We start from the raw sequence: 128,511 nt of genomic DNA, 5'->3' as shown, positions 1-128,511 counted from the left end.
TTGGAGCTATGAGTACTACTTGGTGCGACTCCAACTAAGGTTTGGAATCAAACCTATATTATGAAACGTGTTTATCATAAAGTATAGATTTCATTGAATGTTAAATTTGAAACTTTTTTTTTAACAATCCTTCTTTCTTGACAGTTGTAGATTTGGATCTGGAGAAGGCAGTGGCGTTGTTGAAAGATTTGAATTTGTTTCGGTTGATTGTACTATAAGATGTTTCTAACTTCTTTGAGATATATCATTTTACACTAAAAAAAATGGTTGATTGCATACTAAAATATTTTATTCATACTAACAATGATCCTAACTCATACTCATATTTTCTGTCAAAAGACCATTTTTTTAAATTTAACATCATAACACCAACTACATTATTGTCATGTGTTTTATAATTGTTGTCCATGAACCGCCTCTGTTTAAGTCTAGTTTTATTTTATTTTTTTGGAAATGTACGTTGCCATTTAACAGGTAAAAGCCAACGACATAGACCAAAACGCAAATATTTCTTTTTAATAATCACAGATGAAAAAAAAAAACTTATATGAACCCAAAACAATCATCAAATTGGTTTATCATAGGTGTTGTGAAAGTGCCTCAAAATTGAAGAAATTGAAATTCTGGTAGCAGAAAATCGGTGGCCGATTTTCAAAGCACGATAGCCGATTTTGGACTGTTTTTTTGGCCTTTGGTTCGGCAAAAATCGATGGCCGATTTAGAGCATTCGGTGGCCGATTTTGACAGCAGAAAATAAAACAGAAACGTATTTTCGGGCCTAGATTTGTTCCAGTTTTATTGAGGATTCTTTTACTATAAATATAGACATTGTATCAGTGTAAACCTTGAGATAGAAGAGGCTGAAACAAGGGTTTAGAAAGGCAACAACAAAACTAGGGTTTGTGTAGAGTTTGTCTTTTGGCAACAAACACTAGGGTTTGAGGGTTGATTCACCTTGGAAAACACTATTAAGAGATTGAGACTTTGGGTAGAATTAGGCGGGAGACTTTTGTGTTCTCTCTTCCTTTTTCTCTCGCTGTTTATAATTGTTCCATACTTGTTTTGGTTGCTTGACTATCCCTTACTCCACACATCAAGTTTGTTATTGGTGTGTTTTCTATCGAATTCCCAACAATAGGCACCAAAATCTTATTCAATCCTATTTTGTATTTACATGTACAAATGCAAAGTCATTTTTCCATATAGTGACTCTGTGAACAACGAACAAATCCCTATGAGCTTAGACAGGAAAAAAAATATTGCTTATTACAGTCTTTTTTTTTTTTTTTTTTATATGAGAAAAGCTTATTACAGTCTTATTTAAGAACAGCGAACATATCCTTATCTCACTTTAATGAAAAATAAATAGTACTATAAAACAAATCAGACCCGCAAGAACAAACCACCACGCTCCGCAGATACTTGAGCACAAGCTACAATTTAACTTTCCTTCTGGTCTCTTGCAAGTCCTCCACTGGTAGGGCTACAGTGTAAAAGACATAAAAGAGAATTAATATTTGATTGGCATAAAGAATATTAGAAGATAAAAAAAAATTCACCAATGAACAGTTATGCACATCATAACCAAGGTAGTGTGCATAGAGAGCACACGTATACTTGGCAATGTAATATCCTTATAAAACCAAATGGTGGTATTTAAAGATTTGGATTCAGTGCAGTCTTACTGTATGCAGTCAGCACATCTAAACTGTCCAATCTTGATCAGAAGGTCCATACGTAAACGACTGCAGTACAGTCACTACACCTCCCGACTGCACACAACCGCGGTCCGGTATAAAACTAGACATGCTTGATGAGACATATATATGACAAAACAACATGCACTACACAAATTTCTTTATGGTGGGGCACATACTAAAACAAGCAAACATACAAAATATACTAGAGACAATATTCTCTTCATCCAGAACAAGACTATTGGAAGCTTAGCATGAAACTAGGAATATGATGTCAAAATTTGTTCAAATTACAGTTTACCCACGGTGAGATACATAGTTAACTAAAAAGCTACCTTTCAGAAGTTTCCCTAACACTAAACTAAACACCCCAGGCATTTGATTTCAATTGAAAACGTGACACTTGAATCAATGTATTTAAGTTCAATCGAACATTTGCGTGCCATGAACATTTAACTTCCAAGTGCAATGTTAACTTCGCCAACATTCCATTGACGGATAAACATGGAAAGATATATGCCCTATACTCCAAATCTGACTCGCTGACGTACACCTTATGTTAGCTTTAAAATAAAATAAAAAACACAGCAGAAGCAAACGAAATATGTGTTGCTTTTTTGTAACTCTAAATCTCTGTTGTGGTGCCATGGTGGGAACCTCCATGCCTTCAACTGTTGAAGAATTCACAAAATCCTAAAGTCTCAGACAAGGAGAGGATCCATTGAATCTAGTCTGATAAAGCTGGAAAAATATGACAGAAATGTCGAGCAAATCTTAAATTGATGGTGTTGGAATGATGAGCGGGCCACTAATGGCACCTGGGGTTAAATCCTAACCAGGATATGCATTTCCGAAGATGTTTCTTGGATGGTTCTGTTGGTGCTGAAATATGGTGAGTGGAATGGTCTGATTTTGCTTCTGCATTTAGTGCTCAATTTGGTGCTGCATTTGGGTTCAAGTATGATGCAAATATAGGTCGTTTAGATCTAGGTTTCATGAAGAGGTGCTTAATTTGGTGCTCAATTGTTTGCACTGAATTGGTCAGTTGTCATATGGTAATATGATGCATATATACAAGTACAAAATTGAAATTTAGAACATAAGACACTGTATATTATGTTTCTCCATCAATGGTGGAGTCATATCACATGCATGTCACTTGTACTCTGGGATATTAGATTTGACAGAAAAATTTCAGTTACACATGAAAAAAAAATGGCTCTAATGTTGGTAAAAATTCTTTATACAAGTTTTTCTTAGAAAAGTGTATCTCACAGGGGTGAATTATATTTTTCCCTAATTTATTAATTACTGAAGAATTTGAAATATTTCAAATTACCATTACATATCATGGAAGAAATAGCATCTACTGAAATGATAGCTCAACAACAGAAACACAACCTATATCAACATGAATCTATAATTATGATTGTTCAGGCTTCAACTTCTATATCATAAGTCATCAAGCGGATCACATTGAACCTTAAGTTTCGAGTTTTCACAAAACATTTATATTGCCTACTATAATATAGGAAAACTGACTAAAAAAGTTCTGTAGTACAAGAAAACTGATAAAAAAAATAGTCACTTACAATCCAGATAGCACTTTTATAGTGTCATATAGAAACCACTGCAAAGTTACAACTGGTCCTAGAAGTGCAATGCGAATAGGAAGACTTCTAGTGAACAGATTTATGAACCCAATGCTCTTGATAGCCTGAAAGTAAGCAAAACCAATATAGTTAATTTGATTGATTTTTCATATTCTAAATGAATCAGGGCATAACATGAAATCCTACCTGCATAGCAGATTCAGCCTTTTTTTTATAAAGACTAGTCATGACATTGTCAGCCGGGTTGGAAATTACAGTACCAACAGCACCAGCTGTATAGGCTGCTAAGCACGTCACACCAAGTTGTTGTGCTGTAGAACAATCCTCCTTTCTTCTATGCATAATTTTTCTATATATTAAGTCCACTGAATGCTCAAATGTTGAAAACATGACCATCGAGACTGTCAAACCAAAGATTAAGAAAGCATAAATGTCATTAACGGTGTGCAACATGGAAATGGTTATGGTACATTTGTGTTAAAAAGTACTTGATTTTAATAACTATAAAGGGCTTTTGTTTCGAGACTGTCACTCATGATCATTGCATTCTGTTAGGACCCTAAGAGGTTAGGCAAAGAAATAGAATTTTCTTTCTTCTCTGAGGAGCAATTCTGCTCTGGAAACTTGTAATCACACCTCATTTCATATTTTCAATAGAATAACATCACTCCCCATTTTACAATTCCTCTGTTCTATCACAACTCTCCATAAAACGTCAAGTTGTCTGGTTTAATTGAATAGAAACTATATACTACAAGAAGAGTCAATGACCAAACTCTTTTTTATCATCAGAAGATCCCCAATTTCAATACTCAAAATCTCAGATGCTAATTAGCATGATATGAGGACTTTTCTGTGAAATGTTACCTGAATAGTAATGGAAACTAAAAAGAGTGAATTATGTACATATCAAATTGAATAATCTTTTTGTTGCTACCATAACAAGGACCACTCACAAATCCAAATTATTGTTTTGACACAAATCCAAAACAAGGCTTAAATATAAATAGGATCTTGGAAGTCCGCCTTAAGTAGTCAATAGAAGGACAATAGAATAGAGAAGTTAGTAAGTGATATGCCAAGGACATTGATGACCTGAAAACAGATTTCTACAAATCACTTATCCAGAGATATTTCAAGTATTTGAACTTACCCATAGACTTGTATCCAGATAGCAAAAGTGGAGCAATCCTATTCAAACTACGTCAAAAGATCTGTATAAAATGGTATCCCTCCTAGATGGGTCAATCCATCTCTCATCTTCATACTCTTTTGTCACTAAAATCTCTTGCTAACGTTAATTTAAGTATTATAGTGCATTTTACAAGTACCCTCAATCAAGTGCCTTGAGTGACGGCAAAGAGAACTTCACCTCCTGTTGATCTCTATAGTCCTATTGTCAAAACAAGAATTTGTGTGGGGTAAAATCTGTCTTTTCGTTTAGACGGACAAAGAGGATATCATGCTTGCCTGTGAACATGATGCCGAGGAAGAAAAAAAAAAGTAAAAAAACTGTGGGTGACAGCATCTACATGTCTACCTCTGCCTCTAATGGTCTGACTATCCTCCATACGATCTACTCTCCTTATCACGGCATCTACAAGACTTATCTCAACATGGTCAAACCACCTAAGCTTAGTTTCCACCATCCTCTCTATTATAGGTGCTACCCTAACTCTCTCTCTCTCTAATGTTGTCTTTTCTAATTTTATCCCGTCTAGAATGACCACACATCCAACGCAATTAATGAATAATTACATAATTACAAATATGAACAAACCCACACAATGATTACTAGTATAAACACATCCAGCGCAACTAATGATTAATAAAACTGTCTGATTCCATTGGTAATAATAGCACGGTTGATGAATGAACATGCTAGCTAGATACGAATATAGGATCTTACTTACTTACAGGGAAGATTGCGGCTCCACAACGGAACAAGGCCCCTATAGAAACCAGCAAGGCCTTCATTTCTATATACTAACGGAAACCCATCCACTAAACCCTTAGCAAAATTACGTTGAATTTGAACACGGATCTTAACAGCTTCAAAAGGAGCTAAAGTAACATCAGCTAAAAGCTGTGCAGACAAACCACTGAGAAAGAATATAGAATTTCTATTAAGCTTAATCAATGCACGATCATCGTCGGCGGCATAGAAGTTTTTGAAATACTCATAAAGACCGTATTTGAACCCTCCTTGAATACCATATCCACATAATTTGCCAGACCAACCTCTCCAAAGAGCATAAGAACCTTCCTCTTTCCAAATGGTGGCAATGCCGGAGAGAATTCCATTGTTCTTGTATTTTTCTGGATTGACTTGCATGTTGACTTTGAGTACATCGAGAGGTGTTATAGCGAGATGGGTGGCGCCGGAACTAAGCATACCTCCGATAAAGCAAATTCCGTAATAATCATATTTCGACTTCGACAGAGGAGAAGGAGAAGGAGGAGATGCTTTTCTTTCTTCAATGTCTTTCATTCTCTAATTCTCTTCAAAGCATTGCTCAACAACAAAATAGAATCGTCGAGTTCAATTGGGCATGTTATGTGTTTGATTGATGAAAAGATTTAATAAAAAAGAGGGAAATGATGGAATGGGAAGTTACTACCATTTAATGAGAAATATCAAGTGATTAAAGCTGGATGCAAAAAAAAAAAAAAAAAAAAAACTGGATGCATCTAGCCCTAATTAATTCCCCATCATTTGTGTGCAGCGTGTGCCCTCCCATCTCTTACATACACACCTACTCACAGTTGCATCCCATCTCTATTTTATCTTCTTCTGTCACCATTAATTAATAGCACAAAACTTCTCCCACCATCTCTATATTTGTATATGCACCAAACCGAAATAGAAAATTTAATTAAATCCAACCAAATCGAAAAAATATATTTTGTCTGGTTTGGTTCAAGAATACTGAACCGAACCAACCTAAACTGATTTAATTTGGTTTGGTTCTCGTTCAAAAATATCGAACTGAACCAACCTAAGTTGATTTAATTTGGTTTGAGTCTCGATTTTTTATTTTAAGATCCAAAGAATGGATGAACCAAATCAATACTCTGGTTGGACTATGTCCAACAATGGCACAAAGCACCGTCACTTGCAGGAGCAGAGGAAGAGGCAGTACGGACGTGTGCAGAACATTCCCATACATCCGGACTTTGTTGTCTCCCTTTCATTCATCCTAAATACTCCATGTCTTCCAGGACTTCGTGATTCATGTCATACCATTGGCTAAGCGGGGTCTGGTGGCAGTGGATTCGTGGCAGACTGAAACGGGGTACACTATATGGTTCTACAGAGTCTCTATTCTGTTGATGATCCCACCTACAAAGGTTGTTGAGCTACCACCTCCTAGACCGCCTAATGAGGACGTCATTATTGAGAATGATCATGCCAGAGATCGTCCCAACATACTCCAGATCATATGGACCGTCTATGCCATGGCGGAGGAGCAGGTGTGTGACGGTCATTCAGTGGAGTACTTCTAGGGTCTCCTCAACAACCACGCTTCAGATAACCCGAAGGAGGAGGCAGTAGTTTTAGGAGTACTTGTTTTTTTAGAATTTTCGCGATCGTAAATTATCGTTTTTCTATGACAATATTGTTCTTGGTGTAAATTAATGACATTGTTGTGACATTTGCATATTTTTCTATGACATTTGAATGATTTTGGGAGAATGGATTCTGATTTTGCGTATTTGCGTAATTTTAGGTAGAATTGATTTTTAGACAAGGAATGTGTGGATGATGGAATGAATGAATGTGTGAATAAGTATGTGTTTCGTTTGACTGTGAGAAAATTGATTTTGATATAATTGAGTTTGAGAAAATTAATTTTGCTTAAAATTGAGTTTGATGTGAATTAATTTATGTTTGAATATACTCACTTAAAAGTGATACTTATGAGTTATGTTGTTTGAATACAAATTTATTTTAAATGAACAATGACCAAATTATCCTTTTCATTTTATTTAAAACTGAATATCTGAATTATCATTTTAAATAATTATTTTAACTTATCTAAAGTCATAAATTCATTTTTATCAGTTCATAAATTCATTTTTTTAAAAGATAAATTCATAAGAGTCATTTTTAATATTTTTTCATGTTGATTTTTTTAATAAAATACAAGAATTAAAGAGTGTAAACAGAAAAAAAATCAAACAATATTTATATCCACGATAATGGAGCACAACGTAAATAGGCATGACAATGGGCGCGTGGTGGGGACGAGTTTTACTTTTCTCGTCCCCATCCGCAACTCATAATATTCACCCATTACTCTACCCATATCCAACGAAGATTAGAAATTGAATCTCATCGGGTTCAGGTATCCCCACTCAATCTCCGTACCCGTGGTGAATTTTTTTTTTTATTATAAAAAACAAAAATATTGTTTAGCCCGAGGGAAATATTGTAATGCATAATGCATTATCCATCAATATGCTCACTTGAACGTCTCAAAAAATATGACCCTTTAACAATTCCCCTTTAACATTTCATTGACCGAGGGTGTGATGGTGATTGGTGGCTGTGATGAAGGAGAAAAGAGAGAACTCGAGTAAGTGTCGTCTGAGAGTTACACTCTGACTACGTGAGTGAAATGGTTTAAGGTTTGAGTTTCTATTTTTATATAAAAGGATCAATAAAATAGTAATAATGTAATATTCTACCCGTCCTGTACCCGTGTTTTGAAATTAGAAAAACCCCAAACCTATTCAAGGCGGAGAAAACCTGTCATATCTGGGGGTGGTTCAAGTGGATAATTGTGGATACAGGTTTTTCTTCCATAACTAAGCGTAAAAGAAAGGAGTACCAACTTTCAACCATGGCAAACGACATGTTTGGTTCTTCCATAACTAAGTTGAGTGTAATAAAGGAAAACGCTAATTAACTGTATAATTAAATCTTACCGTGAACGCAAAAGCTAGAAATAGTTGCTTCAACTTGATACGATTTTGGAATGAAAATCACGTCAAAATTTTGAGAACCAAACAAGTTGTTTTAGTGGTATAATTGATTATGTCAATGGAAACACACGTCCTAGGCTTACAAACGGGAAACCAAACAAGCACTAAGTTTGTGGTGAATCATACCGTGAATGATTAGAAATGAAAGAAAAAAAAAAGCAAGTTTTTGTCATTAAAAAACAACAATTTTGTCAAGAATATTGTGATGTCTACATATGATAACCCAACAATAGTTAACCATCATTGAGGTATTAAAGTATTTTTAGGGTGTCAACGAGCAATTTCTTAAGTTATATGAGCAATTTCCCAACTATATAATGATTCCCCTATGAGTTTGTTTGACCTTACTCGCCAATTAAACGTTTTTTTCTATGTTTATATTTTAGAGAAGATGCATAGAAGACTCTCAACTTGGAAAGGTAATTTCCTTAATAAAGTGGGGCGGGTTTGCCTAGCCAAATCAGTTACTACGACAATGCCTATTTATACCATGTAGATGCATTATTTACCCACAAAATACTTGTGTTAAGATCGATAGAGTCACCAAGAGCTTTGTTTGAGGTGGCACATGTCGTAATAGGAAGCAAAATAGAGTTAAGTAGTCTACTGTTACTTCCCCTAAGAATTTTGGAGGCCTCACCATTAGGGAAACTAGACTGTGTAATATTGCTCTTCTTGGGAAGTTAGTTTGGAACCTTCATTATGATCCTCTGGAACTTTGGTGAGGGTTTTATCTCACAAGTACATAAAATGTGGCGACATTTGGAACATTAAAGTTGAAGGAAACATTTCTCTAACCTCGAGAAGTATTTTAAAGGCATTGGAAGCCTTGAGACAAGGCTTTCGATTCCGCATCGGTGACGGATGCTCCTAATTCTAGTTTGATAACTAGACGGGGCTAGGAGCGCTTTGTCACATGGTTGATTTAGTCAACATTTCGGATGCTCCTAATTCTAGTTTGATCATGAGATTGGAATAAACTGATGACAATGGTTCCAAACAAACTCAACACGATTGTTGATCAATCCCCATCCTTTGGACTTTGATGATACTATTCAGGATATATAGGTTTGTGGAGCTTCTCAAACAAGAAGGTATTATTGCTCCACAACCTATAGTTGGCTTTTATCTCGTTATAGAGAGTTGAATGATAATGAAAGTTGAGATTTGATTTAGAAATTGTCAGTTCGGGCCAAAGTGAAACATTTCCTCTAGCTTTCAATGCACAATGTGATCCCAACTAACAAGCTTCGACATTATACTGCAACTTGGCAACATCTTTTATCTGTCAACAGTATGGAACACATGATGAAGATGTGCTTCACTACGTCAGAGATTGTACTCCAACGAAGGAAGTTTGGCAACAAATATGTAGTGTTAATCATCCATATTTCTTCAGCTTCACATCCTTAAAAACATATACGAAGGACCTTTTGCTAACATGTTTGCAATAGCTATTTGGTGGATTTGACACTTCATAAATAACCATACTTTTGGCGACAAGAAATGGAAAACCCAAAATGTCATTCATTTTATAGACATTATGCGTATTAACCTAACTTTTGTTAATATTCACTTCTTTGAGCACCACATTAATCGTCACATTGTTAAATGGATGAACGCGTTAAGTTGAATATTAATTAAAGTTGTGGTGCTTCCGATGACATTGATTTATGGTGGTTTACTTCGTGACAACAATGAAAATTGAATGGCTGGATTCTCTTCTAACGAGGGGCAGGAAGATGCCCTTTTTGCTGAACTATTTGAGGTTTACCATGATTTGATGTTAGTAATCAATAGAGATTCTCTAGAAGTCCTCAATCTTCTTCAACATCCGAATCACTCACATATGCATGTATACGCTTCTTTGTTATTGAAGATTTTCGGGTTAAAGGAGCATATTTCTAACATGAGGGGCAAACATTGTGCAAATTTGTTGGTCAAGCTCAAACGCTCTTTAAGATTAGGTGTTACCTTTTGACACACTTTCTCATTAGAGTTAAAATCAGTGTTGGGACTTGATGCCTCGTGTTCAGCTCAAATTTTAGGCTTTTATTGTACTTGTTTTTCTTTTTATTTAAAAATAAAGAAGCTTTTTCTTTGCAATTTAAATACCGATATAATATGTACTACTTTGATTTGATTATTACATCCTTCCTTCAAACACGGTTAACACTAATTCACGACTTTACGTTAAAGACTTTTAAAGTAGTAAAACATTTCCAAAGATAGAACGATTAACGAAATCAAATGAATATTAAACACTCCCGACATGATCCATGACGAAATTCACGTGCATACCGCTGTTTTGCCCTTCGCATTTTCTCCTATTTCATCCATTCAACCAAGTTATTTTTTTTATTCTTCCTCGTTAAGTTACAATTTAAAACAAATATGATACCACTGAAAAACAAAAGAAACGCAAGAAAATATGTGTCTACATGCCAAAAGCTGAAAGTGATAACCAATTCTTTTGTCCTATTGTTCAATGTTCACTAGATAAATACATAAACAGAGAAGTATCCATAATTCTAAGTTTATATTTACATCATCATCAAGACAGTAAATAAACACTTAACCCAGATTGGTCCCACATATATTACTACTACTAGTACTACTAGATCATGATTCATAAATCAAGCAAACTTAGCTTAGAATCACATCACATATCATAAATGTTAGCACCACCAGAGATAGTTCACCTCTGACACTACACACCTACCTACTACTCCAGTACTAGCTCACTTCTCTCACCAACACTCACTCACATGAAATACTCTAATTCCAATTAGTCAACTCACAAACCCCACTTGTTAATCTTAAAATATCATTCTAAGCTTTTCAAATCCCAATTAACCAAAACAAATAAGGACAAGATAGTGAGTTACTCTACTCTACACTGAGCTTAAGAAGAAGAAGAAGAAGAAAAAGCAAAGAAAGAAACCAAATGGGTTTCACATTCAGCACCATGACACTAAATCTTCTTCTCCTAATAGCAATGGTAGCAACCAACATTCTCTCCCTCTACCATCTCTCCACAACTCTCCAATCCCCTAAATCCCCAAAACCACTTCCACCGATACCCGATGAACTCCTCCGTCAACTTCACACCATACGCGCCACCATCAACCACCTCACGCGCCTCCAGAACACCAACCCCAACACCAACACAAAATCATCAATCCCTTCAGATCTACTCCTCTACTCACACATCTCACCAATTGCTTCTTCTTGTCATAACCACCCTGATCTTCTTCATAAGTACATGACCTACACACCGTTCTCGATTTGTCCTTCTGATTCAGAGCTCGCTGAAAGCTTAATTCTTCGCGGTTGTCATCCTCTCCCTCGCCGGAGATGTTTCTCTCCGACGCCGAAGAAACAAACTTCGTCGAGTTCTCTTCCGAAAAATCCTTTTCCTTCTTCCTTACCTGATTCCTCTGTTATCTGGGATCGTTACTCATGTAAATCATTCGATTGTTTTAACCGTCAAAACCCTAATCTCGGATTTGAACCTTCTCGTGAAGTTTCTAAGTTTACTAGCTATAATTCTGACTTAGATCTCCCAGTTCAACAGCTTCTTCAGATCGCGAAATCAGCGAAATCAGTTTTACGTTTGGGACTTGACGTTGGTGGTGGTACCGGCTCATTTGCGGCGGCAATGAAGGTGAGGAATGTTACGGTGGTTACAACGACAATGAATGTTGTGGCGCCTTACAGTGAGGCAGTTGCGTTAAGGGGACTTGTGCCGCTTCATGTTCCGTTGCAGCAGCGGTTACCGATGTTTGACGGTGTTGTAGATATTGTTCGGTGTGGGAGGGCGGTGAATCGATGGATTCCGGTGACAATGTTGGAGTTTTTGTTGTTTGATGTTGATAGAGTGTTGAGAGGTGGAGGGTATTTGTGGTTGGATCATTTTTTTAGTAAGGGTGTGGATCTTGATAAAGTGTATAAGCCTTTGATTGCGAAAATGGGTTACAAGAAAGTGAAGTGGGCAACGGGGAATAAGACTGATGCTGGTGGTGTTAAGCATGGAGAGCTTTACTTGACTGCATTGCTTCAGAAGCCTCTCTCAAGATGAGAGTCACATTCAAAGGTAAGGGAACTAGCTATCTTTTTAATGGACTTTTATCGCTCATGCTTGAAAATCTTGATGGTTAAATATTGAGAAATTTGAAATTGATGATTCAGTAATGGTGCTAATGTGTTATTTTAGTGCTACGCGATAAGGTTTGCAAGCAAGAGTGTTGGAAGTTTTAAGGTTGACATGTTCTTAGCCATTTGCTTGCATACCATGTGGTTTGTTAACGAGTTTGAATTTGATGCATATTTTAATGATGTGTTGACACATTGATTTTTTTTTTTTTTTTTGTGGCTGTCCAAACATTTTTAATAATTTGACTATGTATGATTGTATGATAGTTTAAAATGAATGTTGCCATAGATATAGTGGTTTAATAATTTGACTATATTAGAATGATACCACTACTTCATTGCAATTAGATATGCATCGAGGATGGATAGAAGGCACGAGATTGACAACCTTAAAAGTTATCTATGTATAGTGATTTTTTTTCTTTCCCAAATGCAACACCAAGCAAAAAAGAGGTGGTGTGGTGGCGCACCTCAAAGCGGAAAATGTGTTGTGAATTATTGTAACAAAAAATTGATCACTTTCATTCCATAATTAGAAGTCATAATAATAAGGCTCATGCCAGACATGACCATCCACTTATCTTTTTCTAGTCTTCTTTTTCTTGATGGCTAGAGTGCTAGACACGTTTTAATACATTTATTTCTTACGACACCTAAGTATTAAGTCATATATATCTTTGTTATATTCAATCTCTTCAATCAAATTTCTACAAACCTTAGGTCAATAAACTTATCTTTAGCGTGATAACATGTGATCGCCAAAAAATTACAATGTTCTTCTCTTCAAAGTCGAAAATATTAGCAATACTAGTTAGGAGTCTGGAGAGTATAAGCAAAATTCGCAGGGTGGGCAAAACATCATGTAATTTTTCAGTACTAAATTTTTTATCTTCAGAGAATCATGCCTAAAATCTATTTCTACAATATCTTTTAAGATTAATTTTCCAATAAGCTGACGATTCAGCAAATCGAATGATTATTCTATTGAAAATGTGCACGATGTTTCTCCAAGACTCCAACACTGTCAATTTTGATTTTATTCTCCAAATTCCCAAGTAGATGCAACCATATATTGAGAATATTATTTTTGACCTTGTGGGAGATGGACATTGTGGTTTTGTGTGATTGCTCGTTGTCTCGGTGAGGATGACGTTTATTGGTCTGAAATATGTAGGGGGATTTGATTAAAGAGGTTGAAATTAACAAAGATGGATATGACTTAATATTTCGATCGTAAAGAAACAAATACATTAATAACTTGTCTGACCGTCATCAGTAAATAGAGTGTAGAAGGGTATAATTGGCTAACCATGCCTAACATAAACCTTTTTATAATGTTTAAGTATGTCATTAAGACATTAACAGGATCAATTTATTGTTATAGTCAATTACAACATGTTTTTCTCTTAGAGTTGCATCATTGCGCCACCATTGTTTGGTTTTGCAAATCCGATAACTTTTAAGGTTTGTCCATCTCGTAGCTTTCCTCCAATGCATATCTTATTGCAAAACACATGCATGTAAAACAATTTATGATAATTGCATTAAGCAGTATCATTATTTGTTTGGACAATCAAATTCTTCTTCTCCCAAAAGACGTCATAAACCAATTTCTTAGAGCTCTAACTCTGATACCATCTTAGAATTTGGGTTGAACTGATTCAATTCTTACAAAACCAATTTAATAGGCGAAGCAAAGACTGCTCACCACTTATAAACACATTTTCAGGCCGTATCTCATCTAATGTCAGGCTCTTTATTGTTTTCTTATGAAAATGAAAATCTCATATGAGATAAATGGGAAGGATACGAGTATAAGATTTTAATTGTGTGAAAAATGGATCCACCATAGCAACTAAATTTAAAAGAATGCGAGTATGAAAAGTCAAGTGTTCTCTTTACTTGCTTGGTTGGGTAGAATAGTTGAAAGAAAGGAATTGGTATTTTGTGCTGACATTTCTGTTATATAAAAAAACATAAAAAACCACTTTGTGAAGTAGTTCTGAATTAAAAAATGTGATGGATAAATTTAGTATTTAGAATAAAATAGCGTATCAGCTCATTTTTTATGTCATTTTAGAGACTTTTGGTATTGTCATTTCCACTATTGCAGTTCCATCAGGTTATTTTTTATGCAAACCAAATGATAGTAATGCTTGTTTTTGAGTTCACTTCCCTCGTATTGACTCCCGCCCCTTGCACTTCTGTTGGAAGTTGAAACAAACATGGGTATGTTTGTTTAAGATTCTTCTTCCAACTTCAAAGGGCCATTTGTCCCGATAGAGAAAATTTCTGATTTTGCATTTGGTATCTCAATGTGTGTTGTGGCACTACTCTATTAGATGTTAGTAAAATAGGTCAGTAGATGTTCTGTTAAATTATACAAGTGAATTGCAGACATCAATTATCAATTTTAATGTATCACTACAATTTCCTAAAGTGGGTTGAATGTGGTGTGTTATTTCCTGTTTATAGTTATATTATTCTGCAACTTCCTTTTCTGTCTCTGATCCAGTGGAATTTTCCCTCCTTTTCTGTGTATGCAGTTCGATATATGCTGTAAGGAAGATTAACATGCCAGTTCATCCCGATATCCTTTGGTCTGGATTTTAATGGGGAGCTTAACGAAGAGTTTTCATGTCCAATGTGATCCATCATCTCAATGTTGTAAAAAAAAGAATCAACACATGGGAAGAAAGTAGAAGGAAGTCAAGCACAGGTGCATATCCGTGTGGACTTGGGAACTGGTGGGGGAAAATAGTATTTATGATAGTTTTTGCTTCTTCTTTTATTAAATTAAATAAACTGTGCTATCCCAATATTTGTTTTGGAATAAATTCAATAAACGTCTTTTTCTGATTCGTGTTCACTTTCCGTGTAGTTTTTGCTGCTTGCGATTGAGCGATCGACTGAACCTTTGAACATCCCTTTTTAGTTTGCCTTGAAAAATTTAACCTTAAATTACGATTTTTTAATCATAAAAAAATTATTTTTTCTTTAAACTCGGTATGTGGCCAAAAGAGAAGACTGACTAATCTGATGAGTCCGAATTCACCAGCCACTTGTGGGGAGGAAAACTTTGTATGAACCAACCTGCTGAAATTGGCACCGGCGTAATCAATCCTGACATCTTAAGGGGAACAAAACTTAAGACCTTAATATTATATTTGTATAAAGAAGACATGGGGCTAGCTAGAGCCTAGAGATGTCACTACGTGCTAAAGAATAAGCAGCCTACGCCTACTATGCTTGCCTCCAAGTAAACTACGAGAATTTACAAAAAATGATCTGCTACAAATCGGTTCCTTCAAAAAGAAAATGCTACAAATTGGTATATTTATAGGATTTCAAATAAAATCCTAATATACCATTTTTTTTAATAGAAAAATACTAATATACATTGATTACACAATCTTATAATATCAAATTTGCCGATATGATCTTAAAAAACGGATTGTTTGCATTCGTTTTCTATTTTTCTATTTTTTTTGGATAACTTTTATTTTCTAATTTAGAATGATCAGGATCCTCATCGTGGGAAATGTTAAGCATTAAGTACTTTTTGGATTAAATAACCAAAAAAACGATATTAATAATGGATATTGAAGTGTGAAATGAAAGATTGTGTCATGTGAGCAGGTGGCTCTCTAGTAGACACTTTCATTCGTTCATTCATCTATAATAAATACAAGTGATTCTCTCATCAAACAAACCTTAACTCTGTCGTTTCCAAACTACTACATTTCTGAGGTACGCAGGTAACGCAACTCAAGCCTTTCCATGATCTTCTCTTCTTTTCATTGATCACACTACACAAAATTAAAAATTTTAATATCTCTTTGTTATTGCAATTGAACTTGCATCAACGGTATTAATATTATTGCATTACAACGTGACTGTGATTTAACATCTTGATCATCATTGTATATTATCTTGCTCTTTTTAATATTGCTGTGCCTATGCATTTTGCAAACTCTTCCTGCCTTGTTTATTGTAAGCTTGATTGAATTCATCAAAGGCTTCCTAAAGACTACTTTGATCATTATTATACTTATATCTGATTGCATAATTCTCTTGTAGTACTATCATGTCCGAATTTTATATGAAAATAATACATTTGTTGCAATCTGCACCTGTTTAATATTTCTTTAATCAACAATTAGTTAATTACTAGTAACTATTTTCCTGACAGATCAATATGTGTTCTGTATCTGGAGTTTTGGTATTTTCATTGGCCATATTTCTCCTTCTGATTGGCACACCATGCTCAAGTTCTTTTGTGAAGACTGAAGATAAGATAAAATCAGCTGTTTTTTTGTCCCCGAAATTTGAGCTAGGACCTGGATCAGTTGTCAATAGATATTATTATGATATTGATTTTCCAAGAGGCCATATAGCAATCAAGGATTTCCATGCTGAAGTAGTTGATGAATCTGGAAATCCTATACCTCTCCATGAAACTTATCTCCATCATTGGGTTGTTGGAAGATATCATCAAAGAAAACATGTTACACACACAGAAAATGATAGCCACATGATGCTACAAAACTCTGATCATGTTCTTGTGAGAAACAGTGGCATATGCCAGGGAAATTATCTTGGACAATACTTTGGCCTTGGATCCGAAACAAGAGGAACACTGACAGATATTCCGGACCCTTTTGGTATAGAGGTAGGTAATCCTGCAGAGGTTCCAGAAGGGTTTGATGAGAAATGGATGGTTAATGTTCATGCCATCGATACACGAGGTGCAGAGGATAAGTTAGGGTGCACCGAGTGTAAGTGCGAGCTTTATAATGTTACGGTGGATGAGTACGGAAGGTCTGTAAGGCCTGATTATAAAGGAGGTATGTTATGTTGTTATGATCATACACGGTGCAAGTTGAAGGAAGGTTTTGAGGGTCCAAAGAGAAACCTCTACTTAAGATACACAGTGAAATGGGTTGATTGGGATGATTTTATAGTGCCTGTTAAGATATATATAATTGATGTTACTGATACTTTGAAACCATCAGATGATTCAAAAGAATTGAACTCAGACCATGATTGCAAGGTAAGTAAATTCATTAAGAAACATTTAGTTTGTGGAATGGTGACGGTTGTGATGATTGCTTGAATTAATGTAGAGTGAGAGTCTATCAACTGCAGGGAATCCATATTTGTTGTTTGTTTATCTCAATCTTAGTTTAACTCTTAAAACATATATAACACTAGTCCATTAAGTTGTTGGGTATAATGCGAGCAACATAGATTTCTTTGTTTCAGGTTGAGTATGAAGTTAAATCTTGCAGCATAGATCAAAAGGAGGGAAATGGGTGTGTTCATGTAAAAAGGACAAGTCTCCCACTACAAACCGGTGGCTATGTGATCTATGGTGTTGCTCATCAGCATTCAGGTGGAATTGGATCAACCCTATTTGGACAGGTAATTTGCAATAGTCACAGTACATATAGATTGCAGTAATTCTTAAATACTTGGAAGGGTCTAATCAATAATGATTCTGCCTCTTAAGAGGGATTCCATATTTACACTCAATATAGCACCGACACTTGAGATTAAAGATGTGTAACACGTGTCGGACACCGAGACAATATTGGCATTTTTTATCATATATAATCACCTCTATTTGATCATGTAATAGTTTTCGATAGAGGGTAACAAATGTTTAATAAAGAAGAGAATGGTGTCATATATTTGCAATTTAGTACCATCGATGTTTCTTATACATTTGACCCAGAAGTTAAACATTGTATTTGTATATTAGCTTGTTTTGTGAAATTTGTGGATTATGTTTTCAGGATGGGAGGGTTATATGTTCTTCTATACCAAATTACGGAAAGGGAAGTGAAGCAGGAAATGAATCAGGCTACATTGTAGGAATGTCCACATGTTATCCTAAACCAGGTTCTGTTAAGATAATTGATGGTGAAACTTTGACTCTAGAGTCTAACTACAACAGCACCAAGGAGCACACCGGAGTAATGGGGCTTTTCTACATATTGGTGGCAGAACAGCTCCCATATCAACAACTCAGACTTTTTTCTCGTTCTTCTTTTGTCGCCGACGTAAATTTTTCTGATAGTTAGTTACATATATGATGATATAAGTGGCGTGTCATTGATGGTATTATGGTAAGATATGATCGATTTATCAAAGATGAATAAAGACATGATTGGAAAGGGTAACTGAATAATTACACTTCTCTGTGTATTCTGCTAGATATAGGAGAAAAACAAATTTGTATTTTTGGCTTAATTCACTATTTTTTGGTTCATATGGCTGACCCAGCATATAAAGCGACAATATACTATATGAGGTGCAGAGGGATCACCTACTGCAGAATCCTGATCATAGATTAAAATAAAGAAAGAAAGTATAAAGAGGGAAGGGTGATTAAACCAAAACCCTCTAGAAAAACAAAAGCGGAAAAAGAACTAAAACAGTTAAAAGGCCTAAAAAGTATGAAAGTGAACTCCCATCAAAGAACTAGCGATGCGAACAGCTGGAATCACCCATCTTGAACCCTTTGCTCGTATGAGGCTGCTGCGTCTTGTTCTCCCTCTTTCTATGTTCCACCAATTGAAATGGCTGACTTGTGTTTCCTGTCAAATCAACAGTATCTTCTTTCTGACCCATGTTAAACGAGGAATCACTTAGAAAATCCATAGCTTGTTGGGTTACGGTAGGAATAAGCCCTTAAAACTTGCATTTCATGAATTACATTAGCACTAAAGTTTGACAAGTTAGAGTCTGTCACAACTATGGAACTATCAGTTCCCAATTCCTGCTCAAATTCACTTCGTGTGTGATCCTGACTGTAGTCCATATTGGTCGCCGCATCACACCAAGGGACATTGATACACAAAGAATTCCTCTGTTGGTCCCCGTTATGTTTCACAATCTCACAATCATGAACTAAGGTGTGTTTCACCTGCACAGGCTGCACAAGAAGAGTTTCAACAGCTATAGAAAATGCCTCTTCCACCAACTCAATAGCATCTCCCACATGCACAATAATTGTCATATATTTGGACCTTATTATATCTAAGATAAGTGGGTCCTCATCTACAACAATTTTGCTACATCGTGTTGGTTGCACAATATCATTAGTCAATTGTTGCAAGACAATCTGAGGCTAAGTTTGTGCAGCCTCATGTTGTCTAGCCCGCTGAGGATGTTGCACAGTATCGTCACGAGATAATGTCTTACCCTTGCAAACCTTTTCATTTCCAGCTTGGAATGCATCTCCTTATAGTTTCTATTTTCAACTTTTTGTTTCTTAGCAACCTAGTTGGAAACATTCTGATTTTTATGCAACCACTTACATCGACCAATGTCATGACCAATTGTAGCACAATTGTGACAATAATCAGGAAGCCATTCATAATAAATTAATATAAACATATATTGTGAATTACTCTTTCTTTTAATAGGATATTATTGTACTAGATATTTATCTTTCTAAATTTTAAGATGTTTTTTCCCCTCAAATACCAATTTTTAATCATCATACAAGTGAGTATAAAAATATTTAATATAAAATAATATTTAAAATATAATATTAAGATTAAAAAATGAATAAAAAGTCGTGATCTTGATTTTTTTTTTCCCTTTCTTTCTATGAGAGGAAGTGTTATATAAAATGTATATATTTTAGGGTCTTGTTAACTGGACCTTAAAGATAGATATTAAAGAATATAAAAGTATAAATTTTGTATTTTTTTTTGTTTTTTTGACAAAGTATAAATTTTGTATTGAAATGAAAAATTTGTAAACTTTAAAGAATTAAATGTACATATCTTTCATAATTATATATTCTAAATTGAATTTCTTAGCATGTAACTTTAGAACACATCTTATGGATGACAATTGGACTCGTACCTAATAGATACCCATAAAAATATTCACAATGAATAGGGTAAAAATCTACATTATCAATTAGATACGGGAGATAAGCTATGAAATTCAGTTAAAAATCTTGTTCATGATCTTGTTTGTAATTGAGTTGCAACTGCCCAAGACATATAGAGGAAATCCACAATGCACATCAGAAGCATAATTTGATCCATCCTCTTGGACGACTCAAACTCAATGTAGATGGATCATATTTTACCAGCGTCGGAAGCTTGGCTTGTGGTGGCTTGATTCGTGACCAACAAGGTAAATTTGTGTATGATTTTATGCTTTAAATTACCTCTTCAAATAAACTTTCAACTGAGCCGTGGACAATTCTTTCCGGCTTTGGACTTGTTCAATCTCAGCACCTAATACACGTGTTAATTGAATTTGATTTCAAAGTAGCGATGAATACGATTCAACATGGTTATACCAATATTTCTTATCTGCCATGTACTTGCACCATACTCCAAATATGCACTTGAGTTATATCATATTAACTGCGATGCAAATAAATGTGCAAACCATCTTGCATATCGAGCTCATTCTACTTAGCTGTAATAGAGAAATCTTTGTTAGATATTCTCATATGTAATGATTCCCTTGGTGCAAATTCCATCCGTTTGAGTAGTTAATGCAATTCCATTATTAGAAAGAAAAAAAGAAATTCTTTTTGACGACTACAAGAAAAAGATATAATTATATCAAAAGCTAAAAACATTCATTCTTTCTCTATATATAAAAAGAAAATGCAATTAAAAAGAGGTAAAAATATAATATAATATACTAATACTTTTTTTACAAACAAATAATATAATACATGTGATATGATATTTTCAAAGCCCATAATAAGAAATACATGTGATATAATACATGTAATATAATATCAACAATTGAATTTATTTATGAAACATTGACATAGACTTTCCCATTACTTTGAGCGGTACAAGTATAGACCTATATTAAAATGAAAGAATGAAGAAGTCATGCTAATAATAAATTCTGATATTGCTTTCCCGAGTGTGAAATGAAAGATTGTGAAGAACATTATCATGTGATGATGATGAGGTGGGTCTCAGGTACATTTTCTATATAAAAATACTTCGAATAGTAGCTAGTTTTCTCGTCAAACAAAGCTCAACTCTGCCATTTCCAAACTATCTTTCTGAGGAACGCAACTCAAGCCATTCCATCTTCTCTTCTGCATGCTTTTGCTCCGTATTGATTGTGTTCAAACTATGTTTTTTCATGCATATTTGTGTAGTTTATCTTGCCTTTTTTAATATTGTTGTGCATGTGCAATTTGCAAACATTGTCTTCCTTGTTTAATGAAAGCTTGATTCTGCATCTGTTTAATATTTCTTTAATAAAAAATTAGTTAATTACTTGTAAATATTTTTCTGGCAGATCATCAACATGTGGTTTGTACCTAGAGATTTTGAATTGTCAGTAGCAATACTTCTATTATTGTTTGGCACACCATGCTTAAGTTCTTTTGAGAAGACTGAAAATAAAATAAAATCAGCTGTTTTTCTGTCCCCTAAGTTTGAACTTGGACCTGGATCAGTTATCAATAGATTTTATTATTATATTGATTTTCCAAGTGATCATATAGCACTCAAGAGTTTCAATGCTGAAGTTGTTGATGAAGATGGTAATCCTATACCCCTCCATGAAACCTATCTCCATCATTGGCTTGTTGAATGACATTATCAAAGAAAATATGTCACACACACAGAAGATGGTAGCCACATGATGCTTCAAAACTATGATCATGTTCTTGTAAGGAACAGTGGCATATGCCAGGGAAATACCATTCCACAATACTTTGGCCTTGGATCAGAAACACGAGGAACGACAACAGATATTCCAGATCCTTTTGGTATAGAGACAGGTAGTCCTGAAGAGATTCCAGAAGGGTTTGAGGAGAAATGGTTGCTTAATGTTCATGCCATCGATACGCGTGGCACAGAGGATAAATTAGGGTGCACTGAATGTAAGTGTGACCTTTATAATGTTACAGTGGATGAGTATGGAAAATCTATTAGGCCAGATTATAAAGGAGGTTTGTTATGTTGTTATGATTCTACACGGTGCAAGTTGAAGGAAGGTTTCGAAGGACCTAAGAGAAGCCTTTACTTAAGATGCACAGTAAAGTGGGTTGATTGGGATGATTTTATAGTGCCCGTTAAGATATATATAATTGATGTCACTGGTAGTTTGAAACTATCAGATGATTCAAAAGGAATGAAATCAGATCATGATTGCAAGGTAAATGCATTCATCAAGAAACATTTAGTTTGTGGAAATAGATTCCGTGTAGTAGAATATACTCAGCATTTAGTTAGTCAATTAATCAGTGATTGTTGCGATGATTGCCTGAATGTAGAGTTTCACGACTGCAGGGAATCCATGCTCATTGTTTGTTTTTCTCAATCTTAGTTTAACTCTTAAAACATATATAACACTAGTCCAGTAGTTTGTTAGGTATATTGCGAGCAACGTAGATTTCTTTGTTTCAGGTTGAGTATCAGTTGAATCTTGCAGCACAGATCAATAGGAGGGAAATGGGTGTGTTCATGTGAAAAGGACAAGTCTCCCACTACAATCTGGAAGGGTATAATCAATCATGATTCTGCCCCTTAAGAGGGATTCTATATTTACACCTAATATAGCATTGATACTTGAGATTAAAGATGTGTCGTAGTGTCGGACACCGAGACAATATTGACATTTTTTATCATATATAATCACCTCTATTTGTTCATGTAATAGTTTTCAATCAAGGGTAGAAAATGTTTAACAAAGAAGAGAATAGCATCATATATTTGCAATTTAGTACTATCAGTGTTTCTTATACTTTTGATCAAGAAGTAACCACTGTATTTTTTACATTTACTAGTTTTGTGATATTTGTGGATTATGTTTTCAGGATGGGAGGGTTATATGTTCTTCTATACCAAGTTATGGAACCGGAAATGAAGCAGGAAATGAGGCAACCTATATTGTAGGAATGTCCACATGTTATCCTAAACCAGGTTCTGTCAAGATTATTGATGGTGAAACTTTAACCCTAGAGTCTAACTACAACAGCACCAGGGAGCACACTGGAGTAATGGGACTTTTCTACCTATTGGTGGCAGAACAACTCCCATACCAACAACTTAGACTTACTTCTCGTTCTTCTTTTGTAGTGGATGTAAAGTTTTCAGATAATTAGTTACACATATGATAATATAAATAGCGTGTCATTGATGGTATCAAAGTAAAATATGATTGATTTATCAAAGATGAATAAAGACATGATGATTGAAAAGGGTAACTGAATAATTTACATTTCTGTGTATTCAGCTAGCTATAGGAGAAAAACAAATTTGTAATTTTGGCTGAATCCACTATATTGTTTCATATGGCTATGCTAGAAGTCTGTTCTACCATGTAACAACTGTGGGAAGGAAAAAATTAGTGAAAGAAGAAGAACTGGAGGCATTGTGAAAGAGAGCAGCGAAGAAACTCCCAAAAAACCATAATAGTAAAGTAAACTTGAGAGAGAAATGTTTAGATAAGTAACCATGTTTCCCATTGAATGTGAACGATGTGAAAGAGAGCAGCAAAGAGTATGAAATGCTCTTTTAATTTATAACTTATTTGATCAACATACTGCCCATTTGACTGTGAAAAATTGGTTTGGAAAGGCTGAAAAAATGGTAGGTATTTCGTTCGCAGTGCTTACAGAATATGTATGAATGAAATTGTTGACAATATTCATTTGCATAAATCTGGTCGTTGGGACTTAATTTGGAACATTAAATCTCCCCCCAAGATAAAAAATCTCTTGTGGCGTGTGTCTGGGCTGTTTCGTTTCCCCACTCGAGCACAACGTAGTAGTAGAGGTGTGTCTTGTCCAACCGAATGTGTAATTTGTAGAAATAATTACGAGGACATCATTCATGTTTTATTGGAATGCTTGAGTGCTGTGCAAGTTTGGCATGCCGTGAATTTATGGGATAAGATTGATCGTGTGCTTCGTCAGGATTATAATATGAATTCTGTTATTTTTACTTTGTAGCAACAACTTACTCCAATACAGAGTGAAAATTTTGCAGCAATACTATGGAGCCTATGGGAACACAGAAACCTGAAACTTTGGCAACAAACTAACGAGACTAATGTGCAGGTTATAGAGCGTGCAAAGTAGTTGATGGATGAATGGAGACATGCACAAGTCATTCGTTTAGGTAGTGTAACTCCCTCTAGTTCTGATCCACATGGGCCGACTCTTATAGCTTGGTAACAATGGGTAAAACCGGCCCCTAGAAGGTATAAATGAAAAATAGATGCCTCGTTCTCCTCGTCGCTTAATAAGGTAGGACTTGGAATGTCTTAGAGGCGAAGAGGGTAATTTTATGCTTGCAAAAAGTACCTGGTTCTCCCCGCTTTGTGACGTCAATGCGGGTGAAGCAATGAGTTTATGTACGACACTTGATTGGGTGGCAAACCTTCAGTTTGATAATGTAGACTTTGTGTTAGATTCTAAGAAGGTTGTTGATTCCTTTAGAACATGTATAAATGATGTCACTGAGTTCGGTTGTATTATATATGTCTGTAAGCAATTGTTTCAAAACAATTTTCTAAATTCTCATGTCAAGTTTAGGCAGAGGCAAGCTAACAGGGTCGCTCATGAACTATCAAAGATAGCATATGTAATGCTAGCTCCCACCTCTACAATGATGTACTGTCATGTATCTGGTCCATGATTTATAATGAAATGAATTGAGTTTGTTTCTTTAAAAAAAAAAAGATAAATATAACGTTTTCCATCACCACTTAAAAATGAGATCGGTTATGGTGCATAAATCCCAACATAATTGTTTCCTACACCCCCAAAGAAAACCAAACAAAACAAAACAAACAAAACGTGAAAACAAACTGAATTATCACCGTCGTTCATCATCATCACCACTGGAATCTTCAATCTCATCATCAACACCGTCATTGATCATCATCACCGTACCGGAATGCCAAAACCATTTTGCTGTGTAAATGGTTTCTGTGAGTTGTACTACAAACCCATTTTGTTGTGGAAATGGTTTCCAGAATCTTAAATCTCATCATCAACACCGTCGTTCATCATCATCACTGTTAGCATCACCGTACCGGAATGCCAAAACCATTTTGCCGTGGAAAACCATTAGATCTACTTAATGGTTTCCGGCAGTTGTACTCCAAAACTATTAGATGTACTTAATGGTTTCCAGCAGTAAATCCCGCCCATGGGTGCGGAAATTCGTGCAGTTATGGTGAAAATCACGAACCCGAATCCACAGTTCCACCTCCAAACCCAGAACCATCACAACCCACTTCAGAACTCCCCAAGAACACGAAGAAGTAGCTAGCGAGACAGCAGAGATGGGAAGCAAAGAAAGCATATAAGAAAGCGGCGGCGAAGGAGCAGAAGAAGAAGGAAATCGAACGCAAACGAAAGGAATGGGAACAAAGTTAAAACCTAGATCTACACTGTTTGGTTGTTTATCTCTGAAAACCGAGTCTGAAGTTGGATTATAGAAGGAAAATGATTTTTAAAAGTGAATTTTTTTTTGAAATCGGAGCCATTTCCTAATACTCCGGCGGCGCCACCGCTGCCCTAGGGCGGCCGGAGGTGTGTAGAAGATGAAACTTCATCCCAGATCAGTTTCTTAGAGAGAGTGAGAGAAAATTTGTTTTTCAAAAGAGTAGAGAGAGAAATGACAAACACAAAATAAAAGAAATCTGATGGTTGTGAAGTGTTTATGAACTGTGCAGAAGGAAATGGCTTATGCACCATAACTTTTGTCCTTGCTTAAAAATTCAACTCTGAAACTCTAAGACAAATGACATAACCGGTTATAACCAAGGTTAAGTTAGATAAACCTCACTTTGACTTACCTACCTCCAAGATAAACTAAAAAATGTTGCTGTAATACATCATGGCTGACCCAGCACATAAAAACGACAGCATACTTTTTTTGAAGAGGCAAAGAAATAAATATATTAATACTATCTATTAAGAACAAGAAATGCTTAAGATAGATTAGCAAAAAAATAAAAAAGAAATGCTTAAGATAGAACTTAAGCCACAAAGACTACAACATACTTCAAAGAACTTAAGAGTCGTTTCCAGATTATCTTTCTGAGGTACACAACTTAATTTCATGTTCTTTTCTTTTACATGCTCCTGCTGCCAATTTCATGTTTCTAAAAAACATGTTTGGTTCCTTCAAAAAAAAAGAAAAAATGTTTGGTCAAAACATGTTTGGTCATAAGTTTATGTCATAATTAAGGTTTTAAAAATATTCTTTGCAAACAGCAGTCAAAACATTAAATTTTTTAACGTCTCTTTGTGATTTATTTTCTACCTCTAGATTTACCTGTTGATCATTATACTCATCTCTGATTGCCTTCTCTTGAAGTATCTTGTCAGAAAATTTTATGAAAATAATACAATTGTTGCAATCTGTATCTATTTAATATTTCTTTAATCAACATTTAGTGAATCACTAATAAATATTTTTCTGGCAGATCAACATGTGGTTTGTACCTAGAGAGTTTCATTTTTCAGTGGCAATACTTCTGCTATTGTTTGGCTCACCATGCTTAAGTTCTTTTTTGAATGCTGAAAATAAAATAAAATCAGCTGTATTTTTGTCCCCAAAATTCGAGTTAGGACCTGGATCAGTTATCAATAAAGAATATTATGATATTGATTTTCCAAGAGGTCATATTGCACTCAAGAGTTTCAATGCTGAAGTAGTTGATGAAGTTGGTAATCCTATACCTCTCCATGAAACTTATCTCCATCATTGGGGTGTTGGAAGATATCATCAAAGTAAACATGTCACACACACAAGAAATGATGGCAAAAGGATGCTTCAAAGTTCTAATATTGTGAAAGTGAGGAACAGTGGCATATGTCAGGGAAATACTCTTGGACAATACTTTGGCATTGGATCCGAAACACGAGGAACAGCAACAGATATTCCGGATCCTTTTGGTATAGAGATAGGTAATCCTGCAGAGGTTTCAGAAGGGTCCGAGGATAAATGGGTGCTTAATGTTCATGCCATTGATACACGTGGCGTAGAGGATAAGTTAGGGTGCACTGAGTGTAAGTGCGAGCTTTATAATGTTACGGTGGATGAATATGGAAGGTCTATAAGGCCAGATTATAAAGGAGGTTGGTTATGTTGTTATGATTGTACACAGTGCAAGTTGAAGGAAGGTTTTGAGGGTCCAAAGAGAAGCCTCTACTTAAGATACACTGTTAAATGGGTTGATTGGGATGATTTTATAGTGCCTCTTAAGATATATGTAATTGATGTTACCGATAGTATGAAACAATCAGATAACTCAAAAGGAACGAACTTTGATCATGATTGCAAGGTAAATGAATTCATCAAGAAACACACAGTCAATGCATCAATGAATGTTGGATCAAGACCAGTCAGTTCACAAAATATACGAATATTGATTATTTTGATTAAAATCCAAAATACCGAGCTTGAAATCTAGGACCTTCTGATCTTTGGTCCAACAGTCTGTGCTGATTGCGTGAATGTAGAGTCTCTCGGCTGCTAGGAATCCAAATTAGTAATTTATTTGTCTCAATCTCGATTTAACTCTTAAATGTAACACTAGCCCATTGTTGGGTATCATAGTGAGCAACATGGATTTCTTTGTTTCAGATTGAGTATCAAGTTGAATCTTGCAGCACAGACCATAGGGAGGAAAATGGGTGTGTTCATGTGAAGAGGACAAGTCTCCCATTTCAAACTGGTGGATATGTGATCTATGGTGTTGCACATCAGCATTCAGGTGGAATTGGATCCACCCTATATGGACAGGTAATTTCCAATAGTTAAAGATAGATTATACTAATTCTTAAATACTTGGAAGTACCGACACTTGAGATTAAAGATGTATAGTCGGACTCCGAGACAACACTACTTTGTGATTATATATAATCCCTTCTATTTGTTCATGTAATAGTTTTCGATTGAGGTTAGCAAATGTTTAATTAACAAGTAAATGGTGTGAATAATTAGCAGTTGAGGACTATCGGTGCTTGTTTTCATTGTATACTGGTTTGTTTAAGAAGTTAAACATGGTATAATAGATCAATAACTTGTTTTGTGAAATTGATGGATTATGTTTTCAGGATGGGAGGGTTATATGTTCTTCCAAACCAAGTTATGGAAATGGAAGCGAAGCAGGAAATGAAGTGGGATACATTGTAGGAATGTCCACATGTTATCCTAAACCAGGTTCAATCAAGATTATTGATGGTGAAACTTTAACTCTAGAGTCTAACTACAACAATAGCCAAGAACACACTGGTGTAATGGGATTTTTCTACCTATTGGTGGCAGAACATTCTACTCGTTCTTCATTTTTTATGGACAAATAATATACTTTTAGATAATTAGTTACTTAAATCATAATATAAATGGCGTGTCATTGATGGTATCAAAGTAAAATATGAGTGATTAATTGTTAAGGGCAACCGAATACTTACACTTCTCTCTATTCAGCTAGCTATGTGATAATGTGAGAAGTTTGTTCTACCATGTACCTGCTTCATTGCAATTGTAATGCAAAAGGGACTTCCATTTAGTATGAAATGTATCTGATTAGAGTCCTAATTGTGAGCTGATGAAGAAGCTCCATTTGGCTTGAAAGGGAAAGCTATGCTTACGAAAACATACGTCAACAGTAACCAATTTTGCCACAATACATTGCTTTAGGTTATTTTTGCTTAGGTCCTTTTTTTATGGTATCAGTATGGATGTTTAATGGGGCCATATAAGCTCTACCACGTCATTAATGGATAGACCACAAACCTAAATCCAAAAATGCTATGAGGATGAAAAATTCAGAAAAAAAAAAAAAAAAAGTGAATTTGGGTGACCAAAAGTACATTTAAGCCAACATAATTTATGCAATTTTCATATCCTAATGAGATTAGAAAAAGTGAATTTTCTAAGTGTAGTTTGAAGTAGACAAATTGCATTTAAAACAGAAGTACTTTTTCATAACCTAATGTACTTTCATTTATGTAATTGGTGCAAGGTTTAATTATTTAAGTGTGGCTGCAAGTTTTTGGGAAAGGATTTGTGCAGGGTCTCTCATTAGAGTGATCTGCATAATTATGTAGGTTGAGTCTTGTATGTGTGATTGGAGAATGGCACAATTTGTTAAAGTGATTGCGTGCTACAATGAACGTAGTAATCGTTGGGATGCTTTGTTTTCGTAATTTGTTTTTTTGCTTAGTCAGCTTAAATCTGTTAGATTTTCCTCGCATCTTGTATTTGAGGACATTTATTTTAAAGTAAATGGTAACTTGTGCCGGAAGGCATAACTTGTACCTTAAAGATACATGATAAAAAATTAAACATTTTGTCAAAAAAAAAAAAAAAAAAATTAAAGTAGAAATGTAATCTTGAAAACACAAGTTAGCGTGACACTTTTTTTTAATTATAAGTTGTTTTTGTCTTTGAAAATGAAAAATGTAAAACAAATTAAGTTTGACTTCAAACATACTTTTTTTGTTCTCTATTTTTCATTTGAGGGATTTCATTCACCAAATTATCTTATATAGTACTTTTTATAATTAGAAGTTGAAAAGAACTTTTGACAGATATATTATTCAAATAAGTTATGTTATACTTTTGGTATGTTTTGATGTTTTTCAATAGTATTCATCTCTGGTCCAATTGTGCCTCTGACTTTCTCACTTCTATTTGATTTTTGTACCCTGGAAAATGTTGATGATTCGATTTATTGTCCTTTTCAAAATATTGTTTTTATTTCCTAACAAAATTGTCTACCTCCTTGTAGTTGTCGCTCTAAAACGTCATGGCTGACCCAGCATATAAAAGTGACAACATAATACATAGAATTTGGTTTCCGTGTTTAATCCGTATTTGGATGTTTCAAATTATTTTATAGGGCATTTATAAATTTACCTATAATTATCCGTATTTGGTTTCCGTGTTTAATCCGTATTGTTAAAGTTTTGTCAAAAAAAAAAAAAAAAAACTTGTTAAAGTTTCTCTCAAAAATTTCTATTTTGTTAAGGTTGTATTGATAATTAGTTGTTATATTAATATTTATTATTTTGTTCAGATTTGAACCCAACATATTTAAATTCTTATTCTTTAATTTAAACTCGTTGAATTATCTAAAATTTTAATAGAGTTTCTTCTTCTAAATTTTGTTTTAAATATACTTGTAGAAATACTAAATTTTAAGATTAAACGATGAATTAAAGTTTCGTGATCTTGATGTATCTTCTGTTTTTTCATTTGAGAGGAAATGCTATATAAAATACATATATTTTATCATAATAATCGATATCATATATGCTCTAAACTCTAGAAATAAACTCCCTTCTAGTCCTTAAATAAATAAAAAAAAAAAACTCCCTTCTAATAATTTTAGAAATTTGCGATCATTGTGATTGTTGGAATTAAATTGTATAATTTATAATTTTAGGATAGACTATTTTGAATAAAAATATCAAAATTGAATTTTTAGACCGTATAATGTATACATTGTCAGTAAGTAGCGACCAATTTTTAATATCTTATACTTTAATGTTTGAAATATCAATCACAATTTCAATCGCTAAACATATTAACAACTAATTTCAATCGTCAAAAAAGAAATTTCTCATTTTTCTTTTTTTTAAATTCTAGAGTGGCCGGCTATAGCCAAACCATAACAAGTGTGTCGACTAGGTGGTGAATGCCTTAAGTTGTCGACCATAGATTTTCCAACGCATATCCAATTGAAGAAATAACAAAACAGACAAATAATTTAATCCAAATACCTCGTTTGGACTTTACTTCTCCTCCAAGTTTGAAAGGACAGATTTAGTTGAACGTTCTCACGTGATGAGGTGGCTCTTTAGTACACTTTCATTCATTAATAATCTATAAATATACTTTGAATGTTGATACCGACCTACACACACTCTAAGTTTTCGTCAAACTTTTTGAGGTACGCAATCTCTTACATGTTGTTTCTGCCTATTGCTTGTTATATCCCTATAAATTTATCCAGGTAAACCTTTTTACTTTCATCATAAAAAGTTGTCTGCTCATAAGTTTATGTTATAATTAATGTTTTAAAATTGTTCTGTGACCACCACAATTGTATTCATTCATAACATTAATTTAGATTTTAGTAGTTTATAAAAGACTTACACCCCACTTCATAAACCGATTTTGTAAGGATGAATGAAGTCTAATATAAAAATCTAATATGAAATCAGAGCATATCGATTCGGGTCACTCAGTGTTTTGGAAAAACCAAGTCCCACATAGATAGACTAAAGATAACGTCTAACGAATAGAGTTTATAAAGAGAGACACTCCTCACTCCACAAATCAGTTTTGTGTTAGATCCAACCATGCTTATTTATCTTGTTTTGGTATGTCTTTAATCAACAATTAGTTAGTTAATAACTAATAATTTCTTCCCTGACAGATCAACATGAGTTTTGTAGCTAGAGATTTGGTATTATTATGGGCAATGTTTCTGCTGTTGTTATGTATACAATGCTCAGGTTCTTCTATGAAGACTGAAGCTAAGATAAAATCAGCTGTATTTTTGTCCCCGAAATTTGAGCTAGGACCTGGATCAGTTGTCAATGGATATTATTATGATATTGGTTTTCCAAGAGGTCATGTAGCACTCAAGAGTTTCAATGCTGAAGTAGTTGACGAATCAGGGAATCCTGTACCTCTCCATGAAACTTATCTCCATCATTGGCTTGTTGTAAGATATCATCAAAGTAAACATGCAACACAAAACTCTGATAATGTGCTTATAAGGAACAGTGGCATATGTCAAGGAAATACTCTTGGACAATACTTTGGCCTTGGATCCGAAACACGTGGAACGGCGACCGATATTCCGGATCCTTTCGGTATAGAGATAGGCAATCCTGAAGAGATTCCAGAAGGGTTTCACGAAAAATGGTTGCTTAATGTTCATGCCATCGATACGCGAGGCACAAAGGATAAATTAGGGTGCACTGAGTGTAAGTGTGAGCTTTATAATGTTACAGTGGATGAATATGGAAGGTCTATTAGGCCAGATTATAAAGGAGGTTTGTTATGTTGTTATGATTCTAAACAGTGCAAGTTGAAGGAAGGTTTTGAGGGTCCAAAGAGAAGCCTCTACTTAAGATACACTGTTAAATGGGTTGATTGGGATGATTTTATAGTGCCTGTTAAGATATATATACTTGATGTTACTGATACTTTGAAACTATCAGATAATTCAAAAGGAATGAACTCAGATCATGACTGCAAGGTAAATGCATTCATTACGAAACATGTTTGTCGAAATGGGTTCCGTGTAGTTGGGATGCCCTGCATTCACGCAATCAATCCATCAGTGTACTGTTGGATCAGGATCAGACAATTCACAAAATATACAGATTTCGATTGTTCTAAAATCCAAAATACTGCAGGCATGGAATTTATTATCGTCAATCTTGATCCAACAGTTATTGTGTTACTGATTGTATGAATGTAGAGTCTCTCGACTGCAGGGAATCCATACACGTACTTTGTTTGTGTAAATCTCAATTTAACTCTAAAACATAAAACTTTGGGTATATAGTGAGCAACATGGTTTTCTTTGTTTCAGAATGAGTATCAAGTTGAATCTTGCAGCACAGACCATAAGGAGGGAAATTCCTGTGTTCATGTGAAGAGGACAAGTCTCCCATTTCAAACTGGTGGCTATATGATCTATGGTGCTGCTCATCAACATTCAGGCGGAATTGGATCAACTCTATATGGACAGGTAACTTAAGTCATTCTTAAATGCTTGGTGTCGGCTCAATGGGAATATTTTGACATTGTGACTTCAAGAGACAGAGTTCAAACCCCCTCGAGAACAATTGTATAACTGATATATCATTTTCTAATAATGATTCTTCCTCTAAAAATAAACTATAAATTATCACCTTTTTTTTTAGTCTTAGCACGTGATTGTTTTCAATTGATAGTAAGAAATGTTTAGCTAACAAGAAAATAGTTTGATTTATTAGCTATTGAGGACCGTCAATGTTTCTTTTTGTTGAGTTTATTAACACGGGTATGGTTCAAGGGCTATCTTGTAAACTTGACCTTAGTATTTATACACGAGTTGTAATATGTTAAACTAAACGGTAGACATAATTGACCGAACGCCATTATCGAATTTCGTATGTTCTCTTTTTGTGTTTTTCATATCTGTTTACTTTTGAACCGGAGTTGCTATTCTAACAATTTTACTTTTGATCAAGAAGTTAAACATTGTGTAGTGGCTTGTTTTGTGAAATTTGTGGATTATGTTTTCAGGATGGAAGGGTTATATGTTCCTCTATACCAAGTTATGGAAATGGAAGCGAAGCAGGAAATGAAGCGGGATACATTGTAGGAATGTCCACTTGTTATCCTAAACCAGGTTCTGTCAAGATTATTGATGGTGAAACTTTAACTCTAGAGTCTAACTACAACAGCACCAAGGAGCACACCGGAGTAATGGGACTTTTCTACCTATTGGTGGCAGAACAGCTCCCATACCAACACTTCAGACATTCTACTCGTTCTTCATTTTTTATGGATATAAATAATATACTTTTAGATAATTAGTTACATATATGATAATATAAGTGGAGTTTCATGGATGGTGTCAAAGTAATATATGATTGATCAAAGAAGAATAAGTTTGACAAGTGTAACTGATCAATTACACTTCTATCTGTATTCTGCTAGCTATAGGAGAAAGACAAGCTTGATGCCATTTTTGTGATATATAGTTTGTATTTTGTACTTATTCCACTCTTTTTTGTATCGTATGGCTATGCAATAAGTTTGTTCTACTATGTAGTTGCTTCATTGTAATCGTAATGTAAATCGCACTTTGTTTGATATTGGGAGCAAGAGAATTAAAGAATCCTCGATTGAACCATGCTATTGCAACGATGCCAAGGCGTGTTTCATGTCGCGAGCCCTGGACTTGTAATGGCTACTATTGAGAGGCAGTGTAGTGTAACCAAGACAGTATTGTAACTGAAACTACCAGCTAGTTAACTAACTGAGCTCTAGCCAACTAATTTTACATCCTCTTCATTATTGTTTATCAAATAGATTTTTTGACAAACAGAATGATCAATAGCAGTAAACCGCAACATACCAAATGCATATGATAGGTAACAGTAAATAAGAAGTGGCAACATAATTGAAATGCCTTGGTTTACTTATCCAAAGAAAAAGCACACGAGAACAAACTCATTTTAATCAAACTTAATTTTGAAAAACTATATTTAATTAAACTTACTTTTGTAAACTTTGTATATACCTTAACAGCAAGCCCTAAACAATGCCTTAAGTGAAAGTTGTTAGCCTTCTCCAAACTTTAAGGGTGTGTTTGGTTTAGGAGAGAAGTTATAAAGAGAGAAGTTGTGAAGAGAGAGTATAGGAAGAGAGAAATAGGTGAGAAATAGAGTAGATTTGACCTATTGTTTAGTATAAGAGATAAATGAGAGAAATAGAGAAGAGAGAAGTGTGTTAAACTTTTGAAAAGACCAAAATATCCTTACTAAACTTTAATATACAATTTTATTATATATGAATTCTTATAAAAACTGATAACTTATAATTTTTTACATTAATTTAATTAAGAAACTAAGTAATTTTTTTACAAAGAAATTTGATAACTTATTTGCTTAATTAATTATTTATTTACAATTTTACAATTTAATCGGTTAAACTATTTCATTAGAGTTAACTAACTACTAGTTTAATTTATTTATTATAATATAAGAGGATTCCAATCAAGAGGTAAAGGAAAGAGAGTTGCGTATTAGTTTTTGTTTTTACCTTGCTACAACAAAAACCATGAAAACAATACAACAGTGTTAACAAAAAAAAAAAAGGACAATAGTTTTATATTAGCCACAATACCAGGGATAGTTTTGGAAAAGAGCAAAAAAAGTTCACATCTCTACTCTATTTCTTCGCAATTCAAGAAAGAAATAAAACAGGCATGGGTTCCACCATATTTGGTCTCTCTCTTTAATCTCTATTCTCAACTAAACAGGAGAAGTTGCTTCTCTCTATCCAACTTCTCTCTTCCCTCTTTCTCTCTTTCTTATTTCTCTTCTATCAAACACAGTGTAAAACTCATCCTAGATTGCTGTTCACCTTAAAACCTCAAGTGTTTTAGTGTATGTTTAGTAAAAATAGGGGACAAAATTATTGTTAAGCCTAAAATATAAAACACTATAAATAATTAGTGTACTATTAAAAAAATTAGGTTTAGATGCAATTTTTTCTCTCTAGGTTTTTCAAGTGTTCAATTTGAAAATATACCATTTTTTCAATTATGCAATTTTGACCCCTTAAGTACCTTGTTTTTTATTCCATAGTCTCAATTTGTTTTCCTCAAATAATACACCTTGTTGGGAAATTTTGATGACTTGTAAGTTGGAAGTATTGTCATCTAGCCGAAGTGGACTTTAAAAAATCAAAACATTAAATTAATTAACTAAAAATTAATAAGAACTCAATTGCAAGTTAAATATTGAATATATACTCTTCAACAAAATTAAGAATAAATTGTCAAAAAAAAAATTACTCATTATAGAATGAGAGTTTAGTCTAGCTGAAAAATGTCGGAATTAACTATAGAAAATGAACAATTTTAAAATAGAGAAAAACAATTTTCAAAATAAATTATGAAGAAAACGTGCATATAATGACTAGTGTGACTGTGAAGAACTTTCTCATGTGAGATACGCAACTCAAGCCCTATACATCTTCTCTTCTAGTTTGAATTTGTTTCATCTATAAGTATAAGTGAATCTAGTTTAACACCACACTCTAATTTTCTCATCAAACAAAGCTCAAACTCTGTCGTATCCAGGTTCTATTCTCTTAATTTTGTGTTCATTAATTTTTTTTCTCACAACTTTACACGTTTGTTTCAAATGACTCATATCTCAATTTAATTTGGTGTGAAGTTACATTTTTTTACTTTAGGGGGGTGTATTGGATTAGGATTTTAAAAGACTTTTTTAACAAAAAAAGTCTTTAAGATTTTAAAAGACTTTGTGGGATTGTATTGATTCTGTAAGATTTTAAAAGACTTTAAGGGATTTATCATACTGACTTTTAAGGATTTCAAAGGATTTTATGGGATTTATCACACTGAATTTTAAGGATTTCAAAGGATTTTATGAGATTTTAATATTTCAAAGGATTCAATGAACTTTAGCGGAAAAAGAACAAACTTACAACCGTGAATGATAGAAATAGTAAACAAATAATTTTTTTTTTCCGAAACAAAGTGATCTCTAGATTCAAAATCGAGCTTGTACCGGTACATCAAAAAGAGAAAAACAAATAACTGCATAACAAAAAGATAAAACAAAATATATTTCGTAAATAACAAACTAGGAAAAAAGCAAAATATGTCTTGCTGGTAATGAAGTTTCTTAAAACAAGATTATCTTTAGATATTAGCATCTCCCAATATGAAAAGGGAAATGTGATTCACTGAATCACCGTTTAGAGTAGTATCACGGTATTCCTTGTACATCTCTCCACATATCTAAACCTAAATTAGTCCTCCATATATTAGCATCTTCTCGTTCTTGCTCTTGTGTTTGAACATTGAGTTCATCATTATTGTCTTCATGAATAGGTAACATTGAAGATGAAGATGAAGACTCGTTAGAAGGTTCAATTGGAAATTCATCGGAACGACATTCTTTGCGAAGAAAGTTATGAAGTGCTGCACATGCCAACACAAGTTCTGCTTGTGTCTTAAACAAAAATGGAGGTGCTGACTTAAAAATTGTGAAACGCGATTTAAAAATACCAAATATTCTCTCAACCACATTCCTTAAAGACGCATGCCGAAGATTGAATAACTCTTTTTCATTTTCAGGGTCATTACCGTGACCTGCAAAATCTTGTAGATGATATCGCACACCTCGATGTGGAGCTAAAAATTTGCGTCGATTAGCAAATCCGCAATCCACCAGAAAATATTTACCTAATTAAATTTAAAATACATATAAAATAAGTATGAAAGTGAAAGAAAAACAACATCAGTATATTTTAAAAATTAATTACTTACCGTGGGGCACTTTTAGTCCATTCTTCCTTTTCAAAGCATCATTTAGCAACTTGGAATCATGGGCTGAACCCTCCCACCCGCTGAGAACGTACATGAACTCCAAATCAAAATTACAAGCAGCTAATACATTTTGTGATATCCTTCCATGACGATCACGATAACTGCTTACATCTCGTCCTCTTACCAATGCAGGAATATGCGTACCATCAATAGCTCCAATGCAATCCTAAAAGTGTATTCATATATAACCATAAAAAAAATATTATTATAATAAAGATGATTATATTTACAATTCTCTTATAATTAGATAATGATCACATACCTTGAAGTAAGGATAAAATCTTGTGCTTTCCCTTATTTTTGCAGGCACGCTTGAGGTTGGTTTAGCCATCAAATCAGGTGCTATTGAGTTCAAAGCCTTCAAAATCTTGTGAAAATTTTCACTTGCAGCAAATTGTGATCGGCCAAATGTATTTCTAATTATACAATATCGAGTATTCTGACCGACAATCTGTAAGAACGACGCAAGCATTTCTTCAATACAAATAAATCTTGTATCCACCAAAGGTGTTTTTTCTCTTATAATCATGCATAACTTTCGGAATACATCAGGATACATTCTATATACTTGTCGAAAGATTTCAGAATCCCCATTCAATGACTTATGTATATAGTCATATCCCTTACTTGTAATTCGTCGTCGAGTTAATGGACGTTCAACATGTTCACCACGCATCATATTCAAAAACTGATTTACCACGTGCATTAAAGCATGAATTGCCATCATATACATGTATATGGCTTCATACAATTCTTCATCTGTTTCTTCATCATTTGTATCATCATCATCTTCATCATCATCATCATCATCTATAGCTTCAGTATCTATATCTTCACTCATTCCTTCATAATCAATTTCTTCGTCCTCTATGTCATTGCCATGATTATAAGACAATATTTAAGGTAGTGTAAGAGTCAATGCAAAGTTATATATAAAATACTATAATGAAAATATAATTAAATTTTAACCACATTAGTCTCACAAAACATACAGAACTAAATTCTTCAATCCAAATACAACCATTAGTTAAACAAAAAAAAAAAAGCAAACCAAATACTTTAACAAAAGTACAACCAAAAGTTATCTGGTGCTATGAATGTATCACTATTGGGATCATATGAAAAATCTTCCATTCCAAAACTTTCACTTTCTTGCTCAAAAGTTGTTGCATCAGTATCCTCAGGGTCTAATGCTATAGAATTATTCCCGCTAGACACTCCACCTCCAACAACAATCTTCAAATAATCATAATCAATCATACTTTTTCCTTTAAGATTTTTGTGAGATGGATGGGACTAAAAAACAAAAAAAATTCACTATTAATATACTATAAATATTACAAAAAAAAATAAAAATCAATCATACTTTTAAACGATTTTGAACTTAGCTCACCTTTAAGTAATTATTCCATACTTCTTCAGTAGCCGTGTAAGTCTTCGCAACGGAATCCCATCCAAAACCAGAGTTGTTACGCATAAACGTTGACATCTTGTTGTATTGATTTCTAAACCACTTCATTCGGCTCAAGTAATGATTATAAGTTTTATGTGATTCAGTTTTGGCATTGAGCTGAGGAAGGATAGCTCGCTCTACATTTTGTTTACTAAGGGACCCATTGGCATCACGTAACCCTCTATTTATAGCATCCACCAAAAGGTACAACAACTCACTAGTTTCCTCCATGGTCCAAACTACATAGCCATCTTTGTCCTTACCCTTCCCTCTATTATTTTCTTGTTGTGAATCCCCCATTTAATCACTAATATATACATATATAACAAACTAGTTATTTCACAAGAACAGTTTTTTTTCCTAATTGCCAAAAGTATAGTAACTATATACCAATATATATATTCAATAGGAATAACAAGAAAAAAAATACCAATAATAAACTTAACACTCATAATAATAATAAACAAAAATCAAGTATCAAACAAAAAAAAATTGCATTGACAAGAATCAGACAAAAAAAATTAATCGAACAAAAAGAAGACAAAAACTATAAAAATAATTATGCTTTTGAGTAAAAAACATTGATTTGATAAAAAAAAAAAAAAAAAAAAAGTAAGGACGATTGGTTAATCGCGTTCCATCGACACCGTTGAACGTGGGAAGGAAAAAAGCAATCGGCGTTGACGAATTTGCCAATGAAAAAATAATCTGAGGGACGATGGGGACGGGGAAGATTAGCATAGCATAGTATTGAACAAAAAAAATTAACCGAACAAAAAAAATTGCATTGGCAAGAATCAGACAAAAACAAATAATAGTAATTGATATGGACAAAAAGAGTATACAGATAAAAAAAAGTAATTGAAACAAAAAAAAAGTAATGGAAAAAAAAAAAGAGAATCAGACACAAGAAATGGAAGTTGAAGAATTTGATAGAGAAAAGAAAAACCTGGCATGGAAGATGACGGCAGAAAGGTTTGCAAGACAATGGCAAAATCTCAAGGGTTTCTGTGAGATTGTTGGAAGAGATATTTTTAACTAAAAAGTCTCACAAAATCCATTCCATCCAAGAATCCATCAAAATCTATAGACTTTTGAATACCAATGGACAATTCATAAGTCATGAGAAATCTCAATTGAATACCAACGGATTTTGTTGCCTTAAAAAAAAAGTCATGATTGTCTTGATTGAATACCACAAGATTTGTTTACATTTTATAAAAGTCTTGATTGAATACCACTAGACTTTTTCATTCTAAAAAAGTCTTTTAAAATCCCTTGAAATCCCAATTCAATACACCCCCCTTAGTTTTTCATATATTTGTTCTTCAATATACCTGCACTATACTCCACCCTTTTTCACTCACGTTTCTCTAATCAGCGTCTAATGTTATTCATGGCTTTGTCTATACTTCATTCGTCCCTTATCATAGGAAGCAGGAACCTCTACATAAAATTATGAATATTAACAAAAAGGTTTAAATGCATTTTTGGCCCCTATATTTGTCATGGTAACAATTTTGGTCCCCTATTAAAAAAATCACTTTTCAGCCCCCTAACTTCACCCTTCTTTGACCCCCTCTAATTTTGACCTGATCAAAGGCTATTACTAAATTAAATTTAAATGAAAAAGAATGATAAGAATAATTAATAGCCTTAGGATTAAATCAATGGTCAACATTAAAAGATTCAATGTAAGTGTTATTGTGTCCCTTCTTTCTAATAAACCCCATTTCTTCTTCTATTCTCTTGTTCTCACATCATCTTCATAGAGAAATTCCACCACCACCATGACTATCCACCGCCACTTCCCTTCACTAAAGGGTCACCCTTTATGTAAAACACGGCCACCGTCACCTCTTCAATCGCTTCTCTTTCTTCCTCTATTTTTCATCCAGATCTAGATTAGAAAAATCAATTTCAAACAAAAAATAATGGAAGGTTGAGAACACCGGCGCGGTGTTCCATAAAATTCTGCTATTGTGGTTCCACATCACCACGTTTTTTGTGGTTTCTCACTTCCTCCATCGGACATGATTTGCGCCTTATCCCTTCCTTCTTCATAATTATCATTTGACTTAATTCCTCCTTTAATTGCAACTTGAATGCACCCAAGTTTTTTGAGTTTCTAATTAATTGTCCCATCTATTTTTTCTTCACTGTAATTGGTGGAGTTTTCTTCTTTTTACGATTTACCACAAGCCACTCACCATGAGTATTTATTCGCACCTTTGAGTTTTTTTGGGTTTGATTAGTTGATGAATTTGAATTTAGAATCGAAGGGTTTGATTTTTTTGGGGTGATGAGTTATGAAGATGATGTTCTTGTCCTTGTTCTAGGTTTTTTGGTTTTGTGTCGATGGATATGAAGGTGATGGAGTTTTCTAGTTTCTGGTTATGTGTTGATGATATGGAGACTGATCGAGCTTGACTTTTCTGGGTGGGTTTGTGTTGTTCAGAAGGAGAACATGAAGTAGTAATGAGTGGAGAAGGGAAAATTAGTTAAGAGAGGGAGCATGTGAGTTCTTTAAATCTTGATCACCGATTTTTAATCCTAAGGCTATTAATTATTTTTAATTTCTTTTTTTTGTTATTTTTATTTTAAATTACACAGTAACCTTTGACCAAGTCAAAATCAGAGGGGGCTTATGGGTTGCAAAAGCAGATGAAGTTAGGGGGCTGAATTTTTTTTTTTTTTTTAATAGGAGGCTAAAATTTCTACCATAGCAAACATAGGGGGTCAAAAGTGCATTTAAGCCTAAGAAAAATTATATATGGAGTAGTAAGTTTGACTGAAATGTGTGTCGTGTTACATATTTTTCCCTATAAACTATTAATATCATAAAAGACAATATGTATCTATTTTTTTATTGGTAAATTAAAAGGGAGCATTTCTATAAAAAAAAATTATCAATGCACATGAAATTTTGTGAAAAAATACTTCGATGTGCTAGTTTAGTGGTAAAAGTTTGATATTGTACATGATTTTAAGGTATTAATTTGAGTCTTCTCGAAGACAATTGTAAAAATACTTTAGTGCAAAATCATTATCGGTTGCTTAATTGTCCATTGTCGGTGGTGTTGGTTTTTTAGGAGCTATTGTTAGGTGATCCGACATTTTAAGGGTGCTGATTGTTTTTCTTTGGAGTTTTTTTTGGTGTTTTTATTTTTCTCTTTTTGGTGTAATACTTGGGATTTAATCCCCTTATATGTAAGCAACCTTTAGCTCTAATAAAATGGTGTTTAAGATATAAAAGGGAGAGAGTAATATATTTTGCCATTAAAAAAATATTTTAGTGCCACTTATTAATAATAGATTCCCCTTTCTCAAAAAAAATTCTTAATATTTTTTTTAAAAAGTCTTAAATTACATGACAAAGAAATAGTGGAAATATTTTTAAAAAGAAATGGAAAAGATGTCATATAAATGGTGAGAGGGAGTAATAAAAAAATACTAGTGTTTTGATCATTAGTTTATGTCAGTCGAGTGTTTTTATGGACAAATTTTTCTTTATGTCAAGTAGCCTAGTGGATAGAGCTCACACAATTAAATGTGTAGAAATGGGGTGTTCGGAGTTCGAACCCCGGCCCCTACATATAACATGCAATATCCCTACCAACTGATCTAAGCTCACGGAAATTTTATGGACAAATTTTTCTTTATATCATGAACCGATGCTTAAGATTATCTGAAATATTAACGATTATTAACAACACTATTTAGAAATAAAAATTTGTGACATTTGTCTTATTTACGGCTAAAACAGTGACTTGATTAATGTTGGTTGAATACAAGTTAAATATTTATTTTTCGTTGTTTTAAATAAAATGAATATCAGTTAAATTATTATTTCAATCTTATAAATGCAGCTTAATTGATAGTTCTAAGAACATTTAACTACAGGGGCAAAGGTTTAAACTAAAGATTTTCCACTTCTCTACACCGTTAGTGTGTAAGTCTAGCAATTATGTTACTTACTAAAAAGAAATATTATTTCAATTATAAAAATGATGAAGATTATTAACATTTACTATAAAAAAATAAAAAAATAAAAAAAAACGACATATTTCGTCGTTAGATTTTTAAATATTTGTCCTCGTGAGTTTAGATCAATTGATATTGACAATACATAAAATATACAAGATATGGAGTTCGAAACCCGGCCACAAAAAAAAAAAAAAAAAGATTTTTAAATATTTTTTAAGTATTAATCCACGACCTCGTTTACTTTGTACTGTAGTTAATAATATTTTAAAGGAAAGATGTTTTGTTTTGTTTTAATCAATAATTATGAATTACTAATAAAAAAACTCCATGACAGATCAGCATGTGTTTTGTATCTAGAGATTTTGTATTTTTAGAGGCAATACTTCTACTATTGTTTGGTACAACATGCTCAAGTTCCTTTGTGAAGGCCGAAGATAAAATCAAATCAGCTGTTTTTCTGTCCCCTAAGTTTGAACTTGGACCTGGATCAGTTATCAATAAACATTATTATGATATTGATTTTCCAAGAGGGCATATAGCACTAAAGAGTTTCAATGCTGAAGTAGTTGATGATGCTGGTAATCCTATACCTCTCCATGAAACCTATCTCCATCATTGGCTTGTTCAAAGACATTATCAAAGAAAATATGTCACACACACAGAAGATGTTAGCCACATGATGCTTCAAAACTCTGATCATGTTCTTGTAAGGAACAGTGGCATATGCCAGGGAAATGCTATTTCACAATACTTTGGACTTGGGTCAGAAACACGAGGAACGACAACAGATATTCCAGATCCTTTCGGTATAGAGATAGGTAATCCTGAAGAGATTCCACAAGGGTTTGAGGATAAATGGTTGCTTAATGTTCATGCCATTGATACGCGAGGCGCAGAGGATAAATTAGGGTGCACTGAGTGCAAGTGCGACCTTTATAATGTTACAGTGGATGAATATGGAAGGTCTATTGGGCCAGATTATAAAGGAGGTTTGTTATGTTGTTATGACCATACACAATGCAAGTTGAAGGAAGGTTTTGAGGGTCCAAAGAGAAGTCTCTACCTAAGATACACTGTAAAATGGGTTGATTGGGATGATTTTATAGTGCCTGTTAAGATATATATACTTGATGTTACTGATACTTTGAAACCATCAGATGATTCAAAAGGATTGAACTCAAACCATGATTGCAAGGTAAATGAATTCATTAAGAAACATTAGTTTTTAGAAATAGATTCCGTGTAGTTGGGCTACCCTAGATTCACGCAGACAAATCATCGGTTGATGATGGATCAAGATCAAAAAGTTCACAGAATATTTAGCTTTTGATTATTTTAAAATCAATGACACTGGGTTTGGAATCCCTAGACCCTTCAATCTTGATCCAACAGTCATTAATGTGCTTATTGCGTGTATGTAAAGTCTGTCGACTGCAGAGAATCCTTACTTGTAGTTTTTGTCAACTCAATTTAACTCTAAAACATAAAACTAGTCCATTACTTTGTTGGGTATATAGTGAGCAACATGAATTTATTTGTTTCAGACTGAGTATCAAGTTGAATCTTGCGGCACAGACCATAAAGAAAGAAATGGTTGTGTTGATGTGAAGAGGACAAGTCTCCCACTACAAACTGGTGGCTATGTGATCTATGGTGTTGCTCATCAGCATTCAGGTGGAATTGGATCAACTCTATACGGGCAGGTAATTTACAATTTTCAATTGCAACAGTTAGCGACAAGTTACAACTTACAGTAATACTCAAAAATATTTTGATTTGAATAGATATCACTTTTTAGTGGCATAAGTTTATTGAAAAAAGAAATCATTGAAGGATCTAATCGATAACGATTCTGCTCCTTAAGAGAGACTCCCGATTTACATCATGTATAGCACCGACACTTAAGATTAAAGATGTGTTCGAGTGTCTGACACATGTTGGACCCGAGACACATTTGTGATTAAATATAATCACTTCTATTTGATCATGTGATAGTTTTCAATTGAGGCTAACAAATGCTTTTATTAACAAGAAAAAGGTGTATAGTAGCTTGTTTAAGAAGTTAAATATGGTATAATAGATTAATAGCTTGTTTTGCGAAATATGTGGATCATGTTTTCAGGATGGCAGAGTTATATGTTCCTCTATACCAAGTTACGGAAATGGAAATGAAGCTGGGAATGAGACAGGCTACATTGTAGGAATGTCCACATGTTATCCTAAACCAGGTTCTGTCAAGATAGTTGATGGTGAAACTTTAACTCTAGTGTCTAACTACAGCAGCACCAAGGAGCACACTGGAGTAATGGGACTTTTCTACTTGTTGGTGGCAGAACAGCTCCCAGATCAACACTTCAGACATTCTACTCGTTCTTCATTTTTTATGGATATAAATAATATGCTTTTAGATAATTAGTCACATATTTGTAATAAATGTGGAGTGTTATTATGGATTGTAGCGAAGTAATATATGATTTGATCAAAAGAGGAATAAAGACAAGTCTGAGTGTGACTGAATAATACAAAACTTTCTGCATTTGGCTAGCTATAGGATGAAGACAAGTATGAAGTTTGCATCAATGCCGTGTTCTAGTGATACATAGTGTGTAATTATTTTGGCTTAGTCCACTCTTTCTTGTATCATATGGCTATGTGGTAAGTTTGCTGTAACGTATAGCTGCTTAATTTAAAAGGGAATTGCTTAGTACGAAACGTATCTGTTTTTATCAGATTGCCACAACCCATAAGCCTTTTTTTTTTTTTTTTTGTGTTTTGATGTTACACTTCACAAGTTATATATACGCCGTGAATATGGACAAACCAAATATGGTTTAATACTTGAATTGAAATCATGAATGTTTGGAAGTTGCTTCAAACATTTGAGACGAACTTGCCAAGTGCAGCTTATTTTTGAAACGGGTGTGGCTTGGCTTGGTCTCTATAACAGACTTTGCATGCATAATTGGTTTCCTAAAAATCGTAGTATTGTCTGATTTTAATTACACTTGTAGCAAAAATTGTTTGAGAATTTAATTAATTAATTAATATAAATTCAAGTGGCTAGTGTGATAGCCTGATATGAAGAATGTCTTCTTCAACCAGATAGCCGTCCCGTGACAGAATAGTATAGTTTGATGCATTGTCGGCCTTGTTTTCCAACCTATATTATATTGTTTGACTTTGTTGTTTGGAGTTGGGACCACAATGCTAGTTTTTTTTTTTTTTTTTTTTTACAATGACAAAGGCAAAGAAAAAACTAACTATTCCCTGAGGAACAAAATGCAAGCGGCATCGCTTCCGACGAGATTAACAAGACCAACAGGGGAAAACTCGTGAAGAGGAAGATCAATATCAGAAGAAGCTCTAAGCTTTGCCATTAAGTCTGCACACTGATTTTTCTCTCTAAGAGTGTGAGAAACCGTTACGCTGGTATGGTGAAGCAATTGCTTTATGTCTTTGATGAGAACAACATAGATGTGATAACACTCAATGGGGCCATTTATAAGATTAACGCAAACAAGATAATCAGAGTAGCAAACAAGCTTTGTATAACCCAAATCCTTCTCCATGATCAGATTGTGATAGATAATAGAAAGCTCAGTCAACAAGATGTCAAATGATCCTGGAATGAAACCAGAGAAACCCGCAATGAATATACCTGAGTCATTGCGCAAGACTCCACCAAATCAAGTTCTAATAGGAGTGTCATGCTAACTACCATCCACATTAAGAATAGCACCCGAAATATTATTATTATTCCATCTGATGTACCTGTTAGCCATATCAATAGAAACAGAAGGGGAAAAATTGAATACAATGCTCTCAATCGAATTCTTAATGTTGCAAGTAAAACGCAGTCATGACCAAGTTTCACCACTCAAACACATAAAATTTCGATGCTGCCAAGACCACCACACTCCAACAGAAAAAGTGGTAGCTTGATAACCCAATGCTAGTTTCATGATTGTTTTGAAATTAATTTTTAATAGAAAAGAAACAAATCAATACTCTCTCCGTTTTTAAATATAAGCAAAATTGACTTTTTAGATTCATTCATTTAATAATGTATGTGGTTCTTATTATGGATCATATGCATCATTAAATGAATGAACTTAAAAAAACAATTTTGCTTATATTTATAAACGGAGGAAGTATTATGGTTGCTATTTTGAATCATGTTTCCAACTCCGTTTCAAAATAAACGTCGTTTTAATTTTTTTCACAAATATAAAGAAATACAATTATTATAAAAAAATATATATATATATATAATACAAATTTAAATATAAAATTAAGGTTTTATAAAATATAATCAATCCCTTCTTACCTTTGTGTAGAAATTTGTAGATGATGTTATATTTAAAACCAATTTTTTTTAATGATTTTATAATTGATCTAGACAAACTGGTGGCGCACATCGAAGATGAAGTGGCGCGTAACACCACTAGAAAATGTAAAATTAGGGAGGGAGATTAGTGACGGAAAAAATAAAATTCCTTACAAATTCCTTGGTCGCAAAATTTAGTGACAGAATTAGAGAGGGATTTTGCGTTTTCCCTCTCTAAATTTCCCTCACAAATTTTTGCTTTTTTTAGTAGTGATAAGAAAGGTTTACTTAGAATGGTGTAGATTTTGCATCCGGTGTCAGAATGACCCGAACTATACCTTTTCGGAAAGTCCGGGACCTCACAAACAAAACCAATGCTTGGTCATGACGTAGGGGTGAATTTAGTCATTCGAGGTTGTCTGAAGGCCCAAAACCTCATTTTAATATTTCGGCATATTCTAGATTTTTCTATTTTATTTCAGTATGTTATTTTTCGGCTCATACAGGTTTGTTATTTCCTCTAATATTTAAACATAACTTATGCAACCTAAGAGACACTTTTTTCATTCAATAAAAATTATCGAGACTTTTCTCAATTCTAGTGGATTCTGTAAACCCTTATTTGATAGGTTTGTCGTTTGCAGCCTATCTATTTATCTTTTAGGTTTAGCATTTGCTAACCCTTATTTTCGTTATGCGTCAATAACTAAGGACAAAATTAACACCCATACAAATTAAGAGACTTAATCTAACTTACCAATTCGATCTTATTTATGAACGAAATTTGGATCAATTGATGTCCGATTGAGTGTTCCAATTGCCTAAGTGTGTTGAATTGCCGACTCATGCTTTGTAGTTTTCTACTGTATTAATGAGTGATACGACCAAAAAAATGAATAATGAGTCCACCTTTAAAAAAAATGAATAATGAATCCAAGAGTGATATTAGCAACCAAAAAAAAATCCAAGAGTGAAATAAATAATGAATACTGGTAATAATAAAGGAAAAGTAAAATGACTGAATAATGAATTCAAATAGTTTATCAGTTCCTAGCTACAAAACTATTTACAAAAAATTGTTCATATATAAAATCATCTATAAATATATTTATTACTCTTTTTTAAAATATATTCTTTATTGATGCGGAGCATCATTTTGTTTTGGGTATAAAATTAACATTGAATACATTTATATATAAAGAATAATATAGTAATAATCACATAAATTTCAGATAAATTTATTACTTTAACAACTTTTTTAATAATCATGATTTTTGTTATATTTTTTATAAAAAAATTCTATCATCTGCAAATTTACACATGTTAAAAAAATTAAAATTGTAAATTTTGTATTAAAATTTGTGGATTTTATATTAAATATATAATTTTTTAATAAATAATTGTTGATTTTCACTAAAAATTTGTTACTTTTAGTTCCTTTAACATATACAATATAACAACAATATTGCATTTGTTAGATAAAATCTTATATGAAAAGGGAAGTTGAGTAGCAAATTTGGACTTTACTTTCCCGTGGGTGAAAGTAATCTGAGGACGTGGCTCTTTAGAAAAACACTTTCATTCAATTCAACCCCAATCATCTATCTATAAATACGTGTGAGTCTATTTGAATGATACAAACCATCTCACACACTCTAAATTTGAGGTACGCAATCTGTTCTACATGCTGTTGCTTTTTATGTTCCTCAAATCTTACTTTGGTGTGATCAATTGTTAATACTTCATATACTTGCACAGCACTCCACCCTTTTGCCTCAACTTTCTATAATCATCATTTATTGTTAGACCTAGATTTGTTGCGGTCCACATGTAGACGCATTCACATATTAGAATATGTTCGATTAAAATTGGATGATTCAAAATTCAAGTCGATCGATGTTTTATAATAGTAGAGTAATTATTGAAATATGCATTTTTTAAGGTGTTAGATCTAAATCGGACAGTCACTAACGTTTTGACCGCATGGATGCATGAAAAACTTGAATCAGAGAATCTATTTCCCTCTATTGCTAATTATAGGTTTTTTCTTATTAAAAAAAAGTTGTTTGGCTATCAGTTTATGTCATAATTAAGGTTTGGCTATAACTTATGTCATAATTAAGGTTTTAAAAATCTTCTCTTAGGTGCAATTTGAAAACTCTGTCTGCCTTGTTTATTTTTTAAGCTTAATTATTCAATTCTTTGGAGGACTAGTACTTTGCAAGATTATTTTTTTATCGCTATATATATACTCGTTTAATTGCAGAATTTTGTTGTACTAATAATCTTTTTTAATGAACACAATACATTTTTCACAATATTCTGTTTAATATATTTTTAGTCAATAATTAGTTAATTACTAATACTTAATATTTTTTTGGCAGATCAACATGTGGTGTGTACCTAGAGATTTTGTTTTTTCATTGGCAATACTTGTGCTGTTGTTTGGCACAGTACCATGCTTAGGTTCTTTTGTGAAAACTGAAAATAAGATAAAATCAGCTGTATTTTTGTCCCCGAAATTCGAGCTAGGACCTGGATCAGTTATCAATAAATATTATTATGATATTGATTTTCCAAGAGGTCATGTAGCAATCAAGAGTTTCCATGCTGAAGTAGTTGATGAAGATGGTAATCCTATACCCCTCCATGAAACTTATCTTCATCATTGGGTTGTTGAAAGATATCATCAAAGTAAACATGTCACACACACAAGAAATGATGGCCAAAAGATGCCTGAAAATTCTGATAATATTATGGTAAGGAACAGTGGTATATGCCAGGAAAGTATAAATAAACAATACTTTGGGCTTGGATCTGAAACACGAGGGACGGCGACTGATATTCCGGATCCTTTTGGTATAGAGATAGGTAATCCTGCAGAGATTCCAGAAGGGTATGAGGAGATATGGATGCTAAACGTTCATGCCATTGATACGCGCGGCGTGGAGGATAAGTTAGGGTGTACTGAGTGCAAGTGTGAGCTTTATAATGTTACAGTTGATGAATATGGAAGGTCAATAAGGTCAGATTATAAAGGAGGTTTCTTATGTTGTTATGACTCTAAACAGTGCAAGTTGAAGGAAGGTTTTGAGCGTCCAAAGAGAAGCCTCTACTTAAGATACACTGTTAAATGGGTTGATTGGGATGATTTTATAGTGCCTGCTAAGATATATATACTTGATGTTACTGATACTTTGAAACTATCAGATAATTCAAAAGGAATGAACTCAGAACATGATTGCAAGGTAAACAAATTCATCAAGAAACACGCAGTCGATGCACAATAAATGTTAGATCAAGATCAGTCAGTTCACAAAATATACAAATTTTGATTTTTTTTTTTTTTATTAAAATCCAAAATACCTAGATTGAAATCTAGGACCGTCCGATCTTGAACCAACAGTCTATGTCGATTGCGTGAATGTAGAGTCTCGAGATTGCAAGGAATCCAAATTTGTAGTTTGTTTGTCTCAATCTCGATTTAACTCTGAAATGTAACACTAATCCAATGTTGGGTATTATATAGTAAAGCAATATGGATTTCTTTGTTTCAGGTTGAGTATCAAGTTGAATCATGCACCACAAACCATAAGGATGGAAATGGTTGTGTTCATGTGAAGAGGATAAGTCTCCCATTTCAAACTGGTGGTTATGTGATCTATGGTGTTGCACATCAACATTCGGGTGGAATCGGATCCACCCTATATGGACAGGTAATTTCCAATAGTTACATACAGCTTACTTTTATTCTTAAATACTTGGTGTAGCGTGATAGTTTGACCTTGCAACCTCAATAAACATATTTCGAATTTTCTTGGGGTTAATCTCAAAATTGTCATTAGTGTCATTTTATTAAAATTTATGGATTATGTTTTCAGGATGAGAGGGTTATATGCTCTTCAATACCAAGATATGGAAATGGAAACGAAGCTGGAAATGAGACAGGCTACATTGTAGGAATGTCCACATGTTATCCTAAACCAGGTTCTATCAAGATTATTGATGGTGAAACTTTAACTTTAGTCTCTATCTACAACAATAGCCAAGAACACAATGGTGTAATGGGACTTTTCTACCTATTGGTGGCAGAACAACTCCCAGATCAACACTTCAGACATTCTACCCGTTCTTCATTTTTTATGGATGTAATGTAAATAAAAAAATATTTTTATATAATTAGTCACATATTTGTAATATATGTGGAGTGGAGTGTTATGGATTGTAGCGAAGTAATATATGATTTGATCAAAAGAGGAATAAAGACAAGTCTGAGTGTGACTGAATAATACAAATCTTTCTGCATTTGGCTAGCTATAGGATAAAGACAAGTCTGAAGTTTGAATCAATATTTCAAATGCCGTGTTCTAGTGATGCATAGTGTGTAATTATTTTGGCTTAATCCACTCTTTCTTGTATCATTATGCAACTGTTGTACCAATATATCTGCTTAATTAATGTAAAAAGGACTTCAATTCAGCATAGGGACCGGCCACGGATGTGGCTTGCTCTCTAAAAATTAGGGGTAGTAACACTTTTGTTGACATTGATGATATTGATCAACTACAATGTTACAAGTGACTTTCTTCTTTCTCTTTTACAAGATTTTTTTTTTTTTTTTGTACACTTGTGACATTATGGTTCGCCAATATTATCAATATTAACAACTACAATGTCACCCAAGTATTAACCCTAAAAATGACAATGCATTGCATGCATGATTGGAGAAGATCTTCCCATATTGTCCAACTTTGAAAATAGCAATTGTTATTTAGAAAAGGTCAAATTGACAACAAAATAATTAATATTTGGGAGTCATCTTCCTCCAAAATTTTTCTTTTATTGAGGGCGTCTTAACAAATTCATGAGCCCTGTTTGATGTAAAAAAAAATTGAATTTAGGCTCAAAAAATAAAAATAAGTCATTTATAAATTATTAAAATACACACTTCAATGGGACTTGAACACATCATAATAGACTAACCATGTAACTGAAGCATTGTGAACAAATTGGAAATTATTCACTTTCAATGTATATAACCATTATTTTACGACTATTACTTTTCCCACCCTACAGCCTTCTCGCGCGCCCTATGATTTTGACCAAAATACCCTTTGTTCGGATTGTATAATCTGAATCAGATTGTTAGTGATTTCCAGAAACAGAAATCCGGACCAGATGTTATGTAATTTTTTGTGTCTTTCTTTGATGTCAAGGGTCTCTGTTGACCGTTATATGAACCACACACAAGCTGCAATGCATTGCAATTGTAGGGTTCCTATGAACGGTCAACAATGACCATGACACCATCGACACCCCTAAAAAACTAAAAAAAACATTTGAAGAAAATGTAAAAAAAGAGGTGAAGTGAAGAATGTAGGTATTTGTTGAAGATGGAAGCCTATTTATAGGCTAAAACAAGTTCTAGGTCATTAATACAGTCAATGAAAACGTGTTAGTGGTTGTTGTAATCGTCCAAACCCACATTAGTGGCTCTAAACCTTTCCGGATTTTACATTCCGGAATGTCCTTAGCCCTATAGGAAGTGCCAACTTTTCCCTCGTTCACCACCATTATCGCATTAATTCGGAAAATATATTTCGAAAAACAGATGTGCTTTCCGGAATGCATTAGTCATGGCCGGTGGTCTGCACCTCTCGCTTTTGTCGTTGGTCAAGTAAAAAAAACGTGGTAAAACACGTTTTTTGACTGCATTTATGGCCTCCCAGCCGTTTTTGACCCACCCCTCCCTATAAATAGCCTTCCAAACCCCACCATTTCTCACACCATCCTCTCCCACCCTCTCCTCCTCTTCTTCCTTCTAACACCATGGTTTTCCATTGTTGGCCTTTCATAGATAAGGGTCTCGTTGAAATTTTTTAGGGTTTGTATGAACGGTCAATGAGGATGGAACCGCGCTGCTACGAAGTGCGGTTCATCTGAGGGTCAGTGTGGTTCTTAGCTTGGCCTGTCTTGGCGTAAGTTTGAGCACCGCCCATCTCCCTCAGGGGCATTGTTTTCTTCTTCCCGCCCTCCTCTTCCCTCCTCCTCCGGTTTTCCTCCAATAGGCAAACCACTGGTATGTCCCATCACATACCAATGGTTAGGCTCTTAGGAGATTAGAATTAGGCTCATAGGATATTAGAAATAGATTTAGGATCTTATGTAATAAGCTTAAAAAGCTTGAAAATTATTGTAATGTATTGTTCATATATTAATAAAATGAGTTGTTTTTATGTTTGTGTCTTTTTATTTCTATTTTTTATTTTATTTGCATTTTATTTTACGAATTTTGAAGATTAAAATTGAAAAACTTCTGGTAAAACATTATTTCAAATTTTCAAATCCGGAAACATCTGCAAAATTCAAACAATACCATCCGGAAAACGAAATCCAGATCAGGGATAAAATTGGAAAAAAATAGGGTGCACGAGGAAAGACATAGGGTGAAAAAGTAATAGTCTTATTTTAATGTCTTACACGTAAAAAAAAAAAAAAAAAAAAAAAAAAAAAAAAAAAAAAGTATTTTGGGTCCCAAAAAGTTTGAGGATCAGTGGCATAGCCCAGTCTCGAAGGGCCATGTGATGGCCCTGCTTTTATTTCAAAAAAAAAGACTGTTCTTTGTAAATGCAAAAGTATCCCAAAAAACTTAGGCATATGTGAGGGTTGGTAGAAGAACAGCCATCATTTTTTTTGGTACTACCCATTCTTAATTTGTTCTTTATCATATCTTACTTTTTATTAGAACATATTTATCAAACATGCATGTAGAAGTACTATCGAAAATAGGTTCAACCATATCTTATTTTTTAGTAAAACACATTTATCAAGCATGCACGTACAAACATACTAATCAGCTTGAGTGCACTTACATTGTAGAATGAGGGAAAGATTATATTCTTTGGAATGGAGGAGTAAAATGTGGTGATTTGTTATAAGCATTAAAATTCAATACAATCTAGAGAATTAATAACTACAAAAAAAAAAAAAAAAAAAAATTGAACAAAAGAAAAAATTATACGAGATTTAGATATTAAATTCGGGATTTAGGGATTTGATATTCAATTTTGGGATATTGATTATCGATTCAGGAACCAAAGGGACCATTTTACTTTCACTTTAGTCCATGTAACACCTCATGCATGCCACCTCGTTAGTTAACAGAAGTTTTTAACGTCAAGAACTAAACTGTTAACGAAACTGCACATTCAAGAATTATTTTGTATTTAATTATGTGTCATAGACCTTTGAGACAACAAGATGCAGAGTCCAAAAACCAAAATATCAATTTACTCAATAATAAAATTCACTTCAAATCAGAAAAGCAATTTGTTGGCCTATAAAATTGGTTGTCAAGTTTAAGGCTAACAATTGTTTCTCTAACTTGTTATTTACTAATGTTTAAAATACTTTTGATAAACTAACCTGAGTTTAATTGTATTTTTTTAGGAGAGTTTAATTGTATTGTTACTTGCCTTTTGTTAAATCATTTGTTGTACTTCCTCCGATTCTTAACACAAAAAGAAAAACAAAAAATCATCAAAACTAATTTATTTATTTTTTGGTACATCATCAAAATTAAATTTAATTATTTTTTGAGAGAAAAAACTAAATATAATTATTGATTGTTGCAACTTTTTTAATGTTTTTATAGATAACTATTTTATATCCACTAATAATAAAAGACAAACATTAAATGAAGGATAGAAAAATCTTTTATGCAATAAATATACCTTAAAAGTTAATGACTTTTCTTATAAATAATAAAACTATTAAAGGAACCGGAGGGAGGAAGTAGTAAAAAAATTCATCTTGTGCTCAATGTTGAAGTTGAAGATTGAATATGTGTGTTATTCAGCATCGAAAAATGCAGTTGCAGCAGACTTCAAAATTTTGAATTTTGTGTTAAAAATTAATTTATGTTTCATCATTATATTAATAAATTTGAGTTGAAGCCACGCGGTGTCCCAAATGTGAATGCATCGAATTCAATAAAGAACAAAAAAAACGAGAGTAGCTAATTAGGACTTTACTTTCCCTTTTGTTTACATAATAATAAAGAAAAATGAAAGGATGTGAAAAACGTTCTCATGTGAGGACGGTGGCTGCCTCTCTACACATTCCATACATATCATAACGATACTCTCTAAATTTCTCGTCATTCCAGCCTCTCTCTTTTCAGGTACGCAATCCTGTTGTTTTTTTATGTTCTTCAAAATTACTCTTTTATTCTGTATTACTACTATTATCTAGTTAGTAAAATAAAATAATTTTCGTGTTAACCCTCCGGTTTCTAGGGTAGAGGCCTTTGTAATCCAGAAGGTAAGTCATGTCTGTTAAAAAAATAATGTGTCACTCAGTCAATCACTTGGTTCACAAGTCATTCAATTTTATGAAATACTAATAAACATTTTTGTCACAGATCAACATGTGGTTTGTATGTGGACATTTTGTATTTTCACTAGCAATACTTGTGCTGTTCTTTAGCACACCATCATTCTCAACTTCTTTTTTGAAGACTGAAAATAAGATCAAATCAGCTGTATTTTTGTCCCCGAAATTCGAGCTAGGACCTGGATCAGTTATCAATAGATATTATTATGATATTGATTTTCCAAGAGGTCATGTAGCACTCAAGAGTTTCAATGCTGAAGTTGTTGATGAAGATGGTAATCCTATACCCCTCCATGAAACTTATCTTCATCATTGGGCTGTTGGAAGATATCATCAAAGAAAACATGTTACACACACAGAAAATGATAGCCACAGGATGCTTCAAAACTCTGCTGATCATGTTCTTGTGAGAAACAGTGGCATATGTCAAGAAAATGTCATTCCACAGTACTTTGGCCTTGGATCCGAAACACGAGGAACAGCAACAGATATTCCGGATCCTTTTGGTATAGAGATAGGTAATCCTGAAGAGATTCCAGAAGGGTTTGAGGAGAAATGGTTGGTTAATGTTCATGCCATCGATACGCGCGGCGCAGAGGATAAGTTAGGGTGCACCGAGTGTAAGTGTGAGCTTTATAATGTTACAGTGGATGAATATGGAAGGTCTATTAGGTCAGATTATGAAGGAGGTTTGTTATGTTGTTATGATTATACACAGTGTAAATTGAAGGAAGGTTTTGAGGGGCCAAAGAGAAGTCTCTATCTAAGATACACTGTAAAATGGGTCGATTGGGATGATTTTATTGTGCCTGTGAAGATATATATAATTGATGTTACTGATAGTTTGAAACCATCAGATGATTCAAAAGGATTGAACTCGGATCATGATTGCAAGGTAAATGAATTCATCAAGAAACTAGTAGTTTGTGGAAATGGATTCCATGTAGTTGGGAGAATACCCTGCATTCACACAGCAATGTACTGATTTTGATTGTTTTAAAATCCAAGATACCTAACTTGGAATCTAGGACCGTCCGATCATAGTCTAATGATTGCTGATGTGCTGATTGCGTGAATGTAGAGTCTCTTGACTAGCGAATCCGTATCCATAGTTTGTTTCTCTCAATTTAACTCTAAAACACAAAACTAGTCCATTACTTTGTTGGGTGTTTAGTGAGCAACATGGATTTTTTGTTTCAGGTTGAGTATCAAGTTGAATCTTGTACCACAGATCATAATTTGAGAAATGGTTGTGTTCATGTGATGAGGACAAGTCTCCCACTACAAACTGGTGGCTATGTTGTCTATGCTGTTGCTCATCAGCATTCAGGCGGAATTGGATCAACTCTATATGGACAGGTAATTTGCAATACTTACAACATACATTCATTCTTAAGTACTTTCAAGTCTCCCACTTTCTGGATGCATTGCTTTATTCAGAAAGTAATAGTGGAAGGGTCTAACCAATAATGACTCTGCCCCTTTAAAGGGACTCTAGACTATCACCTTTTTTTTCATTAGTCTTTCTGTGTGGCAGTTTTTAATTGAGGGTAACAAATGTTTTAATTTACAAATGGTTTAAATTATTGGCAACTGAGGACTATCTATGTTCTTTTTTGTTGAGTTGATTGACACGGGTATATGGTTCAGGGGTAATCTTATCAACCAAACTGTAGCATTTAAACAGAAGTTGTAATATATTAAACTAGACAGTAGACACAATTGGCCGAACGCCATGATCAAATCTCGAGTGTTTTCTGTTTGCATTTTTTGCATCTGTTTACTTTTGTATTAGGGTTGCTGCTCTAACGCTTCTAGTTTTGATCAATAAGTTAAACATTGTGTAGTGGCTTGTTTTCTGAAATATGTGGATTATGTTTTCAGGATGGAAGGGTTATATGTTCTTCTATACCAAGTTATGGAACTGGAAATGAAGCAGGAAATGAGGCAAACTATATTGTAGGAATGTCCACATGTTATCCTAAACCAGGTTCTGTCAAGATTATTGATGGTGAAACTTTGACTCTAGTGTCTAACTACAGCAACAGCAAGGAGCACACTGGAGTAATGGGACTTTTCTACTTATTGGTGGCAGAACAACTCCCATACCAACACTTCAGACATTCTACTCGTTCTTCATTTTTTATGGATATAAATAATATGCTTTTAGATAATTAGGGACATATAAAGGGTAATATAAGTGGAGTTTCATGGATGGTGTCAAAGTAATATATGATTGATCAAAGAGGAATAAATACAAGATTGGCAAGTGTAACTGAGAAATTACACTTCTCTTTGTATTCAGCTAGCTATAGGAGAAAAACAAGTATGACACGGATGTGGGTATATTCTCAAGTTTCCATCAGTTTTTTGATGCTGTGTTTTAGTGATATACCTATATAGTTTGTATTTTTTTTTGCCTTAATTCACTCTTTCTTGTATCATATGGCTATGTGATAAGTTTTGACCTTTTGAAAGAAAAAGATGGGAAAACTAGCTTCCACAGGTGGCGCCACTGATATACTCTAATCATGTTGACGGCGTTTGACAAAAAGCAAACGTCGTGATGTTTGTTGGGAAGGGTGTATACCAACACTTTGAGGCTTAAGTCACTAAAGAGAGTAATGAATGAGAGGTTAAAAGATGTATGTACCTTGAGTTATGTCCAAGAACCTTTTTATACAGTTGATGATGTGGTTGTCGAAGTAGGCGTTAGCGAGCACAGATGGTTGTAACTATTGATCTTTGTACTTTGTTTATGGCCGAGGACATTACAAACATGATTCTATGTCTTCAGACCGCCTGGGGACAGCAGCAATGCTAGAGTAAATGTCACGAGGGTGGCAAATATAGAGTTTTTAAAATACTTATATATTAAACTTGAGAGTTGAATATATTTTTCAGCTCTATACAATTATATTTCTCAATAGCTGTTGAAGATATTGAAAGTGTCAAAACAATACAAATAAATTTTGATAAATAGATTTCTTTGACGTGGCTAAAATATTTTATTGGAGTAGCTTAAAATAAAATGTACTCAAATCATTCAAGATAAATAATTTTTTTGGGTAGCCAAAGCTACCCCATCCTCACAAAGGTTCCGCCCTTGCTTGGGGATGATCGGTCAACGTGAGCCATGTGTTTTTGGGCTTTTCTCTGGTGCTCTTTATACGCATGTCAAGGGTTCATGGGCCAAATGGACCTTTTGAGGCCGCTAGGTATTACGTAGGCCTTTGATAACCATATTAGTTGTGCATGTTCGAAGGAGCAATGCAATTGAAAAATTACTTCAACCACCGTAATTTTGTGAAGCTACAAAGTGTAACATTTGTTAAAATTATGATAACTTACTATGATTTTATCCATCTCACGGTTCACTCAAATATAAATATGGACGAAGACGGTCTTTTTCAACCAGGGATACGTGACATGATGATAGTCAAAATACCCCTTGTCAGTCTGGTTAGATGCTAGTCATTTTCAGGCTTGTTCTCCAAATATTGTTTGATTTTGTTGTGAGTTGGGACCACAATGCTAGTTTTGTGATTGTTTTTCAACCTGTCATAGAGTTTCGTGATTGTTTTGAATTTATTTTGTAAACAAACAAAATAAAAGATGAACAAACCAATGACTTCGTACGTAACTCATTCTTTTGTTCTCATATGATTTGTTTATATTTGTAATTTTGTTTTTCACTTTTTCACACCTTTCGTCCTTCATTGGCAAACTAGAACAAATTTTGGATATGTTTTGGTGCATTTAATTAGTTCCCAAAACATCTGATTTGAGGTGTTTTTTGAATGGTGTTAGAAATATCTCAACAAGTCTTATGTAAAATCAATCATACTTGAATTCACCTAATACTGTGATGAAAAATTGGTATAAAGTTGCATGTGATGTCTTATGTTGGCAGGTTGTTGCATCCAACCATAATATAATGATTTGTAGGATTCAAAATTTATTTAAACTAAAACTAAATGAAAGTTAAGAGACTAATTAACAATTTTCACGAAAAGCTTTCCAGCTTTTAGATGATATCAAGATGCTCTCGTTTTGGTGGCTTAGGGCAAAATTCGTCACCTTAATTTGATTGTAGTTATTAAACTTGGTGGCTTAACTCTTTTATGTGTTTGAGCATTGACTAAGCCCCCTATTGTTTCTCCTTTCTTACTTACTTATGTTTTGAACTTTATTGTTGTTACAATAACTTTTGTATTCTTCTTTGATAGGTTTTGTACAAAGGAGAATATTTGTTCGGTGTTATATAATTTATTTTGGCTTATTCAAAAAACAAAATTCATGAAAACACTTCAATTTAGTTTGTATGTTATGGGCCAAAGTGTATTAAAATATTGAGTATTAGGATAAATATATGATAAAAGCTTTGATGAACTCAAATGATAGTGAAACATATTGATCAAAAGATTGTGATGTGTGTACATAATACTTTGGGTCATGTTAACATATAGATAGCTTCACAAAATACAAACACATTGGTCCTGAAAAAACATATTAGCATTGGTCCTAACATGCAGTTTCACAAGATACACAAACACATTGATCTTAACATGTTGTAGCTTCACAGGTTGTTCCTAAAAAAAAAACTAAATTTTTTAGTCTTTGACAAAAACAAGTTGAGACACATAAGTCTCTAAACCAGAATCTAGTCAGATACCATCTGATAAATGTTGTTAGAGATTTATAATCTTTTACAGACTAAATTATCATTTTCATGTATGTTAAGGTTATGACATATGAAATGTCACACCAGTTCAAATATGCGGAAAAAAATAGTTGTGATAAAAGTTTGATTGAAATTTAAAATGTTCCACTTTAGAGATGTTCATGTTAGTCTTTGAGAATGTTAAAGAGTCTCATATTAAATAAAAGATGATATGAATATGTATTTATAAATAGGAGTAATTAGTTCACAAACTCGTTTTATAAGGATAAATTTGACCTCAAATCTTAAGATGGTATGTGCTCAAATATGATTATGTGGAGGGAACAAATGTAACAAAAAAGAATAAATTTAAAAAAGAATAAATTTTCAAAAAAGAATAAAATTTTCAATTTAGTTTTAAAACTAAAGGTCATGCCAGTGAAGGAACCTACAAGAAAAAGGTTTGTATCTTTAAAAAAAAATTGTATCAAAAGGACATTTTTTTAATTTTTTAAAGAATTGACTACACAAATTTCAATATTTTATTACTATATTTACTTGCTTAATAAGCACCATAGCATTTTCCTTAAACTATAAACTATTATTAATTAATAGATTACTATGTCTCTATTCTATTATAGAAAAGAAAAATGATATCCATCACGAAGCTGTACAATGTGAATTGTAACACGATAAATATTGCATGTATTTCACTCACCAAAACTAAAGTACCGACTTCCATTTATATCTCCACCCTTCCTTAATATCCACTCTACTCAAATTTCTCACTGCTATCGGGATCAGGGTGAGGGGTGCAAACAGCTCAAACGAGCTGGGCCTCCCTCAAGGATGGGCCTCATTTTTTTTTTATATCAAGTATAATGGTGGTTTCTTTTTAGGCCCCCTTAATATCTCTTAGGCCCCCTAAGATTATTTCATTCTCTCACAAGGATGGGCCTCTTTTAGGATTATTAGAATTAGTTCCTCTTGATTTTGGTGTTAGGTGGGGGTTCCTCATGTATACGGTAGTCATTTTCACCTCTGGGTGTACCGCATATATACGGCACCTTGTATTTATCTTTTAAAAAATATAAATAGAACATTGCTCTTTAAAAAAAAATTATATTTTGATTTTATCACTGGCCTCTTTTCATTTCCAGAGCCGAGCCTCCAAATTCTCAAGGCCGGGATAAATTTGCAACAATTCTTTTTAGTTATGTATAACATGCACTATACTTTTAAATTAATTGAGAGACTAAGTGGATTGATAAATACTTCAAGTTTGTCCATGAGCTTGTTGATTCTCATACTTTTAAATTAATCGAGTGACTAACTTGATTGATAAATACTTCAAGTTTGTTCATGAACTTGTTGGTGTAAGTCTTAGAGACCAATATATTAAACTTATGTCATGTATCATGATTTGTATTATTATTAAAATTGACTCAAAATTTGATGGATGAAAAATATTGTTGTTAAAAATATAAAAGATTTGTTTTAAATATATTTTGTGCTTCAAGAAGATTGTTGTTGAAAATATAAATATATTTTTGTACTGTATGAAGGAAGATTTGATGCAAATATATATTTGAAAAGGAATATTTGATGCAAATATATTTTGTGTTGAAGAAGAAAAAAATAAACGTATCCTTAGCATGATATCCATTCCAGATTTATGAGTTATATTTCTTTATAAATATAAACTTTGTATCAGATGAAAGATAAGAGAGTAGAGAGCCAGAAAACAAGGGTTTAGAAGCCAACATCATATCTAGCGTTTGTAGAAAATTCTCTTGGCAACAAACACTAGGGTTGAGATTGATTCATCTTGGAGAAACACTATTAAGATTGAGTCTTTTGGTCACAAGAAGAGATTCGAGACTTTAGGTAGATTTAAGTTTGAAGATTGATTATTGTAACCCTTTGATATTTTTTTTTTTATTATTTAAAGTTACTCATTATTACAGTTGAACGGAGAGCTGCTTTCTCCCGTAGAGTAGGTCACTATTAAACCGAACTGGGTGAACAAATTTGTGTGTACTCTCTCTCTCTCTCTCTCTCTCTCTCTCTCTCTCTCTCTCTCTCTCTCTCTCTCTCTCTCTCTCTCTCTCTCTCTCTCTCTCTCTCTCTCTCTCTCTCTCTCTCTCTCTCTCTCTCCTCTTCTCCTTCTCCTTTGTTGTTCTATATTTTGCTTGTGTTTATAGCGGAACATTGATATCTAGTCAGGTTTTAATATGAATTGAGATAATAATATAAAACGTAGAGACTATTACTATTATCTATATAGACTGAAGACCACATTTAACATGTCATGTATATGATATACTCCCTCCGGTCCTTAATATAAGAAACAATTGACATTTTTAGTTCATTGTTTAAGTGATGTATCTAGTCTATATTTTCAATAATGTAGTTAACTTTTTCTTATATTAAGGACCAAAGAGAGTATTAAATTAGGGGTTGTATTTATATTAGATTGAGCAACCACGAGAATACTTACATAATATTTAATAGGTGCACATAAGGGAGTCACATGAATAAACTAATCACTTCTTCAAAAATCCTACTTGAAGCTTTGATTGACCTGACTAGCATCGATTACCTAATAATGTCTTCTATTCATGCGGACTAATTAGATGTACTTTAGCAACAAGATTTCTTCATGTTACGTGTTATATGCTGATTTTCCTTTAAAACTATAATAATTCATTCTCAAGACTAACTTAATTGATAAATACTAGTTTAAGATACGCAATATATACTTATATAATAATAATACAAGATCAAATAAAAGAACATGAATGACAATAACAAATATTAATAAAAATATTTTAACAGTTATTGAAAAAAAAATGATTTCGTTTGATTTGTTTGTTTAAACTTAACTTCCAAGTTAGTAGCAGCAATGATTCCGTTACGGAACAGAGACAGTACGTTTTTGGCGTGAGACTGAGTCTGAGTGTGCTAAAAACACTCTTAAAACTTTCCCTCTTTCGTCTTCCACTCTTTTTCCTTTACACTTCATTTCATTCTATAAATTGCTACTCCACTACATTTTTCTAAACCCTAATTTCATTCATATTCATTCTTCAACAATAAACCTTAAGGTACATTCTCTTGCTCTCCTTCTTTTCCTTTACATTCTTCAACTTTCTTCACAATTTCGATTCTCGCTTTTTCCCTTTTCCACTAACACTCGCTTTATTCTCTCGCTTTCAATTTCACTCCTTCATTCTTGCTTTATCAAAATCAACGTTATTACAACAGATTAACAGTAGTAACATGCCTCTTTTTGCATTATGCTGCTGAAAAGTTTTTTTTTTTTTTTTAATATTTTTGTTTTGTTTTTCATTTCTATGTTTTAGGGTTTAAGCGTTTTCTTTTCCTTTTTGTGTGTGTTGAAGATATTGTTACAAAATTTCTGGAAAATGAGCATGGGTTCACAAGTATTACTTAAAAGTTACACTCTTTATTTCATTTTTATTATTTTTTTTTTCTTTTTTCAAATGCTGCTTAAAAGATAAATTAGCTTTATATTTAGTTAATCCTTTGTATAAGTTCATTCCTAGATTTTTATTAGTCACCTTTGTAATTAATTAGTTGCTTGCTGAGTAGTGTGTATTAAGCCTACTAGACACTTCTTATAGAAGGTGTGTCCGACACGACATACATGTGATTACATTCAATTAATTTTATTTTATTTTTTCAAATATTTACCGATGTCGAAGTGTCAGTGTCATGTCCAGAATGTCTGTGTTTTTGTTAGTGCTTCATAATTTTTGGCTGATATATTGTTTATGGTTTGATGTTCAAGAATACGCTGGAAATATTCTGAGCTTTCTCATGGCAACAAAAGAACGTCCTGTGGCTGCGCCGAAAAAACCAGCCCTTACACCGAAGGCTATAATACACCAAAAGTTTGGCAAAAATGCTTGCTATGTGGTAGAGGAAGTGAAAGAGGTCTGTCAAACTGAATGTCCAGGGTTAAGCATTCCTCAGATGAGGCCATCTTTGTACCGTTGCACATTGCAGCTTCCAGAACTTACAGTTGTGTCGGGGACCTTTAAGAAAAAGAAGGATGCAGAGCAATCTGCTGCGGAGATGGCTATAGAGAAGGTATGACTCATTTCGAATCAGTATGCAAATTATTGATAATAATGAATAAATTGTTGTGCTTGTACTCGAATATCCTTTTACTTACCTGTTCATTTCTTTATTGGTTCAAACAAGTTATTTATAGTTGCCAAGAAGTGGTAGAATTGAACCGATAAAATACTTACTGGTTACATTTAGTTATTGATGATTATTTGTTATTTTAGTCCTGCTGTAAAGATGACAATAGCTTAACTGCCTAAGTAGAAAGTTGAGTTTGATTTCTTGTATTTGAAGATGTCAATGCCAAACACACACTTGTATGTTAATTTTACTTTGTTGAGTCTTTTCAGTAATACAGTAATGCATTTGAAATGTTACATAACTTATAATGCTATGGTAGACATTTACTAACTTTCGTTTCCTCCAACCCACTTGGGTTGACCTGGTGGTGCTGGCTTGGGACCTTGGAGTGTGCTCCTCTCAAGGTCTCAGGTTTGATTTTCACTGGGCTAGTTTGGCTTCTTCAAAACAAAAAACAAAAAAACTTTCATTTTCTTCCTGGTGTCCTCGTTCAGCCCAACTAACGATTGTCAAATATTGATCAGATGGGCTCAATTGAAATGGCAATTTTTTCACTAGAATTTCAAGCCCTTAAAATTTTCTGATGATTTTTCAGATGGGCTCAATTTTAATGGCAATTTTCTCTAGAATTTCAAGCCCTTAAAATTTTCTGATGATTTTTGTTTTTGGGTCAATGTCTTGTAATTTAGAGGCTTTTTTTAATGTGGGTTTCAATTGTATTTTATACTGACTCATTGTTTCAAACTATATATGTTAAATACAGAGGATAGGCAAATGGATCGTTTCCTAGTGCCGATTATACAGTAATAATTTATCCAATATGCATGCTTCCTATCTGCATATTATTTTTAAAATTGCTACTGCTATGTAGGGACTCCTTTGTGTTGTATCATATCTGCTATTTCAAGTGTTTACCTGTTTTGAGAGGATTATGACATTTAAACTTTCACAATATTACAACTATGAATTACTCTCCTGCAGATTGGTATCATTACAGAGACCACTGATCTTACTCCTCAGGAAGCACAAGAAAGTTTAGTTGCCCGAATCGCCTATATCTTTTCAGAAAAAGTAGGTAATTTTTTCTGTGTATTGAATGATGCCTACTTTCAGTTATGAAAATAAAGTATATTAAGAGCACAACAATCCCTCTTATGTAATAAGAGGTGTTTGGAAGGGCTTATTTGAGCTTATCTTGTGACATTAGCGGTTATGCAAGTGTGTGAATAATTTTTAGAAATAGTTTATGATAGTTGGCTTATAAGCGCTTATCTTGTGTTTTTGGCATATTTGATAAACACCTTCTATTGTAGAAACAGGTTATATACAAGATCTTATATGACAGTAGTGCTTAAGTAAACTGTTCTACAAACTCGCCCTAAATCATTTTGTTGTGTTTAGCCGGATGATCCAATGACCCTTCAGGTTTCTAATTCTGTTTCACCTGGCCATCCTTATGATTTCTTTTCCTATCTGCTAGATTGGTCTGTAAGTAGCCAATTATTGGTTGAGCTGGTAATTTAGACATTTGGTGATGAAGTTTGAGAACAGATTCCTCACTGATGTTGCCGTTTACTATTTAGTCTGTAGTTAGTTTCAAGTTATTGAACATCAATGTTTGTTGCAGTGAACATTAAGGATACACCACTAGAAATTACTATATTCTTATTCCCTTCATTCCCGATTGTTTGATGCCAAGCAAATAATTCTTTTAGAACTGGTCTGATCTCTGAACGTTGTTGGACATTCATAGGTTGAAAACATCAAGTTTATGAATTCTATCTTTCTACTTTCTTTTAGTTTTTTGGTCCTCTAATCTTATAGTAAGATATGATATACAATTACCCCTTGCTGGTCATCACATTGAAAAATTAGTCAAAAGGAAGTATTATTTTTTTGGACTTCATGATTTTCCAATATTACATGTGTCAGTGAATTTAAATTCAGTCTGATACCATTTTTCTTTGCCATTCATCACCTATACAGTTTCTTATATCTGATCATCCGCTCAGTGGTCACATTCGGGCTAGTTTGAGAACAAAGAGCGATCATTATGGATCAATTCCTATTTCTGTCATTGCTGTCTGTGATGCAAAGATTTTTAGTTTGTGTAAATGTATTAATCCTGAGGTGGAGTCGAATCCGTTTTTGGTCCTTCCATATATAGTAAGGTCTGCTACCAAGTTAAATGAGTTTCTTGTTACATCTGAACAACATATCTGGATTAGAAAGCTGAGTCCATATCCACAAGATATTATAGAGTCGTTAATGGAATTGGGCGATACACAAGAATGCATTCAGGTTGAAGCCATACGCATTCCTAGTTCAATGGAAAAATATGTTGAAGCTGTGACTCTCCGTATGTCTTTAAGAGAGTACTACCTTGATATCATTGCAAATGAACTTGGTTTAAAAGATGGTGCCAATGTTCTGATTTCAAGGTATGATGTATTTACAGAGATTTTTCTTAAACTAGATAATTGTTTTCTAACTTATTCTTGATCTTTGTGGCTCCAATAGGAATATAGGCAAAGCTTCTTCAGAGACCAGACTGTTCTTTGCAGCTCAACAATCATATCTACTGGATCGGTCTTTTGTATCGGGAAATGGAAAAGAAACCGAATCTCTAAATGCAAGGGCAAGATACTTGTCTGGGCAAGATATAGTTGGTGATGCAATCTTAGCATGCATCGGATATACACGGAAATCTAGAGATCTTTTCTATGAGGATGTAACTGTTCGATTATATTACAGGTCTCTTTAAATTCAAGTGTTTATTGAAATTTTAATAGTACAATGATCAACCTTATATTACATTCTTTGGCTAAACTTAATACTTGGTGAAAAGGTGTTATTATGTCATGCATTTTTGCTTTATTATTGCGGCCAACTGAATTATTTTTACTTTGGGAGACCAACCTGTAAAAACCTTTGCTGCTTTTGATAATTGTGAGTAGATTTCCTATTAACTCGTCTTAACTTAAAACCTATCTAATAAATAATTTCTCCAGGTTTTAATTAGGCATCCCACGGTTGCGTAGGTTAAGAAAGATAAAGGGACCTCTCTGATGTTGCTGCAAACTGAATCTTCATAACAAAAGTAGAAAACTTAGATTATTTAACTTGGAGGTTTTTCTGTTCTTTCCAACTTTTATTCTCGTTTGCATGATGCTTTTTTGGAGAGTATACTAGTTTTGTCCTCCCATCCATTTTTGCATCCGTTGAATTCTTTTAGATGAGCATTTGTCTTTTTTGTTGGTTAGAAATATTTGTCGGTTTCTGTTTGTGTAAAATTATTCAACTCTGCATCATTTAGTGATTGCTAGGTTTTCTATACAGGATGCTTCTAGGGAAGACTCCAGGGGGCATTTACAAATTATCTAGAGAGGCACTACTCACAGCTGAGTTGCCTTCAAGATTTACCACAAGAGTTAACTGGAGGGGTTCCCTTCCCAGGGATATACTTTGTATGTTTTGTCGCCAGCATCGCCTGTCTGAACCTCTCTTTTCCATTATAAGTCATCCTCTCAAAATACCAACTGAATCATCAGAGTCGTGTTTTAAGGCTGCAGGCTCTGGAACTGATGTGATTGAATGTGTCAATGGGGCCTCTGTAAATGGATGTCCAAAGCAATCAGATTCAGGGATGTTTAAATGTGAAATAAAGTTGCTTTCTCGGTGTGCGGAAGTAATACTTTTGTGTTCCCCTGATGATTGTTACAAGAAGCAGAATGATGCTATTCAGAATGCCTCATTGAAACTTCTATCATGGCTGAACAAGTATTTTAATAGTGTAACTGCTCCTTTTGAACAGCTCTATGAGACTGCAGGAAACTTCAGCATCCACGTTTTTTCCAAAAACCTTTTCAGAGAGATTCTAATTGGCCAATCCATTCAGAATCGCCATCTTTATGCAATGCAGTGTAATAAATCACTTGAGCCAATGTGTGCAAATTCATTACAAGACATGTTAGTAAATGGCGTTTGCAACTTAAAGATTGAAGGTCCAGACTCTGGTGTCTGTCCATGCAATGGATCTTTACCTTGTATTAGTTATTCAGTATCTTTGGTTGTGGAGGGTGAAAATATGAAAGAAGTTATTGAATCTTGTAATGAGTTTGAGTTTGAGATTGGGGTTGGTGCTGTGATTTCATACATTGAGGAGGTTGTGATGCAGATGTCTGTTGGCCAGTGTGCTTATTTCAACACGAACTTGCTCACTTCTGATTTGATTTTTGCTTCAGCTGGTGATTCAGCCAAAATGTCGTCCTTATCTTCTAGTGAGTTACTTTCTCCTGTTATTCTCCCCCTAAACACCCACACATGTACGTTGTTTTGCAAGCGGCTAATTTGCTGATTCTAAATTGAAAATTGTGTTGATGGTTTTATATTCTTATTTTTCAGAGGCCTGCTGTGTGGAATATGAAATAAGTTTGACCAAAGTTGCAGAACCTCCAGAGGAAAGAATGGAGCAGGCTCTTTTTAGCCCTCCACTTTCAAAGCAACGAGTGGAATTTGCAGTGCAACACATTTTAGAATCCCATGCTACTACTTTGGTACGCTTAACTTTCTCAACTTATTTTCTTCTGTTACTCCGAGTTGTGAGTTTGAGGTTCTCCTTCATTGCAGCTTGATTTTGGATGTGGATCTGGAAGCTTGTTGGAAGCATTGCTAAATTACACAACATCTCTGGAGAAAATTGCTGGTGTTGATATTTCACAAAAGGGTCTTACACGGGCTGCAAAGGTTTACATGCACTTTCCTATCTCAAAATTTGCATTTTAGTTTTTTTTTTTTTAAGTAGAATACTTAGGGTTTAGGCTTAGATGTGCAAGAAAAAAAGTGTCTTCTATTGTTTGGAATATATAATACCAGGGAGCGCTGTCTGAACAAGATTGATCCTAAATATGTCAAAGTAATGACTTCTGTCTGACCGTGAATTCAAGATAACGGAACAGTTTTTTATTGAATGATAAAGGTGAGCTCAAAGGCTCTAAAATGGTGGAATAATAGAAAAGAAAGGATAAACCGGAGTGTGAACACTCCTACCAGAGCACAATGCTCCTAACCTGAGAGAAATCTTTCCTAACCAACTTCTAACAATCTCAATGCATTCCTCACTACACTCCCCTCCCTTTTATAATAGAATATTCCCTAAAATCAACAAAAGTGCCAACTAACTCTTATTTCCTATGCTTCTGCAATCTTCTAGAATGTGCCTTGCCTAGGTGTCCCATCATTGTCCCAACTCTATCAAGATCTTGAGGTGTTTATTACGTCCATCTTGTATTATGTAGTCTTTGTGCATAATTGCTAGGAACACAAGAATTGAATTTAAAAGAATTAATGAAAGAACACTTTTAGTGGGAAAATAAGAAAGAATCAGAGAGAAAACTCTCCTCCAAGGGTTTCCCACTCTCTACAATAGAGCTACTGCTCTATTCACCAAACATTAACAAATATGAATCCTTACCTTCTCTACACAAAACCATACACACGATAATTTAACTACCCCACTACCTAATACTTCCCTAACTCACTTCTAACCTCATATCCTAACGAACTCATCTTTATCCTTGTCCTAACAATAATGCTGCCCATAACTTTTGAAAATAGAAAAGTAATTGATCATACAATTGTCATTATTATGTTGAGTATCATGTACGTGCCTTATTTAACTGATGCAGATATTTTAATATTTGAGTAGATGTCTTTGACTTGATTTTTACTGACTTAAATTCTGCTCAGTGTGGAAATATTGTTCAAAGTAATGAATTTATGTTGGATGTATAGTTGATGCTGGCAGCCTTTTGATCTTGGAGGTCTTGGTCTTATAGGACCTTCTAGTGCTTTGTGTTGGAAGCTGAAATCATAATTTTGTTTTTGTATGTATGTGAAATTTCTGCCTGTAAGCTGCTTGATTTTGCGTGCATAAATTGTGCAGGTACTGAATTCAAAATTAGATGCAAATCCAGATGCTGGTGTGACAAGAATTGACATAAAGTCAGTTATTCTTTACGAAGGTTCAATTACAAATTTTGATTCCAGGTTGCATGGGTTTGATATTGGTACTTGTTTAGAGGTATTTCTTGATCCATTTTATATTCCTATTATTGTTGACTTCATATTTTTTGATAGAATGTTGACGTAAATTAACATTTTTGATTAAGTTCATTGTCTGTAACTTGAGTTTGATGTTTTAAATTGCACTGTGTCAGATGATTTCATATTGTGATGTTTGGATTAGGGGAAATCATGTGACTTCAAAAAATTTCAATTTAGCTCTTTCGTTTAAATTGCAAATATGGAAGTGTCTCATGAAAATTTTAGTAAGGAATTCATACCACATGCATGCAAATTTAGCTAACTTTAGAGGAGATAAACCCACCCCATGTTGCCAACATTCATTTTTACACTTTTAAATACTTTAGGCTTAAAAACTGGATAATGCTGCTGTTATGGTCGTTCTTTAGCCTGTAAACAAGCACTTCTACATAAACCCATGCTTGCTAGCATTCATTTTAACATATCTTAGTTTAAACACTTTACGCTTAAAAACTGGATAATGTTGCTGATGTGGTCTTGCTCTTTAGCCTGTGAACAAGCACTTCTACATTCTTTTCACTTGGAAATACCTCTGCTTCAATTTGCTGGAATATACTTTATACATGCAACAACTGTCATGTTCTTGAGGGGACAGAGTATTTTGCTCATCCATGATGTTTAAACCCATAAATCTGCATTTGCGTAGAAACTCTGATTATCTTGGAACTGAATCAACCGATATAAATTTATTATATAATGCAGGTGATTGAACATATGGATGAAGATCAAGCTTGTCTCTTTGGGAATGTGGCATTAAGTTATTTTTGTCCAAAGATTCTCATTGTTTCTACACCAAATTTTGAATACAATGTAGTGCTACAGAAGTCGAATCCCCCTACCCAAGAACAAGAAGAATTGGACGGGCAAACCCTCTTACAGTCATGCAAGTTTCGCAATAATGACCACAAATTTGAGTGGACCAGAGAACAGTTCAACCAGTGGGCATCTGACTTGGCTGCACGGCACAATTACAATGTGAAGTTTAGTGGGGTTGGTGGTTTTGCTGATGTTGAACCAGGTTTTGCTTCACAGATTGCTGTGTTCAAAAGAGAATGGAGTCATGAAGATGAAGTCCAGACGCATACTGATGATATAGATAGCCATTATAATGTAATATGGGAATGGAGTAGCAAAAAGAAATAACTTTTTTTTTCTTTAAAAGAAGCTAACAGAATGAGACTTATATAGTTCTGATTGCTGGGCTTGCAAGAAGACAACCGAAATAGAATGGATGCTAGGAAATAAGGGAAAGAAGTATTGATAGGTTTAGTTAAGGGATAGAATCTGAAATTGCTAGGATATATGTGGGGAGATATTTTGTGGAGCTGGATGGTTAAAAAGTTAGGGTCTTCCCCTAGGCTGACATGAAGTTTAAAAGAATACACATGTTGGTTTTTTATGGTAGAATCCTATTATTATTTTATTATAAAGATAATGGCGATGTTTGGTTTATTTTGCATCCGAGACAAGAGATTGTGTTTTGGTTTTTCATCAATTCATTCGGCGTATTCAAAACACTAATAAAAAAAGTTGTATATTTAACTTTTTAAATATCAACTATTCGTAAGAGCAGATTGAAAGATAAGATAATTGCTATAAATGAAGTTCAACACATAGTGGCTGTAAGATATACGTACATGACCCATGAAAATATTTTAAAGAGACATTTGCTTGAGTTAAAGAAATTTGAAACATTTTACAGAAAACAAGACAAATACGCATAAAATGCAGGAACATGTAAGCTAGAACATAACAACTATGCATGAAATATCGTCACAGCTTCCAAGAGATTTGGCTTCTTTGACTAACTTTGTAGCTGCTTTTTGAGCATCATCAACATCCTTGATACAGTCACAAGCCTCTTGATTCGTCATCACCTGCAATAGTGAACCTAAGTTTTAAGTTGATAATTACAGAAAGTTGATAATTCTAGCATAAACAAAGTATCCTCGTACCTTCCATAGACCATCACTTGCAAAAATGATGAATTCAGTGTCCTCGTCAATTTTCTTGATCATCACGTCTGGTTCTGCAGTGATGTGCTCCTTCAGTTTTCCATCTCCAAATGCTCTTGTCATTGCTAACTGGCCATCCACTCTTGGAACATCCCCTTAACATTTAACAAAATGGAGGGAAAAAATGATGCATATTGAGTTATAGACAAGAGAACTTTAAGTTGAAAACTTTTAATCTTTCATTCTGATTGTTATATTATTAGAAAACTCTATCTATTCAGCAAAAAAATAGGTGTCATGCATAGACTTGAAATTCTTATGATATACAGAAGTAAGTTTATGTTCATGTATGAAAAAAGAAAATTATTACATGATGAAGGAAGTTATGCATTTATAAATTTTGTTGAACTTATTTCATCATTACCAGGTCTCTTAAAAACACAACCTCCTCTGCTCTCAACCAGATCTTTTTCCTTTTCCGGTTCGTGATCCACAGTAAGTTGTTTTGCAAGACCATTTTTACATGATATTGCTCGAGAATCGCCAACATTTATAACTAGTAGCTTTACTCCATTAATTAGTATTGCTACCACAGCTGTTGATCCTCCACGCCAATCGGCTATGTTTTCTAAAATCTCGTTGTCTGTAGCTTTACATGCTTTCTTAACAGCATGCACTGGATTCTCCCAGAAATCAGGCTATCCGTGCATGATTAAGAAATCAAATGGAAGTGAGAATAATAATGTGTAGACAGAAATATATAATATATCGATTACTAAAGTATATACCTCACTCAATATATTTTGGAATAGATGGTTTTGCAAATATTTTGCAACATCAGGACCAGCGTGTCCATCAAATATTGCATACAGTCCTAAATCATATCCATTGAGCTTCCTGTGTTGAGCAAAAACATAGTCCTCCATTCCATGGTTCATCTTTCCTTCAACTAAATGACATCCATGGCTGAAATGTCGAGTCGAAGTTTTATTATCTTCATCTGCGTCTTTCGTGAACAGACCTTTGTGAATTCCATCCTGTGAGAAGAATAGAAAAAAAATGTTATCTAATGTATTTTGAAAGTGTCAAGTATTCCCAAGTAAGTATAACTAGTTTTTGATGACATTGCAAAGAATGTATATACGACAATTTCCCACAAGATAAACTGAAAATGTATACTTCTGCAACTGCAGTAGGACCGTCATCTCCTAGTAAGTACTCTCCTTCCTCTTGTTGATCTTCAATCACATCATCATCTCCTTCAGATTTTTCTTCATTGTTGTCATCACCGGTTTCATTGTAATTTCCATCCTCGCTATATTTTTCTTCTCTAGTAAAGATATCTTCTGCCTGATGTTGAATGAAAAGCATGAATTTGCAGGCTAAGATAATGAGGAAGGTGCATTGCCAAGGAAATTTCTTTGAAATATTGTTTATTAATAGAAGTAAAATGTTTTATTTCTTTGCTTTATCACTCGGACAATTCTAAAAGTAAATCAATTCATGTGCTTTGCATGTTCATACCGTGTAATACTAGCTCTATTTTCCGCTATATACACCTGCATCAGCCTTTGATTACATTGTAATGCTAATGGGCAAAACAAGAGTAAAAGAGAAAAACCTTTCTGTCAAGAGTCTCCACATAGCTTCCCTTTCTTGATGTCTTCTAATATACAAGTTGTTAACTTAGATCGTTGATTCGTATAAGCTTGTGATATCAATAGAAAGAGAAATATATATACCTTAAAAGCAGCATGATTCCCATCAGCAGTCAAAGTAGACTTTCTCTTATGCAAGTTAGAATGAGCCTGATCAAGACACAACAAAATCACATGTGAAATGTGAAATACTGAAAATGTGAAGACTAACTTTTTTCGGATTTATCCATGAGCGTATTTGATCAAATTATTTTCAATGTCTGTGTCGTGTATCCGTGTTTGTAGTATTTCACATGCTCAAAGTCGAAGAAACTATTTATTTCTACACTATCTAGAACTTCTTTACCTTACCTATTTTCTTTTTGTTTCATCTATATATACTCAAGAATCCACAAAAGAAGTACATTTTGCTTTGCTAACAGATCACAATTACCTCTAAATTTGTTTAGGCAAATCCAAAGTTGAAACACACCTTGTGTTTTTCAAACGATTTTCAAGTGACGTGTTGCATTCTAGTTCCCAAATCCCAATAATGTTTTTACCTTGGCAACTTGAATTAATTTCCTTTACATTCTTTCTGAGAATTTGACTCAGTTTTTACCATCTTTGACAAGACTTTGCCAAAGAAAAGGTACAACATCTTATATGACTTACTCAAACAATTGGGTTCATGCACATTCTATACACATATTTTGAGACATAACTCCTAATCTAAACCCAATTGGATACATGCTGTTTGTTTCTCCTTCTAATTATAGACAACCAATATTCAGACGCAAGCAATGTTTCAAACCAGAAAAACAGCAATCCAATGTTTTCTCAGTTAATTTACTGGAATATGCTAACTTCTAATGCAAGCGAGAGCCAATTTTATCAGTAAAAAATGAAATCAACGATTTTTTACCGAAAGAGGGTAGGAAAAAATTGTTAGTTTGTTTGAACTTTCTGCAAAACATATACAAGATTGACATTGACTCTTTAGTTAAAGATATTGCCTAGACAATTCTCCAAATTTACATTTTCGCATAAAATTCTTCTTGTTTTCAAGATGAGCGTATAATTCTTTCAAAAAAAAAAAAAAGATGAGCGTATAATATAAAGTTGCCTTAATACATGATAAGTAACACATGGACGCATATTATATACTAATATACAATATATTTAACACATTATTAGTTTTTTTTTTATTTACAAAATGGTTAAATATGTTTTTATTCCCTATGAAGTTCACTACTTTTAAGTTTAGTCTAAGTTTAATCTTATTTTGCTTTTATAGTGACTAAATATAAAACTAAAAACTAATTTTTTTTTTTTCAAACAAGCTCTAATGACCAATATTGGAGAAAATTTATGTTGAGACTAAATTTAAAAACTAGTAATTTTGTAGAGACATGAAAACATATTCAATATATATACACTTTGAAGTTTGAAGCAAAATGGTGACAAATTCATAATGGAGTGTGACACACACACACACACACACATATATATATATATATATATATATATATAGCAGCATCTTGAATGAAATAAGCGTACCTTCATGATAGTTGTTTGATGAATGACTTTCTCTTTGGCTGAGTTCAAAACTTGTAAACAACAAACAAAAGGTGGTGAGAGTTGAGAAGGGAAAGGAATCATAGTTTATAACATGCAACAATATAGATATTTAATTTTAAGAATGTGAATGTAATGTGTGCAAGTGTCGAGTGTGTAAGGAAGTATAATTATTTGCAGGGAAAGAAAATACACGTGGTTATAGAATTTGTAGGGCAGTGTCCCTCACCGTTTGCATTTGATTTTTGCAAACTCACAACACAAGTAACCATTTTATATTATCAAAAGAATTTTACTTCTCTTGGGACAATGAATACTGTAAGTCCGTGACTCTATCGTCAGTAATTTTAGTAAAAATAATACGATGGTTAAAATATAAACTTAGTTAAATAGTGATAAATCCAGTAGAGTTAACAGATAGCCAAGTCCTTTAACCATGTTGCCTTGATTGAGTTAAATTTAATCTGCAATCTGCATATACAGAAAATTTCTTGTTGATAGAGATAGAGGTTAAGTTCTCTTGTAGTTGAGTTTAGTATGTAATCTGCATATGGATTAGTTTCTGATTTTTTTCATTTAATTCAGCATTCTCCTAAAACAATCAATTATGTCAACAAATAATTATTTTCGGACTTAGAAATTTATTAAAAAAAGAAAGTTGTTTTTTGACATAGAATACTTCCTATTGACACAAGTAAATGACCAAATTACTCCCAGCGGTAGTTAACTGCCTCTGGCATATACGCAGGCAGTTAACTGCCGCTGGCTTTGCTGGTTTTTATTATGATTTTATGCGTTTTGGTCGAAAAATCAAAATAAATTGAAACTTATTCAGAATTCTACAAAACTTTACAGACCCTCTATATATATTTTTTTTGAGCTGTCTGCAAAAAATCAGATCAAAATTCAATTTCTAGGTCGAAGTTTTGATGTTTTGGTTTCTTGAGTTAGTGGCGCATTAAAAATTCATATTTAATTCATCCGTTGTCGAAAAATTCTAATTTTTTGCGGGAAATGTTTTTTTTTTTTTATGTTCTTAATATGTGTACAAAAAATAATGAAAAAATTCAACCTCTATATAACTTTTTCGGATGCGCAGTTAGAAAAATATTGCAATTTTACGCGTTTCAGTAAAAAAATCAAAATAAATTGAAGATTACTCGAAATACTAAGAAAATTTGCAGATCCTCTATATGTATTTTTATAGAGGTGTTTGCAAAAAAACAGCTCAAAATTCAATTTTTAGGTTGATGTTTTGATGTTTTCGTGTCTTAAATTTTAAGCGCGTTAAAAATTCATATTTAATCCGTCCCAAATCGAAAAATTCAAATTTTTTGTGGGAGATGTTATTTTTTTGTTCTAAACATGAGTGCAAAAAAGCGTAAAAAAGTTCAACCTTTAGGACACTTTTTTGGACTCGCACTTGAAAAAAATTGTGATTTTGCATCGTTCGGTCGAAAAATCAAAATAAATCGAGACTTAGTCGAAATGCTTCGAAACTTTATAGACACCTCTATATAACTACATATAGATGATGTGCAAAGTTTCGTAACATTCCGAATATGTGTCGATTTTTTTGTTTTTTCAATTGCGATTTTGCGCGTTTCGGTCGGAAAAAAAAATCGAGACTTATTCGGAATGTTTTACAAAACTTTTCACATCATCTATATGTATTTTTTATAGAGGTGTTTGTAAAGTTTCGTAGAATTCTGAATAACTTTCGATTTATTTTGATTTTTCTACCGAAACGCGTAAAATCATATTAAAAAGCAGCAAAGCCAGCGACAATTAACTGCCTCTGGAGGAGCCAGCGGCACATATGCCAGAAGCAGTTAACTACCGCTGGGGGTAGTTTGGTCATTTACTTGTGTCAATAGGAAGTATTCTATGTCAGAAAAGTAATTTTCTTAAAAAAGAAATTCCAAAACGAGAGATGAAATTGGGCCAACATTAAACCCACGATGTACTGAGTCGTCCTGGCCCAGGATGCATTTATTTTATTTTCTAGTTTAATTTATTTAATAAAATAAAATTGAAGTGAAATGAAGATAACATGAAACGTAGTAAGCATTATTTAATTGGAAGGGAGGGTTTATCTTGATATATATTTGAAATTTAAAAAAAATTAAAAGAGCATTATGATTAATGATCATTTAATAATTCAATCATGCCTAATTGATTTTAAAAAACTTTTTATAGTCTTCACAATTCAAAAGAGAAAAATAAATCCTCACATCCCTTTTCTTTCTAAACCCTCCATCCGAACATACCTTTAGAATTTTGTCGGTTTGGCACTGATTTGCTTTAGATGAAAAAGCATAGTCAAGTAACTTTTTGACAAATAACTTGTCAAATGTTCAGCTGGTCTTTTATTCAGGCTTCAGATGTTAATTTTAATTTAAGTTCAGAATCATTTGCTTCGGTGTAGCCTCTTATTTGAAACATCTTATAAGCACAAGTTTAGGTGAAATGTTAGAACCATTTATATGTTTTTGCCTAAAAACATTCTTCTTAACATGGTGTCAAATTTTTCAAGATCAATCAATCATGTTTCACTAAACAAACAGATTATCTAAGATAGTTCACATGTCACAGCATTGCATCATAGTCTCTAATTTCTATAACATAGTGATCAAGAGTTTTTACTAGTTTCATTCAACAATAAGATTTTAAATAGTTGGTTAACAATAACAAAAAAAAATTTAACCAATGGAGAGAAAGGGAAGGAAGAAGGATTGCAGATAAGAGTTAGAAAGGGGAAAAATCTGTGTCATATCCTCATAATTTCGAATCAAACTCTCCCTTGAGATAAAATTTACACTTGAATGAATAATAAGATATTATAATTTGAGCCTAATGGGGCCTAAGTGTACAAGAAAGAGAGAAAATGAAATTCAATGAATTAAAAAAATAGTTGAGTAGTAGTACACACATACAGAAAACATAGACATGTAATTAATTTATTAGTTGATTATATCTTAAGTAATCATTTTCTTTACTTTATTTGGAATAGGTGAAATTATGACTCCGTTGATTTTTGCTGTTATTGTTAGTTTGTTGGTTGTCCGGCTTGCTTCCATTGGACATGGAGTTGGTCAAGGCGCGACTACAAGGAAGGCTACAGAAGGGATTGTATACAACCAGTAATAGATGATAAACGATGTAGAAGGAAACTTAGCAATGCAAACTTCAAAGTCTCTACTGCCTCCATGGTGTTGGTGACTGTGTTTGCACTATTGTCAGTGATCCTAAACGCTGCCAAGCTTCCATGACAAAACCAACAAAACAAAAAAAAAGGTTAGAAATAAGCAAAAACAAACATGGGCATTAAATAACCGGGACTCAGTATTAGACCCAAACAACTCTCATGATATGGTCATGTCAAATTTTCACATATGAGAGGATTGAAATTGAGGGTCGCCGTGTGTATGTTTAACAACAAATCTTAACTATTGAAGCAATATCCAAAGCTAATTTTCATAGCCCTGTAGCTTATTTAATGTAGAACAATAATAGAAATGAAAAAAGACTAATTGGTAGAAAGTCGGAACAGCTCTCTCTCTCCCCTTTGTAGAAATATAAAATATGCAAGTAAAAACAATGTTAATTTTTGTTTTTTAGCAGGCATGATTGCAGAGGTAATTTGCCATAACAGACACACTAACGCAGACAGGTGAACTAGTCCATCAAAAGTTGCTCCATTTCCCGTCATTATAAGGAAAAGATTTGCATTTAAGTATTGATTATCCCTTTCATTGGGGTAAACCATGCTATCTGGACAAGCATATTCTCTATCCCTGATGTCCTATATGAGTTTCAAGCAACGTTGGTTCACATACGAAATTAGAATAAGGATGTGTGATAGACAGGAAGACTGCAGCAAGGAATGGTTAAAAATTAATGGTGCTGCATTTTTGGCTTGGTGTTTGTCAAGGATCATGCGAGTCAGAAATCACAGGACGAGTCTTTAGGGGTAGGATTGCTAGCTACTACAGAAGGGATTTATTTATTTGGAAGTTGAGCTACTGAGTTTGTTTGGAACGCCGTGAGTCTGTACCGTGCCCTTTGAATAGGAAGTTAAGACTTTTCATCTACTACGAGATATCAGTATGTAACTATGTATGCCTTTTGGTTTGATGAATGGGACTGAGGGTACACTCTTCGATCAACATAGTTTCAGATGCTTTAGTCAATGTTGCTATCTAGGGGTTCACCTCAGGCATGGATCAAAGATCTTCTTGAAATTCTTTTTAGCATGTTACTTTCAAATTATTCTAGTTAGAAATCTAATATTTACATCATACTGTAAAACCATTTAAACTTTTACAAGTGCAAAACTCATTCAAAAAAGATTATAAATTTTGTTAAGGTTTGGTATATTGCAACTTCAGTAAAATGCAAAGTTTTCAACAGGGAAGTCTAAAATCCAAATTGGATTGCGCCTATAGAATGAATTGGATTGAATTAACATGAAAAGCAGGTTTCTGTTAGACAAGCAGAATAAATAAGCAATAAGTACATGTGAAATAGAAGGCAAAGAGAAACAATTAATGGATTTACACTTACTTCAACATTTGGGATATGAGCTATCTTGTGCCAGTCACTGCCTGTATTTTGGTTACATCTCTCAACTAGCTGAGGACATCCATATATCTTTAAATTCTGAAGGTTTTGAAGGCGATCCATATGTTGGGGTAGTGTCAAATTTGGACAGTCGGCAATGAGAAGCGTCTCGAGTGATGTTAGATTTACCAACCATTCTGGCAATGCCATTAAACTCGAACACTCTGAAATGCCCAAGTATCTCAATGTTGTACCAGCTCTTCTAAGCCAACCAGGTAATGCTACCAAATTTGGTAATTTGTCAATTGAAACCCGTTCAAGTTTCAAGGAGTAGTTTTCATCATCTTCTCCTTCATCCTCAAAACTAACCACCTCTTCACAAGCCTCGATAGTCAGTCTCTTTAAAGCACTCAAGTGCCTCAAATCACGTGGAAGGAAGACCAAATTATCACAATTCCACAAAATTAAAATTTGTAGATATTTCAAGTTTCCAATACCTATGAAAGACAAATCAGTGATTTTTGTGGTAATCCACAAAATCCTAAGGCTGATAAGATTCAGCAAATTTTTGGGAATATATGCAAGTGATACACATCTACAGAGATTTAATACCTCTAGGTTATGAAGCATGCAAATGGAATCTGGGAGTTTTTCCAACCTCTGGCAATAGCTTAGATCAAGAGACCTCAAATGCTTCATTTTGTCGAAACAATCCGGCAAGAACTGAAAATTAGAACCTTGAATATTCAACACCCTGATGTACTTGAACTTGTTGGAGATCCATTTGACAAAAGGTTCGGTGATTGCAAGTTCCTTTTGACTAGCATGCCAGAATCCAATGGTTCGGATCTTACTCGGCATTTTACCGAAGGTAGGAACTCCTTCACCACTGTCTGAAAATGATAAATGCTGCACTTTTTCTTTTATATTTGTTGATTTAAATTTTACGACTGCCCTTTCACTTTGCATTGTGAACACAGCAAGGTCGTGAACAAGATCATGCATTTTGAAAAAGTTGATGCCTAGAAGTTCAAGTTCTTCAGAAATAAGACCGTCAATAACCAATTGTTCTTCAGCAGCACATTCAAAAAAAGACCTTGAAACTAGCTCCTGAATATAAAACTCCCCAAGATCTTCTGGTTCCTCATCTTCATTTTTCGTTTGCAGTAGTCCATGTGCCATCCAAAACGAAATCAGCTCCAAATTAGTATATTCATAACCCTTAGGAAAAATTGAACAATAAGAAAAACATTGTTTCAATCCAGATGACAAGTGATTATAGCTTAGTTTCAACGCAGCCAAAATGCCATCATCGTCTTGAGGGTTCACTTTCCAAATTTCACTATCTCGTACTTTCTTCCACTCACTTTCACCAGGCCTTGCTCTAAGCAAGCACCCTAAACTTACCACTGCTAGGGGTAACCCTTTACACTTTCTAGCAATGTCCTTCCCAATCTCCATAAGCCTTGGGTTGTGTTTCGCCTCTCCTGCTGGAAATGCACACTTAACAAAAAGCTGTAAACAATCTTCTTCTGGGAGATACTTCAAGCTGTGCTTATAAGCATTCCCCATTATCGAAGCAACCCTGTCACTACGAGTGGTCGTGATAATCTTATTCCCAAGTTTATCATCATCACCATCATGCATCCCCAGTAAAAGATTTTTCAATTCAAGCCATTCTCTATAATCTTCATTCCAAACATCATCTAGAACAAGCAAAAATTTCTTCCCCCATAACCTTTCGCGAAGCATATTTTGCAATTGATCAAAACTATACTTGTGAGCATCTACTTCCATTCCATGCATAGCTTTAAGAATGTCTAACACTAACCTCTTAACATCAAAAACATCAGAAACAAAAACCCACATACGCAAATCGAAAAGCTCAATCACCCTATCATCATTATAAACTAATTGAGCAAGTGTTGTCTTTCCCAACCCTCCAATTCCAACAATTGGAATAACATCAATCTCATCATCATCGCTAACCAATAGTGGATCCATCAAGAACTTAATAATCTTTTCTTTCTCTCCATCTCTACCAATCACATGAGAAGGTCTAACATAAGAATGAGTCTCTCTTGTAACCCTAGTACTACTACTTCCACTGGCATGATTCTCTGATACTATTAAACCCAATTTCATCCTAAGAGAAGCAATCTGATCTATTCTAGTATTCATATGTTTGATCTTATGAGCCATTTGAACACGAAATGTAAGAGGGTTAGTAGAAGATGAGAGAAAACGTTGTACCTTAGTGTTGAAGGTTCCATGTTTTTTGACAACATGTTTCCTTAAAGATTCAAATTCAATCTCATCAAAAATGTCCCTAGCATCAAACAAAGCATCTTTGAGTTGTTGAAGCCAGAGTGAAATGGAGTTGTTTTGTGTTTGTTTGTTTTCAGCATCAAGAATGAATGCATTGATGATGGTGAGAGTGTTTTGGAGATTGGTTACTTCACGTTGGAGACCCTTTGCCATTGAAATGTTGTGGAAAGCTGTTGTTAGTAGTTTGTCTAACATGTTTGTTAACAAACCTGAAACTGTTGAAGCCATGTTCTTGTTTTTCTGAAACTGTGGAAGTTGAAGTTTAAGGAATAAACAAAGTACCATAAGGTTCAAACTTCCAAGTACAGGATCTCCAGCTGGCGATACAGCAGTGCAGAGATGGAGAAAAATATAATAATGTGAAAAAGATGACAAAGTGAGAAAGGTGCTTTGCAGCGAGTGGAAGACGTACTCCCTCCGTCCTAAAATACAAACAAAAAAATCTCATTTTCTTTATCTCAAAATATAAGTAAAAAAGATCAACTTTTATGCTATTAGTATGTATTTTCAAACAAATCATCTTTTCCAATGTAAAATTAAATGCAAGTTGCATTCAATTTGTTCTCTTTTTTATTTTCTCCATAATTTTTAACAAATGAGAATTATTTTTACATCTTTTCATGAAACTTATTCTAAGAACACAAAAAAATTATACCTCAAATCACTAAGTGTTAGTTTTCTTAATAAGTGTGAATTAGTGTTTTTAGCTTATAAATTAGGACGGAGGGAGTATATGATTGAAAATGCAACTACTTTTTTTTTTTTTTATTAAGCATTTTTTCGTATGTGAGATAAAAAAAATTAATATTAAAATTATTGATAGATAAGCAATATTTCTAAAATAATAAAAGTTCTATTTAAAAAATATCCTAGAGAAACAGTTAAAAAAATTAAATTTTATATTAGAAAAACAACTTTTCAATTTAAAAAAAAATCCCTAAACTCTTTTTTTAAGAAAAAATAAACTTGTTGTATTTTATTATTATTATTAGTAAGAAAATTAAAATTGTTTATAATTTTAGTCGCATTAGGCCGAGTTGACCAAAGTCCAAACTAAGCGTAATAGTGACAATGAAAGTGAATTTGTAGCGTGTGAAGCAGTTCGATCAACCAGCCATACTGCTTTCATTTCATACATGACTGTTGTTTTCTTCCAAATTGATCGTCTCGTGCGTGAGTGAGCACTAAGGTAGTAGTGACGTGACATTGTCATGTACTTCTCTCTCATCTCATCATATGTATGTAGGGTTTTTGTCACTCCTAGATTAAATCTAACGGCTGAAAATGGCACTGTAAAGACCGCAGATGATAGAAGCGCAGCAGGTGATCCAAATCCTTTTCCCCTTTCTATTCCCGCGACGTTAATCCTGGAATTGAAATCTGAGATGAATAAAAACAATTCATTTTGAGCACTAATCATTGAATTGGTGTTTCAATTTCAACCTTCATGGCCTTGATTCTCATAATCGCTTCTTTCATTTTCCTTTGGATTATTTCTCTATGCAAAATTTTCCTTCTCCCCCGTACCCCTTTCACCAAACATTTTACCCTCGATGGTAAGCTTCACTTTCTTTCTCAACTTTTTTTTATTTCGGTCTAAATTTTTATTCTTTTTCTTAATTTTGTTTTTCCAGGTAGAGCTTTTCGGAAGAGAAATGTCTTGCTGGTTATTGCTCACCCTGACGATGAATCCATGTATGTTCTAAACTCTTTATATCTATGTAGCACTCACACTTCAAATTCATCGAACAAGTGTCTTATGTCTGATGCAGTGTCAGTATTGGAACTTTATACAGTATCTGTCCATTTATTCGGGCCACACACCAAGCTAAATACTGTTCACGTGGTGTATCTGTCCATTTAAATTCGCTGAAATAGTTTATAAAGGGTGAGTTAGGCCCAATATAAAGAACCTGATAAATGACTAGTTGAATCCTTGTATGACATATAGGGGGTGTTACTTGCTAGCAAGGGCATATCCATAAACCTTTCACATGGGGGGGGACTCTAATAAAAAGTGGGAGAGACTTGAAAAGTCAAGAAAATGAAAAGATGAGCTATGAGAGAAATGAAGAAATATTACAGTAGTTCCTAAATTAAACATGAGCATGAATTGAGATAAAAAAATAAATAAAAAAGCTACAATATAATTCCTCTTATAAAAAGTCTATTCTTAGCTTTATAAAAGTTTTTGATAATTGATTACTTGGACTACTAAACGCCTGCTATGGTTTAATTCAGTGTAGAGCTATTTTATTAAGTTCTGATTAGTGTTCCATTATTCTTTTTGCATATCACTGATACATTTGAATGAAGAAAAATAGCATATAAACATTCGTGTGTCTCAGATAGTCACCTATTGTGTATTCATAAGCTGTTATTTGCCTATTAGTTAGCTGAAAATAAATACTGATTAGAATTGGCTGGAACTATGTATATGAAGTTCAATGCCCAGTTGAATCCTCTGAATGACTTATAGGGCGATGATAGCAATTTAGTTTGAGGAAAAGTTAACTTGCAGAAATTGGTGAGAAATTTGGGAAATAACATGTGTGTGCCTTCTCAATTCAATCAGAGGAAATTTATGGACTGTTAGTAATATTCCTGATCAGTGTAGTAAGTATCCTACAATACATATGATATGTATTCCAACGAAAATGATAGAATTCCAACGAAAATCAACCTAGCTATTAGAAACTCTCTTCCGCCGGAAAGTTCTCAGGTTTGTGTTTTGTGTAACAATTCTGCAGAATCCACAACTCATCTTTTCCTCCACTGTAATATTGTGTCTGTGATCTGGCGTGAGCTTATGGAGTGGCTGGAATTCAATTTTATAATTCCACCGAATCTGTTTATCACGTGGGAATGTTGGAATTGAGCGGTTTATAATAAAAAGATTTGTAAGGGAGTGAGGCTTATTTGGCATGCCGCCATTTGGAGCATATGGAAAGCTAGGAATGATATAACTTTTAATAATGCAGTGTTGGATTGTGAGGCATTGCTGGAATCTATTAAGGTGTTGGCCTGGAGGTGGTGTTTTGGTAGAATAAACTTGCCGGCATGTTTGTTTTACGAGTGGAATTGGAATCCGAAGGAATGCTTGTTGCGGTGATGCGGCTCTTGGCTTCAGTGGTTGCTGTTTTCTGTTTTTCCTGCTGCTGGTCTGTTGCTGCTTGCGTTTCTGGTGTAGGCAGGAGCCTCTCTTGGCTGCTATGGTTCTGCTGTTGTGTTTCGGATGCCTCTGGTGTTGTTCAACTGTTGTTTCTTGGTTGTTTCAGCGGTTTTTTTTTTGTTCTGCTGTTTGTTGTTTTTCTGTTCCTGCTAGCTGTTTTTGGTTTGGAACTTAGGAGGTTTTTTAACGAGTTTAAGGTGGTGGTTGTTAGCCTATTGTTATATGGTGACTATTGTACTCTTTTTCCTCCTAGTCGGCTTAGTGCACCTTGCGCTAGTCGAGCTTAATAAATTTGCTGATTAAAAAAAAAAACATATGATATGTATTGCGATACGATACGAAAACATCCTGCACGGATACATATCTTACTCTGTATCCCAAAACACCTTGTATCCTACGATACTTATCGCGATACAATACAAAAAGACCCTTCACTGATTCCTATTGCGATACGATACAATAACACCCTTCACCAATGGGTATCTTACTCTTATCCCAAAACACCCTGTTGGTGAATATGGTAAGGGTCTAAAACCTCCTAGTTATCATGGAGTTATGTTACTTTGATTTTTATTGAATTAAGGATGCTTTCTGTTATTTATTTTTGTTTATGACTTGAGTTTTGCAGTATTTTGGAGTTTATATATGATATTTTAAGTCATATTTTTTTTTTTTTGTTAATGTATCTTACAATACACGATTAAAAGAAGTGATCAAACGATACACGATACGTATCCCGATTTGACTACCATGTTCCTAGCCATCCTTTCATTTTATAATGCTAAGTTACACACTCAAACAGACCATATGAGCTAAATTAATTCAACAACCTATTTTGCCCACTCTATTATGTGAATGAGGCATGCATATATTCATCATTTTGGGCTTCAACTTCTTAATTAGATGTCTCATTATTTTCCATGAGGCTTGTCAATGAGTTATGACTAATTCTAGAACTGCATTACTTTCATTTTAGTTGGCGTATCCTATACTATTTGCTCCAAACAGGGATACAAAATATGTCTTTTGGGTTTTATTCATCATTGTACTGAGGCTAATTCTGAATGCTAGGTAAATAAGTAAACCTTGAAGACTAAGCCCCTAATCGAAATTGTACAAAAAGTGATTTCATGTTGTACTTAAACGACAATTTCTTTGTATGTGAATCTAACAGTTTCAAAGTCTATATTCTCAAACTTCTTCATTATGATTTCACATTGTCTTGAATTTTTTTTCCATTTCTGCAGGTTCTTCACTCCAACTATAAATTTTCTGACTTCAAGAGGTCATAATGTTCAAATACTCTGCTTATCTAATGGTGATTACTTCAAATAATTTGTTTATATTGTAATTTATAGCAGTAACACTAGGTCTGTGTTTATGTTAATCTTTTTTGCGATCATGACTTTTAGTTATGCTCATTTTTAATTAATTTTAAATTACTGTATTTTCTTTCACTCCATTTTGTATTGAATTTTCTTCGAGTGGAATCTTTGTATATGAAGCAAGTTCAAATTTGACAGAAAATAATTTTTATCCGTTTTCAATGTAAATGAACCATCTGTTGCCACTTGCCACTAAATACATCCATACCTTGTCAATGATATTTAGCTAGATTAGGTAATATGCAAAAAGAAGTCCAATCTTGTTGATCAGATGATAATAGATGTCAATGTTATCAAATAGACGTCAATGATCAGATGTCCTCCACCGTGGCGTTTTATGGAGGACATGGGGGATATTTTGCTTTTGCTATCCGCAATCAATATATGTTATCATCAAACTAATAAACTATAGTAGCATTATGAATTTGACTTTATTCTTAGCTGCACAACTCATCAATTATTGTATGTTTTCACTGTTTGCATGCAATAAAAATTTCTTCTTTTGTTTATTTGTTTTTCTATAATTCTATTTAAAAGCCTTTAAATTATGGAGGATTTATTATTACGTGCGAAAGATTTATGGCTTGGAATTTTTCTTTGAATGTTCTATGGGATTCTGCATGTCACAAAATCAAAGATTCTACCTTGGGCTTTAACTTTGAGAATGATTAAATGTTTATGTTTCAATCCTTTAGATGGTTTTGATTGTCATTATTTTTAATTTTTTCTGTAGGTGATGCAGATGGCAAAGGAAATGTCAGAAAACAAGAGCTATTTCAGGCTTGTGTATCTCTCAAGGTGATTTACAAAGCAGATTGAAATTGATGTGGTTGAAGTAGTCATAGCTATCCTTAATGCAAAATTTTCTTGGGAAACATAGAGCCTTTTGCATGATAATGTTATTTACTTAAGTTAAAGGTAGCCGGTATCTAGCAATTTGATAAGGGTATTGTTTGTGTAACATTGGCACACAGGTTCCTATGCAACAAGTGAAGATTGTCAACCATCCAGATCTGCAGGTTTTGGTCCAATTTGTCTATTGGAGTTATAAAATTTAGTTTTACTCTTTTTTATTTTTTTGTTAGTTCCTTATATTGCCTTTGTTTATCCTGTTGTTATACGTAGGACGGTTTTGGTAAAGCTTGGAACCATGACTTAATGGCAAATATTATTGAGCAAGAGATAACTAGTCACTGCATTGATATGGTAAGTTCCTGCCTCTGGAAACATAGTTTGAGTCCTAAAGCTTCCATTTTTGCTGCCATAAGCATCTTTTGGGAGAATACTATTTTGTTCAAATCTATCTTTTAAGGAGGCACTTCTCATTTATGCCTTTTTCCCCCAGATTATTACTTTTGACAAATACGGTGTCTCGGGACATTGTAATCATCGTGACGTGCATTATGGAGTATGGTAAGTTGAATTTTTACTATGTATGACTATTGATTGATCAATAAGTACTGCAACTGAAATAATCAGGAGATATAACACTTACAGTTTGAGATTTATTTTACAAGATATAATTTCAGAACTAAATTAACAATAAACGAGTGATAATGGTGTGCACAATACTCTAAGGTCATTTCCCCGCCCCTCCTTTTCCATGCTATGATCCCATTTGCATCTATGTTCATCTACTTAGTTTCCCCGCCCATTTGTTTTAAGAGGATTAGCTTAGTTCATCTACTTAAAACACTTATAAACTCAACTAACCTTGAATAGCCTTTCTAACTCCTGTCAGTACCTTTTTTAAACTTGGTGAAATTTTATTTCATAAGTTCCTGCAAGCTAAAGTGGTTCAGATTATACCATCATGTTAAATTTGATATTGATGCCTGACCACACATGCTTCTGATGGTAATTCTTTGAATTTTACGAGTGATCTTTCTGTTTATTGTGCCTCACTGATCGTTAGAATTGTCCTTCTGGATTCTTTAACAGTTCTCTTATTCCTCGTGTCATGTGTGTGATCTCTAGCACAGTATCAAAGCAAATGAAACATTAAGTTAAGTGCAAGAAACAGATTATATTCATATTTAGATTTGATTCAGTAGACTAATCACATCATTTTCTCTCATTCTTATGCTTCTACCTCTGACATCTAAAAAATTTCCGTGCTGTAAGCAGCAGGCTACTACATGATAAATCACGAAGAGATATTGAAGTTTGGGAGCTTGTATGTTTTCTCATTCTTAATTTTATTCTCTTATCTTATTTAGCCAAGTGCTTTATTAGAACTTGTTCAAGTTGACTTACTCTCCTTGTGTGTCTTCATTATTCTCAGGTCAGCACCAACATATTGCGCAAATATAGCGGTCCAATTGATGTATGGTTGTCCATGTTTTGGGTCATGCTGCCCTCAAATGGGACAATGCAGTGTTTGGTAAACGAGCATTCACGTAGAAGTTTTATTGCTATGGCCCAACACAAAAGCCAGTGGGTTTGGTATGCATGCTTTACCTAATTTTTATTGTGAAGATGTATGCATTACATAACAAAACATCACCTCCTCATCTAACAATTGATTTCGTTTCTGCAGGTTCCGCAAGCTTTTTGTAATCTTGTCTAGTTATACCTATATGAACACTCTTAGAAAGATTGAGTGAAGTTACAAAGTCAAAAAGTTTGTGTTGCATGTGAGATCAACTTTCATTTGTTGCTATTCTATTTGGATCTTCATGATCAGACATCAAACGTCTATTGGTTCAAGCTATTCATTCTGTGGATCTATGGTTCAATCTTCAGCGACCTTCCCAGTTTCTCTCATCAAGATTGAATAGAATCTGCTAATTTTCTTCAAATTATCCTTAGATGTTATATGTTCATTAACGGTGCTCTAAGTGAGGTTTTGCTTGCTTAGTTTGTAATTATTTGTATTAGTAAAGTAGCACAATAGTTTTTCTTTGCAGCGATATAGTTGAATTTGGATGACTTTTTTCAAAATCATGTTAATCTGAATTGCAAACAAGATGAGGAAGTCAAAAAACTATATTTGTTTAGTCCCTGCAATTAACAATGTGTACACCACTACACTTTTAAAACATCCTTCATCCACTCTACAGTTTGAGCATATTTTTTAAAACAATGTGTGCCATTTTTGTTATTGACTTACAAAATCACTTCATTTGCACTAATTATATAACTAACTCTATAAATTGAAGCTTATTCATTACTTTGGTTAGCAGGTCTTACTCACATGCACGAGTCACAAACGCTAGTAACTTGCAAGACTAAACACTTGACAAATACTTCAAAGCAAAATAGGTCTGCAAATTCCAGAGCTTAATAACTTTGAAATTAAAACCAAAAACAAGATATGCAAGTGTGACCACAAATCAATAAACGAGGCAAAATCAAGCTAAACTAAATGAGTACTCGCAATTATTTGTAGAAAATGAAGATTAGGAAAGCTTCAGATCACACATAGTTTGAGAAACTAAAAACTGAACGATTTATATACAATGAGTAATTTCGTAAATCAATTATATGTAATATATTTCAAAATTCACAATGACCAAGCGATAATATATGAATATTTTTTGTTTCTGAAATCAAATATAGCTTGCCCCAAATCAAATACATCGAATAAACCACCAATAAAATTAAAATCATGGACCAATAGAACCAATGTTAGAAATATGTACCCTAATGTTAGAAAATGAAAAGATCATATATTGAGTGATAGTAAAATGTACCCTAATATTAGAAAGAAAAAAAATTGAGCTTCTCATATTTTAAATCTTCCTCAAGCAAATGGCACTTCCCAAAATATGACATGATTAAAGATATTAGAATTTACACCTCTTATTTTAGTTTCTTATATTTATGTTTTGGATTTTGCTCACTAGTGCCTTAAGGGCAACGGTTAAGGATGTTAAAAATAAAATAAAAAATTTATTAAAAACATCAACTTTTTGACTTTCATAAAGTTAAACATTCAACTTTTCATAAATTTCTAATACATAATTTCTATATTAATCTTCTTAACTAACGCCCTAAGAGCATTGGTTAGCATCTCCCTTGTATTTTTTAACAGTGAATAGTCCTACAAAGAAATGAATATTTTTCCAGCATTAGGTCATGTGAATATATTATTTTCTACTTACACGACACTCATAATTTTTGTTTAGCCAACTAACACACATTAATCGTGAAATGTTTTAAAACACTAGTAATTGAGAGGAAAACACTATAGTTGTACTTTTTAATCAACATGTAATTATAAAACAGTATATTTTTAGAAGAAAAAAAAAATTATGGAGTATCATAAACATAACTAATTATTTTTGCAAATATATTTTTCTTGGCTTCCAATATTTGACCACAAAATCAGTTACTAACAGTATATTTTTAGAACAACAACACTAAAAAACAGCTAGAAAAAAGAAAGGATTGGGTGGTTGCAAGAATTCCCACGATACAATAAAAACCAAGTCATGAATATAAAAAAATGGAATAATTTTTTCACAAAAAGAAATAACGAGTACCATTAATTCAAACCCGTCAAAAATAACAATTTTTCAAAACGACACGACACCGCACAATCGCGCCTTTAAATTCTCTCAACCAATCACAATAACGCCAATTCTCTCGCTTTCTCTCGTTTTCTCTCGCGCATTTTCCCTCGCTTTTCAATTTTCCCGAGAAAATGAGAGAAATCCTCCACATCCAAGGCGGGCAATGCGGTAACCAGATCGGAGCCAAATTCTGGGAAGTTATCTGCGACGAACACGCCATCGATTCCACCGGACAATACAATGGCGATTCCGATCTTCAGCTTGAGCGTATCAATGTCTATTACAATGAAGCTGGTGGTGGAAGATACGTTCCACGCGCCGTGCTTATGGATCTTGAACCTGGAACCATGGATTCGCTTCGTTCCGGTCCGTTTGGCCAGATCTTTCGACCGGATAACTTCGTTTTCGGTCAGTCCGGTGCCGGAAATAATTGGGCGAAAGGTCATTACACCGAAGGCGCTGAGTTGATTGATTCCGTTTTGGATGTTGTGAGGAAAGAGGCTGAGAATTGCGATTGCTTGCAAGGTATTATATTATCAATATTCTCTTCGAATTCAATTTTCAATTATTATTAACATTTCATTGAAGTGTAGTAACCAAGCACAGACATTGACACGACATGCCGTAAATAATTTGATAAAATGACGTAATAATACTTTGAGAAAATGATATAATTCAATGTAATCTCCTTTCGGTGCTACAAACTACATTATGTGTTGTGTGTTTGAGAAATTTGTAATGTGTGAACAGGATTTCAAGTGTGTCATTCATTGGGAGGTGGAACTGGTTCTGGAATGGGAACACTTCTTATTTCGAAGATTAGGGAAGAGTATCCGGATCGTATGATGTTGACGTTTTCTGTGTTTCCTTCACCTAAGGTTTCAGATACAGTTGTGGAGCCTTACAATGCAACCCTTTCTGTGCATCAGCTTGTTGAAAATGCAGATGAATGCATGGTTTTGGACAATGAGGCACTCTATGATATTTGCTTCCGTACATTGAAGCTTGCCACACCAACTTGTAGGTTTATCATTCCTTTATTCTTTTTGAATTTTACTGCAGTTTATCCTGTACATTTTATGATACCTTGCAATTTTGATTTTGATTGTTATTAGTATTACTGTTAGATAATTAGATTTTGATGAATATTAGATGATTAAATAATGATTGGCAAATAGGAGAGAACATAATTTATTTGATGTCTTTTATAGACAGAATAGAATATATTAGAATAGACCAGGGTAGATAAATTTTGTAGATAACTGTGTTAGATATGTAATAAAAAATGAAAAAATGAGAGACATAAAGTGAAAGTGGTACATTTGGTATCATTGAAAAGATAGCATTTAAAGGGAACAGAGGAAAGCAGATGGATTGTTCTGTTTTATTCACATGCCAGTGACTATCTTGTTGATGGTGTTGGGCTGTTGTTTCTGCTATTGTTGATGACAATGCTGGTGTAGTTATTACCTAGAGATAAAGTGTTGGGTTAATTAATGATGGATATAGTGATGCTGTTGATTTTTTACATTTACAACAAATTAAATTAGGATTATAATCATCATGTTGGTGGGAGGATTCTAGTAGGTTTAGTTATAGGCCTTGTATGATCTCACTCATAGCTGGTGGTTATGGTTGTTGAAATTCTGTAATCATTAGATTTTTGGAAAGCTTTTTGTAAAAAGTGTATTTTCATTTCAGCCGTATGTTCCATTTTTAATTTTTGATATGTTTTTATTGCAGTTGGTGACCTTAACCACCTCATTTCTGCTACCATGAGTGGAGTTACTTGTTGTCTACGTTTCCCTGGGCAGCTGAACTCTGATCTTAGAAAGCTTGCTGTCAACCTTATCCCATTCCCTCGTCTCCATTTCTTTATGGTTGGGTTTGCACCCTTGACATCAAGAGGATCCCAACAGTACCGCAACTTGTCTGTGCCTGAATTGACTCAGCAGATGTGGGATGCTAAGAATATGATGTGCGCTGCAGATCCACGCCACGGTCGTTATTTGACTGCTTCAGCAATGTTCCGTGGTAAGATGAGCACCAAGGAGGTGGACGAGCAGATGATTAATGTACAGAACAAAAACTCTTCTTACTTTGTTGAGTGGATACCCAACAACGTCAAGTCTAGCGTGTGTGATATACCACCAACGGGTCTTAAGTTGGCATCCACTTTCATTGGCAATTCAACATCTATTCAAGAGATGTTCAGGAGAGTCAGCGAGCAGTTCACAGCTATGTTTAGGCGCAAGGCTTTCTTGCATTGGTACACTGGTGAGGGAATGGATGAAATGGAGTTCACTGAGGCCGAGAGTAACATGAATGATTTGGTGGCAGAGTACCAGCAATACCAGGATGCTACTGCTGATGAGGAAGAGTATGAAGAGGACGAAGAGGAGATTGGTGCTTGAGGCCTCTCAATCAGTTGTCAAAGTTGTTTCAAACTGCATTATGGATGACTTTGAACGAGTTTAATTTGTTGATATTCAAAATACATTGACTTGTTCATGTGTTGTTTGTAAGAAATTAAAGTCATTGTATAAGCTGGTTTGTAATAATGCTTCTGTTACTAAATCATTGGATGTTTTACTAGGTCGATGATTTCCCGATTCAATTTTTTCTTTTATTTGTCCACTTTATGTCAATATATGTCAATTACGATTGGTTGGGGCTTGGAATTAAATATGAATTCATACTTTTGCCATTCTCATTTGATTGGAATATATATATATGTTAGTTCTTTAAATTAATCTCCATACCAGGATCAAATATAGTATTTGACTTCAGATCCTGTAAACAATAACAAACAAAACTATCATCTGTAAAATTAAAGAAGAATTTGTCAACTTAAAGTTTTGATAAGCCGCTAAGATTTGGTTCGTGGTTAGGAGGTCCTATAGTTTGCATGAAGTCAGGTTAAAAATCTTTTTTGCCACTAAGGTCTAAGGTACATAAAAAAAATTGAACAGAATTTTTAACAAACGTTTACATACAATGAAAAAGTAAATGATTCCATCCTTTTCTTTTTATCAATTGAACCATTAAGATATTGTTTGGAGTGAAGAAAGAAAAACACAGTTAATTTGTTCAAATCGTTTTTCATAGATAAGTTACTTTTTCAACTTAGATATAAATGTAGGTAAATGTAAATCAGTTTTTTTTTTTTTTTGGGCTTGTTCATTATTCACGTTCGTTTCATGAATGATTTGTAGAGTTGGAACTTGGAATGCATATATTTATGATTTTTTTTTGTTCCTTCCAATTTCATCACTCACTTTTTCATCATCTACTTTTCACACAAATTGTTAGCGTAATCAATATGACCAGTTCTTAAATAATCACTTCCTGCATAAGATAAAAATCATGCGCTAAGGCTCACATGCCAATATGATTGCTCAAACTTGAGAGGAGAATGTCAAAAATTGAAGTCAGTGATAAAGTTATATGTAGCTATAAAATTTACATATTTCATCAAGTTGGATTCCCAAATCCCAACAAATAATTGGAGTTCTAATCACCAATTGAATTACATGATACTAGCTAAAATGTGTGAGGAAGAAAACAAAGAAACAATAATGAAATCGAGTATGCAAAACTTGATTCACCAAAAGACCACCATACCATCCAATATTCCATCAAGAACTTGGAACATAAGATTTGATCAGAGACTTCTTGGATCTTCCTCGTACTGCACCTATCTTTACCATCAAACACCATGTCATTGCAAGTACTAGTGCTGGAAAACGACCCAACACAAGCCCAACAAGTGCAATTCCAAATAAAATCATGTAATCTGAATTCCCTACTCTCTTCACTTCACTAGTCACTCTCATGTCTTCTGGTTTAACATTGAGCAACAGCGGTGATTTACTTCCACTATCTACCACTACTACCTCCTCTTTTAATTCAAAATCTTTTTCAACTTTGCATTCTTTTTCCTCTTTTCTTGAAGAACGTTGAAACTTTTGACCCAAAAGTTTCTTCAACATAGATTTAAACTTAACACTATTGTTAACTTTATTTTCATGTAAAGAAACTTTTCCAGAACAATCCAATTTCTTATCTTCCTTGACACAATCTAATTTAACACCATCATACGAAGAAGTGTCTTCAGAAGAAACACCAACAACCTTAATTTCCTCAAATGACAAGGAATCATTGACAGCAACCTTATGCTTCATTGCGTATTCAAGAAACAAAAGCACGAATGCTGAAACAGTGATTCCAACAGTGAGTTTCTCAAAACTCGCAATTGAAGCGATAATTACAAACATCATCAGAAAAATACCAAGTACCAATTTTGAACCCGACCCATCATTGCTTTTTCCAATCCGACAAATCCCATCATCGTTTACATGAAGGTTTTCATCATCGGTGATCAACTGAGTTAAATTCTGAGACTCAGTGTGATCCGGTTCGGCGCAATCAACCTTGCAATCGTTAAAACAGGGTGTCTCCGGTGGCAGTGGATCAGAGGTTTGGGTTTGAAACGGTTTACTGGAGTTGGGTTTTGTGAAACGGGTACGGTTTTTGATTAAAAGATCGATGAGGGACGTTGGGAAACCGGTCTGAACAGTGAAAGAAGAAGCGCGTTTAGATGAATGAAGATCGGCGACGATTTGGAAAACTCGGGTTACCCTGTTTTTGTTGGTCCATAGAAGAGGCATGGTTGACTTGATTCACAAAAATCAACCCTGTTGCTATGTTATGTAAAAGTAGGGTTATGAAGAGTGATATGGTTTTATTTATAGAATAGAATGAATCAATGTTTGATTTGATTCGTTTTAAAAATATGTTTGGAGGGACACGGAAAGAGAAATGTGTATGAGTGCGGAAAGAGGGAGGAAGGAGAAGAGATAGTGTCATAGTGGGTGGGGGTACTGGGCCCTTTTTATTAAGATATTCATTTTTTGCACCTTTTAACGTCTTGTTTATTGTGTGTTTTATTATGTGCTTCTAATAGTAGGAATGAGTGTTTGATAAGTCAACAGCGTTAAGGTTCATTTGATGCTCTGCAAAAAAATATATATATACTCCCTCCATCCTAATTTAAGTGAGTTTTTTTTTGCTCGATTCACACTTTGACTATGTGCAATGGAATGTTGAATTTGCAATTCAACATGTTGAACCATTGTAGGGTGGTTGTTGAATTGGGAAAAATATGAGTTGGAGGAGAGAGGTGTTGAACAAATTCAACATGTTGAAAGCTTGGCCCACAGAGACACCTGACATGTTTTGATTGACTGCTTGGATTTTTATCTTCTTAATAATTTGGACTCAATTATTTCATTGCAAATAATTTTTATTTTTATTTTTTTTACCAAAATTCGTAATTTTTTTTTCTATAAATAGAGACTTGGATCATTTGATTTGGACACAGAAAAAAAATCAAGTTTTTCACTCTCTTAATCTTATTATTAGCTTTTCTTTTGAAGTTTTAGTCTTTATTTGTTGTATTGCATTTTATTTATGTTAAGAAAATAAAAATAAATTATTTAAATAAATTTTGTTTTTACCAAAAAAAAAAAATTGTTAAGTGTTTCTTCATTTTAATTTAATTATAATCGATAATTGTAATTTTATGTAATTATAAAAACAAAAATATAAAATTAAATAAAAATAAGAAATAAAAGGTGGTGGGGTAGGGTGTTGAATGAAAAAACCATTGGAGAGGTAAAAATTGGATGAGTGTTGAATTAAGAGAGAGAAAATGATGTGGAGTGTTGGGAATTGAAAAAGTGGGTGTTGAGGGTTGTTGAATATTTGTGACCATTGTAAATGGTCATAAAGAAAAATATATTGTCTGCAACTCCTTAATCAACTGGCAGAATGCCGAAATTGTTAGGTCGGATGTTGTGATTGGAGTTCGAATCCCGGTGCCTCCACTTGTGTGTGTGAGTTTATAACCTGAAGTATCCCTCGTAAGACCACCACAAGCAGCTGACATTTCCATGTTTTTAACCGCCCCATCAGTGTTGATTTTGAAAGAACCTGCATGCAGCGGATTCCAACAAGTAACAGGCGTAACATAGATTGACATCTTGGTGGTAGGAGAAATGGATCCACCGGAATTCTCTTTTCTCTCTCCATAACCGTCGCTTTCCGGCGACTTCTCATCTTTCCGGCGATGCTCCGGTAAGGGTTTTGCACTGGTTTTTGCCCTGTTCCACCGTTCAGATTCACATTTCTACTCCGTTTTAGGGTGTTTGCTTCGCTTCTCTCCTCTTCTTCTTCTTTTGGAGTCTTTCCACGAAGATTCTCCTCTGTTTCCGAAGATATGCGCAAGATTTTGGCTCTTGGAGCAGTTAATTTGAAACTTGGCGCTCTGAGATTCTACTGTTGGACGAAGGACTTCATGCCACAACATCAGGTACAAACTCCTGCTCAAATCTGGGTTCGGTTGATGCATCTCCCTCAAGAGTATTGGAGGAAGAAGACGTTGTTCGAGATAGCTTCAGGTATTGGTACCCCCTTACCATAGACGAGGCGACTTTGTCTAGAGTGTTTGACTTGTAAGTTAGGGTGTTAGTGGATGTGGATATGTCTGGAAGATTGTTTGATTCTGTTCTAGTGGAAAGGGAGGGGTATGCCTTCCCTATTGCTATTGAATATGAGAAGAAACCCATGTATTGTGCACACTGTAAAATGTTAGGTCATACCTTGCAAAGTTGTAAGAAAGTAAGCTCAATGAATGCTCATGATGACACTGACAGGATCAAGGTTACCAAAAGACATCAAACCAATAATCCCCAAACTGAATTCACAGATCCAAGGGGAAAGGTAGTGAAGCAATCAGAGCTATGCCAAAAGGAAGATATTCTCATTATCTCCAAATCTGCACAGATGTTTAACAAGGAGTCTGATGCAACTCTGTTCAATTCTGTTTGCTTTGAGAAGGCAGGAACCAATGTATTTGCTAATGTCACCATTAGTAAACTTCAGGATCAGGTTGAGGATCCTTCTCTGGTTCTTCACAACTCATTTGAATTGATCAATGAAGCTTGTCACTTTCCTAATGGGGATGCCTTACTGGAGGAACATGAACTTTCTATGCATTCAGCTGATGTGCTTATTGCCACTGCAGAACCTGTCCTAGAGGTTTCCAAGGGGACTACTTGTTTAGAACCAGAGAATAAGACCATGGCAAGCATAGCCAGGGATCATATGGCTTTACTGCAGAGTGTCAACTCTCAGGTTTTATTTCCAATAAAGCTTGCTGTTCCAATTACCTCAATTGATGAAGATTTAGGTCATGATAAAAGCAAAGTGCAAGCTTCTGGTGGTTCCAACAATCACACAACTGCTAGTCTTAAAAGTGTTAAAATATTAAGCAATTTTTTTTTTTTTGGGGGGGGGGGGGGCATGGTACATGATGACACTGCTACTGACAGTACTTTGGAACCTGATTTTGACACAGAAAAACAAGTGGCTGCTATGAAGATACACATTGATGCTGAGAAATACTTACCTAAGCAATATGAGATGGCCAATCAAATTAAACCCGACAGGAAAACTAAGAAGCAAAAGAGAGTCCTAGAAATAAAGTTGGTACTAGTTCTGCAGGAATCAGAACTCATTCGAAAAAAAGACCAAAACAACAGTATTTCTCCATGTGTTAGTTGTAAAAAGTAGATGTTACGACATACATAGGGAAGGCAACTTGGTTGTAGATTGCTTTGACCAAATTTTAGCTATGTTTCCTTTGCTTCATAGGGATAGTTTACATTTCCCATGCTCTAGTATTTGTTTGTAATGTGTCCTTTTGTTAAGGGTTCAGGCCCTAACCTGCTTCTTACTGCTTTTCTTGCTTGATAAAAAAAAAAAAAAAAACAGGCGTAGCATAAATATTTCTATACGCTTTTGGCACTCTCAGATATTTGCTATTTGCTATCATAGCATATATCATATGAAGAGAAGTGGTTGTGGAGGAAATAAAGTTGTTGAAAATGTAATTATTTCTAGCAAACCATAAAGTATCAATGGTCACAACAAAAACTATGATCCAATTACCTCGAACTTTCCTGGATAGGTTCTCATACATCTAGTTTTGCAGGTCGTTGGTAGTGAACAAATATTGGACAGTGGGATCAAGTAACTTCATCCATGTGTTCTTTCGCCAAGGTGCAGTTTCTAAGAGTGTGGATGATAGATTCGGTCTCTAATTTGCAAATATGGCGCAGTAAGTAGGTGTCATACCTTTTTTTTTTCCTTGCAAGATTTGCGAGGAGAATGCTTCTAGCAACTTTCCATAGCATAAATTTAATTCTTTCAGGTCCCTGCCATTTCCAGATGCGGGTAAAAAGCATGTTGTGCAAGGGAGAAGGGTGGTTATGAAGGGAATCATAGGCGGCATCTATCGAGAACTCACCATTAGGGGTACCATTCCAAGCCAAAGAGTCTTCTGGAGCATCCAAGTGAGGGGCGGGAACATATTTGATAGAGTTAGTAATGTTATGTGGCAGCATTCTGTCAAACTTATGCAGTAGCCAAGACCCATTATTATTTGTAAAGTTGGATGCTGATTTACTAGAGGCATCATGAGGAATAGGAAGTAGAGCATGAGATTCAAGAGTTCCAACATTTGGTACCCAGGGATCCCTTTAGAAGTTAATATCTCTTCTTTGTCCCACTCTCCAAATAAGGTTTTGGCTAACCTTATCCCAATTCTTACATATCCCACGCCATAGGTTCAATCCTGGTTTCCTTACCTGAATTCAAGGCATTAAATAATGACCATGTTTATATTTAGCTTTGACAATTTTTTACCCAAAGCACATCATTTTTCTTACTCAAGGACCAACCAACTTTCATCATGGCTGCAATATTCATGTCACGGGATGAACAAATCCTCAATCCACCAAAGCTTTTTCGGGTGTAGATTGTTGTCCATGAAGCAAGACGGGAGCATCTGTGTTGGGGGAATCTCCCCATATGAACCCACTACATTTTTCGATCAATCTCATCACAAAGACTTTTTGGAACGTATATAATTTTTTTTTTAATAAACACTTGCTCCTTGTGAGGCGTCGTCAAAACCCTAGTTTTTTCTTCTTCACCCACCAACTCGTTTTCTTTTTCCCTTTCATTGAAATAAGTGATTTTCACATTTATTTCGTTTTTTATTTCGTGATTTCATCGTCTTAGTGCAATATTGTTTTGTTTGTCGTCTTCTTACGACGTTGTTTGTCTTTCTTGTTTGTTCAGGTATTTATTCCGTTCAGATTGTCATATCAACTTTGATCTAGTGCTGATCCAATCAATGACTTTGGCGTCATCAACGTTGCAAATCCTGATGCATGAGTATTCCGGAGACTTGAATATAGTCATACGTGTAGGCTTTTTCTACTTTGTTATTTTATGCTATTAACATGGATGGTATGAATTTGTTCGCAGATTTATCTTTTTTATTTTTAGCAAATTTGCATTTGGATCGATGTGCTATATCAATTTGAATGAATTAATATCATTTATATTTGTAAAAAAAAATATTTTTTTTGTTATTCAAGAATTTTTTCCTTCAAAAATATATTTAGTAGTTTCAAAATAATTCCCTAAAACCTGATTTTTCTTTTTTTTTTTTATAAATTGACTTAATTATAATATTGGTCACCTTATTTTCAATCACTCAGGAAATAGATCCTCCAATTTTAAATTCACACATTTTTTTTTTTGTCCTCGTGAGCTCAGCTCAGGTTTGAGGTTCAAACCCCAACCACCACAAAAAATAAATTCACGCATTTTTGGACTTTGGTTTTCTCTTTCAGATTTTTGAACTTAAAAAGGGTGATATTTAAATTGAAGTTTTTAAAAAGTTTTATATTAATTTCAGTGATGATTCAACATCATCAGATCGTATGACACCTAATTTAAAATATGTTACATCACCAATCTTGGGTTAAAAAGTATGGAAAAGGGACAAATGAAAAAGAAATTTTTTTATTTAATCAACACACAAATGAAAAAGAAAAAAGAAAAAAATGGTAATTTAATCATACCATTTAACATTGAGAATTTTTTTAAAAAAATTGAGTTAAATATATTTTTAGTCCCTAAAAAAAAATTATTCACCTATTTGCATTTAATAGAAACTATTTTAAAAGACTAAAAGTATTCATTAAAAAGTTTTCAAAATTAAGACTATTCTTTAAAACTATAATATTATAGTGACTAAAATTACAATTAAAATTTTAAAAGGACTGGACATAAAAACATATTTAAACCTTTATAGCTATGAGTTCTCAATTTTTGAAAGAAACTCAAGGCATTTTTTCAAACAATTGGACTAAAATTGTAGGACTTTACCCCAAAGCCCTTCCAGAAATTCTCAAAGGCCAAGGCAAAACCTAGGCCTAAGAGGGGGTTTGGAAATAGTTTTCAACCAGCAATAGACGCGCCTCGGTTAGAACCTCATTAGCTGCGTCATTGCCCCAAGCGCAAAGATGCTTAATACTTCCATTCAGCTTCGGTTTTATATAGCTGTGTATCACATTTTGTTCTCAGCTTAGCGATGTGGGACATTTTTCAACGTTAACTGATAACTCATGATGAGTCCAAACCCGTCCACTATTATGATCAAACATTCACCATTCATAGCTTTAAAACCAATCAATCAGAGCCTAACGTTATTCTCATTCAAGCTCACGAGCTGCAGAAATCACAAAGGATGCGCAATATAGCATAGCAATGACCCTTCTGTGGCTGCAGACAGACATTTTTGTCTATCTAGTTGATCATTATCAATGGAACAAACCAAGTAAAAACATACTTTTTACTAATGAAAAACTGAAAAGTATAAAGTTTTTCTTTTGTTATTGAACCGCATAAAAGCAGAAACTTAAAATTATGTGTTAACATGAAAATCACAAGTTTTTAGATCTAAATTTATTCTTTTATCTCTTATATTATCTCCTTCAGTATTTTTATTTTTTTGGCTTTCGCACCGGTTTCCAACCCACTAAAGGTGAACGACTAATCCGGCTCATGCGTAGAGGCATGGCACTGGCCAAGCGTTGTTCCTCTTAGGAATCGAACCTGGTATTCCCCGGGTACGTCCTTGGAAGGAGCTCCTTGCCATAAATTATTTTTGTTTAATGATGTAAAATTAGTGGGGCTTATTTAAGTACTTTTCATTGGAGTCCTTATTAATGTATTTCTATTGGAGTCATTGAGTCTTTAATAAATACTTTTATTAAAATATTATAAATAAGTGATATGTAATGTGGGGTTCATTTAAAAAATCTCTATTAAAAAACTACCATTGTGGATATTCTAAGAGTCCATCAGAAACAAGTTAAAAAATAGCTAGAAACCTAGTTGCTCAATATAAAAGCTAACTCATAATCTCTCCACATATACACATTTTTCAACCTAAAATACTTTCCATATTTGATGCATTCTTACTTATTCGTTAGAGTATTCATTGATATAGAAAAGTCAACTAAATAATATTAACCGACCTTCGTTTTTTAGTTAAAATATATTTTTGGTCCCTACAAATATAACGAATTTGGGTTTTAGTCCCACGTAATTTTTTTTTTTTAAATCCATCCCTGCAATATTTTTGTTTTTTAAAATAGTCTCTGACCCCACTTAACTGATGATTTGGCACATTTTTGCATACATGACATTAGTTGACGTGTCACTTTGTCCACTTGGCATCCACATGACATTTATTTCAATTAACTAATTTAATAAACATTTTTAAAAAACAGAAAAAATAATTTTGCAATTAAAATAAAACAATTAAATTTTAATTAATTAAAAAACAATAAAACTGAAGAAAAGGGGAAAATCTTGTGGTTCCCCCATTTTCCCCTCTTTCCTTCCATGCTTCTTTTTCAATGGAACAAACACATTCATCCTCTAATCCTCCATCATCATTCTTCTTCCTCAATCATTGAAAGGTGGTAAATTTTATTCCCATCTTGGATTTGCAGGAATAAGTTTAGAATCATTGAAACAAAGCCCCTCTCATAAGATCTAGGCTTACTCGGCGGCGGACACGAGGTTCATTGTGTTGGACAGAACCAAATCTGGGTTTGCGCCGCCTCAATCCACCATCTTGTCTCGCGACCTCCAATGAACAGTAATGCTCTGGTGAAACACCTTTGCGACGAGCAGTAACCACAATCCCTTCATAAGTAGCGACGGTACCTTCCCATAAAACCATCACCGGAGTTGTCCACGACTCCGGCGACGGTCGCATCTTCCTCTTCCCATGGTGACGCTGTTCATAAAAGCTAAAGACTGCGGTGGTGGTTATCGAAGATGAAAAGAGCAAAGACTGGTTCACAGATGAATTTGTTTATGGCTTGGTACTGCAAATGTTTCTGTGAGTGGGATTCATTTTTTCTTAGTATGTATTTTGTGAAGATGAATGTATGTGTGAAGTGTTGTAGATGCAGACCTAGAAATTGGAATTTGGGAGAGGAGGATGAATTTTTTATTCTGCAAATTCTGGGCAGCAAAGAGATGAATGATTTTTTTATTAATAAACCTCTTTTTTTTTAAAGATTAATAAAATTTGATTGATTTATTTTAATTACAATTTTTTTTTTATGTTTTTTAAAAATGTTTATTAAATTAGTTAATTGAAATAAATGCCACGTGGATGGCAAGTGGACAAAGTGATATGGTAAGCTAACGACAAGTATGCAAAAATGCGCTAAATCATCATGAAAGTGGGGCCATAGACTATTTTAAAAAGCAAAAAAATTTGGAGAGATGGGTTTAATTATTTTTTTTTATACCAAGCACCAAAATCCAAACTCGCTATATTTGCAGGGATTAAAAACATATTTTAGCCTAGTTTTTTAGTAAGAGAAACTCAAACTTCTCTCCTAGAATCATCCATATTGCTTGTTTTTTTTTTTTTTCCATTCCTTTCGATCTAAACAAGTGATTTTCACATATATCAAGTGTTGTCTTCTGGTTTTTTTTTTTTGTGATTTCGTCGTCTGAGTGCGGCGTTGTGTTGTTCGTTGTCTTTGCGCTGTTTGATTTCACATCTTATTGTGGTGTTTGTTTGATTTATATTGAAAGATCAACTTAGTTAATCATAGATTCAAGCAATGATTTGGACATCAACGTTGCAGATCCGGAGACATGAGTATTCTGTTGATTTTAATTTTATAATATTATTTGTATGCATTTTATTTTTGCTTTCGCACCGGTTTCCGACCCACCAAAGGTGGGCGACTAATCCGGCTCGTGCGTAGAGCCATGCGCACTGGCCAAGCGTTGTTCCCCCTGGGAATCCAACCCAGTATTCCCCGGATACGTCCTTGGAAGGAGCTCCTTGCCAGTGGAGCCCAAACAACTTGGTTTATTTGTATGCATTTTGCCATTGTATGTTATTTACTTGAATGTCATGAGTTTGTTTGCAGATTCACTCTTTACGTTTTTAGTAACGTCGATTCTAATATATTCTCTCAATTTAAATTTAATGAATATCGTTTTGTTTTTGTAAAAAAAAAAAAAATGTATTTGTTGATATATTTAAGGGTGGGCAAAAAAACCAAAAAAATGAACTGCTTAATTGAACTGAATTGAAACAAAAAAAACAGAACTATTACTAATAGTTCTAAAATTATTCAGTTTAAAAGAGTTCAGTTCAATTCAAAACCGTTTGAAACAATTCAGTTCACTAAAATTCAAATTTTTTTTTTTTTCTTTTTCTTCATTTTTTTTTTTTTAAAAGTATCAATAATACTCGTTTGGTTTAAAACACTTTAGTAAATAATTTAGTTTTGTTGAATTCAACTTTCATCGTCAAATTGAACCACGCCCATTCCTCTAGATATATCATCCTCTCCGAAAAAAGAAGATGCCACAAATCGAAGACCTACTACAACTCAAAGTTTTCACCTCTTTCCACACCACAAATCTTAGATCGACATAAATAAAACTTTTTAAAACTTAAAGTAAAATAAAAGTTAAAACCTTGCGTATAAATAAACACTACGTGTCACATTTGATGTTGAAATAACAGAGCTGTCACGAGTTGAATTAATACAACTTGCATTGCAATAAGAAAGATCTTGTGGGCGGAGAGGGGATTGTTTTTCTGATACAGTGTGTCGTCCCCAATTTACAACTGTGTCGTCCCCAAAACATACCCCACGCCCTCACTTGTGCCAATGATCTTTCTCATTTTTCTTCCAGATCATCATGTTTGGAACAACATTTTTTTGTTGTTGTAGTGTTAAGTGAAGATACTATAAAATAAGAGGACTAAAGAGCAAAAACAAAAAAAAACATTTGGGGGGTTTAAGAAAAAATACAAGAAAAAACAGGGAACAACCTGTAATAAACACGTTTGACACGAAAGGTCGATAAGCGGTTTAATCTGTATGCTGTATTTGTATATTTGAATTCTATTATGAGGTTGTCTTTTTGTTCAACGTGTGGATCACATGCCCCATCCTCCATAATTACCCTTAATTTAGATTACATATAATAATAATTATATCATCACATTATTCATTCATTCACAAACTTAGATTTCAATTCAGTTGTTGAGATTTTAGCCTCCCTCTTTCAAAGAGGGAGACTTAACACTTCTTTTCTCAGATCTCCTCGGTTCGTGTTTCATCTTCATTTCATTTTCCAGATCTGCTTCTGCTTATTATTATTATTATTATTATTATTTTTTGAATCCTAATTTTTCTTGTTTTTCAGTTGCAAAATGGTTGCAAACAAATTTGTTGTTGATTTGAATAAACCCCTTGTTTGCCAGGTAACCAACTCAATTCACTTTTATTTTTTGTTTTCATAGATTAATCCTATTCGAGTCGTGTTAGACACTAAATGTGAGTATCTCTGAGCTAGCTCCAGACATTTAATGCCCGACACCCGACACATCACATTTTTATTATGTCATCTCTATTTGTAATACTAATGCGTACCGGTACTCAATCAAACTCCAGAGTACTTAAGAATTTACTTTATTTTACAATTGAATTGACAACACTATATGACAGGTTGGTCATCTTGGTGAAGATTATGATAAATGGGTTCATCAACCTATTATGGGCAAGGAAGGCCCTCGTTTCTTTCATAGCAATATCTTGGAGGTACCTACCCTACCCTACCTACATTAAATTTTCATCATTCATGACCATATTCATTAAAATTGATTATGCTGGTTTTACCTGACTCGAGAGATTAGTCTCTGGAATTGGTTGTAGAAGATTTTGGTTTTCAACAAACAATATTGTATCGAAATTAATTACATTATTAAGATTTGTGTTGTTGGAACAGGTTTTCACGCGAACTGCTTGGTGGGTGATTCCAATTATTTGGATTCCAATTGCATCTTGTTTCATTTATAGCTCTTTCAGATTGGGACTCCCTGTTCCTCACCTCCCTCTTTTCGTGCTTCTCGGCATTTTTGTATGGACATTGACCGAATACTTGTTGCACCGTTTTCTTTTCCATGTTCAAACTAAGAGCTATTGGGGAAATACAATGCATTATCTTCTCCATGGTTGCCACCATAAGCACCCTATGGATAGCTTAAGACTTGTTTTTCCACCAGCTGGAGCTGCTTTAATAGCCTACATGGTATACCCCTTTCTACATTTTTCTTTTGTTCATTCTAAATAATGCCTTTTCATTATATGCATGATTTTGTTACCTCTAAAGATAATTGTGACATTGTTTCTCTGGTAATTTGAATCAATAGTAACTTCACCTTTATATAAACTCTTTATTATGGAGGCCTATAATCATTTCAAGTATCATTTATTCTATTTTCCCTATGTCTTAATACATGTAGAAATTATACATTAGTATTTTGTTTTTGTGCGTGTTTTGTGCTATTTTAGTTCATCATAAGATTCATAACTGTGGTGTTAGTCTTAATGATGGATTTCAAATGTCATTGTTTAGTCATCTGAAGGAATGAATGGGATAGCAACCTTAGGATTTCGTTTTAGATACTTTTACCAATTCAATTGATGTTGGTATCAGAAGTACCATGTTAAGTACTTTGAAATCTTGAGGATGTGTTATGATATTTGACATACTTGTCGGTGATATAGAAGTCTATTAGTATTAGACAAGGAAAAAAGTAATGTTAGGGTCAAATGCGGAGGTTGGGATACCTTCATGTATTGCTACCAGACAACTCATACGCCTTATTAAACGAGAAAGACACATTAATTAAACTAAGTTCATCCGTTTCAACTAGCCAAAAATACATGTCTTTGTTTTGAATGATATGTAATCTAAGAGAAGCAGCTCTTCATTTCTAGTAGAGAAGAGAGTGCAGTACATGAATGGTATAGCAGCTCTTCATAGGATATCTCCTATAGAAGAAATATTGACAATATCTCATTAAACATGAAATTATATTTGTTCAATGAATTGATGCTAGCATTTTTGTCTGCATTGTCCAGATCTGGTCCTCAGTGAAGCTTGTATTCCCTCCTTCAATTGCTCCTGCTGTGTTTGGAGGCATTTTGTTGGGCTATGTGATGTATGATTGCACACATTACTACTTACATCATGGTCAACCAAAGAGTGATGTGCCCAAAAATCTCAAGGTATAAGCACTTTCCCTTGCTCCAGTGTGTTACTTTTGCAAAATCATCTTGTCAATTAATAACCATTGTATAGTTTACCTTACCAAAGCCAGACATATTAGTTGATCAAAAGCTGGTCTTTTAGCATTTACCACTAAGCAATTTGATTAGGAATTGAAGGACTTCAATTTCATACGCAGTTATTACCGAGACATTCTTTTCCGTTTCATTTATCCATGCGGGTCTTTTAAACTTGGGTCACAAAACATAATAGCATTCTTCTATCAACTATTTTAAAGAAATTTGGTCCTTATATTCTTTAGTAACAACAGTGACCTTTTTGGTGAAAGATAAACAGCTCCTACTCAGAATATGATGGTGCATGCCGTTTTTTTTTTTTTTTTTTAACATCACATTGCTGCACTTTCTTTATGATGATCCATTAACAATTATCTAAATCTTGCAAGCCTTAAAAAGACAAGTAATCGTTCCTTCCTTATTTTGCAGAAGTACCACCTGAATCATCACTACAGGGTCCAGAGCCTTGGATTTGGCATCACTTCACCACTATGGGATAAGGTTTTTGGAACGGTTCCTCCTCCATCAAAAGTGGATGCCAAACGTAGATAAGTAACAGTTGAGATTGCATTTGTTCATTGGTTATTTATAGCAAATTGAGGAGTTCAGACCAAAAAAAGTGAGGAATTCTCGTTTGTGATTGTCTAATTTTCTTTGCTCATTTGGTGTTTTTTGAGGGTTAACATGCCATCTTGTGTCGAACATTGTGTAAAAATCCATAATATGTATCAAATTTGATTAGTAGATAAACTCTGCTACCTCTGCACAGTCCTTTCTCTGGTAACTTCCTCCTACTTTACAACATTCCTTGTTGCTTGAGATTGCTCAATGTAGGTTGACTTCTAGTTTCAAAGATATCAAGGGATTCAATTACGTTATTTCCATGATAGGAAAAAAATGTCATCGACAATTTTACAAATGACATCATTGTCTATCACGGAAGTAATGTAACAATTTGTTTGAAATAACTACACAGTTGATGGCAACTAGGAAGAAGGCTGCTGCCGCTGCTGCTAATTGTTAAGCTTACACAAATAGCATGCAGAAGCGAAATGCATGTTTTGATTGGATGAGTTTGGCTAAATTACGGTTGCACCGTGATTTCATTGAAGCTCTACAATCTTTAAACAATAATTATCCTGTGCTTTTCTCATTGCACAATATTAAGCAGAAATATATGCATACAATCTTTATTCTTCGTTTTATAATAATTCATCATGTTTTAGACTTGACCATATTTGTGATATTGAAAATATGATCTAGCTTTCTAGCCATAATTACCTCTTTGATCTTCTCTTCTTGTCTTATACACTTTCTTACTTACCAGTTGGCAATGGAGGGATGCTCTGCTCATGCCTAAAGAAATTGGACGGAGCAACTTTAATTTTCACCTTTACTATCCTGTTGAAATTACCCTTAAAATAGCTATCACCCAAGATTAAGCCAGGGAAAGGCTTGTATAAGGGTGTGTTTGTTTTAGCTTTAAGAAAAATATATTTTGTATTAGAAAAATCTAGAGATTCTTTTTTAGAGATTTTTTTAAAAAATATGAAGCTATTTGTGTTTGTTTACTATCCAAAAAATAACCTTTTTTTTTTTTAAAAAAAAATAATGACTTTTAACTAGTTCATGTGTTACCTCCTTGTTTTTGAAAAAGGCTAGCTTTTCATTTTGGAGTGAAAATAGATTGTTTTGATAAAATAATTTTTATAAAAATCCTAAACAAACACGTAAAAATGACAAAGTGATTTTTTTTTCTTCAAAAATAAACCAAAACAAACACACCCTAAGTCTTGTGATTAGCATGTGTAAGTGTAAGAAACAATTTAACTACATGAACTATAAAATATGAAAAATGATATTTATACAACTATTTTGTGACAATCATTTGACAACTTTCTCTCTCATACTCATATTATACTCTTATTCTCTCTCTTCATTTTTCTCTCTCCATTGTTTTTGACTAATGAAAAAAGAGAAAAAATAAGTTGTCACATAAGTTGTCTAAAATGAGTTGTTCAAATATCACTACTCATAAAATATACTCGCTTAATCCACATATGACATATGCATTGTCACACATCTAACCAGGCACACATGCATGTATAAAGTTTTCGGTTCAGCTGACCTCACTCTTTGTCAATTTTTTTAATCAATAATGTAAACAATTTTTTTGAATTGATCCCACATTAATTTTTAGGTTGCCCACACATGACTTAATTTATATACTTGAGATAAACAATGTATCTTGTCCAATTTTTTAATCAGATACATCAATTTTTGTTGACCTAAATCTCTCTTATAAATATGACTGGAGAGAGTAAATTGTTATTCTATCTCTTTCATAATAAGTGAACCTTTTGTAAAAAATATTATCCTGAAATAACTAATCAATTTCACTTTTCAATACAATATTAATTATTTTTTTTTTCAATTATAACTCTAATTAATATTACTTTTATCACTCTCAATTCAATATATTTCACTTTGTATTTATGATAATGGAGAATGCATCAATATTTGACAAAGACACTTAAAACAATTTTTCTCTCTCCTTTATTTATACATTTTTCTTAATATATATAAAATGAGCAAATGACTCACTTAATCTAGAACGGAAGGAGCATATTTTATTTATTAAAAATACTAGTACTACTTTATACATTGAGAAAGTGGATTAGTACTGGCTACTAGATAATTTGGGTTTTAACTAACCTTTGGATTTTATCTAAAACAAAATCAAATGCTCTAAAAAACTATCAAAAGAAAACTTGTCACTAACTCACTATCAAGTAGAAAGTAGATGAAAATTTAAGCTATATTTAATAGTGTTAGAAAATGAAATAAATAAATAAATCTTACAACGCTTTTAAAATATGAAGCAATGAAGAGAGCAGTTGTAATTCTTCGACACAAAAGTGTCTGTAGTTTTTTTTTTCTTTTATATACGTTCATATGCTTTTTGTAATCTTCAATGTTTTGTTTAATGATAATGACTTCATCATTTTAATGTTTATCGTTTTATATATTTTTGTATAAATATTTGTACTTGCAATAGTACAATAATTGTATTAGGGTTTATATTGTATCGGTCATGCCTTGAGAAGGCTCTTAAGGGTTGTATTTATAGCCCTCTATGGATCTGAATTGTGGTTACTTAAACTATAAGTAACGAGGGTAATTAGGTATTTAGGCTGCGTTCTAGAGGCTTCTAGAAACAGGTTGAGGCGGTGCCCTGGGGAGGGCGCGCCTTAGGTCTTAGGGCCCTTCTGGAGGTGCTAAGTCGTCTGAGAGGGTCTAAAAGCCCTTTTAGAGGTCTTTAGGAATATTTTAACAATTTAATATTTATGATAAACGAGCTTGACCTCACTTTCTGAAATTTTTGGATCCACTTAAGGTCTTGCCAACTCTATTCAAATTGACGCATCAGCAAAAATAAACTCCAAATTTAGTGATGGGAAAAAGTTTCACATTTTAAACACAGATAAAAATGCATTTAAGCACTAAATATTTTTTTTGTTACAATTTAAGCACTAATTTCTACATCCTAACGGTGTAAAATCACACTAACAGTGAAAAATCCCTTTTACCTTTTTCACGTCATATTCGAATAAAGATAGTAATTTCACATTATCTCTTTGTTTTTTATTTTGTATTGCAGCAAAAAAATCCTTTTCTCTGTCTTGATTCCTTATGTGTTGTAGTCTTGTAGATCTGCAACCCACATTTTTCTCTGATGTTGGCAGTAAGGGATGCAACATAAATATATCTAACTTAAATTTACCAAAACCTAGAACAGAAAAATCAATTATTATTTTTTTAAGTTTCTTTTTAAAAATTTAAGATGACATGGTAAAAGGATAATACTAATTGAATGACATTATAAAAATGTAACAAAAAAAAAAAAAAAAATGACATTATAAATCAGTGTTGCAATGCATATAAATTACTCTATTTTCAAACCAATAAGCGATTGTCTGCTCCCCTACCTTTTATTATTTATTTAGGATTAAATATGTAAATGGTCCCTTAATTTCGCGCATTTTCTATTTTCGTCCCTTTAAGTTTTTTTTTCTAAAACAAACCCTGTATTTCGATAACCTTTTGGAAAAGGTCCTTGCCGTCAACTTTCGTCAACAAAAACACTATGGTGGCTAATAGAGCACACGTGACAGTTCATGAGTTGGCAAAGTTGATGCGATGGAATGAGAGATGATAAGTTGTTAAAATACAGGGACTAAAATCAAAAACGTAAATTGACACAAGGATGAAATTAAAAAAAAAAAACGTTCTGTCTTCTTCCTCTCAAATTTCAGTCTTCTTCTTCCTCTCAAACTTTCCCCAATCTATCCCATATCTTGCGCCCTTGAACCAAAACCCATATCCTTCAACAATGTCATCTAATTCCATTACTCGATCATATGTGTGTTTTGATTTGTAATGTTAAGTTGAATTATTGTATGCTACTTAAGTTTGATTAATTTAGTGATGTTTGTTGCAATTGATTGCAAAGCCATTCATAAAGTTTGTAGATAATAAAGGCAAGAATACATCTTTTTTATCTCTTTTTTTTTCCACAATTCCCTCTTATTCCTCCAGATCGCTACCAATTACCATACATAAATAGTCAGATCCCCTTTCATCTTTTCTCACTCACATTCAAATTCAAACCCTAATTTCTCAAATTTTCATATGTTGGAAACGCCAGGTTGTGGAAATGGGCATTTCAACATACACATTCTTGAAAATCCAAAAGAAGTGGTACATGGGTTTCTTCCATTTTAGCAGCAAGAGACAAACAAGCAACAACAGTAAGATGAGTGATCCATGACTTATCCTTTTGAAATATCAAACTAGTAACGAATCTATCACATAATCATTTTTTTGGTGCAATCGTGTATAATCACTCCTATTAATCGTGAAATCGTAGAATCCATGATCTTTGAATCGATTTCTCAATTCTGGTCACAGTGGAAAAGATGCGGCGTTTTCAATCGCGGGTCAGAGAAAGGAATGAGATTGAGGTTGTTGTTGTTGTTGTTGGGTTTGAGACTTCTTCTATGGAGAAGATGAAGAGAAAAGGTTGTTTCATTGTGACAAAGGGAGAGAAAGTAGAGCCATTTTCAACTTTGTAATCTGAACATGTGTTTGAATTGTGTAATTTTGCGTTGTTATGTAATTGATGAAGAGAGTTTGTGATGTTTTAATGTGTTGATGAAAAGTGTGGGTCTTGTTGTTGTTGATTGAGGATTATGAGTTTTGTTTTAAAAAATTCTGTGTTTTTTTTTCTTTCTTTTCATGGGTTTGGTGTTGATGATTTATGAATATGATGAAGACAATGAGGGAAGAAGAAGAAGAATATCTTGATTTTAAATTTGAAATTTTGATATTTACGTATTTTCAATTTCGTCCCTATGAACATTTGCGTTTTTGGTTTTAATCCCTCAAATTACTCATTTATCATTCTGTCTTTCCACGTAAGCCACAAACGCCATATCAGCCTTTGCCACGTCGGCCTCCGTTTGCCAGCACATCATTTTTTAACAGAAGTTGATGTTAGAGACCAAAACCAAAAAATTAACAACTTACAAGGTTTGTTTTAGAACAAAAAAAATTACAGGGACGAAAACCAAAAACACGCGAACTTACAGGGATGATTTACATATTTAAACCTTTTTTAGTTTATTTTGTTCAACTTAGAGTACAAGTACGTGTACAAGGGTCAGTCCATCAAACACGAGGCATAAATTTTAAAGATGCTAAATATACATTAAAACCAAGAACCGAGGTGAAGGTGATGAGTGTGTCGAGGTAGCTTTTTACCTCATTGTCATTGGAAAAGCTAATTAGGACATACAACATGGTTTCCAATCAATTTAGACGGGCTAATTTAATTTAATTTTTTTTTTAAAGTTTTTCTTTGGTAATCCCAATTAATTGTAAGTGTCACAAAAAAACATGTTGATAGAACTTTCCTGATATATTAGACTCCTTTTGTGTCAATGACTAGAATCATGTCGATAGAACTTTCATGATATATTAGACTTCTTGTAGTCAGCTAATAACTTCACTCATCGAATAACTACTTGATAAGTCCAGTTTGTTACATGATATTGTGGTGTATTTAGTGTAATAGATCTCGAATAGGCGGGGGTATCTATCTGGTTTAAGTAATATCTATCCCTATCAATAGGAATAATCTGGTAACTACGTAGAAGTTAGCAATACTTTGAGGCGGTGGAGCACAACATGGCTTTATTACTATACAAGGTGGTCCTTGAGACGTCATCCAAGGCTCTTTCCATATACCATGCGTTGTTCTGATACGAGGTATCTCCCGAGATAGTGTAGGAGGTTGGATATGTGTTCGATGGACCTTGACTTGACCCATTTATTGGACCTTCGAGCCATGTTTTTGATGAACTTTGCTATTGAGCGATCCAAACGATAATTGAATTGGACATTTTAGGCATGCACCCTTACAACTTGATATTAAATTGGAGAGATTTAACAAGTGATTGAGCTACACCTAAGGATAAATTGTTAAGAAAAATCCACATTTGATTCTTATGTAGAACAATTATTGGCCATACTTTACTTACCTTCCATACAAACTTTAGACTATTAGGATACATTCCCTTAGAAATCGAAAGGTTATAAACACAAAATATTATTGTATTTTTTCCACTAATTAGGATCCTACATAAATTGATCAAATATTTAGTTTGGAATTTGTTTTTGTTTGAATTTATATATTTTCAAAAAGGAATATATATATATATATATATATATATATATATATATATATATATATATAAATATAAAAGAAAGAAAAACGTGAATCAAATTGCAATTTTTTTTTTTTTTTTTGTTGTAATAAATTGCATCATTTTAATCGACATGTCTTCTAAGCTTGGTCAAGTAGCGGTGTGGACGGTTCATGACTACATGTATGATAACGAGAACCAACTTAATTTTCCTATGAAAATGAGTTAATGACTTTTATTGTATAAAAGTGTGTATGCTACTGATAAATAGGCATGACATTACCTCTTCAAAATTATCACTATAGAAGTGTGTATGCTACTGCCTTACATTTCTAAAGTTTGTCTTCACTTTCAAGATGGTTGCAGAGAAATTTGTTGTTGATTTGAATAAGCCCCTTGTTTTCCAAGTAAACTCAAATTATTACATTTTTATTTATCCTCAACTTTTTTTAATCACTGCACCATCACAATTTAATTTTACAACACTATGTGACAGGTTGGTTATCTTGGTGAAGCTTATGAAGAATGGGTTCACCAACCTATTATGAGCAAGGAAAGCCCTCGTTTCTTTCATAGCAGTTTCTTGGAGGTACCTATATAACCCTAAATACATTACATTTTTCATATCATTCATTCATTTTAATGTATCAAAATTAATTGAGAATTTTTTGTTGGAACAGTTTTTCACACGCACTGTTTGGTGGGTGGTTCCAATTGTTTGGGTACCAGTTGCATCTTATTTCATATATAACTCTTTCAGATTGGGACTCCCTATTCCTCAAATCACTCTTTTCGTGCTACTTGGCATTTTTGTATGGACATTGGTCGAATACTTGTTGCACCGTTTCCTTTTCCATGTTCAAACTAAGAGCTATTGGGGTAATACTTTTCATTTTCTTTTCCATGGTTGCCACCATAAGCACCCAATGGATAGCTTAAGACTTGTTTTACCACCAACTGCAGCCGTTTTATTTGCCTCTCCGGTATTCCTCTTTCTACATAATAATGCTTTTCCTTATAATATTTTGCGGATATGTGTTATAATATTTTACATTATTTTTTTGTGAACATTATATTATTTTAAATACATGTAGGATGATTATATTTTTTTTTGAATAAATGTAGGTTGATTATATTGAAGTATGCTATTCTTAAACAAGAAATTACAATATTAAAGTGAAATGCCCATTTTTTTTGAATAAATGTAGGTTGATTATATTGAAGTATGCTATTCTTAAACAAGAAATTACAATACTAACGTGTAATTTTACGAAACAACACGTTAGTCTTATTAACCAACAAGAAAGTCACTTTTTTTTTTAAAGACACATCAACTTTGCCAAGTTCATGGTAATTACCTATCAATAAGTAAAACATGTCTTTGTTTCCCGAATCCAATCCGAATGGACCAAAATGTTTGGAGGTCTAAAACAAATCTTATGTAGTAGTAAAGTTTTTTTCGCTGTCAGCCCCCAATAATTAATTTAAATACAAAACAGTCCCTTATGTTTTGATTCTTTGGTAGTTTTGGATTCCAATCAATTGTTGACTTGGTCGTTGCTGATGTGGCCCCCACATCCTATTAGTGAAATGCCACATGTATTATTATTATTTTTTACTTTTTTAAATTCATCCTGTTATTTTTAAATTGAAATAAATTAATAAAAAAGGAAAAAGAAAATAGAAAGCACGTGAAGTAATACTTTTCAAGCCTTCAAAGTGCACAACAAGGCAATGTTACTAGTATGTTTAAACATGATCTGTTTAATGTTTTTTTTTTTTCTTTCTTTCTTTTGCTGCCGCTACCAACGCTAGTGCCAGGATTTTTCATCCCATTTCCAGATTTGGGGGATGGGCTTTCTGTTGCTTTCTTTAACCACTCGACAAATTCTTCCTCAGTCATGGTTTCTTCAAAATTAGGTGTTGGCATATTAGGAGGAGTTGGCACCCGCCCATTATACTGGTGTTCACATGAAAACTTGGTTTATGTGTTTTTGGTTTCCAGCACCAAGTTCAAACGTCAGCAACGACTAATGGGATGTGGGTGCCACATCAGCAACGACTAAGTCAACAATGGACTGGGAGTCCAAAATTGCCAAAGATCAAAACATAGGAGTCTGTTTTGTATTTAAATTAGTTAGGGGACCATAACCGGGGTTCAAATGTGCAATTAACCCTAAAAAAAATAATACAAGACTTATAAAAAAATCACATTAGTGAAGCATGTATGCTTCTAAAAAGAGGTATGCTTAATGATTTTTGTCTGCATTGTCCAGTTCTGGCCCATAGTGAAGCATGTATGCCCTCCTTCAATCGCTCCTGCTTTGTATGGAGGCATGTTGTTGGGCTATATGATCTATGATTGTACCCATTACTACTTACATCATGGCCAACCTAAGAGTCATGTACCCCGAAATCTCAAGGTATAGCTACTTTCTCTTCCTTAAATGTAGACGACAATCTACTGTTTTACCTTACAAAATCATCTTGAAATCATGATAAAAGCTGTTGACATTCTTGTAGTGTTGCACTTTCTATATGATGCATTAAAAGGATCATAAGTAATTATTCCTTCCTTATTTTGCAGATGTATCACTTGAGTCATCACTATCGGGTCGCCAGCCTTGGTTTTGGCGTCACTTCACCACTCTGGGACAAGGTTTTTGGAACGGTTCCTTCACCATTTAAGATAAATGCCAAACGTTGATAAGTAACTTTTTAGGTTGCATTTATAGTTGGTTAAGTATAGTAAATTGAGGTGTTTAGACCAAAGAAGTTAAGAATAAGGAGGGTAATGGAATCATTGTTATTAAAATACCTTAAAGAATCCAAATATCCTACAATTTTGTAATTATGCTCTACCTTACCGATCTCAATCCTAAGTAGAATTTTATAATATTATTTTTGATTTTGTTTGCGAGCTTTGATTTTGCGATCTTGGTATCTCTATTCGATTCTACTAATTAAATTAATTGAGTAGAATCATTCGATTTTGATTGCGATTTTTGTGATTTCGTGATCCTCTTTTGATTTGAAGCAAAATATCGATTTTAACTACCTTATGAGGAATTGTAGAAGAACAAGGAGAAATATTCTCTATGATATAATTATTGTTGTGAATTCCGGTAAAAATCACACCAATGAATAACAAAGATGTGTAGAGCAAATGAAGTGGTAATCAATGTATGAAGTGTTTCCAAGCAACAACAACAATAAAACAGACCTAGATCTAAGTGTATAGCAACACCACAAGCATAATCAAAGCACAAAGATAAGCAATGAAAGAAAGGAACAAACACACCAAGATTGTTGACCCAGTTCGGTCCAATATGACATAATCTGGGGGAGAGAGCAGCTCTCCAATCCACTATGGTGAAAGTGTTACAAAAGAGTTATAAGAAATTAGCTTATAAGCTTACACAAGAACAAGACCTAATTTCTACCAATTTTGTGTCACCCACACTCTCAATAATGAATCCTAAGAGAAAACACAAATGGAAGCTTTTGATCCTTCCAATGGTGAATTGTCACTACCCAAGGTGTTTACAATATTTCCCATCCCAAGAGATCCTCACTACAAAGACACTCAACCCTAAAGTTACCTCATTTGTAATCCAAATTTTCTCTCTCTTCCAGCTCTTTTCAAAATCTGCACAGGAACACTTATATAGCAGTATTCAGCTGTCAAAATCGTGTCACATTTTTTCAAAATGTAAAACGATTGATGCGTACGATCCAAGGTACGACCAACCTTATCCGGAAAAACGTATCCAGCAAGTTTGAAAATTGTGTCACGTTTTCCCAAATTTGTGACACGATTGAGCACCCTGCAAACCGTACTCACTGCCTGGAAATTGTGACACGTTGATGAAATCGTGTCACGATTTCTCTGTTCTTCCAAACCACAAATTTGAAGCCAATATACAACAATTATGTTATTCATATTGTAATTTCTCTTCTTATATAAACAGTCTCTCAAAACGTAGTAATATTATTCCAGTACTTTTTCATGGTATTACGAGCTCTAGGTTAGAGTTACATTGTAAAGTGTTTAAATTTTAGTGCAACGCATTCTTTGTGCTACAATGACTAGAAGACGACAACGAAAACACCATCGCATCTGCTGCTAAAGGTTACTTTTATGATTGTCTAGTGGTCTCTTTTGTAGTGGTTTGGTTGTCCCAATAATAGTTTCTTCAATTTTTACAACCATGAGGAACCTTTTAATGTCCTCAAGGTTGAGATTTAACACCTTAGTGGAAAAAAAAAATCATGCGGTGTGGTCCTGAATTGTTACTTCTAGCATGTTACTTCTTGGATGTTCCTTTGCATGCAAGTAATGTTTTCACTTTTGTTGCAACTTTGCGCCTTGTTCAAGAGCCAATTACAAGTATTCTGTATGTCATTGTAGTGAATCGATTTTAAAAGTGTCTCAATTGATCTCAAAGTGTTGATCAAAAGTTAATTGTTGTTCGCTAGGTACCTGAAAGCAATCAGTAGATACCTAAAGAACAATCGTCTTATGTTTTTGCCAAACAATTTCTTGAAAATGGAGATGTTCAAAAAAATTCCTATGTAAATACATCCCCACAAAATGGAATTGCAGAGATAAAGAATAGAAATCTTTTTGAGGTTGCTAGAGCTTTACTTTTTACAAATGAGGTTCTAAAATATTTATGGCTGGGTGGAGTTGATTTTATTAAATTGTTACCCCAAACGGAACCATCTAAGTAAAGCCTTCTTCATTCACCATATGTTTTTATTGTATCAATCAATATTGCGAGGTTTTGTGAGTTGTATAATTTATATAACTTTTTTAAAAATATAACAATTTAGAAAAACTAACTATCATATAAATGTCACAATTTTATTTATTTATTAAATTGATCAAATTTTCTCAAATATTTTTAGACGAATTTCTAACAGAGTTGGGCACGGATGCCCATACTAATTATTGTAACTTTAGCACGGACCATCTTACGTAAACAATCTTATATTTTTATCTATTTTAAAAATTGATATATTATGGATTTATGGTAGCATAGGTCATAGCACTCCTAATGAACAAGTGGTTTTCCTAAAATAAAGTTTTAAATTGAGTTTGTCTCCAACTAGAATAAAGGAGGAACATTCCGATTATTTATATAAAAAATAGCACATCTGCACTATCCCACTCTTCTTAGTGCACAATATTGAACAGAAATATTTGTGATACAATCTTTATTCTTCAGTTGCTAATAAGTAACACTAAACTTATTTAACTTGTGATATTGAAAACTTGATCCATCATTCTAACAATAAGCACTCCTTTGATTTTCTCTTCTTCTTGCCTTCTACACTTTCTTACTTACCAATTGGAAGTGAAGGGATACTTTGCTCATGCCTAAAGAAATTAGATGGATCAACTTTAGTTTTCACCTTTACTAACCTATTGAAGTTACCCTTAAAATACCTATAACCCCAAGAGTTAGCAAGAGAAAGACTTGTACAATTCTTCTTGTTCATCCCTATATCCAAATCTCTATAATTCACATAGTTTTCCCTTGGATTTTTTGATGCATAAGGAGTCATATAGGAGTAAAATTTCCTCATCCAGCTCATATGTTTTGCCATATTCTTTTCTCCATCAATCCATCCTGATAAGTACTGAATTTTGTAAAGAGTTCCTTTTCTGTGAGGAAAAGGTGTTGCAGATTCTGCAATCCTACTCATCATTCCTCCATAGGGATTCCATATCATTAAAGGACCTTCATCCTGAAGAAAAATTTTCCAAAGGGAATTGAGGGAAGTTTCTGGAATCACTTGTCTCACAAAATCTGATTTTGCTTTGAAGTAAGCCTTGGATGTAGGTTTTCCCTGGAGCAAAACTTCTGGAGGTGTTGTATTGGGATAGCCGGCGATATAAAGAACCGATTTGATCCAACTAGTTTCCAAACAATCCTTTCTTGTTAAACCCAATTCAGGAAAACTCTGCTTCATAACTTGGAGAAGTCTATTAGCTCCACCAAGAAATAGAGCTTGGTAAGAAGTGGTTACAGTTCTTTGACCAGGAACACTACCATTGCCTGGCTGAATCAAGACTCTGATGAAGAGATTTTCATCAATATTTGGTGCTACTTGTTGCCATCTATAAAGAAGTTTGTTTCCACCTTGTTCTAGACTCTTTGTTACTGTGAAAACTGTCACAGTTTTTGGCACAGGAACTAATTTGATCTTCCACCAGAGAATAACTCCGAAGCTACCTCCTCCGCCTCCTCTTATTGCCCAAAATAGGTCTTCTCCCATTGCTTTCCTGTCAAGAATTTTTCCATTAGCATCAACAATTCGAGCGTCAACAACGTTGTCTACACCAAGGCCATACTTTCTCATCATAGAACCGTAAGCTCCTCCCGTGATGAGGCCACCGATGCCTAAAGATGTACAAAGGCCTGCAGGGAAGCCATGAACTGAACTTTTCGCGGAAATTTTGTAGTAGACTTCACCAATAGTTGCGCCTGCTTGAATCCAAGCCGTGTTATGTGGAATATCAACGTTTACTGCACGTAGTTTAGCCAGGTCTAGGATCATAAACGGTTTCTCGATAAGAGAAACATAAGAAAGACCTTCATAGTCGTGCCCTCCGCTGCGTATTCTCATATGAATACCATGTTGTTTTGCACATATCACAGCTGCTTGGACTTGTGAATCATGGAATGGTGTGAATATGAAATCTGGTTTTGGCACTGAAGGCAATAAATACCTCAGGTTTTGAGCAGTGGATTCAAGGATTGAAGTGTAGGACTTATTGGTTGAGGTGTAGATTGAAGAGGGAAATTGGTTTGGAATTTGAGCATGAAGTGATAGGCAATTATTGAAAGTTTCTTCAATTGAAACTGAAGTGGAAAGCGGAACAGATAGCAGAACAACAAAAGTTGCTAGGAGGGACATCATAGACTGCATGATGTCTTTTCTCATGTTTTGTGATAAAATGTTTCTCTAGCTTGTTAATATATACTGGACTACTGGTTGGTAGCACTGAGATTGACACTCTACATGACGCGGACAATGACATTTCGACACCGCTAATAGTTTGAGAAAATCACATAATTCAGTGTAATTTTAAATGTCGATGTCGTGTTGGTGTTGGACACGACACGTATCTGACACTGGAACACGCCTATTCGAAGAAGTGTTCGTACTTCATACCGGTACTTCTTAGTCTTAGTTTTATGGCAATAATTTTTACGTGTAGTTGAGCTAAGAAAAACGTCATGTGAATGCATAATAATTAATTTTATTAGGTCCACTTCCAGTGTTATAGTGTTTATAGTTGAAAATATGAAATGTGGAAATGTTAGTATTTGACTTGCAGTAAGTATGCACTAGGAATTATTGGATACAATTCAGACCTCAAGATTGTAATTATGTGAAAATAACGTGTTTTTTCCTATATGTACAAATTATCTTCCCACTACCATGTGTACTGCAATTGTATATGATTGATGCCAATATGTAATCATGGATTTTTGATGGAATACTTTTGAGGATAAGGAGAAATGCTTTCAAATTATTTTTTATTCCTTTTCTGGGATAATGTAAATTTTTATTTCATTTTATTTTTTTAAAAATGCTTTGAGAAAATGCTTTAAATAAACTTTTTCTTTAAAGAAAGGCAACAAACAGAAAAGATTTTCTCCAACAACCATCTATATTTGCAGGAAAGTTCAAAATCAGAAGAAGCTGCCATGTGCCAAATATCACTCAAAAGTCTTCTTCTTTTGGGAGACTTGTATTCTCGTCATAAAGAGTATTGTTATTGCAACTTGAAAAATTTAACATCATACTGTTGGATGGGTCCTTCTCAAATGAGAGCCCACACCTAATAAAATGAAAAAAAAAGGGGTAGGGTATTACCTTTCCCACTTTACTCTTTTCTAGCCAGTCTTTCAAATTTTAGATCTTAAACCCTTTAAAACACGTTAAAACATTCTAAAAAATCCTACTTTTTTTCTTCGAATGTTATACTTTGAATATGGTGCGTGAGAATAGAGTACAATGGAAAAAGAAATACCCAAAAATGTATGTGTGTGAATGAGCCGAGCCTGTGTGTGTGATAAGGGCGTCGTTCGAGTGTTATTGACTTTTTGTGATTTTGTTTCTATCGCTCTTTTAACCAATCATTCTTTCTAATCTAAATATTTCTTTTTCTTACACATTCTCTTTCATTTAAATAAACTAAAGGATATCCGCGCGAGCTTAACTCAGTTGGTAAAGACAATTTATAATATATGCAAGGTTCGGGTTCGAACCTCGGAAAAAAAAAATACACTAAAGAACAAAGACATCAAAGAGTATTGAATATAGCTTTTATTATTTTTAATTAGTTGACATATATTACACTTTAATTGAGATGAATTAAGTGAGATCCATTTATTTATTGACTATTTACTGTTCCTTATCCAGTGCCCGAAAGCACCGGTTAGCATTGCCCAAATTATTAAATATTTTAATGTTTTATTATATTTCTTAATCCGTACGTACACTCATTTTATAATTAAGGAGGTATAATGATAGATCTTCAAAGACAAAATTAGTTTAGGATCATGAAGTAGTAGCTTAGTGGTATGACTTTAACATTGAAGAAGCATTATGTAGGAGGTCATTGGAGGAATGAGGAGAATAACTCACTCAGCTCAATCACCAGAATAATATCCAGAAACCATTTTAATTTTAAAGAATAGGTTAAGTCATCTTAAATAAATCATTCCACTCTCCCATTCACCAAATCAAGATTCCTCCAACTTTCATTAAATATCAAATTCATAATAGTATAGTTACAATTCTTTTACATCAGAATCATATTTAGAAAACCCACATCCTTAAAAAAAAATACCACTAGTTGCACTACACTTTTTGCTTGACCATCAAACACTTACAAGCAATTAGACACCTAAATCACACACACACACACAAAGACATCCCACATTACAATTAGGCACTTAATCAGTACTATCTTACAACATTAATAATACAATAAAAGTAACAAACCTAGATGTATCTTTATTTTTCTAAACTAGATAATGACCCCTTCCATAACAAATTCATAAATACCATTCTTCTGATACTAGCAGCAAAGTGTCTTATTTTCCTTTTCTTGTGTTTTGACATTTTATTTTTATATTGGAAGTGGTGGAATACTTTGTTCATGCCTAAACACATTTTCAGGATCCACTCTAGTCTTTATCTGAACCAACTTGTTAAAATTACCCTTAAAATACCTATAACCCCAACCAGTTGCTTCTATATAGCTTGTACTATTCTTAGAGTTAATTCCCAAATCAAGATCCCTATAATTCACATAAGCTTCCCTTGGAAATTTAGACACATAAGGAGTCATATAGTTATAAAGCTTCCTAATCCAGTCTACATGCTTTGCAACATTCTTGTCACCCTCTTGCCATATAGACAAGTACTGAATTTTATACAATGTTCCATTTCTATGTGGAAAAGGGCTATCAGATTCTGAAAATTCACTCATTTTTCCACCATATGGATTCCAAATCATCAAAGGACTATCTTCACTCAACAGCCTCTGCCACAATCCTTCAATACCAGTTTCTGGTATTGGTTCCCTCACAAAATCTGATTTTGCTTTGAAAGAATTCTTGAATGTTGGTTTTCCTTTAAGAAGAACTTCAGGTGGTGTATCACTTGGAAATCCTGCAATGTAAAGCACTGATTTGATCCAACTAGTTTCTTGACAATCTTTCCTTGTCAAACCCAATTCAGGAAAACTTGTTTTCATGACTTGAAGTAGTGTTCTTGCTTCACCAAGAAAAACAGCATTATAAGAATTTGTAATAGTTCTTTGAGTTTTGTTTCCAACACTAGCAGCTGGTTGGATGATGACTCTAATGAAGAGATTTTCATCAATAAAAGGTGCTACTTCTTGCCATCTATGAAGAATTTTTGTAGCACCTTGTTCTAGAGTTTTAGTGACAGTAAAAACTGTCACTGTTGGTGGAACAGGAACAAGCTTTATCTTCCACCAAAGAAGTATACCAAAGCTTCCACCTCCACCACCTCTTATAGCCCAAAATAGATCCTCTCCCATGGCTTTTCTGTCAAGAATGTTACCCTTCGCATCAACGATTCGAGCATCTAAGACATTATCAACACCAAGACCATATTTTCTCATCAATGTTCCATATGCACCTCCTGTTATGTGTCCACCAACACCTAAGCTTGTGCACAGGCCTGCAGGGTAACCAAGAACAGAACTTTTCTCGTATATTCTGTAATAGACTTCACCGATAGTGGCACCGGATTGAACCCAAGCAGTGTTGGTTTTAGTGTCGATGCTTATGCCGCGAAGTTTGATTAAATCGACAACTATGAAAGGTGTTTCGATTTTGGAAACATATGAAAGTCCTTCATAGTCATGGCCACCACTTCTTACTCTTAGATGGATTCCAAGTTTCTTGGAGCAAATTACGGCTGCTTGGACATGGGAATCTTGGGAGGGTGTGAATATGAATTCGGGTTTCGGTGTAGATGGTGCCAAACACCTTAGGTTCATTGCTAAGGAATCAAGGATGGTTGCGAATGAAGGTTCATTTGGAGTGTAAATTGTTGTATGAAATGGATATGTTCTGTCTGAATTCATGTTGAGACATTGGACAAAACTGTCTTGAAGTAATAAAGAGGAAACTTTTAATGAAAGTGATGATAATAGAAGGACTAAAATTGGCAAGGGTAAGATTGGTGAATCCATGATTTTTGTTTGTGTTCTCGTTTTTGTGGTGAAGGAAGGTATCACCAATGCTCTATATATAATGTGAGCAACTATGGGAAAAAATTGAAACAGTGCATACACATGAAGAGTGTTGGTATTGTTTTAAGGTCAATGTTCTAAATTTAATTATGATAGTGTTGAATATAAACTTTTTTCATTTTAACTTGTTTCCAATAACATGTAACACTTTAAACAAGGAACTCGAGTGGTTAATGAATTTCAGCTAACGACAAATCATTCGGAAGTGCATATACCTCATGTTTGAATCTTGTCTGAATAATATTTGATCCGATCTTATTTATCTTTTGGTCGAATCTCTAAACTATGAATGTCTTTTTCATAAAAATCGGAGTGTTAACACAAAAATAATTCTAAATAATATGACAAGACTTGTTTGCTTTGTAAGAATGGTATTGGTGTTGTTGTCCATTAGTCATGTGCAAGGCAAAGCATTATTCTCTTGAATGGCCCCCATTATAAATAAGCATGTCTGTATACTTGAAGCATTATATGATCATACAACAAATAAAGTATATTCTGTATGATTAAATCATATGTTATCTAACTTATCCATAAATTTATTTTAATGTAAAATCTATTCTTTGGTTTTCTGGTGGTTATAACTGTATGGTCCACTGTCCACATGTTAAATTAATCAATTAGTATATTTGATTGCTTCACATTATGGTGTTACTTAAAGTTTAATGACCCATGTTCAAGTTTTGTAATACTTGTTTGGAATGTAGGAGGAAATTCCCAATCGCTACTATGGCTTAAGTCAGGTAGAACCGTAGTAGTCATTGTTTAAGATGCAATGTAGTTTTTTTAACGTATACAAAACAATGTAAGTTGCGGTGTTACTTTATGAATTTTTTGAAAGATAGGGCAGTAGAAAAAACTAGCGTATGCATATGAAAGAAAAAGGAAAACCGTGTGCAGAAGAGCTTGAAATAGGTTGGAGACTTTTGTATGAATGAATAAATCTTGTCTATTTTAAAATTCCATGGCATAATTAAGCATGATCTACATGTCATACTCTTGGTCCCCTATTTTTCACCATTCAAAAACTTGATCCCTTTTTGTTTTTTTTTTCTTCCTGTAATTTTAATCATCTAGTTCTTTAAATTACAAAAGTTTGATCTAACAATTTGACATTCAAAATATATATATACAACAAAAATGTTAACGTGATAAGAAGACGTGAAGCTGACATGATCACATAATACTGATGTGGCATACCTTTGATTAACACTGTGTAACCGTGTTAATTCTACATCTTGGTACCATTTAATTTGGGAAATGAGAGTTCTTTCCCACCATGGGAAAGTTGGTCATGTCCATTAGATTAAATGAGGAACATATTCCTATCATACTCTCTCAACCACTAGATTATTTTTTTATACTATCTTTCACACTCTCTCTTTCATGTCCTCACACACCCATGTGAAAGATAATATAAAAAAATAATCTAGTGGTTGAGAGAGTATGATAGGAATATGTTCCTCATTTAATCTAATGGACATGATCAACTTTCCTATGGTGGAAAAGAACTCTCCTTTTTTAGACGTTAGCATCTCCTTTAAATAGTTAGTACATGGTAAATTGACACACGAATCAAAATGGTAAATGATGTAATAAATATGGGAAAAATGATTTATTGAGCGAAAAAAATTCACACGAAATCATCCCGAGTATTTCGACTTTCAAGTGTTTTGATTGGGAACCCATTTACCCCATCCAACGTTTATTCCGGCCAGAAACAACTTTTAGTGGCTAAACTAGTTTCGCTATGTAATCGTGAGATAATTACTCATGAATATGAAAACTGAAAATGCATTTAATTCTATGTAAAATCATATTTGCTACTTTATTGAAGTGTAAATTTCAAATTGTTAATTCTTAAAATTTATTTGAGTTTAATCTTATCATTCTTATGTGATTCTAATTCTAATATTAAAGTATCCGCCAAATTATTTTCTTGGGTGCCAATTGTGGTTGTTATATGTAAATTTCGTTGTAAATATTAATGAAGTTGGCGGTTATTTTGACTTTACATAGGGATTAATTTCCCCTAATCTATTTTTTTCTTCATAAAAAGGTTATATGCTTGCTTGGTCATGCTATTTTGACTTTTATCTATATTTTTTTCTATCTTTTGCTTTTTATTTTGAAATAGTCCTTTGCAAAGGTATATACGTAAAATATTTTTAATACACTGGTTTATATAAATAAATATAGATAAAAGTTACACAGAATTCAATTAATTTTCTTTACACGCGGATTTTTTTCTTGTGCAGAATTTCTTCACAGTAATATGATTGATTATAAACAAAATTATTTTAGTTATTGGAGAAGTATAATTTGGAATATCTTCCTATACAGCAAAGATTATTTTTGTCTTGAGTTTGCATAAAATGAAGCAAAGTAGAACAGGACAGAGGTAGTTCAACAACCACCTTAAAGTTAGATGCTTTGCCGAGTGAGGGTCAAAAGGTCTATGCATCGATCGAGGTTCCTTTGCCTTTTATTTTT

At 33.7% G+C, this 128,511-nt stretch overlaps 20 protein-coding genes, 1 non-coding gene and 1 pseudogene across 28 annotated transcripts; 13 read left to right on the top strand and 9 right to left on the bottom strand.

Moving 5' to 3' along the window:
* Positions 1 to 1,149: 1,149 nt before the first annotated feature.
* Positions 1,150 to 6,136, bottom strand: LOC25493384 (mitochondrial phosphate carrier protein 1, mitochondrial). The gene is made up of 4 exons (XM_013601872.3): positions 5,228 to 6,136; positions 3,497 to 3,711; positions 3,290 to 3,414; positions 1,150 to 1,483 (listed from the first exon to the last, which is right to left on the bottom strand). The coding sequence occupies exons 1-4, from the start codon at positions 5,799 to 5,801 to the stop codon at positions 1,441 to 1,443; spliced, it is 957 nt and encodes a 318-aa protein (XP_013457326.1). The 5' UTR covers positions 5,802 to 6,136; the 3' UTR covers positions 1,150 to 1,440.
* A 4,759-nt stretch (positions 6,137 to 10,895) lies between these two features.
* Positions 10,896 to 15,323, top strand: LOC25493383 (uncharacterized). Its single transcript, XM_013601871.3, has 2 exons — positions 10,896 to 12,395; positions 15,001 to 15,323. The coding sequence occupies exon 1, from the start codon at positions 11,247 to 11,249 to the stop codon at positions 12,378 to 12,380; it is 1,134 nt and encodes a 377-aa protein (XP_013457325.1). The 5' UTR covers positions 10,896 to 11,246; the 3' UTR covers positions 12,381 to 12,395; positions 15,001 to 15,323.
* Positions 15,324 to 16,052: 729 nt separating this feature from the next.
* LOC25493382 (uncharacterized) lies at positions 16,053 to 18,728 on the top strand. 2 transcript variants are annotated; one of them, XM_024781479.2, is made up of 4 exons: positions 16,053 to 16,204; positions 16,647 to 17,507; positions 17,720 to 17,878; positions 18,253 to 18,728. In XM_024781479.2, the coding sequence occupies exons 2-4, from the start codon at positions 16,653 to 16,655 to the stop codon at positions 18,538 to 18,540; spliced, it is 1,302 nt and encodes a 433-aa protein (XP_024637247.1). In that variant the 5' UTR covers positions 16,053 to 16,204; positions 16,647 to 16,652; the 3' UTR covers positions 18,541 to 18,728. The 2 variants fall into 2 exon arrangements, with proteins under 2 accessions (XP_024637247.1, XP_013457324.1); XM_013601870.3 differs by having other exon boundaries at positions 16,054 to 16,212.
* Positions 18,729 to 21,463: 2,735 nt separating this feature from the next.
* Positions 21,464 to 23,766, top strand: LOC25493381 (uncharacterized; annotated as a pseudogene).
* Positions 23,767 to 26,388: 2,622 nt separating this feature from the next.
* Positions 26,389 to 29,007, top strand: LOC25493380 (uncharacterized). Its single transcript, XM_013601866.3, has 4 exons — positions 26,389 to 26,524; positions 26,909 to 27,769; positions 28,072 to 28,230; positions 28,545 to 29,007. The coding sequence occupies exons 2-4, from the start codon at positions 26,915 to 26,917 to the stop codon at positions 28,791 to 28,793; spliced, it is 1,263 nt and encodes a 420-aa protein (XP_013457320.1). The 5' UTR covers positions 26,389 to 26,524; positions 26,909 to 26,914; the 3' UTR covers positions 28,794 to 29,007.
* LOC25493376 (uncharacterized) lies at positions 26,394 to 58,532 on the top strand. 2 transcript variants are annotated; one of them, XM_024781143.2, is made up of 4 exons: positions 26,394 to 26,524; positions 55,781 to 56,647; positions 56,953 to 57,111; positions 57,637 to 58,530. In XM_024781143.2, exons 2-4 carry the CDS (start codon positions 55,787 to 55,789, stop codon positions 57,928 to 57,930), a joined length of 1,314 nt encoding a protein of 437 aa, XP_024636911.1. In that variant the 5' UTR covers positions 26,394 to 26,524; positions 55,781 to 55,786; the 3' UTR covers positions 57,931 to 58,530. The 2 variants fall into 2 exon arrangements, with proteins under 2 accessions (XP_024636911.1, XP_013457316.1); XM_013601862.3 differs by lacking the exon at positions 26,394 to 26,524 and adding an exon at positions 55,395 to 55,540 and having other exon boundaries at positions 57,637 to 58,532.
* Positions 31,229 to 34,319, top strand: LOC25493379 (uncharacterized). Of its 2 annotated transcripts, none has more exons than XM_024781144.2 (4): positions 31,229 to 31,387; positions 31,877 to 32,707; positions 33,047 to 33,205; positions 33,745 to 34,319. In XM_024781144.2, exons 2-4 carry the CDS (start codon positions 31,883 to 31,885, stop codon positions 34,036 to 34,038), a joined length of 1,278 nt encoding a protein of 425 aa, XP_024636912.1. In that variant the 5' UTR covers positions 31,229 to 31,387; positions 31,877 to 31,882; the 3' UTR covers positions 34,039 to 34,319. The 2 variants fall into 2 exon arrangements, with proteins under 2 accessions (XP_024636912.1, XP_013457319.1); XM_013601865.3 differs by having other exon boundaries at positions 31,300 to 31,450.
* Positions 36,205 to 45,743, top strand: LOC25493378 (uncharacterized). 2 transcript variants are annotated; one of them, XM_039832526.1, is made up of 5 exons: positions 36,237 to 36,313; positions 41,384 to 41,561; positions 43,366 to 44,226; positions 44,576 to 44,734; positions 45,154 to 45,743. In XM_039832526.1, exons 3-5 carry the CDS (start codon positions 43,372 to 43,374, stop codon positions 45,445 to 45,447), a joined length of 1,308 nt encoding a protein of 435 aa, XP_039688460.1. In that variant the 5' UTR covers positions 36,237 to 36,313; positions 41,384 to 41,561; positions 43,366 to 43,371; the 3' UTR covers positions 45,448 to 45,743. The 2 variants fall into 2 exon arrangements, with proteins under 2 accessions (XP_013457318.1, XP_039688460.1); XM_013601864.3 differs by lacking the exon at positions 41,384 to 41,561 and having other exon boundaries at positions 36,205 to 36,313.
* On the bottom strand, positions 36,862 to 37,922 carry LOC112420916 (uncharacterized). The gene is made up of 3 exons (XM_024780726.2): positions 37,854 to 37,922; positions 37,532 to 37,757; positions 36,862 to 37,447 (listed from the first exon to the last, which is right to left on the bottom strand). The coding sequence occupies exons 1-3, from the start codon at positions 37,920 to 37,922 to the stop codon at positions 36,969 to 36,971; spliced, it is 774 nt and encodes a 257-aa protein (XP_024636494.2). The 3' UTR covers positions 36,862 to 36,968.
* On the bottom strand, positions 38,191 to 41,384 carry LOC112421067 (uncharacterized protein At2g29880). Of its 2 annotated transcripts, XM_024781145.2 has the most exons (3): positions 39,994 to 41,384; positions 38,985 to 39,351; positions 38,191 to 38,887 (listed from the first exon to the last, which is right to left on the bottom strand). In XM_024781145.2, the coding sequence occupies exons 2-3, from the start codon at positions 39,342 to 39,344 to the stop codon at positions 38,651 to 38,653; spliced, it is 597 nt and encodes a 198-aa protein (XP_024636913.2). In that variant the 5' UTR covers positions 39,345 to 39,351; positions 39,994 to 41,384; the 3' UTR covers positions 38,191 to 38,650. The 2 variants fall into 2 exon arrangements, with proteins under 2 accessions (XP_024636913.2, XP_024636914.2); XM_024781146.2 differs by lacking the exon at positions 39,994 to 41,384 and having other exon boundaries at positions 38,985 to 39,431.
* On the top strand, positions 48,881 to 51,837 carry LOC25493377 (uncharacterized). Its single transcript, XM_013601863.3, has 4 exons — positions 48,881 to 49,024; positions 49,743 to 50,606; positions 50,916 to 51,074; positions 51,240 to 51,837. The coding sequence occupies exons 2-4, from the start codon at positions 49,749 to 49,751 to the stop codon at positions 51,513 to 51,515; spliced, it is 1,293 nt and encodes a 430-aa protein (XP_013457317.1). The 5' UTR covers positions 48,881 to 49,024; positions 49,743 to 49,748; the 3' UTR covers positions 51,516 to 51,837.
* A 4,793-nt stretch (positions 58,533 to 63,325) lies between the features above and the next one.
* LOC25493375 (small RNA 2'-O-methyltransferase) lies at positions 63,326 to 72,165 on the top strand. Its single transcript, XM_013601861.3, has 10 exons — positions 63,326 to 63,522; positions 64,230 to 64,531; positions 65,573 to 65,662; positions 66,578 to 67,032; positions 67,112 to 67,345; positions 67,931 to 68,871; positions 68,996 to 69,147; positions 69,221 to 69,337; positions 70,536 to 70,673; positions 71,399 to 72,165. Exons 2-10 carry the CDS (start codon positions 64,259 to 64,261, stop codon positions 71,837 to 71,839), a joined length of 2,841 nt encoding a protein of 946 aa, XP_013457315.1. The 5' UTR covers positions 63,326 to 63,522; positions 64,230 to 64,258; the 3' UTR covers positions 71,840 to 72,165.
* A 105-nt stretch (positions 72,166 to 72,270) lies between these two features.
* On the bottom strand, positions 72,271 to 76,009 carry LOC25493374 (probable protein phosphatase 2C 58). Of its 2 annotated transcripts, none has more exons than XM_039833162.1 (8): positions 75,849 to 76,009; positions 74,394 to 74,459; positions 74,273 to 74,317; positions 73,831 to 74,001; positions 73,440 to 73,688; positions 73,076 to 73,349; positions 72,652 to 72,806; positions 72,271 to 72,573 (listed from the first exon to the last, which is right to left on the bottom strand). In XM_039833162.1, the coding sequence occupies exons 1-8, from the start codon at positions 75,948 to 75,950 to the stop codon at positions 72,439 to 72,441; spliced, it is 1,197 nt and encodes a 398-aa protein (XP_039689096.1). In that variant the 5' UTR covers positions 75,951 to 76,009; the 3' UTR covers positions 72,271 to 72,438. The 2 variants fall into 2 exon arrangements, with proteins under 2 accessions (XP_039689096.1, XP_024638738.1); XM_024782970.2 differs by having other exon boundaries at positions 74,273 to 74,314.
* Positions 76,010 to 78,749: 2,740 nt separating this feature from the next.
* On the bottom strand, positions 78,750 to 83,145 carry LOC25493373 (putative disease resistance protein RGA3). The gene is made up of 2 exons (XM_013601858.3): positions 80,433 to 83,145; positions 78,750 to 79,129 (listed from the first exon to the last, which is right to left on the bottom strand). Exons 1-2 carry the CDS (start codon positions 83,040 to 83,042, stop codon positions 79,115 to 79,117), a joined length of 2,625 nt encoding a protein of 874 aa, XP_013457312.2. The 5' UTR covers positions 83,043 to 83,145; the 3' UTR covers positions 78,750 to 79,114.
* An 809-nt stretch (positions 83,146 to 83,954) lies between these two features.
* LOC25493372 (N-acetylglucosaminyl-phosphatidylinositol de-N-acetylase) lies at positions 83,955 to 90,355 on the top strand. Of its 2 annotated transcripts, none has more exons than XM_039833664.1 (10): positions 83,955 to 84,313; positions 84,392 to 84,452; positions 87,177 to 87,247; positions 88,048 to 88,112; positions 88,289 to 88,333; positions 88,440 to 88,520; positions 88,660 to 88,727; positions 89,439 to 89,490; positions 89,599 to 89,759; positions 89,854 to 90,355. In XM_039833664.1, the coding sequence occupies exons 1-10, from the start codon at positions 84,205 to 84,207 to the stop codon at positions 89,918 to 89,920; spliced, it is 780 nt and encodes a 259-aa protein (XP_039689598.1). In that variant the 5' UTR covers positions 83,955 to 84,204; the 3' UTR covers positions 89,921 to 90,355. The 2 variants fall into 2 exon arrangements, with proteins under 2 accessions (XP_039689598.1, XP_013457310.1); XM_013601856.3 differs by having other exon boundaries at positions 84,008 to 84,313; positions 89,442 to 89,490.
* Positions 90,356 to 91,814: 1,459 nt separating this feature from the next.
* LOC25493371 (tubulin beta chain) lies at positions 91,815 to 94,523 on the top strand. Its single transcript, XM_013601854.3, has 3 exons — positions 91,815 to 92,356; positions 92,582 to 92,851; positions 93,575 to 94,523. The coding sequence occupies exons 1-3, from the start codon at positions 91,963 to 91,965 to the stop codon at positions 94,243 to 94,245; spliced, it is 1,335 nt and encodes a 444-aa protein (XP_013457308.1). The 5' UTR covers positions 91,815 to 91,962; the 3' UTR covers positions 94,246 to 94,523.
* A 946-nt stretch (positions 94,524 to 95,469) lies between these two features.
* On the bottom strand, positions 95,470 to 96,501 carry LOC25493370 (uncharacterized). Its single transcript, XM_013601853.2, has one exon. It carries the CDS (start codon positions 96,499 to 96,501, stop codon positions 95,470 to 95,472), a length of 1,032 nt encoding a protein of 343 aa, XP_013457307.1.
* Positions 96,502 to 102,128: 5,627 nt separating this feature from the next.
* LOC112421446 (U4 spliceosomal RNA) lies at positions 102,129 to 102,275 on the bottom strand. The gene has a single exon (XR_003011774.1). It is a non-coding gene; the product is annotated as a U4 spliceosomal RNA (small nuclear RNA).
* A 3,261-nt stretch (positions 102,276 to 105,536) lies between these two features.
* On the top strand, positions 105,537 to 109,242 carry LOC25493368 (dihydroceramide fatty acyl 2-hydroxylase FAH1). Its single transcript, XM_013601851.3, has 6 exons — positions 105,537 to 106,414; positions 106,514 to 106,571; positions 106,816 to 106,908; positions 107,096 to 107,398; positions 108,235 to 108,381; positions 108,868 to 109,242. The coding sequence occupies exons 2-6, from the start codon at positions 106,521 to 106,523 to the stop codon at positions 108,988 to 108,990; spliced, it is 717 nt and encodes a 238-aa protein (XP_013457305.1). The 5' UTR covers positions 105,537 to 106,414; positions 106,514 to 106,520; the 3' UTR covers positions 108,991 to 109,242.
* Positions 109,243 to 115,411: 6,169 nt separating this feature from the next.
* LOC25493367 (dihydroceramide fatty acyl 2-hydroxylase FAH1) lies at positions 115,412 to 118,073 on the top strand. Its single transcript, XM_024781126.2, has 5 exons — positions 115,412 to 115,612; positions 115,702 to 115,794; positions 115,886 to 116,188; positions 117,482 to 117,628; positions 117,793 to 118,073. Exons 1-5 carry the CDS (start codon positions 115,562 to 115,564, stop codon positions 117,910 to 117,912), a joined length of 714 nt encoding a protein of 237 aa, XP_024636894.1. The 5' UTR covers positions 115,412 to 115,561; the 3' UTR covers positions 117,913 to 118,073.
* Positions 118,074 to 120,300: 2,227 nt separating this feature from the next.
* Positions 120,301 to 122,160, bottom strand: LOC25493366 (berberine bridge enzyme-like 13). The gene has a single exon (XM_013601848.2). It carries the CDS (start codon positions 122,157 to 122,159, stop codon positions 120,549 to 120,551), a length of 1,611 nt encoding a protein of 536 aa, XP_013457302.1. The 5' UTR covers position 122,160; the 3' UTR covers positions 120,301 to 120,548.
* A 1,801-nt stretch (positions 122,161 to 123,961) lies between these two features.
* LOC25493365 (berberine bridge enzyme-like 13) lies at positions 123,962 to 126,002 on the bottom strand. Its single transcript, XM_013601847.3, has one exon. It carries the CDS (start codon positions 125,956 to 125,958, stop codon positions 124,360 to 124,362), a length of 1,599 nt encoding a protein of 532 aa, XP_013457301.1. The 5' UTR covers positions 125,959 to 126,002; the 3' UTR covers positions 123,962 to 124,359.
* Between the last annotated feature and the right edge of the window lie 2,509 nt (positions 126,003 to 128,511).

This window comes from Medicago truncatula, chromosome 4 (assembly GCF_003473485.1).
Source record: "Medicago truncatula cultivar Jemalong A17 chromosome 4, MtrunA17r5.0-ANR, whole genome shotgun sequence".
NCBI classification, from domain to species: domain Eukaryota; kingdom Viridiplantae; phylum Streptophyta; class Magnoliopsida; order Fabales; family Fabaceae; genus Medicago; species Medicago truncatula.
Note: the sequence above shows the minus strand (reverse complement) of the source record. Positions and strands in the feature narration are given on the sequence as shown.

What these genes read in the sequence shown, in the direction of transcription:
- LOC25493384 (XM_013601872.3), bottom strand. Translation starts at nt 5,801, where the DNA reads ATGAAAGACATTGAAGAAAGAAAAGCATCTCCTCCTTCTCCTTCTCCT. An exon ending in GTGGAGCCGCAATCTTCCCT is followed by an intron (nt 3,712 to 5,227) that starts GTAAGTAAGTAA and finishes TTGGTTTGACAG; the next exon opens with TCTCGATGGTCATGTTTTCA. An exon ending in ATAAAAGTGCTATCTGGATT is followed by an intron (nt 1,484 to 3,289) that starts GTAAGTGACTAT and finishes TTTACACTGTAG; the next exon opens with CCCTACCAGTGGAGGACTTG.
- LOC25493383 (XM_013601871.3), top strand. Translation starts at nt 11,247, where the DNA reads ATGGGTTTCACATTCAGCACCATGACACTAAATCTTCTTCTCCTAATA.
- LOC25493382 (XM_024781479.2), top strand. Translation starts at nt 16,653, where the DNA reads ATGTGTTCTGTATCTGGAGTTTTGGTATTTTCATTGGCCATATTTCTC. An exon ending in ACTCAGACCATGATTGCAAG is followed by an intron (nt 17,508 to 17,719) that starts GTAAGTAAATTC and finishes TCTTTGTTTCAG; the next exon opens with GTTGAGTATGAAGTTAAATC. An exon ending in GATCAACCCTATTTGGACAG is followed by an intron (nt 17,879 to 18,252) that starts GTAATTTGCAAT and finishes TTATGTTTTCAG; the next exon opens with GATGGGAGGGTTATATGTTC.
- LOC25493380 (XM_013601866.3), top strand. Translation starts at nt 26,915, where the DNA reads ATGTGGTTTGTACCTAGAGAGTTTCATTTTTCAGTGGCAATACTTCTG. An exon ending in ACTTTGATCATGATTGCAAG is followed by an intron (nt 27,770 to 28,071) that starts GTAAATGAATTC and finishes TCTTTGTTTCAG; the next exon opens with ATTGAGTATCAAGTTGAATC. An exon ending in GATCCACCCTATATGGACAG is followed by an intron (nt 28,231 to 28,544) that starts GTAATTTCCAAT and finishes TTATGTTTTCAG; the next exon opens with GATGGGAGGGTTATATGTTC.
- LOC25493379 (XM_024781144.2), top strand. Translation starts at nt 31,883, where the DNA reads ATGAGTTTTGTAGCTAGAGATTTGGTATTATTATGGGCAATGTTTCTG. An exon ending in ACTCAGATCATGACTGCAAG is followed by an intron (nt 32,708 to 33,046) that starts GTAAATGCATTC and finishes TCTTTGTTTCAG; the next exon opens with AATGAGTATCAAGTTGAATC. An exon ending in GATCAACTCTATATGGACAG is followed by an intron (nt 33,206 to 33,744) that starts GTAACTTAAGTC and finishes TTATGTTTTCAG; the next exon opens with GATGGAAGGGTTATATGTTC.
- LOC112420916 (XM_024780726.2), bottom strand. Translation starts at nt 37,922, where the DNA reads ATGGCTAAACCAACCTCAAGCGTGCCTGCAAAAATAAGGGAAAGCACA. An exon ending in GATTTTATCCTTACTTCAAG is followed by an intron (nt 37,758 to 37,853) that starts GTATGTGATCAT and finishes ATACACTTTTAG; the next exon opens with GATTGCATTGGAGCTATTGA. An exon ending in TGGACTAAAAGTGCCCCACG is followed by an intron (nt 37,448 to 37,531) that starts GTAAGTAATTAA and finishes AAATTTAATTAG; the next exon opens with GTAAATATTTTCTGGTGGAT.
- LOC112421067 (XM_024781145.2), bottom strand. Translation starts at nt 39,344, where the DNA reads ATGGGGGATTCACAACAAGAAAATAATAGAGGGAAGGGTAAGGACAAA. An exon ending in TATGGAATAATTACTTAAAG is followed by an intron (nt 38,888 to 38,984) that starts GTGAGCTAAGTT and finishes TTTGTTTTTTAG; the next exon opens with TCCCATCCATCTCACAAAAA.
- LOC25493378 (XM_013601864.3), top strand. Translation starts at nt 43,372, where the DNA reads ATGTGTTTTGTATCTAGAGATTTTGTATTTTTAGAGGCAATACTTCTA. An exon ending in ACTCAAACCATGATTGCAAG is followed by an intron (nt 44,227 to 44,575) that starts GTAAATGAATTC and finishes TATTTGTTTCAG; the next exon opens with ACTGAGTATCAAGTTGAATC. An exon ending in GATCAACTCTATACGGGCAG is followed by an intron (nt 44,735 to 45,153) that starts GTAATTTACAAT and finishes TCATGTTTTCAG; the next exon opens with GATGGCAGAGTTATATGTTC.
- LOC25493377 (XM_013601863.3), top strand. Translation starts at nt 49,749, where the DNA reads ATGTGGTGTGTACCTAGAGATTTTGTTTTTTCATTGGCAATACTTGTG. An exon ending in ACTCAGAACATGATTGCAAG is followed by an intron (nt 50,607 to 50,915) that starts GTAAACAAATTC and finishes TCTTTGTTTCAG; the next exon opens with GTTGAGTATCAAGTTGAATC. An exon ending in GATCCACCCTATATGGACAG is followed by an intron (nt 51,075 to 51,239) that starts GTAATTTCCAAT and finishes TTATGTTTTCAG; the next exon opens with GATGAGAGGGTTATATGCTC.
- LOC25493376 (XM_013601862.3), top strand. Translation starts at nt 55,787, where the DNA reads ATGTGGTTTGTATGTGGACATTTTGTATTTTCACTAGCAATACTTGTG. An exon ending in ACTCGGATCATGATTGCAAG is followed by an intron (nt 56,648 to 56,952) that starts GTAAATGAATTC and finishes TTTTTGTTTCAG; the next exon opens with GTTGAGTATCAAGTTGAATC. An exon ending in GATCAACTCTATATGGACAG is followed by an intron (nt 57,112 to 57,636) that starts GTAATTTGCAAT and finishes TTATGTTTTCAG; the next exon opens with GATGGAAGGGTTATATGTTC.
- LOC25493375 (XM_013601861.3), top strand. Translation starts at nt 64,259, where the DNA reads ATGGCAACAAAAGAACGTCCTGTGGCTGCGCCGAAAAAACCAGCCCTT. An exon ending in GCCAATGTTCTGATTTCAAG is followed by an intron (nt 67,033 to 67,111) that starts GTATGATGTATT and finishes TGGCTCCAATAG; the next exon opens with GAATATAGGCAAAGCTTCTT. An exon ending in AATCCCATGCTACTACTTTG is followed by an intron (nt 69,148 to 69,220) that starts GTACGCTTAACT and finishes CCTTCATTGCAG; the next exon opens with CTTGATTTTGGATGTGGATC.
- LOC25493374 (XM_039833162.1), bottom strand. Translation starts at nt 75,950, where the DNA reads ATGATTCCTTTCCCTTCTCAACTCTCACCACCTTTTGTTTGTTGTTTA. An exon ending in GTCCTACTGCAGTTGCAGAA is followed by an intron (nt 73,689 to 73,830) that starts GTATACATTTTC and finishes TTCTTCTCACAG; the next exon opens with GATGGAATTCACAAAGGTCT. An exon ending in TCCAAAATATATTGAGTGAG is followed by an intron (nt 73,350 to 73,439) that starts GTATATACTTTA and finishes ATGCACGGATAG; the next exon opens with CCTGATTTCTGGGAGAATCC.
- LOC25493373 (XM_013601858.3), bottom strand. Translation starts at nt 83,042, where the DNA reads ATGGTACTTTGTTTATTCCTTAAACTTCAACTTCCACAGTTTCAGAAA.
- LOC25493372 (XM_039833664.1), top strand. Translation starts at nt 84,205, where the DNA reads ATGGCCTTGATTCTCATAATCGCTTCTTTCATTTTCCTTTGGATTATT. An exon ending in AATACTCTGCTTATCTAATG is followed by an intron (nt 87,248 to 88,047) that starts GTGATTACTTCA and finishes TTTTTTCTGTAG; the next exon opens with GTGATGCAGATGGCAAAGGA. An exon ending in GACGTGCATTATGGAGTATG is followed by an intron (nt 88,728 to 89,438) that starts GTAAGTTGAATT and finishes CCGTGCTGTAAG; the next exon opens with CAGCAGGCTACTACATGATA.
- LOC25493371 (XM_013601854.3), top strand. Translation starts at nt 91,963, where the DNA reads ATGAGAGAAATCCTCCACATCCAAGGCGGGCAATGCGGTAACCAGATC. An exon ending in GAATTGCGATTGCTTGCAAG is followed by an intron (nt 92,357 to 92,581) that starts GTATTATATTAT and finishes ATGTGTGAACAG; the next exon opens with GATTTCAAGTGTGTCATTCA. An exon ending in GAAGCTTGCCACACCAACTT is followed by an intron (nt 92,852 to 93,574) that starts GTAGGTTTATCA and finishes TTTTTATTGCAG; the next exon opens with TTGGTGACCTTAACCACCTC.
- LOC25493370 (XM_013601853.2), bottom strand. Translation starts at nt 96,501, where the DNA reads ATGCCTCTTCTATGGACCAACAAAAACAGGGTAACCCGAGTTTTCCAA.
- LOC25493368 (XM_013601851.3), top strand. Translation starts at nt 106,521, where the DNA reads ATGGTTGCAAACAAATTTGTTGTTGATTTGAATAAACCCCTTGTTTGC. An exon ending in CTGCTTTAATAGCCTACATG is followed by an intron (nt 107,399 to 108,234) that starts GTATACCCCTTT and finishes TGCATTGTCCAG; the next exon opens with ATCTGGTCCTCAGTGAAGCT. An exon ending in ATGTGCCCAAAAATCTCAAG is followed by an intron (nt 108,382 to 108,867) that starts GTATAAGCACTT and finishes CTTATTTTGCAG; the next exon opens with AAGTACCACCTGAATCATCA.
- LOC25493367 (XM_024781126.2), top strand. Translation starts at nt 115,562, where the DNA reads ATGGTTGCAGAGAAATTTGTTGTTGATTTGAATAAGCCCCTTGTTTTC. An exon ending in TTCATAGCAGTTTCTTGGAG is followed by an intron (nt 115,795 to 115,885) that starts GTACCTATATAA and finishes TTGTTGGAACAG; the next exon opens with TTTTTCACACGCACTGTTTG. An exon ending in CCGTTTTATTTGCCTCTCCG is followed by an intron (nt 116,189 to 117,481) that starts GTATTCCTCTTT and finishes TGCATTGTCCAG; the next exon opens with TTCTGGCCCATAGTGAAGCA.
- LOC25493366 (XM_013601848.2), bottom strand. Translation starts at nt 122,159, where the DNA reads ATGAGAAAAGACATCATGCAGTCTATGATGTCCCTCCTAGCAACTTTT.
- LOC25493365 (XM_013601847.3), bottom strand. Translation starts at nt 125,958, where the DNA reads ATGGATTCACCAATCTTACCCTTGCCAATTTTAGTCCTTCTATTATCA.